This window comes from Pseudorca crassidens, chromosome 9, assembly GCF_039906515.1.
Source record: "Pseudorca crassidens isolate mPseCra1 chromosome 9, mPseCra1.hap1, whole genome shotgun sequence".
Taxonomy (NCBI): domain Eukaryota; kingdom Metazoa; phylum Chordata; class Mammalia; order Artiodactyla; family Delphinidae; genus Pseudorca; species Pseudorca crassidens.
The window spans coordinates 85,370,970-85,515,148 of record NC_090304.1 but is presented as its reverse complement, the minus strand read 5'-3'; the positions used below and the strand labels follow the sequence as shown (position 1 = coordinate 85,515,148).

The window sequence follows — 144,179 nt, the reverse complement described above, 5'->3', positions numbered from 1 at the left end:
TCATATGTCTGTTGGCAATCTGTATATCTTCTCTGGAGAAATGTCTATTTAAGTCTTCCACCCATTTTTTTTTTCTTTTTTTTCTTTGCGGTACGTGGGCCTCTCACTGTTGTGGCCTCTCCCGTTGCAGCCCACAGGCTCCGGATGTGCAGGCCCAGTGGCCGTGGCTCACAGGCCCAGCCGCTCCACGGCATGTGGGATATCCCAGACCAGGGCACAAACCCACGTCCCCTGCATCGGCAGGCGGACTCTCAACCACTGCACCACCAAGGGAAGCCCCGCCCATTTTTTTGATTGGGTTGTTTGTTGTTTTGATATTGAGCTGCATGAGCTGCTTATATATTTTGGAGATTAATTCTCTGTCAGTTGCTTCATTTGCAAATATTTTCTCTCATTCTGAGGGTTGTTTTTTTGTCTTGTTTATGGTTTCCTTTGCGGTGCAGAAGCTTTTACATTTAATTAGGTCCCATTTGTTTATTTTTGTCTTTATTTTCATTACTCTAGGAGGTGGGTCAAAAAAGATCTTGATGTGATTTATGTCAAAGAGTGATTTTCCTATGTTTTCCTCTAAGACTTTTAGAGTGTCTGGTGTTACATTTAGGTCTTTAATCCATTTTGAGTTTATTTTTGTGTGTGGTGTTAAGGGGTGTTCTAATTTCATTCTTTTAAATGTAGCTGTCCAGTTTTCCCCACACCACTTATTGAAGAGGCTGTTTTTTCTCCATTGTATATTCTTCCCCTCTTTGTCATAGATTAGGTTGCCATAGGTGTGTGGGTTTATCTCTGGGCTTTCTATCCCATACCATTGATCTATATTTCTGTTTTTGTGCCAGTACCATACTGTCTTGATTAGTGTAGCTTTGTAGTATCTCCTGAAGTTGAGGAGCCTAATTCCCCCAACTCCGTTTTTCTTTCTCAAGATTGCTTTGGCTATTTGGGGTCTTTTGTGTTTCCATACAAATTGTAAAAGTTTTTGTTCTAGTTCTGTGAAAAATGCCATTGGTAATTTGATAGGGATTGTATTGAATCTAGACTGCTTTGGTTAGTATAGTCATTTTCACAATATTGAGCCTTCCGATCCGAGAACATTGTGTATCTCTCCATCTGTTTGTGTAATCTTTGATTTCTTTCATCAGTGTTTTATAGTTTTCTGAGTACAGATCTTTTGCCTCCTTAGGTAGGTTTATTTCTAGGTATTTTATTCTTTTTGTTGCAATGGTAAATGGGAGCGTTACCTTAATTTCTCTTTCTGATTTTTCATTGTTAGTGTATAGGAACGCAAGAGATTTCTGTGTATTAATTTTGTATCCTGCAACTTTACTAAATTCATTGATTAGCTCTAGTAGTTTTTTGGTGGCATCTTTAGGATTTTCTATGTATAGTATGATGACAATTTTATTTCTTCTTATCCAATTTGTATTCCTTCTATTTCTTTTTCTTCTCTGATTGCTGTGGCTAGGACTTCCAAAACTATTTTCAATGATAGTGGTGAGAGTGGACATCCTAGTCTTTTACCTGACCTAGAGGAAACGGATTCAGTTTTTCACCATTGAGAATGATTTTTGCTGTGGGTTTGTAGTGTATGGCCTTTATTATGTTGAGGTAGGTTCCCTCTATGCCCACTTTCTGGAGAGTTTTTATCATAAATGGGTGTTGAATTTTGTCAAAAGCTTTTTCTGCATCTACTGAGATGATCATATGGTTTTTATTCTTCAATTTGTTAATATGGAGTATCACATTGATTGATTTACACATATTGAAGAATCCTTGCATCCCTGGGATAAATCCCACGTAATCATGATGTATGGTCCTTTTAATGTGTTGTTTTATTCTGTTTGCTAATATTTTGTTGAGGTTTTTTGTGTGTGGTGTTAAGGTGATACTGGTCTGTAATTTTCTTTTTTGGGGATATCTTTGTCTGGTTTTGGTATCAGGGTGATGGTGGCCTTGTAGAACAAACTTGGGAGTGTTCCTCCCTCTGCAATTTTTTGGAAGAGTTTGAGAAGGATAGGTATTAACTCTTCTCTAAATGTTTGATAGACTTTGCCCATGAAGCCATCTGGTCCTGGACTTTTGTTTGTTGGAAGATTTTTAATTACAGTTTCAGTTTCATTACCTGTGATTGGTCTGTTCATATTTTCTATTTCTTCCTGGTTCAGTCTTGGAAGGTTGTACCTTTCTAAGAATTTGTCCATTTCTTCCAGGTTGTCCATGTAATTGGCATATAGTTGCCTGTAATAATCTCTTATGATCCTTTGTATTTCTGCAGTGTCAGTTGTAATTTCTCCTTTGTCATTTCTAATTTTATTGATTTGAATCCTCTCCCTGTTTTCTTAATGAGTCTGGCTAAAGGTTTATCAATTTTACTTATCTTCTCAAAGAACCAACTTTTAGTTTTATTGATGTCTGCTATTGTTTTCTTTGTTTCTATTTCATTTATTTCTGGTCTGATCTTTATGATTTCTTTCCTTCTGCTGACTTTGGGTTTTCTTTGTTCTTCTTTCTCTAGTTGCTTTAGGTGCAGGGTTAGATTGTTTATTTGAGATTTTTCCTGTTTCTTGAGGTGAGATTGAATTGCTATAAACTTCCCTCTTAGAACTGCTTTTGCTGCATCGCATAGGTTTTGGGTCATTGTGTTTTCATTGTCATTTGTTTCTAGGTATTTTTTGATTTCCTCTTTGATTTCTTCAGTGATCTCTTAGTTATTTAGTAGTGTATTGTTTAGCCTCCATGTGTTTGTGGGTTTTTTTTTTTCACATTTTAATTAATTAATTTATTTATTTATTTTTGGCTGTGTTGGGTCTTTGTTTCTGTGCAAGGGCTTTTCTCTAGTTGTGGCAAGCGGGGGCCACTTTTCATCACGGTGCGCAGGCCTCTCACTATCGCGGCCTCTCTTCTTGCAGAGCACAGGCTCCAGACGCGCAGGCTCAGTAGTTGTGGCTCACGGGCCTAGTTGCTCCATGGCGTGTGGCATCTTCCCAGACCAGGGCTCGAACCCGTGTCCCCTGCATTAGCAGGCAGATTCTCAACCACTATGCCACCAGGGAAGCCCATGTTTGTGTTTTTTATAGCTTTTTCCTGTGATTGATTTCTAATCTCATAGCATTGTGGTAGGAAAAGATGCTTGATAAAATTTATATTTTCTTAAATTTCCTGAGACTTGATTTTTGGCCCAAGATGTGATCTATCCTGGAGAATGTTCCATGTGCACTTGAGAAGAACTTGTATTCTGTCACTTTCATGTGGAATGTCCTATAAATATCAGTTAAGTCTATATGGTGTATTGTGTCATTTAAAGCTTGTGTTTCCTTATTTACTTTTTTTTTTTTGGCTGCATTGGGTCTTTGTTGCTGCTCACACAGGCTTTCTCTAGTTGAGGCAAGTGGGGGCTACTCTTCGTTTCGGTGTGCGGGCTTCCTTCTCATTGCAGTGGTTTCTCTTGTTGTGGAGCATGGGCTCTAGGTGTGTGGGCTTCAGTAGTTGCAGCACACGGCCTCAGTAGTTGTGGCTTATAGGCTGTAGAGTGGCGCAGGGTCAGTAGTTGTTGTACATGGGCTTAGTTGCTCCATGGTATGTGGGATCTTCCCAAACCAGGGATTGAACCCATGTCCTCTGCATTGGCAGGCAAATTCTTAACCACTGTGCCACCAGGGAAGTCCCTCCTTATTTACTTTCTGTCTGGATGATCTGTCCATTGGTGTTAGTGGGGCGTCAAAGTCCCCCACTATTATGGTGTTACTGTTGATTTCCCCTTTTAGCATTTGCCTTATGTACTGTGGTGCTCCTATGTTGGGTGCATAATTATTTATAATCTTTTTCTTGGATTGATCCCTTGATCATTATGTAGTGACCTTCCCTGTCTCTTGTAACAGTCTTTATTTTTAAGACTTTAGACTTTTTTAAATCTGATATGAGTATTGCTACTCCAGCTTTCTTCGATCACCTCACTTTCATTCTGTATGTGTCCCTAGGTCTAAAGTGGGTCTCTTGTAGACAGCATATATATGAGTCTTGTTTTTGTATCCATTCAGCCAGTGTGTCTTTTGGTTGGAGAATTTAATCCATTTACATTCAAGGTAATTATCGATATGTATGTTCATATGACCATTTTCTTGATTGTTTTGGGTTTGTTTTTGTGGGTCTTTTTCTTTTCTTGTATTTCCTGCTTAGAAAAGTTCCTTTAGCATTTGTTGTAAAGCTGGTTTTGTGGTGCTGAATTCTCTTAACTTTTGCTTGTCTGTAAAGCTTTTGCTTTCTCCATCAAATCCGAATGAGATCCTTGCTGGGTAGAGTAATCTTGGTTGTAGGTTTTTCCTTTTCATCACTTTAAATATATCCTGCCACTCCCTTCTGGCCTGCAGAATTTCTGCTGAAAATCAGCTGATAACCTTATGGGGATTCCCTTGTATGTTATTGCTTTTCCCTTGCTGCTTTTAATATTTTTTTCTTTGTATTTAATTTTTGTTAGTTTGATTAATATGTGTCTCGGCATGTTTCTTCTTGGGTTTATCCTGTATGGACTCTCTGCACTTCCTGGACCTGGGTGGCTATTTCCTTTCCCAGTTTAGGGAAGTTTTCCACTATAATCTCTTTAAATATTTTCTCAGAACCTTTGTCTTCCTTTTTTTTTGCGGTACTCGGGCATATCACTGTTGTGGCCTCTCCCGTTGCCGAGCACAGGCTCCGGACACGCAGGCTCAGGAGCCATGGCTCACAGACCCAGCTGCTCCGCGGCATGTGGAATCATCCTGGACTGGGGCACGAGCCGATGTCCCCTGCATCGGCAGGCGGACTCTCAACCACTGCACCACCAGGGAAGCCCTGTCGGTTTTTTTAAAAAAACATTTATTTATTTACTTATTTGGCTCTGCCAGGTCTTAGTTGCAGCACGTGGGATCTTCGTTGCCATGTGCAGGATCTTCATTGCGGCACGCAGGTTCTTTAGTTGTGGCATGTGAACTCTTAGTTGTGGCATGTGGAATCTAGTTCCCTGACCAAGAATCAAACCCAGGACCCCTGCATTGGGAGCACATAGTCTTAGCCACTGGACCACCAGGGAAGTCCTCTCTTTCTCTTCTTTTTCTGAGACCCCTACAATTCAAATGTTGGTGTGTTTAATGTTGTCCCAGAGGTCTCTGAGGCTGTCCTCATTTCTTTTTATTCTTTTTTCTTTATTCTGCTCCTCAGCTATCATTTCCACCATTCTATCTTCCAGCTTACTTATTTGTTCTTCTGCTTCAGTTATTCTGCTATTGATTCCTTTTAGTGTATTCTTCATTTCAGTTATTGTGTTGTTCATCTCTGTTAGTTCCTTAATTCTTCTAGGTCCTTGTTAACCATTTCTTGTATTTTTTTGATCCGTGCCTCCATTCTATTTCCAAGATTTTGGATCATCTTTACTACCAGTACTCTGTATTCTCTTTCAGGTAGGTTGCTTATTTCCTCTTCATTTATTTGGTCTTGTAGGTTTTTACTTTGCTCCTTCGTCTGTACCATATTTTTTTGTCATCTCATTTTTTTTGATCATTGGGGCTGTGTTCCTGTTTTGCTGGTTGTTTGGCCTGAGGTGTCCAGCACTGGAGTTTGCAGACTGTTGGGTGGAACCTGGTCTTGGTGCTGAGATGAAGCCCTCCAGGAGAGCTAACACTTATTAATATTCCCTGGGGTCTGAGGTTCCCTGGTTTGGAGTTGGCACTCCCACAACAGGAGCTCAGGCCTGACCCCAGCCTGGGGACCAAGACTCATCAAGCCATGCAGCATGGCCAAAAAAAAAAAACAAGGCAACAAACAAAAAGGAGCAGAACAATAACAAAGAATAAAAAATAAAATAAAATTAGAAAAATAAAAAATATATTAGAAAAGATAAAGATGTAAGAACAACAACAAAGCAAAGCAGAACCACAACAGCAGAAAAAAAAATAAAGAAAGAAAAAAAAAAGCTGGAAAAGGCCTTGGCGGGGGTGGGGGGGCGGGTCTCAGGCCTGAGACCCTCGGGACCCTCGAGGCTGGAAGAGGATCTGGGGAGTGGCTTAGGCCCAGGATCTGTGTGAGCTGAAAAAGGCCCTGCTAGGGAGGGGCAGAGCTTAGGTTCAGGATGGAAAAGGCCCTGGGGGGCTGGGGCTTAGGCTCAGGGGAGGTAGGGTGTGGGTGGGGTGGGTGGCAGTTGGGCTTGGGGCATGGGGGTGAGGGAAGCTTAGGTTCAGGACCCGCATGGCTGGAGGGGGTCCTGGAGGGCTGAGGATCAGACCCAGTGCCCCAGCAGCCTCACCAGGGCTTGAGCGGCCAGGGGAGACACTTACCACATTCCCCTCTGATCCCCAAATACCCCAAAGGTCTTTCCCCATCCCCGCTGATCCCCTCGCAGTGCATTAGCACCTCCAATCATGAGAATCCCTCCCCTCTCCCAGCAACCCCTCGGGGGTGCTCGTCCCATCCCACCTCCACTTTTCCTCCCTCCCCTTTCCCCCTACATCCTACCTCGTTGTGCAGGGATTCCTCCCGTCTCCTTTGGTGCCTGAGATCCCTCACCAGCACCCGGTTGGTGCCCTAGTTGAGAGGAGACACAAACTCCACGTCCTCCTACTCTGCCATCTTGACTCTGACTTGTCTAATTACAATTTTATTTTTAAATTATATAATACTTTTAATTTAAGGAACTATCTTTTAAAATCCTTGTTTTTATTTTATTATTATTATTATTTATTTGCAGTACGCGGGCCTCTCACTGTTGTGGCCTCTCCCATTGCGGAGCACAGGCTCCGGACGCACAGGCTCAGCGGCCATGGCTCACGGTCCCAGCCGCTCCACGGCATGTGGGATCTTCCCGGACCAGGGCACGAACCTGTGTCCCCTGCATCGGCAGGCGGACTCTCAACCACTGCACCACCAGGGAAGCCCTAAAATCCTTGTTTTTAAATTCTCAGTTTAGACAATTTACAAGATAAGGATGGACTATGAAAGTAATATTTTAGTAATCAAATTTAAAAGGTACCTTCTACCTGAAACTCAATTCTTTGATTGAATTATATATGAAGAGAATTGTCATAGGATTCCTGCTGTGCCAAAGCAACCTAGTAATTACAGTACAATAAATGGGTCCTGCTGTACTTTTCGTTAGTAACTTGAAGCCATGAACCTCAGATTGGGACCCAAACTCACGTGCCGGAACTCAAACCCAGCCTAAACCAGGTTGGGATTGCAACCCATGCGGCCAGGCCTCAAACCCGTCCAAAGCCCATGGTCTTTTAACTGAGATCACATGCCTGGTTTTGGGACTTAATGAAGCCCAGGTTGCTGATGTCTCATTTCAGAAAAAAGTCAGTGAGAGACAAGGTGATAGGTAAGAAACGGATTTATTTAGAGAGAAACACTCCACAGACAGAGTGTGGACCATCTCAGAAGGTGAGAAAGGCACCAGGGTATGGGGTTGTCAGTTTTTATAGGAGTGGGTAATTTCATAGGCTAATGAGAGGGAGGAGTATGCTAACTGTTGTGGGGAACAGGTGGGGATTTCCAGAAATTGGGTCACTGCCCACTTTTTGGTTGGCTTTGGAAATGTCATTTAGCTTGCTGATGTGTTACGATGAGGTATACTGAGGCTTAAGGTCTAGTGGAAGTCGACTTGTCCACCATCTTGGACCTATTTGATTCTAATTAGTTTATGTCTTGTCCTCAGGGTATGTCATTCTTTTAAATGTTGTGCCCTGCCCCCTCCCCTCATGTTTCATCTTTTTTTTTTTTTTTTAACAATGTTCAGGCTGTAAATCCTGAAATCACACGTACAATATATGTGTGTAGGCCTGAAAAGAGTTAGGCAGGATGTGTGGATCTTACAGCACTTGGAGGATTGCCAGACTGAAGAATTCCTTTTTTTTTAAAATGTTTAATTTAATTAAATTAATTTTTTTATACAGCAGGTTCTTATTAGTCATCAATTTTATACATATCAGTGTATACATGTCAAACCCAATCGCCCAATTCAGCACACCACCATCCCCACTCCCCATGGCTTTCCCCTCTTGGTGTCCATATGTTTCTCCTCTACATCTGTGTCTCAACTTCTGCCCTGCAAACTGGTTCATCTGGACCATTTTTCTAGGATCCACATACATGAGTTAATATACGATATTTGTTTTTCTCTTTCTGACTTACTTCACTCTGTATGACAGTCTCTAGATCAAACCACGTCTCCACAAATGACCCAATTTCATTCCTTTTTATGGCTGAGTAATATTCCATTGTATATATGTACCACATCTTCTTTATCCATTCATCTGTCAATGAGCATTTAAGTGGCTTCCATGACCTGGCCATTGTAAATAGTGCTGCAATGAACAATGGGGTGCATGTGTCTTTTTGAATTATGGTTTTCTCTGGGTATATGCCCAGTAGTGGGATTGCTGGACCATATGGTAATTCTATTTTTAGTTTTTTAAGGAACCTCCATACTGTTCTCCATAGTGGCTGTATCAAATTACATTCCCACCAACAGTGCAAGAGGGTTCCCTTTTCTCCACACCCTCTCCAGCATTTGCTGTTTGTAGATTTTTGGATGATGCCCATTCTAACTGGTGTGAGGTGATACCTCACTGTAGTTTTGATTTGCATTTCTCTAATAATTAGTGATGTTGTGCAGCTTTTCATATGCTTCTTGGCCATCTGTATGTCTTCTTTGGAGAAATGTCTATTTAGGTCTTCTGCCCATTTTTGGATTAGGTTGTTTGTTTCTTTAATACTGAGCTGCATGAGCTGTTTATATAGTTTGAAGATTAATCCTTTGTCCGTTGATTCATTTGCAAATATTTTCTCCCATTCTGAGGGTTGTCTTTTCTTCTTGTTTATGGTTTCCTTTGCTGTGCAAAAGCTCTTAAGTTTCATTAGGTCCCATTTGTTTATTTTTGTTTCTATTTCCATTACTCTAGGAGGTGGATCAAAAAGATCTTGCTGTGATTTATGTCAAAGAGTGTTCTTCCTATGTTTTCCTCTAAGAGTTTTATAGTGTCCCGTCTTACATTTAGGTTTCAAATCCATTTTGAGTTTATTTTTGTGTATGGTGTTAGGGAGTGCTCTAATTTCATTCTTTTACATGTAGCTGTCCAGTTTTCCCAGCACCACTTATTGAAGAGACTGTCTTTTCTCCATTGTATATCCTTGCCTCCTTTGTCATAGATTAGCTGACCATAGGTGCGTGGGTTTATCTCTGGGCTTTCTATCTTGTTCCATTGATCTATGTTTCTGTTTTTGTGCCAATACCATATTGTCTTGATTACTGTAGCTTTGTAGTATAGTCTGAAGTCAGGGAGTCTGATTCCTCCAGTTCCGTTTTTTTTCCCTCAAGACTGCTTTGGCTATTTGGGGTCTTTTGTGTTTCCATACAAATTTTAAGATTTTTTGTTCTAGTTCTGTAAAAAATGCCATTGGTAATTTGATAGGGATTGCACTGAATCTGTAGATGGCTTTGGGTAGTACAGTCACTTTCACAATACTGATTCTTCCAATCCAAGAACATGGTATATCTCTCCTTCTGTTGGTATCATCTTTAATTTCTTTCAACAGTGTCTTATAGTTTTCTGCATACAGGTCTTTTGTCTCCCTAGGTAGGTTTCTTCCTAGGTATTTTATTCTTTTTGTTGCAGTGGTAAATGGGAGTGTTTCCTTAATTTCTCTTTCAGATTTTTCATCATTAGTGTATAGGAATGCCAGAGATTTCTGTGCATTAATTTTGTATCCTGCAACTTTACCAAATTCATTGATTAGCTCTAGTAGTTTTCTGGTTGCATCTTTAGGATTCTCTATGTATAGTATCATGTCATCTGCAAACAGTGACAGTTTTACTTCTTCTTTTCCAATTTTTATTCCTTTTATTTCTTTTTCTTCTCTGATGCCGTGGCTAGGACTTCCAAAACTATGTTGAATAATAGTGGTGAGAGTGGATGTCCTTGTCTTTTTTTTTTTTTTTTTTTTTTGCGCGGGCCTCTTACTGTTGTGGCCTCTCCCATTGCGGAGCACAGGCTCCGGACGCACAGGCTTAGCAACCATGGCTCACGGGCCCAGCCGCTCTGCAGCATGTGAGATCTTCCCGGACTGGGGCACGAACCCACATCCCCTGCATCAGCAGGCGGACTCTCAATGACTGCACCACCAGGGAAGCCCGACGTCCTTGTCTTGTTCCTGATCTTAGAGGAAATGGTTTCAGTTTTTCACCATTGAGAATGATGTTTGCTGTGGGTTTGTCATATATGGCGTTTATTACGTTGAGCTAGGTTCCCTCTATGTCCACTTTCTGGAGAGCTTTTATGATAAATTTGTGTTGAATTTTGTCAAAAGCTTTTTCTGCATCTACTGAGATGATCATATGGTTTTTATTCTTCAATATGTTAATATGGCATATCACATTGATTGATTTGCGTATATTGAAGAATCCTTGCATCCCTGGGATAAATCCCACTTGATCATGGTGTATGATCCTTTTAATGTGTTGTTGGATTCTGTTTGCTAGTATTTTGTTGAGGATTTTTGCATCTATATTCATCAGTGTTATTGGTCTGTATTTTTCTTTTCTTTTTTTTTTTTAACTTTTTTATTGGAGTATAATTGCTTTACAATGGTGTGTTAGTTTCTGCTTTATAACAAAGTGAATCAGTTATACATATACATATATCCCAGTATCTCTTCTTTCTTGCATCTCCCTCCCTCCCACCCTCCCTATCCCACCCTTCTAGCTGGTCACAAAGCACCGAGCTGATCTCCATGTGTTATGCGACTGCTTCCCACTAGCTATCTATTTTACATTTGGCAGTGTATATATGTCCATATTTACAGTACCACTCCCACACTTTGTCCCAGCTTACCCTTCTCCCTCCATGTGTCCTCAAGTTCATTCTCTAGTAGGTCTGCGTCTTTATTCCCATCTTGTCCCTAGGTTCTTCATGACCATTTTTTTTTTTTTTTTAGATTCCATATATATGTGTTAGGGTGTGGTATTTGTTTTTCTCTTTCTGACTTACTTCGCTCTGTTTGACACACTCTAGGTCCATCCACCTCACAAAAAATAACTCAATTTCGTTTCTTTTTATGGCTGAGTAATATTCCATTGTATATATATGTGCCGCATCTTTTTTATCCATTCATCTGTCGATGGACACTTAGGTTACTTTCTTGTCCTGGCTATTGTAGATAGAGCTGCAATGAACATTGTGGTACGTGACTCTTTTTGAATTATGGTTTTCTCAGGGTATATGCCCTGTAGTGGGATTGCTGAGTTGTATGGTAGTTCTATTTTTAGTTTTTTAAGGAACCTCCATACTGTTCTCCATAGTGGTTTTATCAATTTATGTTCCCACCAACAGTGTATGAGCGTTCCCATTTCTCCACACCCTCTCCAGCATTTATTGTTTCTAGATTTTTTTATGATGGCCATTCTGACCGGTGTGAGATGATATCACATTGTAGTTTTGAGTTGCATTTCTCTAATGATTAATGATGTTGAGCATTCTTTTGTGTGTTTGTTGGCAATCTGTTGTAATTTTCTTTTTTTGTAGTATCTTTGTCTGGTTTTGGTGTCAGGGTGATGGTGGCCTCATAGAATGAGTTTAGGAGTGTTCCTTCCTCTGAAATTTTCTGGAAGAGTCTGAGAAGGATGGGTGTTAACTCTTCTCTAAATGTTTGACAGAATTCACCTTGAAGCCATCTGGTCCTGGACTTTTGTTTGTTGGAAGATTTTTAATCACCGTTTCAATTTCATTACTTGTGATTGGTCTGTTCATATTTTCTATTTCTTCTTGGTTCAGTCTTGGAAGGTTATACCTTTCTAAGAATTTGTCCATTTCTTCCAGGTTGTCCATTTTTTTGGCATAGAGTTGCTTGTAGTAGTCTCTTAAGATGCTTTGTATTTCTGTGGTGTCAGTTGTAACTTCTCCTTTTTCATTTCTAATTTTATCGATTTGAGCCCTCTCCCTCTTTTTCTTGATGAGTCTGGCTAATGGTTTATCAATTTTGTTTATCTTCTCAAAGTATCAGCTTTTAGTTTTATTGATCTTTGGTATTGTTTTCTTTGTTTCTATTTCACTTATTTCTGCTCTGATCTTTATTTCTTTCCTTCTTCTAACTTTGGGTTTTGTTTGTTCTTCTTTCTCTAGTTCCTTTAGGTGTAAGGTTAAATTGTTTATTTGAGATTTTTCTTGTTTCTTGAGGTAGGCTTGTATAGCTATAAAGTGCCCTCTTAGAACTTCTTTTGCTGCATCCCATAGGTTTTGGATCGCTGTGTTTTCATTGTCATTTGTCTCTAGTTATTTTTTGATTTCCCCTTTGATTTCTTCAGTGATCTCTTGTTTATTTAGTAACGTATTGTTTAGCCTCCATGTGTTTGTATTTTTTACGTTTTTTTCCCTGCAATTCATTTCTAATCTCGTAGCGTTGTGGTTAGAAAAGATGTTTGATATGATTTCAATTTTCTTAAATTTACTGAGGCTTGATTTGTGACCCAAGATGTGATCTATCCTGGATAATGTTCCCTGTGCACTTGAGAAGAAAGTGTAATCTGCTGTTTTTGGATGGAATGTCCTATAAATATCAATTAAATCTATCTGGTCCATTGTGTCATTTAAAGCTTCTGTTTCCTTATTTATTTTCATTTTGGATGATCTGTCCATTGGTGTAAGTGAGGTGTTAAAGTCCCCCGCTATTACTGTGTTACTGTCGGTTTCCTCCTTTATAGCTGTTAGCAGTTGTCTTATGTATTGAGGTGCTCCTATGTTGGGTGAATATATATTTATAATTGTTATGTCTTCTTCTTGGATTGATCCCTTGATCATTATGTAGTGTCCTTCCTTGTCTCTTGTAACATTCTATTTTTTTTTTTTTTTTTTTTTTGCAGTTCGTGGGCCTCTCACTGTTGTGGCCTCTCCCATTGCGGAGCACAGGCTCTGGACGCACAGGATCAGCGGCCATGGCTCACGGGCCTAGCCACTCCATGGCATGTGGGATCTTCCCAGACCGGGGCACGAACCAATGTCTCCTGCATCAGCAGGTGGACTCTCAACCACTTCACTACCAGGGAAGCCCAACATTCTTTATTTTAAAGTCTATTTTATCTGATATGAGTATTGCTACTCCAGTTTTCTTATGATTTCCATTTGCATGGAATATCTTTTTCCATCCCCTCACTTTCAGTCTGTATGTGTCCCTAGGTCTGAAGTGGGTCTCTTGTAGACAACATATATATGGGTCTTGTTTTTGTATCCATTCAGCAAGCCTGCAACTTTTGGTTGGAGCATTTAATCCATTCATGTTTAAGGTAATTATCGATATGTATGTTCCTATGACCATTTTCTTAATTGTTTTGGGTTTGTTTTTGTAGGTCCTTTTCTTCTCTTGTGTTTCCCACTTAGAGAAGTTCCTTTAGCATTTGTTGCAGAGCTGCTTTGGTGGTGCTGAATTCTCTTAGCTTTTGCTTGTCTGTAAAGCTTTTGATTTCTCCATCAAATCTGAATGAGATCCTTGCCAGGTAGGGTAATCTTGGTTGTAGGTTCTTCCCTTTCATCACTTTAAGTATATCATGCCACTCCCTTCTGGCTTGTAGAATTTCTGCTGAAAAATCAGCTGTTAACCTTATGGGAGTTCCCTTGTATGTTATTTGTCATGGTTATGTGATTTATTTTTTTAAATTCTAACATCTGTTATACACAGCTTAGATATATTGACTTTCTGATTATTCTTCTTATTCTTTATCTTATTCTTTATTCCTTTACTGATGTATTTTCTTCCAAAAAACTACATTTTCTTCCAGTTTTTGTCTGATAGTGAAAAATAAAATTTTCATTTGCAGTATACTGAGAAAAAATGTTTATCTTGGATCTTCACTTGGCTTCTGTGCAAGAAACTTCATAAAATAATATGGGCAATTCCCATTACTAATCCTAACCATGTACAACAGAGGTCTGTACAGTAACATAGCAAAAATAAGTTACTGTACTTTTACTTACTCATTGCCTGTTTTAGACTAAGGAGCAGTGAGAGACATTTATGAATAATGATACCTCAGATCACTTTTATTAAACGTCCTCTAATATTTGGATATTTGGTATCTAGCTTGTGTTATCTTTTGTACAATCTTGTCTTCTTTCTTTGCACTTTAGTGTAACAACTTTGTGATTTCCTATCTTCTTCTTCAGACACTCAGGTCCGTCAGAATTTCCTGTGATTGTGACAGTAGAGAGTCCTTCCTCCTCAGAAATCAAAGCGGTCAATGATTCCTCAGAAAGTGTTCAGGAAGAGCCAGAGAAAATCAGTTTGAAACAAGAAGCACTGCCGGTACAAAGTTATCACTTTAAAGCTATAGAGAAGATTATTTTTCAAACGGAAGCCTGATTGCAACACAGCACAGCTTGTGTGAGGGTTCTGTTTTCTCCTCCCATCTGCATTGTATCCCCTTGAATGGTTCCCTAAAGCTTAGACCAAGGTGAATGGTGGACATTTGAACTCTAAGAAATAAAAATCAAAACATGTCGGTAATAATATATTTTCCTTTCCTTAGAACCTTAGTATATTAGATTTAGGGAGAACCTTAGTGATCATAAGGTAAAGAAATTGAGTTCTGAATGAATATTGAGTTCTGAATGAATAGTCAGCTGATTCAGTGCTCTTGTTTTACAGATGAGAAAATTGACAGTTCTAGTTGAACTCTCTTTTTATAAGAGGAAAAAAGGGCCTCATTTTAAAAAAAAGTAAAGTTGAAAAAAGTTTCGATGTTGATATTCTCCTTTCCTAAAATAAAAAATATCAAGAAGCTACATTACATTACCAAATAAACCTGACCTCTAATGTCATTCCATACTTTTGTTTGTATGGACAGAAAAGAAAAATTGATTTTCATAAGAAATTTTTGCACCTCAAAAATAATATATTTATTTTATTTCAACTTTAAAGCAGAGCTGAATATTTCTAGTAAATAAAGGAACACCATTTGGGAGGGACCTTGTCTTTGTGCTACAAAGTCCATGTTTAATTTTTAAAAATTATTTAACATGATTTTATTTTCGTATGAAACATGAAACGTGACAGGTTTCAGAACTAATTATCCCATTATTGTAGGACTATGGGAATTACTCTTTGATGTTCAAAAGAGAAAGTTAGATTTTTATTTTTTTAATTAAAATTAATGATAATATAGAGAAATTTTAAGAAAAAACTTAGAAAATTATGAAATGTTAGAGTAGGAGAAATCTATAGTTCATGTAGAGTTACCCCCTTTCATTTTATAAATGAGCACCTACAATTTGTAGCACATAAGTGGTTTATTAGTAAATGGCAGAGTACGACAAGACCCTAGAGCATCTAACCTGCATTCCTTGTCATTTTAGATGCGTTGTATTCATTTCCTTCACGAGTAGACCAGGAGATTGTATTTCTAAAAACAATGATATACACTGGGGAAGACTAAGAAGTTTAAACACTGGGACCACAGAATAGCAGATTCAGAATGCACTGAGAACCCTTGCAGCTCTTCTCTGTTTTGACAATACACTACAATGATGGTATCAAAGTGTTTAAGTATATAAGCCCACAACAATCAAGAGATTTCAACATAGTTTTGAAAGATGGAGACAAGTGGAAGAGAGTGAAACTGAAGCAGTAGAACAGAGGAAAAGCATCACCTAGAATTATGCACAGGGACCACCTGCAACTGAGGAGGATTCTGATCCCACCTGCAGAAGTATCCCCATGCTCAGATGTGCATGTAGGAGAGAGGGTGGAGTTAGTTAAAAGTGTGACTGAAATAGGGGAGCTCATTGAAGGGTTGTGTTTAGAGGAGTGGACTCCCAGCCCCGCCCTCACTCTGCTGAAATGAGATGATTTCTTTTTTTTTTTTTTTTTTTTTCCGGTACGCGGGCCTCTCACTGTTGTGGCCTCTACTGTTGCGGGGCACAGGCTCCGGACGCGCAGGCTCAGCGGCCATGGCTCACGGGCCCAGCCGCTCCGCGGCATGTGGGATCTTCCCGGACCGGGGCACAAACCCGTGTCCCCTGCATCGGCAGGCGGACTCTTAACCACTGTCCCACCAGGGAAGCCCGAGATGATTTCATTTTGAAAACAGTGAAACTGGCGAGAACTAGGGCAGCTAGTATGAGTTTTTACACACTAGAAAATTGTGTTTGGGGGGATCCTATTACAGTTACTCCCTGCTTCTTCCTGCATAAGAAGCCAATCAATCGTTGACTTCAGGGAGCTTTCTGTGCTCATTCTTAAATAGGAAATAACTGTCATTTGCCTGATAGTTGAGTAAAGCTTACAACATGAGAGAGGGGAAAAAGAGTGAAAACATATCCTGGTAGGACCGGGGACAATTTTGGGAACAAAATAATTTAAGAAAATACCTTAATTAGTATCCTGAGAGAGGTTTAAAAGAGCTAGCAACTATAAAGTAAGACTAGGGTGTTAATTAAAAAGAGAATGGTCAGAAACAAGAGAGGTCTCTTGGAAATGAAAATATGGTTGCTGAAATAAATTCAGTAGGAATATTAAAAATTTCTCAGTATATAAAAAAGAAAGACACAATGGAAAATATGATAGAAATATGTTAGAGAGGCTGCATCTGGGAGATCCAACATGTTACTATTAGAAACTCCAGACCCAGAAAAAAAAAAATGGAGGGAAGCTGTCAAAAGGGCAAGAAAATTCCCCACAGCTGAAAGTGGACATCAGGCCTCAGATTTAAAATAGTTACTCAAGTTTTGAGCAAGGTGAACAAGAATAGACATACCTAGGCACCCTTCATTGTGAAACTTTAAAATACTGAAAAAATAAATTAAAATCGAATAAAATACTGAGAGGATACATCCATTCCAGAGAGAAAAATACTGGTCACCTAAAAAAAGAGTTAAAATCTGACTTTATCATAGTTGTCATCAGCACCATGAATCCTGGAAGGCGTTAGAAAGATACCTCCAACGTTTTTCCAGCACATAATTTTCACCCTAGGGTTTTGTATCCAGCGAAACTATCAGTCATAAGCGGAGGCTGAATAAGATATTTTGTACAGAAAGAAATTTGAAAAATTTACCTCCTGTGCTACATCTTAAGCTATTTATAGAAATAATCGAGCAAAATGAGGCAATAAACCAAGAAGGAAGGTAATAGGGGACTCAGTGCAGAGAGCAGCTAGTCTATATTGGAGAGGCTTCTATTGACTGTGTGGTTGAGAGCTTAAAAACACCTTGAGGCATATTGTACTTACTAGGTACTAGGCACAGTTGGAAGGGAGGAGGGAGAGGAAGAGGAGAAGGAACTTGAACTCCAGAGGACAAAAGGCTATACTGACATAAACATGAAGCAAACTAAACTATGGTTGATTTTTAACCTACTATTGATGAGGAAGAGGAGAATCCACTTGAACTTGACTCTATAGATGTCCCCCTTTTCAGTGACACACAGGGGTAATGACCACCTATCTAATTTGTTGTCCAAACCAGAACTTGTCCAAACTCCTTACACTTCAATAGTATAAGGAGGCGCTCTAATGCTGTAACATCAGGACAACATGTATAAACTGGAACAGCCCAAGGAGGCTTAGGGTATGTGGTCACCCTGCACAAGGGCAGTGACACTGACACAGTATGGAACGAGGTGTAGTTTATACACAGAGACACAGTACATCTGCAGTGGGCAATATTAATTTAATTGTAATAATGGCAATACTGTCTTGGTTTGCAGCTTTTATTGTCAACTTGCATGTAATAGCAAATAACTAACATAAACTATACTTAGTATGTATTTGCATTAACTTGGTATGTACTGAAATGCATTGTGTACCAGTATGTACTAAGTATATATTAGGCTCTAAGTGTTTTTGCATATATTAACTCATTTAACCCTCTGAATAGCCTTATGAGGTTGGTGCTAATATCATTCCCACTTTTGAGAAAAGGAAGCTAAGACAGAGAAGGAACTTGCCCAGGCTGTACGTAATTTAGGGTTGGATTGAGGCTTTGAGTTTAGGCTCTCTGCCTGTTCTCTTAAACCTTACTCCCTACTGACTCTCAAATAACAGAAGACTTAACTGCACATAGAACAGAATATAAATTTCAGCTTTGACAACGTAAAAGCTAGGTTTGGAAGGTAGACAAGAGGTAGAAAAAAGGCAAAATGGTATGAATGTCCTCATTTTACAAAGCATGACATTGAGAGAGTTTATAGTTGATCAACAATTTAAGTTTTTAAGTATATCACTACAAGTCAAAGAGATCATGAGCAGTGGAATAACTAATGATGACATAACTTTACTGAGTAGTGTGGACATAGGAAAGAGTGTAAAGGAACTAAACCCTTACTTAGTAAATTAGAAAGTGAACAGATAATGCCTCAAATTTAGTCAGAAAATAGTCCTATAAGAGTATCACCTGGAAATGGAGAAGAATTCAAACTAACAATAGTTGGACCTCCCTGGTGGTGCAGTGGTTAAGAATCTGCCTGCCAAGGCAGGGGACACGGGTTCGAGCCCTGGTCCGGGATGATCCCACATGCCGTGGAGCAACGAAGCCCATGCGCCACAACTACGGAGCCTGTGCTCTAGAGCCTGCGAGCCACAACTACTGAGCCCACGTGCCACAACTACTGAAGCCCGTGTGCCTAGATCCTGTGCTCCACGACATGAGAAGCCACTGCAATGAAGAGTAACCCCCACTCGCTGCAACTAGAGAAAGCCTGCACACAGCAATGAAGACCCAAAACGGCCAAAAATAAATAAGAATAATAAAATAAGAATAAAAAATACCAATAGTTGACGTAAACCTCATAAAAAAGGAAATCCAAACAGCCAGTAAACACAGAAAAGTGTACAACTTCATTATGTAATAAGAGAAAAGTGAGTCCAAACCAACGAAACTACATGCCAATCAGATTGACAAATACCTAAAGTCTGGTAGTATCAGGTATTGTAGACCTGGAGTACTATGGGAATCTTCTACCCTGCTTATACTGGAGTATAAATCGACACAACTACTTTGGAAAGCATTTAGCACTCTCCATCAACTGAAGGTACATAAATAGCCTGTGACCCAGCAGCCCTCACCCCCGCCCTGTGTAAATGCACCGGAATAACAGGTACAGCAGGATTCCTGTCCATGATTTGCATTAGCACAAACCGAAAACAAACCAGATGTCCATCAAGAGTCAAAAATTAAATAAATTATGTGTATTCGTACAGTGGGAAAACTATCAAGCAATAAAATTGAATGAACTAGAGCAACAGGCAGCAATGTGGATGAATTTTTTAAACAAATGTTGAGTGAAAGAAATAAGATAGAAAAGACTTCATAAACTATGATTCTCTACATAAAGTTAGATGTTGACAAAACTGAACTCTTTTGTTAGGGATGCATGCAGGTTAAAGGAAATGATTGTGGAGAAATGAGGATGGTGTTTAACCGGGAAGAGGGAAGGAGATTGTGATGAGAAAAGGATATGGGGGGTTTTTGAGATGCTGACAAGTATCAATACTTTCAGATTCGAGTATTGGTTAAGTAAGTATTCTCTTTTTAGTTGTTACATTGACAGTTTTGTTCTATGCACTTCTCAGTACGCATATTGTATTTTACAATTAAAAACCTGAGTAGGGCTTACCTGGTGGTGCAGTGGTTGAGAGTCCGCCTGCCAATGCAGGGGACACGGGTTCGTGCCCCGGTCCGGGAGGATCCCACATGCCGCGGAGCGGCTGGGCCCGTGGGCCATGGCCGCTGAGCCTGCGTCCGGAGCCTGTGCTTCGCAACGGGAGAGGCCGCAACAGTGAGAGGCCCCGCATACCGCAAAAAAAAAAAAACAAAAAAAAACTAAGTAAAGAATCGGTTGCTTCTTGAGTGCTGGATGTGGGAGTGGGATGGGACTATTTCATTTTAAGCCCTTCACTACTGCTTGCGTTCACATGTTCATTCATTCAGCATTAATTGAACATATGCTGTGCACCAAGCACTCTTCTAATTTTATATGTGTTTTAACTCACGTAATCCTCACAAGAGCTCTGTGATATGGAAGCTTATCTCCATTTTATAGATGAGGAAGTTGAGGCCTAGAGTTATAGAACTTGTCCAAGGTTATATAGCTAATGGGTAGTGCCAGACTCATTTACCTCAGAGAATCTGAATTTTTACAATATAATCTAAAAGAGAAATTTAATTACTAATTATAAGCAAAAAATTGCACATTAAAGAAGATGACAAGTTTTCATCTATCCAGTTAGAGAAAAACACACAGTCTGTCTTTCACACACGTACTTCTTGTATTGGCAGGGATTTTCCTTATTAAGCAATTATTTATTGACCGTCTACGTTGTGCTAGGCACAGGTGCTGGGGATAAACACTTAATAAAATACACCGCCTATCTTCAAATAACTTGCATTCTAAATGAGGAAGTAAGCCAACAGTTATAGTAGAGGTTATATATCAAGTGATACATCGCTGATGGCAGTATAAAATCTCAGAAATCTTTTGGAAAGAAGTTTGGAGGTAGGTACCTCAGAGCCTTAAAAATGTTCATTTGCTTTGACCTCAAACTTATTTTTATAGATTTATTGTAAGAACGTTATTCTCAATATGGAAAAAAACCTTCATGCATAAAAACGGTTATTTTGTCTTATAATATTGAAAAGTTGGAAAGAATTTAAATGCGTAACATGGTTAACCAGTAAACCCACTCAGTGGAATATTTTGTAGCCCACACACACACAAAAAATCAAGGTTATGAATCCCTTGATTATGACAAATAATTGATTTCAATGTTAAATGGAGAAAAGGTGAACATAAAATTTGATATCCAATATAATGGGAGCTTTGTCCCAGAAAAATCACCCTAGCCAGTGTACAGAGGGAGGAAGGAGAGCAGATGACAGGAAGGAAAATTATTCCAAAGCCTTATCATTAGTCTTACTTAAGTAATAGAATATCAAGCAATTTTACTTTCTAACTTTTTTGGTGCCATATTTCCATGTAAGGGACATGAATTATTAATACTTTGTAGGAAGAGGGTACACTTTCTCACAAAAATTTAACACTGTGTTCTAATTCCCTCCATTAGAGGGAGAAACTATTTCATGTAACTGCACTTTGATGTGCTATTTAGAACCAGTCAGGAATTTTAGTCTACTTTCCTCTGACTTTTTGTTTGTTTGCTTATTTGTTTAGAATTTCTTTGAAATCTGTTTTAGAAGATTGATTAAATCATTATATTAAAAGTAGAGGAATTTTGCAATTTTTTTCCCCTTTTCCCCATTGAAAACTTGACTGGCTTTAGTAATGAAACATTAAAGAATTTGAAGTTCTTAGACTCTCAATTTTTTAAACATGTTCTGAATATAAAAATATATGTTCATTGAGCAAATGTTTGAAAACAATGAACAACTTCTTGAAGGAAATAAAAGCCACCTCTGCATGTACACACACCTAATCTGCTCTTTTGTCTTAAAAAAGTATCAAAAATATTTTGCCATGTCACTAAATACTCTTCTACATCAAAGAATTTGATTAAGCTTATGCATCATCTCCCAGGAAAAATGCACAGATATATTGTGAATGTAGAACTCCTGAAGCCCATTCATTAACTCTGGTTGAGACCTGTTGTCATTCTTTTCTTAGTGGCTTCATAGCGCATTCCTTCATACGGTGAGCTATTTTTGTTTAAACAATCCCAATTTGGAGGCTCTTAGCTTTCTTCTAGGGTTTGGTTATAAACAATCTTATGACATCATGTTGGTAGATAAATCCTTGCCCACATCTTTGATTTCCTTAGGGTAAACCCCTGATGTAGGATTGTTGTTAGGTACCAAAAGCTACTCTCCAGAAAGTGATACCAGCTCCTATCCCAATGATGGCATATAACAGAGTTCCTCATTCTTTAAGTGATTGTTCAAAGCAGTTAAAATGTATAAATATACCGTACTGTTTTCATAAGTATAGGTATTCTGATTGTTTATTGCTGCATAAGAAACCACCCCGAAACAGCGGCCTAAAACAATGACAATCATTTATTTTGTTCATGAACCTGGAGGTTGAGTAGAATATTAATTCTTTTACTACACTCTTACTGACTGAAAACAATACCTACTTGACTAGCTCACAGTTCTGCAGGTCAGAAGTCCAGGCACAGCGTGACTGGGTTTCCTGCTCAGATACACACTGAAACACATGGTTCCCTCCTGAGAGTGTTAAAGCACGTGAAATTTAAGTGTAAACATTGAGCCCCAAATGTTGGATGTTCACCATAGTTTGTGTGGGTCACAGAGCTGAAATCAAGATGTCAGTCTGGCTGTGTTAGCATCCAGAGGCTCTGGGAAAGAATGCCTCCAAGCTTCTTTGGCTTGTTGGCATAATTCAGATTCTGCAGTTGCAGGAGAGAGGTCCCCATTTCCTTGCTGGCTGTCAGTCGGGGGGCAGTCTCAGGTCCTAGAGGCCTCTCGCTTGCCTTCCCTGCCACAGCATTGGACTTCTTCAGAGCCAGCAATGGAGAGTCTCCCTCCCTTTTGTACTTCAATTCAGGAAGAGTTCGGGTCCTTTTCATGGGGTGCCTGAGTAGGTCACATCCACCTAGAATAATCTCCCTATCTTAAAAAATCAACTGATTTTCAATCTTAATTCCATCTGCAAAATCCCTTCACTGCAGCACCCAGATTTAGGGTTTGATTGGATAAGTGGAAGGTTTGTGTACTTCAGTAAGTAGGAGTCTTAGGGGCTCTGTTAGAATTCTGCCCATTGCAAGCAGTGTCCCCACTTCAAGGACTGAAGTGTCTTAGTTCCTAAAACTCCTGAGAGAGTTTATCAGTGTTCATTTTATTTTATTGATCTTGGTGAATGGGAAGACTACCACCTCTGTGAACAGGAATGGCACCCAGCTTCCTGAGTCCACAGTGTGGCTCTGCTACTTAGTGGTGTGACCTTGGCTGTGCTGCTCTACTTACTCTACTTCTCTGCCTCTGTTTCCCTCATTTGTAAAATAACATGGAGTTAGTGATTGTTCTTTCCTCGTAAGGTTTTTTGTTTTTTAAATAAATTTATTTTATTTATTTATTTATTTATTTATTTATTTTCAGTAAACGGGCCTCTCACTGTTGTGGCCTCTCCCGTTGCAGAGCACAGGCTCCGGACATGCAGGCTTAGCGGCCATGGCTCACGGGCCCAGCCGCTCCGCAGCATGTGGGATCTTCCCGGACCGGGGCACGAACCCGTGTCCCCTGAATCGGCAGGCGGACTCTCAACCACTGTGCCACCAGGGAAGCCCTATTTATTTATTTTTGGCTGCGCTGGGTGTTTGATGCTGCTCACGGGCTTTCTCTAGTTGCGTCGAGCGGGGTCTACTCTTCGTAGTGGTGTGCGGGCTTCTTATTGAAGTGGTTTCTCTTGTTGCAGAGCACAGGCTGTAGGCGCGCAGGCTTCAGTAGTTGTGGCACGTGGGCTCAGTAGTTGTGGCACGTGGGCTCAGTGGTTGTGACACAGGGGCTCTAGAGCGTAGGTTCAGTAGTCGTGGCACACGGGCTTAGTTGCTCCGGGCACGTGGGATCTTCCCGGACCAGGGCTCGAACCCGTGTTCCCTGCACTGGCAGGCAGATTCTTAACCACTGCGACACCAGGGAAGCCCCCTCTTAGGGTTTTGATGATTAGACTATTTAATGCCCAGGGAACTCCAAGAACAGAGCTCGACTGTAAATTGCTTTAAAAGTGATTACTTTAAAAAAAAATGCTTTTGAATCTGCAATTATGCAATTCAGGTATGTTAAGCATGTTCATTAATAGGACTTCCTACTATAAAGAGACCCACAAATAAAAATAGAATTTTTCTTTCTTGGCCTTAACTATTTATTTCTGACTTGCTATGTTATACGCATATGCCTTTTATGGTAGGTTGCCACAAATTTATGTTGGAAAAAGTGGAATTTAAATAAATCTTTACTATGCTAATTTGATAGATTTTGATAATTCATTTCACTAGCATGGTATGATATTACCAGTAGCAGACTAAAATCTGAGTTCACTTCTGGCTCTGCCCCTAAATCCTGATAAGACCTATAGCTGGAAAGGCTTTTAGATATTATACTATGAATTAGTTATAATATTTACTCTGTTTAGGAAAAACTGGAGGAGTGCCTAAAGCAGTTAAAGGAGGAAAGAGTAATAAGACTTAAGGCTGATAAATGAGTCAATGAGGCAAACAATTTCTTATACTTTTGAGAGTGTTTTGGTTTTATTTTGATTTGATTTTAAGCCATATACACATAGTTTGTAAACTTTAAAACTGTAATATGTTGCAAATTGGTTGTGTCATATGGACTTTTGCATTTACTGGTATTTAGTGATCATATGATCTATATTCCAGAAAGCATGTTTTTAAAAATGTGAAAATCTCGTTTTGTGTGTGTGTGTGTGTGTGTGTGTGTGTGCTTTCATATGACATTAGCTTATTTTCTGTTCATGATTCTTTGATTAAAGAAAGCACTTTTTGTGCATATACTGTATATACAGTAGCATAAAAGGCATGATGAGACTCTCCTGGCAATGAATTAGGAAAGTGAATCATTTAAATAAATTTAAGATATTGGAAAACTTGTAAAAATGCAATGAAAGATAAAACTATATACTATAAGAATTACATTAGGTAATGTGCATGAAAGCAGGGCATAATCTAAAAAGTTCTATATAAATATACTTTATCATAGGTTGAGCGTAGGGAGGAATTTTCCAAAGTGCATCCATTGGATTGGCGGACACTCATTCAATAAATGTTGAGCACCTGCTTATATAAGGCAAAAGGGGCATCATGAACATAACAGCTTTTCTGAGAAATACTAGAGTTGAGCTTATAGGGGGTTTTAAGTGCATAGGTGATGAGTGGAAGGGGAAGAGTGCACGCGAGTGAATATTTTCAAGAATCCTAAAAAAATATTGGTGATCGTACATTTAATAAATTGGGTTGGGTATGATTTAGGACTTTTAAACGTAAGCATTAGATATTTTGCTCACTAAAGTTAATTCTTAACATTCAGCAGAGTTGTAATATGTTTTGTTCAAATCAGATTCTATAATTCACTTTCTAATTTAAGGGAAACTTAAAGCAGGTAATTTTCTGATGTGGAATGAGGCTCCATTATGAATTTAACCAGTTAGAAATGTGATCTTTTGTGAAAGATCATTAATAAAACGATAACTTTTATTTATATACCACCTAAGTGTTATATAGGAAACTTTGTTGGGTGCCTGGGGGTTTTGGTTATTATGTGATATGGTCTCTGTCTTTCCTGGTGGAGAGTTAGGTTAATTACAGATTAATTACATTTTGAGTGTTTTAGTTTTGTTCCTTGAAACTAGACAAGACTACTTTTGATGACAATGAGAAAAAATCATGTCAGACATTTTCAGTCTTCTTTTATAGCTGGAACATGAAAATGCCCAGTTAAGAAATATAAATTTCTCTTTGTCTGAAGCCCTTCATGCCCACTCATTGACAAGCATGATCCTGGATGATGAAGGTGTTTTGGGCAGCATTGAGAATTCTTTTCAGAAGTTGCATGCTTTCTTAGATATCCTTAAAGATGCTGGGTTAGTTCATTTCTCTTCATGGCATTCTTCTCTTTGTGACTATAATGGTAGTTTGCTGAGGAACTGGAGCAATTTTCATCACTTATGTAGCCATATTTAGCCAAATTTAGTGTAATTATAGGTAATATAGTTGACATTTTAAAATGAGGAATTAAATTTTTTAAGAAATGCAAATAGGGGAGCCTGCTTTGGTAGAGTGGGGAGCCCATTATAAAAGAGTAACCTGTAGACAGAGTAATTAGTGGGTATAGTTTTTTGTAAAGACTAAATTGAAGGCAGTTTTCATTGAAAATATTCGGTAATGGATAAGAATTTTCCTATCTTTCATTTATTTTGCTTGTTTGATAAGTTTGAATTAAAGTTATTTTTGTCTTAAACATAAAAATTATTATTAATCTGCAGGGAAGATATAGGTCAGTGGTTCTCAACCAGGAGCACTTTTGCTGAAAGAGGGAAGTGGAGATTGATAGTTGATGGAGTGGTGTTTTGTCAGTGAATGAATTTGTGTTGGTAAGGAAGGAACAAACACATTCTTGGAAACTGGAGGAAAGGTGGTAAAGAAGTGTGGGAATGGAGGTGTGACAGGCAGTGGACGGGGTGCATGGTACATGTTGAAGCTGCTAGTGAGGCAGTGGGATGTCTCCTAGAGGATGAATCTGGAAAGGGCTGAGAATTTGGGGGAGAGAGAGGCTTGTAGTCTGGAGTAGGATGTTGGCTTTTAAGATTTTAGAAGTATTTCATGATGGTAGGTCTGGGGAAATCTAAACTGCTCTTATGTGATTATAATAACCTTTGTCTTTTCTCCTTTCCTCCTTTGGTCCAGGCTTGGGCAGCTGGCCACAATGGCTGGTATAGATCAGTCAGATTTTCATTTACTAGGTCGTCCCCAGATGAATTCTACTGTTAGTAGTCCACCTAAAGAAGAAAAGAAGGCACTTGAAGAAGAAAAATCAGAATCAAACAGAGTGCCCCAGTACAAACGCAAAATCTCCAAGTAAGTGGACAGGACAGCACTTAATAATTCTAAGAGTGATTAGCAAAAAGGAAATGACCAAGTCAGAGAGAAAATAATAATGGTCAGTCTCTAATAGTTCACATGCTCGGGAGCTAGAAGACTCGAATCCTCTCCAAATCTGAGATCAGTAAATGTGGGCCCATTTCATGATACTGTATTGTTGTACATAAGAAAACTGGAAGTTCTTTAGAAAATTTATGAGTTAAAGCAAACTCTCCTTAATGAAGAAAGAAAACATTACAGAAAATATTCCAAATTTTAAATTGTATAAATGTCTATTCTATTCATATTTTATCTAGGTTTCTATTTGTATGCAGTCAGCATACAATGAAGGAACACTAATGAAGGTACACATACTGATATAATTTTTTTAAAAAGTAATCTTGACATAGCTAATATGTAAGATATTATAGTGACTCACCGGGTCATGGGAATGGGAGGGGAAACCTGTCAGCTTTTCCTCCACCTTACTTGGAGCCCCCTTTGCCCACCTCAGCCAATCTCAGACTGGTCTTGGGAACTGACAGCTTGAGAACACAGTCTGGTCACAAACTATATATTGTTTACATGTGCCTGGAGGATAGAAAAGAAATTAATTTTTCTTACAGAGTAGGGTTTCATTCTTAGTGAGGGAAAGGAAATGGGTAATAACTACCCCAATCACCAAAGTCTGAAAATGTAGCTGACATAGCCTTGGATATAGCTAGGTTAAGTTGAGAATCACTTGGCAAGATATAATTAGAAAAAAAATGTCTCTGAAGTCTTCTGAATAATCAGTTGACTGTGTTAATAATAAGATCACAGAGTAACATTGAAGTTTTGAACTCTACTTTTTAATGGTTGTCTTTGTTCATCACTGAATTTTTGCCTTGTCTTTTGTTTTTCCCTCCAGTTTCAGAAAATTACAGGTGATGCTGGGATTCCTTTGCCTCTTGACTCCTTCCATGTCCCAGTCTCTACTCAGGAGGCCTTAGAAACTTCCAAAGACAACCTGGGGGTCCCAGTCACAGAGCAGCGGCAGGAGTCTTTTGAAGATTTCATTGCTAGAACATGTTCTCCTTCAGCAGATGTCATTTCTGGAACTGGAAGTCAAAGAAAAGAAGAGGAATTATCTAGAAATAGCAGGTCTTCTTCAGAGAAAATGACCAAAGCAGGTGAATATACCAAAACATACTCTGCTAAGAAACAACCTGGGAAGGACCTGCATTCCTGCTCTGACTCACCTGTAAAGCAGAAAAGCAAAGGAATTGGGCAAAATAAGTCTTTGCTTAATGAACCAATTAGAAGTGAGTCTTAGAAAAAACACATTTCTGTTAAGAAAGAGAGTAGAATAGTGACTGTTTCATCAAAGACAACTAAAAGTAAACTCAGTCTACTAGAACATTCTGAAAGTGATACTCTTGGATCTGACTGTGAATTTCAAGAAAGCATCCATACTCCATCATGCCTAACATAGGTCTAAATCTTTTAAAATCTTTTAAAATTATGCTTTTGCCTTCAAATTTTAATAAATTACTTATGTTTTTATTATAGCATATGGTGTTTTAAAATACTTGACTGGAAGCCATTAGAGAAAGATTTATCTATACTTTTTTATTATAATGAAAGTTTTGGTGTATTTTTCCTTGTGGCACTTTGCACCATTCATTCAGCTAGTGTTTACTGAGGGTTTCATATGTACTGTACTTTTCTGGGTGCTATTGCTTTCAGCAGTGAACAATGTAAAGCCTTTACTCTCCTGGAACTAACACTCTGTGGTGAGAGAAAACATAAACAACAAAACAGGGTAAGGGGTAAAAAGAGATGGAAATAATAAATGGAATAGTTTTACCATTTGTTTAAATGTCAAACTATTATAAATCATATTGCCAGAAGCCATTGACATATTTTAATTCACAATAACCAGAGAGCATCAAACATTTACCAAGGCACTTAACTTTGTTTATGGATTATAGCAACACTATGAGGTAGGGAACTATTACCATCCCCATTTATAGATGAGGAGTCTGAGGAGACAGTATGTGAGTTGCCCAGAATTACACAGCTGTAAGTAAGTGGGAAGCTGGGATGTGACCAGAACCCATGCTTTTTTTTTTTTTTTTTAATGTGTGGACTTTATTATGTTTCATTTGTTTCTGATTTATGTGATTTTTTAAAAGATTTTTTTTGATGTCAACTATTTTTAAAGTTTTATTGAATTTGTTACAGTATTGCTTCTGTTTTATGTTTTGGTTTTTTGGCCACAAGCATGTGGGATCTTAGCTCCCTGACCAGGGATCGAACCCTCACCCCCTCCATTGGAAAGTGAAGTCTTAACCACTGGACCACCAGGGAAGTCTCCCTTATGTGATTATTTTTATGGCAGTTTTTAAAATTTTTATTTTTTATTGACATATAGTAGAATTACAGTGTTGTGTTAATTACTGCTCTACAGGAAAGTGACTCAGTTATACATTTATATACATTCTTTTTCATATTCTTTTCCATTACAGTTTATCACAGGATATTGAATATATTTCCCTGTGCTATACAGTAGGACCTTTTTGGTTTTTTTAAAATACATCCACTTTTTAAAAAATAAATGTATTTATTTATTTTTTTATTTTTGGCTGTGTTGGGTCTTCGTTGCTACACGCGGGCTTTCTCTAGCTGCGGTGAGCGGGAGCTGCTCTTCTTTGTGGTGCGCGGGCTTCTCATTGTGGTGGCTTCTCTTGTTGCGGAGCACGGGCTCTAGGTGCATGGACTTCAGTAGTTGTGGTACACGGGCTTCAGTAGTTGTGACTTGCAGGGTCTAGAGCGCAGGCTCAGTAGTTGTGGCGCACGGGCTTAGCTGCTCCGCGGCATGTGGGATCTTCCTGGACCAGGGCTCGAACCCATGTCCCCTGCATTGGCAGGCATATTCTTAACCACTGCACCACCAGGGAAGTCCCACGTAGGACCTTTTTGTTTACCCATCCCGTATATACACCAGTTTGCATCTGCTAATCCTAAACTCCCAATCCAACCCTCTCCCACCCCCTCCCCCTTGGCAACCACCAGTCTATTCTCTATGTCCTTGGTTATGTTTCTGTTTCACAGATAGGCAGAACCCAGGCTCTTAATTACTTTGTTATCCTGTTTCCTTGTTAAGAGAAGAAGGGTTTAAGGAAGGCACCGAGAGAGAAGCCAGTGAGCAGTGAGCACTAGAAGTGCAAGACAGTGGGGCTGTCAGAAAACTCATCTGTCTCCTTCCCCCATCTAAGCAGAATTTTTAAACGGCAGAGTATGTGATGACACATCTCTGGATTAAATTATGTCTCCCTAGTAAAACATGCACAGCTAAGTCTTTAGTTCAATCAGACTGAAAGGTGAGATCAGAGAAAAGCTGGAGTGTCAGATTTCTTCTAAAAGGTCCTGCCTGATTGTTACTAAGAGGACTACTACAGTACTAGTTAGTTCATTAGTCATGGATTGGGTGTTAGAGGAGTGAAACGATGAGGAAGATGTAGCATTGGCCCTTTAGCAGTCGAGTGAGAGGGGAAGACACACAGCAGATGTCTCATCCTGCACGTGACATGCTGTGATGGGCATATTCAGGGCGTTTAGTCAGTGTTTGTGGAAGAAGAGGGGGAGCTGTGAGGGAAAAAAAAGTCATCGAAAGAGGTAGTCCCTAAGCTAAGTCTTAAAGGACTCGTGAGAAACTGGTGAGTCAGCCGGTGAAGGGCAAGGACACTCAAGGCAGAGAGGACAGCAGAAGTCCAGAGTCGTGAGTGTGCGAGGGGTGTGTTACGGAGCCACAGGCACAGGCTCTGGAGGATCAGTGAAGTGTCCCCAGGCAGTGGCAAATGCCCCTAAAGGAGGCAGCGAGGAGGAGGAGAGCGGGCCTTAACCATCCATGTGTGTGGAGCTGGTTTCCCCAGAAAATAGCTAAGAATGGAAAGGACAAGTTCAGGTGGCATTTTAGACCACTGACGTCAGTATGGATGAGGAAGCTGAAGAAGCCTGGAGATAATTATGCCCCACTCTTCTGAGGAGCAGTGTTTTCTATTTTCGAGTGGGACTTTCATGCTGCCATCTCCTCTCCTGTCCCTACTGAAAGGTTTATAGGCTGGCAGAAGGGAGAACCTGGCTTAAGTAAAGTTAATCAGGTTTCTTTACTGTACAGCTTCTCGGGGCTGCTGTAGGCTAATGTCCATTCTGGATCGTCACAGCAGGCATATGGTACACAGCCATTCTCAAATCTATTTGACTCTAGAGTCCTTTTTTAGTAGAAGTGTCTAACAACTGGTTCCACCAAACAGCAATTTGGTAACTTCTAGGCCAGGTAATAGAAAGGGGTCTGAAATAAGGTATAGATGAAGGGAGGAAATAAGTTCTAATTTTATTTAGGAAATTACAAGCAAGACTTGATCTTGGGAAATAAGGAAGAAGTAGGAGGCGGAGGCTGAACCCCCATCTGTGTGACTAAGGTTGGGTGGTGGTATCATTGAGTTTGGAAATAGGGGATAAAGAACTGAATTGGGAAAAAAGACTTTAGTTCTGCACATGTAGAATTTTAAAGCACCTGTAGAATTCAGGAGACAGACTGGTAGATAACTGGACATGCATGTGAAGACATGGAAAGATAAAAATTTGAATGCCATCAGCACATATTAGCAGTCATTAAAATCATGAAAATGGATGAGATTTCAGAGAATTGTGAATACTGACAACGTTTAAGTAATAAGCAGAGAAAGAATTCTGGGAAGGAGAGAGGTGATAGAGTTTCAAGAAGGAGGAAGTAGATGACAGTGTCATCCTTCAGAGAATGTAAGTGTCCATTGGATTTGGGCAGTTAGGTCCCCAGTGACCTTAGAGCAGTTCAGTGAAGTGGTGGACAAGAAAGCCAGATTGCAATAAATTGAGGGCGTAGGGCTGCCTGTCGGGGCCAGGCGGGGCTAGTGAAGACAGTGGGAACAGGCCGCTCTGAAGGAGTTTGGATGAAAAGAGAAAATAATTAGCAAAAAAGAATTTTTTAGAATGAGAAGGACTTATATTTTATATGTTGAAATGAAGGAACTGATAAAGGAGATCCTGAAGATGTAGATAATAATTTAGAGAATTGGGGAAACATGGACATATGAATAAGAAAAAAAAACCTTGCACAGTATATAAAAATCACATGTATCCTTCGAGTTGAGAGGAAATAAAGGTAAGAACAGATAGAAATTAAATGAGTTTATACTGATAGCCTCAGTTTTCTTTGACACAGATTTTTCAGAGACACATATATACACATACATAATTGCAGTTTTAAAATTCTTTCGTAGTTACATGTTTTATTAATCACGTCTGAGAAAAGTCATTGATTTTCATTTTGTACAGCATTATCTTGTAAGGACAAGATACAGTGACAACTTCCAAGCTTTTTGCATGTCAGAGCTGAAACTGAAAGTATCTCCGTAATTGAATTTTCACTTCTTATTTGTAATAAGTTTATCCTTAGGAGGATACTTCATAGTGTTTGATCACAGATGAGTTTGGGCATTGCTATCACTCAATAATGTTAAGCATCTGTCAGGTTCTCTCCTATACTATATATTAATTTTTTCTCTGTTAAGCAAATATTTATTGGCAGCCTGTGGGAATAAAATACAACTAGGTCTTCTTTCCTTGGTATATTCACAAAAGCCCCTGAAACTAAATTTCCAAGTCAGGCCATACTAAGGCCTGGAATAATAAGTTTTCATTGTTAACAGCTTTTTTGTGGTTTTCTTTTCTTTTTTTTTTTTTTGAAGCAAGGATAAGACACTGTCTTAACTCAGTAGTTGTTCATTGATTAATAAGTCAAAGAAGACATTGATGAAGCATGGTATTTTGAATATCCTTTCCACAGAATAGGTAATGGACCGTCCTGAAACTCTGGTGAGATGCTTATCATTTTCAGATTTTTGGAGTGGCAGAGAAAACCCTATTAAACCTTGAATTATCACTAGAAACATGAATTCAGCCAAATAAAAACAGTGCCTCTGCCTACTGAGGTTGTCAATTTCCATCTTAACAAAAGTGAACATTTCTCCTTTAGACTAAAATCAAGAAAATCCCCTCTCTCCAGGATGCAATAATTGGGTGCAAGAAAGAGGAAAACTGAAGGTATTCCCTCTTTCCACCTGAACAGTGAATTCATTCTGATATAAAATATTTGTTATGATTCTGCTATGACCAGGTGCTTTATTGTGTTTAGAGATCAAGTTACTGTTCATTCTTGGTAAGTAAGAAAAATCCATGTTTTAGGACTCTGAATAGTAACTTTATATATTTTATATATATATAAAAAATAAATATATATATTATATATAATATATATTCCACCTATTCAACAAAATTGTAATTTCATCATCTCTTACGAATGATGAACTGTATTTACTCTTTGGAAAGGGCTTATGGGGAATTAAAGTCTCCATATACTTTTTATATAAGACCATGGAAACCAAATTCTCAACTGGGAGCAAACTTAGGTTTGCTATGAAGGATTATGCTTGCCTGGCCTTAGAGTGGTAGGTCAGGAACTCAAGGTGGAGTTATTTTCCTCTAAGTTACTTTCATTGATGCCACCCTGAAAGATTTGGAGGGAGTATTTTTTGAAATAGCTTTATCTCAGTAACCCTTTAAAAATGCTTCAGGGTATGGGGAACATAACTATCAAAATGTTCAAGCAACTCTGTTGATTTAAGTGTAATTGATCAGGAGCAATACAGGAAAGAGCTGGGTACAAAAGACAAAAGGCCCAGGGCTATTTCATGTATTGTTTTTGGCTTATTGTACAGAACAGAGAAAGTCTCATACACTCATGCAGCCAAGGTCCCCTACTGTTCTCTCATTTTAGTATAAATAAAAGAGAGCTAGTTTCTCAATAGCAGCATTCTATCCTTAAGTGGGTACACAGTGATATTCTAATGGTCTCTGGAGCAGAGAATAATTCCATGGCAGCTCTGACCTCCAGTCACCTGGTTTTCTGTAACTTAGTCTTTCATGGCCAAGGACTATAATCATTATTTCGATTTATATTTAGCATCTCAAAATTGAAAGGATTTCATGGACAACAAAACAGTAAGTGATTTCATGAAGTGTTTTAGTATGGATAAAATAATAAACTATAAAAATACAAATCATCAGTAAAGCTTTTTCTTTCTGGAGAACTATATTCAGAAATTAATGTAAGCATCTAAGGTGCACATGTGTGTTTTTTCACCCATGATCATGTTTGTGTGTGTGTGTGTGTGTGTGTGTGTGTGCATTCCACTGCTACAGGAGACATGCAAAATAATATCAGATTTGCTACTATATGAAGTACTGGTTTCTCCCGAGAACTGTGTGCTCGCAGGGTTCGTTCAGGAAGGTGAGTGCCCTACCACCACCTCGCAGTCATATCTCATCACCTTCGGCAAGAATAATTTACACTTTAACCTTACATGCAGGCGTATTAAATTAGTATTACTCATCAGAACTTGCTTATTAATAAAACAAGCTGAATTAGCCACTGCAGAATCATATTTGTAAATTCAATGACAATTTTACATTTTTAATAAAGGCTCAGAAATATTATTGCAGAGCAGGTGGTACAGAAAACTGTGGTCAGATTTGACATTCATTAATAATTGAAGTGTGGAACGTGACAGGTGACAATTGATATTGATTTCTTTCCTCTAATATTTGGAAGAGTTCTAAAAGGTAAATAAAATGAGATAAAAAGACATATCAAGTGTCACTGATTTATTTGATCACCTCCTCCCCACATATCACTCCTTCGCCTACCATGTTTTGAATAATTGAATGCCCATAGTGTTTCCAGTTCAGTGCATTATAAAACACACTCAAGCTGGGTTTTAATCATATTAGACTGAAAGCTGAACTTTTTATGAAGGATTATTTAAAACAAAATGCGTCTTGAGCCCAACAGTCTTTGAAACCAAACAATCCTGGGAGTTCAGTAAGGAAATGTCAACACTGTGGAGAACTTTTGGATTCAGAAAATTCAGTAATCCTATTTGATGTATGTTAACCATATCAATATTAACAACCTTCTGCTTGATTTCAGCACTGATTTGAGAGCTGAGTTACTACTGGTCTTGTATTTTAACTAGTTGTGAAAGCACTGAGAGAGTTGTTCTTGGGTTGAATTTGACCTGCCTCTGGGAATGCTCTCTGTTCTATCCATCCTGAAAAGATTTATTCAAGTGCATTTCTCTGCCTTCCTTCTTCTCATCTGCACCCCTTGGGAAAACGAAAGATGCTCAAATATAGATGTCAACACTGCAGATGCTCTGTTTGGCAATGGTGTCTTTCAGATTCCCAATAAAAAATTATATTGCTGACCACCCATTTGACTGAAAAGTGACTCATTTTACTGACAGATATCTGGATTGAGATGCCAAAAGAAATAGGTCATTTCAAATTTCCTTTTTAATTTTAAGTTAGCTTTGTGTTGCAAGATTACTTGTTCAAAAGTTAGATCATGAAGGTTCCTTCCTATGACCTCCAAATAATTAATCAAAATGTTCTTCAATAGGCTATATAAAAAGCAAGCAGAATATTCCTAATTATCAATCTTTCTCTTGAGTCATATAGTTCTTGTAATTTCAAGGAAGAGAAACTCAAATGTAAAGTGTTACAACAGCCAAGCATACCAGCACTGTTATCTAACAATTCAGCAATTTTCTCTGCGAAGTCACTGAACCTTAGACTACTGAGAATGTCTTTTTAATTAATTTTTAAGGTTCTCCTCTTTTGAGTTAAAAAATGGTCACAATTTTATAAGTAAAATTAAAGAAAAAACACAAAATAGACCATCTGAGATATTTCCATTAGGCATTATATATATAATTTTAATATATATACATATATAAATGCACTGGGATAAATCTCCATCTTCTGTGTCCTTCGGACATAGGTCCATTTTCTTAGGAATAGGGAGCTCCTTTCATAATGGAAGTGAGGAAATTGGCTGGACCATCCTTATTGAACATAATTCCACGAAGCCGCCATTTAAGGTTGTCTGGATCTTGGTTCCTTCTAGCAATCTACTACTCCAACAGTGTGTAGTTCATCAAATTCAGGTCTTTCTGAAGCCAGGCTAGAAATACAGAGTGAGCTGGATGACTGAGGTAACTGACCAGAAAGGAGGAGGAAGAGGAGCAAAACAATTTCCCAATTTCATTTTTTCCCATATTCTCTGTGCTTGACAAGGGAAAAAATATTTGGGTCTGAGTTCCTTTCATTGTTAGCCATTGTTGGTTCAAAGTCTGAGAAAAAAAAGGTAAAAACGAAAATATGGAGTCCAGAATTCCGTTAGCTCTCTTGCATGCAATATCACAACTTAAAAGGCCTTCCAAAATGAAGGGATAAATTTTTTTCTTTCTTTTTTTTTTTTTTTGCGGTATGCGGGCCCCTCACCGCTGCGGCCTCCCCCGCCGCGGAGCACAGGCTCCGGACGCACAGGCCCAGCGGCCACGGCCCACGGGCCCAGCCGCTCCGCGGCACGTGGGATCCTCCCGGACCGGGGCCCGAACCCTCGTCCCCTGCATCGGCAGGCGGACTCCCAACCACTGTGCCACCAGGGAAGCCCAGGGATAAACTTTTAAAAATATAGCCCAATCTTTTCAATCTAAACAAGTAAACACTAAAATTATACTTTAGAAATCCAGCAAACACACTAACCACAGTCAAAGCAAAGGAAGGCTTATGGCTTACCAAATGACAGTGGCTGTCTACAAGAGAGAGAAAGAGAATACTCCAAAATTCTATCTGACCTGGCAGAGCTCAGCACAGCTACTATTCTTCTTTCCTAAAATCAAGGCATAAAGAAATTGAATAAAACTTGCCAAAATGTCACCCCCTGCCTCCAAAAGCAGATTAAAGAAGGGAGTGTCCAGAAATCAGGATGAAGAAAACTACTTAGAGAAGTCCCTTCTCCTATCAGTGGACCACCAGGGTTTATCTGGGTAATAAAATGATAATAGGATTTTTTGTCATCTTCTTTTTATAATTTATCCATTTAAATTTCAGTCAACATTTAAAAAATATCCAATCAGAATAATAGGCATGTCCAGAAGTATCAGTTTTTTTAATCCTCACCCTTTTACAAATGTGAAAACTGAGGCTAGGTATAGCTGTCAAGGAATTTTCCTAAATCATTGAAACTGTAAATTTGGGACCTAGGTCTAAATCAGTTGCTCATTTATCTTGGCTAACTTCTTAAAATTCTGTTTAGGAACACGGGGAGGGGGAAGGATAAGCTGGGACGAAGTGAGAGAGTGGCATGGACATATATACACTACCAAATGTAAAATAGATAGCTAGTGGGAAGCAGCCACATAGTGCAGGGAGATTTGTGACCACCTAGAGGGGTGGGATAGGGAGGGTGGGAAGGAGACGCAAGAGGGAGGGGATATGAGGATATATATATATATATATATACATAGAGCTGATTCACTTTGTTATACAGAAGAAACTAACACAACATTGTAAAGCAATTATACTCCAATAAAGATGTTAAAAAAATATATATGAAAACTCTACTATAAAATAGATACAGTGATAATAAATCTGAGAGGTGGAATTATGGCTGTTTTTTAATCTATTTTTGGTTTATTTGATTACATGATTTGTCTATAAAGAATATGAATCCCTTGTGTAATAAAAGTTATTCAAAACCCAAAAAAAACAACAAAACAATTCTGTTTAGGAAGAGAGGATAGAATGAAGGTTTGAGCATAGAAATCATGTAGAAATCACTGAAGATACAGGGCCTGTAGTGCAGTTTCATTTGTAGTGGGTTTGGCTTACATTCTTATATTTAGTTTTATTTCTATACAACTATCAAAGGAGAAAGAAGTTGGGTAATATTTGCATTTGCAACTAATCAAAGCAGAATTGCTTTTAGCTTTCACAAAAAGATCGTTCTGTGATCTCAGATTAACATTTTTATTCTTAAATGGAGCATAAATAACATTTATTGGCTAAGATTATTTGCAATAAACAAGACTGTTTACTGTTTACCACCTAGCAGATGACTATTTGTAAGTCTCACTGAGTATGCTAAAAGCTTATACTGAGCTCTCATTTTACAAGAGTGAATTTAAATTAACTTCAGTAACCAGAATTAATGAAACCGGGTAAATCATGCAAAGATATTCCGCAGGGTATTCTGTTTTAATTACAGATAGAAAATGTGAGTCATTAGAGGTTTTAAAAAATGTTACATTCTGGGTTTCCCTGGTGGCGCAGTGGTTGCAAGTCCGCCTGCCGATGCAGGGGACACTGGTTCGTGCCCCGGTCCGGGAGAATCCCACGTGCCGTGGAGCGGCTGGGCCTGTGAGCCATGGACGCTGAGTTTGCGCGTCCGGACTTGTGCTCCGCAGCGAGAGAAGCCACAATAGTGAGAGGCCTGCGTACTGCAAAAAAAAAAAAAAAATGTTGCATTCTATTACTTTCTCATATTTTAAATCTAGGAATATAGATGAAAACTAAAAAATGTTAGCCGCTTTAGTTCAGTTTTAAATGTATATCAGCTCTGAATTTATATTGAGTGAATAGTAAAGAGTCTGAATGAAGATCATAATCTGGAGGCATTCAAGTACAAGTAATAAATTTTATTAGAAGTTAAGTATCTGTTAATTATCAGGCAGCTATATAACTTACTATAAAGCCACTACAATTCAAACATTGTAGCATTACTACATGAATGAACACATACACAAATTAAACAGAAAAGAATATCCACAAATAGTTCTAAGTATGTCTGGGAAGTTTGTGATAAAGTTAAGTTATCATCTTTAAAATTGATGTCTAGAAAACCGCACACCCATTTAAAACTAAAGTCTGTACCTCACACTACATACCAAAATAAATTACACCAGTTGCACATGTAAGAAGCTTGAAAGTTGCCACTTTATCCTAACAAGATGCATCTTTTACAAATATTTTCTTCCACTCTGTGGCTTGTCTTTTCATTATCTTGACAGTGATTTTCACAGAGCAGAAATTTTCTATTTTAATGAAGTCGAGCTTATCAATTCTTTCTTTCATGGATTGTGTCTTTGGTGTTATATTTTAAAAGTTATTGCCATACCCAAGGTCATCTAGGTTTTCTCCTATGTTATCTTCTGGGAGTTTTACAGTTTTGTGTTTTACATTTAGGTCTGTGGTTCATTCTGAGTTAATTTTTATGAAGGATATAAAGTCTGTGTTTGTTTGTTTGTTTTATGATGGACATCCAGTTGTTTCAGCACTATTTGATGAAAAGACTATATTTGCTCCATGTATTGCCTTTGTTCTTTTGCCAAAGATCAGTTGACTATATTTATGTGGGCCTATTTTGGGGCTCTTTATTCTGTTCCATTGATCTATTTGTTCTTTCACCAATACCACCCTGTCTTGATTACTGCACCTTCATAATAAGTCTTCAAGCTGGGTAGTGTCATTCCTTCAACTTTGTCCTTCTTCAATGAGATGACAGCTATTCTGGGTCTCTTGTCTCTTCATATGGACTTTAGAATCAGTTTGCCAATATCCATAAAATAACTTGCTGGGATTTTGATTGAGATTGCACTGAATTTCTACAGATTAAGTCAGAAAGAACTGACATTTTGATAATACCGAGTCTTCCTATTCATGAACATGCAATATCTCTCCATTTATTTAGTTATTCTTTGACTTCATTCATCATGGTTTTGTAGTTTTCCTCCTATAGAGGTTGTACTTATTTTATTAGATATACACTGAAGTATTACCTTTTTGACAGTGCTTTTGTAAATAGTCTGGGTTTTTTTTAACCTATTACACTTGTTCATTATTGGTATATAGGAAAGCAATTGCCTTTTGTATATTAACCTTGGATCCTTCAACCTTGCTATAATCACTTATTAGTTACAGGAGTTTTGGGTCAACTCCTTAAGATTTTCTACATAGATGATCATGTCACCTGTGAACAAAGACAGCTTTATGTCTTCCTTCTCAATCTGTACACCTTTTATTTCCTTTTCTTGCCTTAATGCATTAGCAAGGACTTGCAGCACAATATTGAAAAGTTATAATAAAGGAGGACATCCTTGCCTTGTGCTTAATCTTAATGGGAAAGCATTGAGTTTCTCTCCAGTAAGTTTGATGTTAGCTATTGTTTTTTTTGTAGATTGTATTTATCAAGTTAAGAAAGTCTCTCTCTATTCCTAGTTTACTGAGAGTTTTTCTCATGAGTGCACGCTGGATTTTGTCAAATGCTTCTTCCGCATGAATTTATATGTTTTTTTTTCCTTTTTTGTCTTGGATGGATTATATTAATTAATTTTCAAATGTTGAACCAGCCTTACATACCTGACACAAATCCCGTTTGGTCATGATATATAATTGTTTTTATACTTTTTTGGCTTCAATTTGCTAACATTTTGTGGAGAATCTCTGACACAATTTTTATCACATTTCTACTATAAAAGGTTTGGGATTCTAAAGAATTTAAGCTATTAATTAGTCTTATCAAATTGTGCTTTTTATTCAAAGATACACCATAGCAGAACCCTGAGGGAATGGATGGTGAATGGTAAGGCCTGAATTTACACTTCTTTTATTCTTTATACCCTGAACCCGTCTCTCAACAAGTGTTTATGGTTGATGTTTATTTTTTTGGAAACTAGACATAGCTCACTCCATTCATTCATTCAACAGATTCTACAGCAGAAGGGAGGCTTCTAAGGAGGTAGGGTGTATTAGTGGGGCTGCAGGTTATTACAGGGAATCCAAGCAAGGCCTCATAATGGAGACGGTGATATTTGAGAAAAGACCTAAAAAAGTGAGTGGATGAGTACTGTAGATAGTAAAGAGAACAGCAATTCAGGTAAAGGGAACAGCCAGTGAAAATGTCTGCCTACTATACTTGTTGAACATCAAGGACTAAAGAGTATAAGGTGTTTGGAAAAGAGTGAGCAAGGAGTAGAGGTGGAAGAGATGAGATCAAATATATAATGTGGAGGGTAATCATGTAGCAACTTTCCAGCATTTTAAGAACTTCAGCTTCAACTATGATGAAGGGGAAGACACTGAAGTCACATAATTCTTCTGACTTAGATTCTCAAAGGGTTCTCCGACCACTGTGGTAAGGATACAGTTCAGAGGGATAATAATTAAGATGATAGACAACGAAATCTTAATCCTGAGTGGTAATAGTGGAAAAATCGAGAAACTGTCAAATTCTGGTTCTATCTCAAAGATAGGGCTGACACATTTTGCTTCTGTACTGGATGTGAAAAGAGAGAGAAAGAAAAAAGTCAAAGGTGAATCACATTTTGTAACTGAGCACCAGGAAGAATGGAGCTGCCCTTTTCTGTTTTGGAAAGTCTACAGGAAAAGCATGAGTGACTATGTGTGTATTTGATTGCAAGGTATGTTAAGTTTGGGATGTCTATTAAATGACAAAACAGAGATATTCTGTTAGTAATGAGTCTTGTTAGGTGGACCCAGTCCATAAATGACAACCATCAACCTACCTAATCTGCTCAATTTGAAGACCCATAAAGGACTTTGGGACATTAGTGTGAAGAGAGCTTCCTTTTGCGTTTGTGTGTATGTGTGTTATTTGCTTTGACACTGTGGTTAGGCTGAAGTAGCACTATTCTGGGCTTTCATCTTTGGCAACTTTTTTCTCACCAAGAAGCTTTTTTATTGGGTTGACGCCAAATGAGTATTTGCCTGATTCTTTTTTTTTTTTTCTGTGGTACGCGGGCCTCTCACTGTTGTGACCTCTCCCGTTGCGGAGCACAGGCTCCGGATGCGCAGGCCCAGCGGCCATGGCTCACGGGCCCAGCCGCTCCGCGGCACGTGGGATCCTCCCGGACCAGGGCACGAACCCGTGTCCCCTGCATCGGCAGGCAGACTCTCAACCACTGTGCCACCAGGGAAGCCCTGCCTGATTCTTCATGTCCTGATTCTTTAACTATTTTCCTAGTTTGGACAGCCACAAATTTGGTTAGTATTTGTTAATTTCACCCTTCAACTTGGACACACTTGAAGCGAAGTGAACTCCCACCACACTGATGGTCGACTCCATCTGAGCATGCTTAGAAGAGCACAGAAGGTTGTCCACGGGGAGGGTACTATCAGACGCTGATTGACAGTATCTGTGTTGCAGACCAACTTAAGGGCAAACACATACGATTCTTAATGCTTTCCTGCTCCTGATAATAGGCAATGGCAGGCTCTGGATCACAATGTTTGAACCCAGCAGGAATAGTTTTGCACTATATGTGGCATGACTATGATAAGGGGTATATATCTTATCTAGCATGTATCTTCTTTTTATGCTACACAAATACAAGGCTGTCACTTTCTGAGATAATAAACTTTCTCTGGCTGTGACAGATTAAAAGCAGATGCCAAGTTAGAAACATTTCTGAATTAGGTGATTTGGGTTCCTTGACCAGGTTAAAAAAACAAAACAAAACTGTTTTTCTTCTTGGTTTCACATTTAAACAATATGAGTTAGTCTAAACTATGTGACCAAACAATAGAACTACTAAAATAACAGGCCCTTATCATTATTTTGATATAATAAATAATAGAGGGATATTGTTTTACTAATAATTACCAGCATTTAGTAACAACAAGCCAAACATTAGCCTTTAGGAAATTTGTGAACTCCTTCATTTCTTAAAATAACTCTGTCAGATTGGTACCAGTATTTATCACCATTGATGAAGAAACTCAGTTTCAGACGAAGACACTGAGGCACAGAGAGGTTAAATGTAACTTGTCTATAATTGCCCTAGCTGCTATGCTAGTCTGCTTCATCAACCACTATCACCACTATCACATTTCTTTAATTGGACTTTAGATTCAGATAAACAATTTTTCCTGGTTGCAAGGAAATCATTTAACAAGGCCAGATTGCAATGCTTGAAATGCAAGTCTGAGCCCAAATCTGAGAACCCTAAACCATGTGATCACTAAAAATACTGAGTATCAATTCTGAGCCTTATGAGTTTGCATTTAAAATAACAGGTCCTATTAGGAATAAGTGTACAAATGGCATTCTAGGAGGGAATGTATCCAACAGGTGTTTTAAATTCCTTTAGTGGCAATGAAAAAGTATGAAGGCATTTCCTGCAACACTAAATGAGCTGATTTGCTTTTGGTGGGTAAACACTGAACTTTGTTTACAAAACTTAACCTGAAAGTATTTTCTAAGTATCCTGCTATTACTCTACTCAAAGTTAGCCTTGTTATCTCCTTTAACAAACAAGAACGGTAAGACACAGTCTTAGTTAGTATATTATGGATAAATCATTTGCAGTCTTGGGGAAACTTGTACCTTAACGAGTGTCTTCAATTTGCGGAAGACAGGATTTCACAATTGCCATTCTCTATGCATATTATTGCCATATAAACTAATTTCAGCAAAAGAAAGCTATAGTTAGGTAGATACTTTCATAAAGTGATGCAGTCACTCAGGAATACTTTATAACCTAAACCGACTGGACAGTCAGTAACCAATGAATTATCCTAATGCTGATTCATCTGAGAGGTCCTTTATTCCAATGACTTTCGCTGCTATCCTTCACTTTTCCTTTTGGGATTAAGAACTATGCATAAAGTCTTACTTACTCTAAGGTTCACCTTATACCTCTCCTGTCATGCAACTCGTCACTTTCCCCATGATATGGCACCAAATGCCAAAATGAAATCTGAGTGCTCTGCGGTCATGGCACAGGTATTTCTAAAGAGATGAACACCTGTTCAAAAATCATTAAATCGGGCTTCCCTGGTGGCTCAGTGGTTGAGAGTCCGCCTGCCGATGCAGGGGACACGGGTTCGTGCCCCGGTCCGGGAAGATCCCACATGCCGCGGAGTGGGTGGGCCCGTGAGCCATGGCCGCTGGGCCTGTGCGTCCGGAGCCTGTGCTCCGCAACGGGAGAGGCCGCAACAGTGAGAGGCCCGCGTACCGCAAAAAAAAAAAAAAAAATCATTAATCCAAGAATAAATATATGGGGAAATGAACTGGGGACATGACTGGAATCAACTAAAACTGTGAGAGGCCAGCAGGGCAGATATGTGTCTCTATATGTGCCTTAAAGAATAATGTTCTCTATGAGAAAAAATGCTTTATTGCCCCAAACTTTAATCCAATTAATATCTGGGAATATATTTCAAGACCACTTGTATATATGTGTATGTACATAATATTAGCATTGTATATTATTTGTGTTATGTTCTCCCTTCTATTCATGGGAATATGTTGCCTTTAAAGTTTAACCTTTCTTGTTGATTTTGTACATGGGTGAAGGTTCACACAGTAAGATAAGTTCAAGGATTTCTTTCTCCAATACCTTTGATATGAGTTCCTATTACTAATTTCTTTTTGATAGATTTTTCAGATGACAGTCCAAGATAGTTCTGCCAATGGAAATCACAGGACTACGAAATATGGAAAAGACTTTGGAACACTTACAGTGTGTGTTCATGGTCTGCATCAGAATTCTACAGAAGGCTTTTGGCTGAATTGGCAGTGAAATGAGAATGGAAAGTTAGTGTATCAGTTACTTTTCAGTGTGGTATTTTTTCTTTTCTACTATTCTACTATGAATTAGAAATTTCGTAAAAATCAGGAGAAGAGAAATGGTTAAGAAAAAAATAATCTGTCATGTTAAAGACATTCGGCATTAACCTAGACTCACAGAGAACATGAGAGCTGGGTAGTGAGAGCTAACCTTGTTCCAATTCCCTCACTGTACTGATGAAAAGCTTTGAGGCTCAAAGAAGGAAGTGACCCTGCCAGAAGCATACCATGAATCAGTGATGAAAGGGAGACTCCTTGGCTTCTGTAGAGCCATGCCTCTGTGCACAAGGTATTAAAGAAGCATTAATTAAATGTCCCTTTACCTAACAACGTGGAGCTTAATCATAGGGTTTGGGCTTCTTGTCTCTTCTTTTGCTTTCTTTTTTTTTTTTTTTGGCGGTACGCGGGCCTCCCACCGCTGCGGCCTCTCCCATTGCGGAGCACAGGCTCCAGACGTGCAGGCCCAGCGGCCATGGCTCACGGACCAGCCGCTCCGCGGCACGTGGGATCCTCCCGGACCGGGGCACGAACCCGCGTCCCCTGCATTGGCAGGTGGACCCCCAATGACCGCGACACCAGGGAAGCCCTTGCTTTCTCTTTTACATCCTTGGGGGCCTTAGTTTTTAGTGGCTCTCTTGAACTGGATTTACAAGACATTTATTTTCACTAGCCCTTATTTTTTGGATTGTCGGCTGAATTTTTAAGAAGTTGGGGAAGGATACTGAACTGCCAAAAGTTAACAGATTATTGCAAAGATATAAAAATAATTATAATGCCAATTTCCCTGGGTATTCCCTGTGTACTTTAGGGGTAAAAATAGTATTTGTAAAGTGATTTCAAAATGTGCAAATATTACCTGTGGTACATAACCTACTGGTTAAGAGCACTAACTCTAAAATTAATTTGCCTGTATCTTTTTTCCCCAGCTCCACCACTTATTAGTGGTGGGACTTCAGGAGTGTTACTTCTTTGTGTTTCACTTCCTCTTTGAAAAACAAGGGGTTAATAACCTCACCCATTTTACAGAGCTGTGGCCTGGAGTTAATACATGTAGAGTGGTTAGGAATCCATGCCACTCTTCAGTCTTTTAAAATCAATCTTACTCTTGTTGTTACTACTATTATTATTTTGTTAGCTGTCCTTGAAAATGTTTGCCAGCAGTACTCACTTGCTTTTCTTTTTCTTGTATATTCTCTACATCCCACTTAAGCGTTCTACCAACCCCTAAGAGGCTTGTTCTACCAAACCCTAAGAGGCTCTTTCAGATATTTTACACGTCTTTACTTGTTTGTCACAGCAAAAGTAAAAGGAGTGTGGCTCCCCTTGTTCGAGCAAACGAGAACTTTGGTTTTCTCCCATTCATACACACTTGTGAACAGATGTGAAAAAACGACTCCATGAGGCTTTCAGTCTGTAGCCAAACATCCAGGCTCTGTGTAACTCGACACTATTATGCACACATGTTGGTCACTTAGGACCCAAAAGAATCTCAACTAAGCCCATCATTATTTCAGGAATATGACGAATGCTTTTTGTGAAGTAGTTGAACATAACAGAAATACAAGAAAAGGCAGAGGTGTTTGGTATCACAACTTTTTGAGAAATGCTCAGAGCTCTAAGATGTAGCTTACAATTCCTCCATGAGCTAAAGCTTTCAAAGTTAACATAAATTTCACCATGAATACATTTTTTCAGCAATGGCAATAACGTGGTGACTATACTGCTCAATTCCTCACAGTGTTAGCATGAAATACATTAAAAGGGTAAGTTAAAATATCTGTCTGATTGCTTCTGACATAACCCCGAGATCTCTTTTATTTCTGTATTCCATCAATTATAATGTGGAACATTAAGACAAATTATTTCTAAACACTAACAAGGAATGTAGCAACAAGTGGCAGACAGTCAAGGGGAATTTTGCCATAGCATGGTGCTTATTTTGTTACAAGAAGGAATGCAAACCCAAAGGATGTAATTTAGAGGAAACTTTGTCCTGTCTATTCTCTAGGAACTAAAACAAGGAGACTGAGAGAAGATGATTCTGGGTAAATCAAACCATTTTCTCCTAATTACAGCTGAATAATAGGGAGCAAACTCCCATGGAAGGTTGTGATCTGCTGGAAGAAAGCTAGGAGGGTGCCCTGGTTAGGGTCTTTCATATACAGTTATTCAAGCTCAGACTTGATCTTCTGTCAGGGATGCTACAGTAAGCAGAGTTTTGCCGTAGCTGTGAGGCTCAGCAACATCACTTCCAACTCTAAAACCTACAATTTTAATTTAATCACCAACACCAGCCATCATTAAGAGCGACCTCAAATAACTCCAAATCTGTTCATCTACTCATATATTCTTTACACAATCAACAGACCTTGAGTGATTACTACATGCCAGACACAGTTCTAAGACACAGAATAAGGGATAAGAAAGGTAACAACCTCTGTCACTGTGGGGCTTCAGTTCTTCTGGAAGAAGTTCATCTAAATACAAAGAGACACCAAAGATAATATTTGTTTTTATTATTTTTCTGTGAAAGAAGTAAGGTAATCTGATAAATTGGGACTAAGTTAGGCTAGCAGGACAATCAAGGAAAAAATATCTTTAAGAGATGAATGCCAAAGAATAGAAAGGAATCACTTATGGAAAAATTTTCTGGAAATAATATTTCCAAAACATGGGGACAGCAAATACAACGGCCCTGAGGCAAGATGAAGCTTAACTACAATCAAGGAACAAAAAGAAACTAAAAGGTTAGGTCAGGAAATTACCACAGAAATTTGCACCAGTTGGTGCCTAACTTTAAGTGTACGTGGATATATTCTTGAGGTGAGTTAGACATATATATCATCCAAAAAACAAAAAAAAGTTGACTCCAAAATTACCCTGGAAATTCTGAGTGAGACTCTTTACAAAGGCACAACCATATTAAAGATCACAGCCATCATTCTCCAAACTCCTCTCTGGCCATCACTTGCAGGCATTTAATGGGGGTGTTTAATATCCTCTCTAAAATATTGGGCAGGAAGAACAAACATCCTAGCATGTCTGCACCGTCTACCTAGTGTCTCACAATTGAAAATTGGCTGGAGCTCACCCTGCTGATGGCTTTGCTGGGTTTTTTTACCTTTTATTGAATCCCATCTCTTTTAAGAACTGGGATATATTTTTTGAGGGAAATAAAATTCAACGGACAGATATCATACTGTACTTGACTTTTCTGTTCTTTGCTACATTTATTTGTTGAGACAAACGTCTGTTCTTAGCCTTTTAATAACGTCTCTCTTAAAATATAACTGACACACAGTAAACTGCACATACTTAAAGAACACAACTTAAGTTCTGAAATATGCATATACCCATAGAACTGCCAACACAATAAAGAAAAGGAACATATCCATCACTTGCAAGTGTTTTTATGCCTCATTCATAAAGCCCCTTCTTTTCCCCTCACATTCAACCCCTCCACATACCCAGGTGACCACTGATATGCTTTCTATAGTTATAGATGTGTTTGCATCTTTCTAGAAATTTATATAAATGGATTCACACAGTGAGGACTCTTTTGTCTGGCTTCTTTCACTCAACGTAATTATTTTGAGAGTAATTCATATTTCTGTGGGTATCAATAGTTTATTACTTCGTTTTGCTTAGTAGTGTTTCACTGTATGAGTATACCACAGTATGTTTATTCATTCGCCTGTTGATGGGTGCTCGAGGTTGTTACAATTCTGTCTATTAAAAATAAACATGCTATGATGATCCATGTACAAGTCTTTGTATGAACATATGCTTTCATTCTTCTTGCATAAATATCTAGGTGCAGAAAGGCTGGATCATACGGTCGGTGTATGTTCAACTTATAAAGAAACAGCCAAACTGTTTTCTGAAGTGACTGTACCATTTTCCTTCCCACTAGCAGTGTAAAAGACTTCCAGTTCCTACACTGCCTCACCAATACTTGGTGTGGTTGGACTTTTCTAATTTTAGCCATTCAATAGTTGTGTAGTGGTATCTCCTGCGGCTTTAATTATCATTTACCTAATAATGGATTACATTGAGGAACTTCATGTACTTATTTGCATCCATACACCTCCTTGGCAGGATCTCTTTTTAAATATTTTTACCCATGTTGTTAATTTTTTTAAATTTTCTAATTACTGAGTTTTGAGAGTTCTATATGTGTTATAGACACAAGTCTTTTCAGGTATATAACTTGTAAATATTTTCTTCCAACCTGTGGCTTTTCTTTTATTAATAATGGCTTCCAATGATGAAACCCAATTTATCACTTTTTTTCTTTTATGGATCTTGTTTTTGATGTCATCTCTAGGAAATCTTTGCTTAAGCCAAGGTCAAAAAATTTTGTCCAAGTTTTAGAGATTTATGTTTTGATCTATATTTAGTTAATTCTTTATATGGTGTGAAGTAGGGATCAAAGTTCATACTTTTGCATATGGCTATCTAGGCACAATATCCGTGTACTACATGCTTCCAGCACCATTTGTCAAGAAGACTATCCTTTCTCCTCTAAATTGGCTTTGCACCTCTGTTGAAAAGTCAGTTGTCCTTATATGTGTCGATATGTTTCTGGGATCCCCATTCTATTTGATTGACCTATTATATGTGACTCTTGGTTTTAATACATTCTTTCACTGATTTCTTTTCACTTGCTCTTGTAAGTAGTCCCAGTAATATAGCCTTACCATTTTACTGGACATACCTAGGTATACCTGAAATGCATTTGATAGATCGATGGAACTTGCACTCAAACTAGGGTTACTTTCCAAAAACACTTAAAATGTTGAGGTGTAAAAACTATGTATTCTACAGCCTTCCTGCCTCAACCAAGTGTATGTTAACACATCCCCACAAGCTATTTTGCATGTGTATGAGGCTGTAGATTCTGGGGAGTATGAGAGTGGTATGTGCAGTATATCCTAAAAGATCAGCATAGGAGGCAAAGGAAATAGATAGGGATAGTCAAAAGCCAAATGTTACTCATGCATTTTTAATATTTAGATTGAGATAAACAAGCAAATTATTATAAAATAAAATACAAAATTTAGAGAATATTTCAAAATGCTTTTTTTGCCAGATGCAACAAGATACTAGGAATAAATAGAGGAATTTTCTGGAACCAGCTTGTCTTTTCTTTTTGATCACCATAGAGTGATGGAGTTGTATTTTATTCAGTGTTTGTACATGTGGCTGTGAATAAGATGGAACTTGTCTCAAAAAGAGAAATGAGCAAAGAATGTATGTTGTCAACTTGTCTAAAACATTTTTCATGTTCTGACTCATTTTTCTTTGTATTGGCATTTCAAGGGATTTTGTTTTTTAATTTGACTATTAAAAAACCTTGATAACTTCAGTGAAATCCCATGAAAATAATATAAACAACTATAATGGAAAGTGAAAAGATGATAATAGCAATCAGCACTGTGATATTTCTTGTCAGTGTTCTTTATTATTTAGAAGAGTAACAAATCCCATATTAATTTGACTTTTTAAAAAATTAATTAATTTATTTATGGCTGCGTTGGGTCTTCGTTGCTGTGTGCAGGCTTCTCACTGCCGTGGCCTCCTGCCGCGGAACACGGGCTCCAGGCACGCGGGCTTCAGTAGCTGTGGCCCGAAAGCCCTAGAGCTCAGGCTCAGCAGCTGTGGCGCACGGGCCCAGCAACTCCGCGGCATGTGGGATCCCCCCGGACCAGGGCACGAATCCGTGTCCCCTGCACTAGCAGGCGGATTCCCAACCACTGCGCCACCAGGGAAGCCCCGCAATGGTTTTGGGAGACTGCATAGTTGCTCTGTGAAAGGCACCACTGCTGAGATTCAGAGAAGAGCATCTTGGGTGTCAGTCCTGCCCTTGCATGCCCAGAGGGAGGGGTGTGCGCCTCGTTCTCCGGCTAGAATTTCCCTTGCTGCAGGGTTTGCTGTTTGTTGTCAAAATGATGTCCTAGTGACTTGTCTTCTGCGTGGTTATATAATCCCAGCGCACTTCTTTATGATCTGTAGACTTTTATGGGGTTGTGGCCAGGCCAGGTTTTAAATGTCTGGAAATGTCCTATGGAACAACATTGCAGTGGCAGTGAAGCTTGACGGGAGAATTGTATTACTGTTACCCTAGTTTTGGTTTAAGGGTGATGAGAAGATGAAATTTTTGATGGGTCAGTTTTAGTTGTGTATGTGTATGTTATTTATTTTTAAAAATTCTAACGTCTATTATTCACAGCTTAGATATGTTGACTTTCTGCTTATTCATCAGTCCCTTTACTGATGTATTTTCCTCCGAAAAACTACATTTTCTTCCAGACTGTTTTTGTCTGATGGTGAAAAGTAAATTTTTCATTTGCAGTATAAAGTTGATCTGAGAAAAAATGTTTACCTTGGATCTTCACTTGGCTTCTGTGAAAGAAACTTCATAAAATAATATGGGCAATTCCCATTACTAATCCTAACCATGTACAACAGAGGTCTGTACAGTAGACCATAGCATAAATAAGTTGCTGTAATTTTACTTAGTCATTGCCTGTTTTAGACTAAGGAGCAGTGAGAGACATTTATAAATAATGATACCTCAGATCACTTTTGTTAAACGTCCTCTAATATTTGGATATTTGGTATCTGGCTTGTGTTATCTTTTGTACAATCTTGTCTTCTTTCTTTGCACTTTAGTGTAACAACTCTGTGGTTTCCTATCTTCTTCTTGAGACACTCAGGTCCACCTGAATTTCCTGTGACTGTGACAGTAGAGAGTCCTTCCTCCTCAGAAATCAAAGAGGTCGATGATTCCTCAGAAAGTGTTCAGGAAGAGCCAGAGAAAATCAGTTTGAAACAAGAAGCATTGCCGGCACAAAGGTATCACTTTAAAGCTATAGAGAAGATTATTTTTCAAATGGAAGCCTGATTGAAAACCTGCACAGCTTGTGTGAGGGTTCTGTTTTCTCCTTCCATCTGCATTGTATCCCGTTGAATGGTTCCTTAAGCTTAGACCAAGGTGAATGGTGGACATTTGAACTCTAAGAAATAAAAATCAAAACATGTCGGTAATAATATATTTTCCTTTCCTTAGAACCTTAGTATATTAGATTTAGGGAGAACCTTAGTGATCATAAGGTAAAGAAATTGAGTTCTGAATGAATATAGTCAGCTGATTCAGTGCTCTTGTTTTACAGATGAGAAAATTGACAGTTCTAGTTGAACTCTCTTTTTATAAGAGGAAAATAGGGCCTCATTTTAAATAAAAGTTGAAAAAAGTTTTGATATTGATATTCTCCTTTCCGAAAATAAAAAATATCAAGAAGCTACATTACATTACCAAATAAACCTGACCTCTAATGTCATTCCATACTTTTGTTTGTATGGACAGAAAAGAAAAATTGATTTTCATAAGAAATTTTTGCACCTCAAAAATAATATATTTATTTTATTTCAACTTTAAAGCAGAGCTGAACATTTCTAGTAAATAAGGGAACACCATTTGGGGGGACCTTGTCTTTGTGCTACAAAGTCCATGTTTAATATTTTAAAATTATTCAATATGATTTTCTTTTCTAATGAAGCATGAAACGTGACAGGTTTCAGAACTAATTACCCCATTATTGTAGGATTATGGAAATTACTATTTGATTTTCAAAAGAGAAATTTTTATTTTTTTAAGTAAAATTAATGATAATATAGAGAAATTTTAAGAAAAGAACTTAGAAAATTATGAAATGTTAGAGTAGGAGAAATCTATAGTTCGAGTTACCCCCTTTCGTTTTGTAAATGAGCATCTCCAATTTGTAGTACGTAAGTGGTTTATTGGTAAGTAGCAGAGTACGACAAGACCCCAGAGCATCTAACCCCCATTCCTTGTCACTTTAGATGTGTTGTATTCATTTCCTTCACAAGGAGACCAGGAGATTGTATTTCTAAAACCAGTGATAGACACTGGGGAAGACCAAGAAGTTTAAACACTGGGACCACAGAATAGCAGATTCAGAATGCACTGAGAACCCTTGCAGCTCTTCTCTGTTTTGACAATACACTACAATGATGGTATCAAAGTGTTTAAGTATATAAGCCCACAACAATCAAGAGATTTCAACATAGTTTTGAAAGACGGAGACAAGTGGAAGAGAGTGAAACTGAAGCAGTAGAACAGAGGAAAAGCATCACCTAGAATATGCACAGGGACCACCTGCAACTGAGGAGGATTCTGGCTCCACCTGCAGAAATATTCCCATGCTCAGATGTGCATGTAGGAGAGAGGGTGGAGTTAGTTAAAAGTGTGACTGAAATAGGGGAGGTCATTGAAGGGTTGTGTTTAGAGGAGTGGACTCCCAGCCGCGCCCTCACGCTCCTGAAATGAGATGATTTCATTTTGAAAACAATGAAACTGGGGAGAACTAGGGCAGTTAATGTGAGTTTTTACACCCTAGAAAAGAGTGTTGGCGGGGGGATCCTATTACAGTTACTCCCCGCTTCTTCCTGCATAAGAAACCAATCAATCGTTGACTTCAGGGAGCTTTCTGCGCTCATTCTTAAATAGAAAATAACTGTCATTTGCCTGATACTTGAGTAAAAGCTTACAACATGAGAGAGGGGGAAAAAGAGTGAAAACATATCCTAGTAGGACTAGAGACAATTTAGGGTACAAAATAATTTAAGAAAAAAACCCTAATTAGTATCCTGAGAGAGGTTTAAAAAGAGCTAGCAACTATAAAATAAGACTAGGGTGTTAATTAAAAAGAGAATGGTCAGAAAGCAAGAGAGGTCTCCTGGAAATGAAAATATGGTTGCTGAAATAAATTCAGTAGGAATTTAAAAATTTCTCAGTATATAAAAAAGAAAGACACAATGGAAAATGTGATAGAACTATGTTAGAGAGGCTGCATCTGGGAGATCCAACATGTTACTATTAGAAACTCCAGACGCAGACAAAAAATGGAGGGAAGCTGTCAAAGGGCAAGAAAATTCCCCACAGCTGAAAGTAGACATCAGGCCTCAGATTTAAAATAGTTACTCAAGTTTTGAGCAAGATGAACAAAAACAGACTCATACCTAGGCACCCTTCATTGTGAAGTTTTAAAATACTGAAAAAATAAAATAAAATAGAATAAAATACTGAGAGGATACATCCATTCCAGAGAGAAAAATACTGTTCACCTAAAAAAAAAAAAGTTAAAATCTGACTTTATCATAGTTGTCATCAGCACCATGGATGCTGGAAGGCATTAGAAAGATACCTCCAACGTTTTTCCAGCACATAATTTTCACCCTAGGGTTTTGTATCCAGCGAAACTATCAGTCATAAGCGGAGGCTGAATAAGATATTTTGTACAGAAAGAAATTTGAAAAATTTACCTCCTGTGCTACATCTTAAGCTATTTATAGAAATAATCGAGCAAAATGAGGCAATAAACCAAGAAGGAAGGTAATAGGGGATTCAGTGCAGAGAGCAGCTAGTCTATATTGGAGAGGCTTCTATTGATTGTGTGACTGAGAGCTTAGAAACACCTTGAGGCATATTGTACTTACTATGTATTAGGCACTGTTGGAAGGGAGGAGGGAGAGGAAGAGAAGGAAATTGAACTCCAGAGGACAAAAGGCTATACTGACATAAACATGAAGCAAATTAAACTATGGTTGATTTTTAACCTACCAATGGTGAGCAAGAGAAAAATCCACTTAAACTTAACACTACAGATGTCCCCCTTTCAGTGACACACAGGGGTAATGACCACCTATCTAATTTGTTGTCCAAACCAGAAATCTTCTAACAATACTGGTCTCCTAATAAAGATAAGCACGAAGGTAACATACACTGGGTGTCTCCCATGTGCCTGTGCATGCATCTATATCTCACTGAACCCCCATAACAGCCCCCAAAGAGAGGGACTCTGAGTGTCCCCATGCTGCTGGTGGAGAAATAGACACAGGAAGATTCAATAGTCTATCTACCCAAGATCACACAGAGGGTGGAAGAGCCCGTTTTTAAACCATCTGCCTCCAATTCCAGGTGCCAGGAGCCAGACTCAGCCTACAGGTCTCTTCTGTTGGCCTGGAGGTGAAACCATGTGTAATGATTAGTCAAATCCTGTCTTCACTCATCAAGGTAGCTTGAACACTTGCACGTCCTCCAAGTAACATGTAGCATAAGCAATAAGATGTTTGCCCCGGTATTGTCCAGGAACTTGGAATCAGCTGTGTCTAGTTAGGCTGAGCTGGTTAAGACTGGAGAGAACCACCTTCTGCCATCAGAGGGCCGAAAACTCCAGCCTGAGAATGTGCTGAGCCCTGTAGCCTAGTTACGCCAGCTCAGAATAATGATGAGCACACCTTTTTCCAATCAACTTTCCTCATGCTCCCCATGCCTCATACTGCGCTGCTTCTTTATTCTTTATCCCATAGGTACCCCAACCCCCTTTGGGGAGGCGGATTTGAGACCTATTCTCACGTCACTTCCTCGCTTGGCTGCCTTGTGAATAAACCTCCTCTTTGGAGGTTTTGGCTTGCTGCGCCTCAGACAAAATGGTTGGGAGCAGTGGTACAGGTCCCTTGCCTGTGAGGGAAGCTGGTTACTAGTAGTCATGTTGCGGATGTTTTCTCCCACTGGAGAGCCAACGTCCTACTCTTCCAGAAAGAAGGGGGAAAGGCAGGAGCTGGACCCTTGCTCTCAGCGTCACCGTCACCTAGGAGCTTGTTACAAGCACAGAATCCAGGCCCCACCCAGAACTACTGAATACCAGCCTGCATTTAACAAGATCCACAGGAGAGGCATACCCATATTAAAGTTGGAGAGGCACCAAGCTGGAGTCCACGTAGCTCATCCCTAGGGTCACCCTCTTCTCCGTAGCTAATTAAAATGAAGCAAAGATTCATCCCGAGCCTACTCTGTCTCAGTCACTTGGACATCATATGAGCTCATTTAATCCTCCCCAGAACCTGCAAATGAGACTGAGGGTCAGAGTGGTCAAGCACCCAAGGTTCCATAAAAGAACATGACCAAGGCTCACTGGAGCCCAGACCTCCAAAGAAGGCCCCTGAGCACAGCATGGCACCACAGCAGCCCAAACCGTGGGCCTGGAGGGTTCCCACGCAGAGTTTACACCATTTGACAGATGCCCACAGCAGACCACAAGGCAATATGAGAAGTAAGTTCTTAGTGTGGAATCTCTGAGTTTTGAGATTTAAAGAAAAAAATCTTTTCTTGGGCTGGCTAAAACAGTTCTACCAAGGAGTAGAGAGAGGGCATCTCAAGGCCCCTTCTGGACTTAGAATTTAATGCCTATTTTTGAGAACCTCTCCATGCATTTGCTCAGTCCTACGTCAAGATGAAGTTCTCTGTGCCCTAGAAGCTTAGGTTCTAAAAAGGCCACAGATGCTTCATTTGCAAATATTTTCTCCCATTCTGAGGATTGTCTTTTGGCCTTGTTTATGGTTTCCTTTGCTGTGCAAAAGCTTTCAAGTTTCATTAGGTCCCATTTGTTTATTCTTATTTCCATTTCTCTAGGAGGTGGGTCAAAAAGGATCTTGCTGTGATTTATATCATAGAGTGTTCTGCCTATGTTTTCCTCTAAGAGTTTGATAGTGTCTGGCCTTACATTTAGGTCTTTAATCCATTTTGAGTTTATTTTTGTGTATGGTGTTAGGGAGTGTTCTAATTTCATACTTTTACATGTAACTGTCCAGTTTTCCCAGACCCAGCAATCCCACTACTTGGCATATATCCTGAGAAAACCATAATTCAAAAAGAATCATGTACCAAAATGTTCATTGCAGCTCTATTTACAATAGCCAGGACATGGAAGCAACCTAAGTGTCCATCATCGGATGAATGGATAAAAAAGATGTGGCACATATATACAATGGAATATTACTCAGCCATAAAAAGAAACGAAATTGAGATATTTGTAGTGAGGTGAATGCACCTAGAATCTGTCATACAGAGTGAAGTAAGTCAGAAAGAGAAAGACAAATACCGTATGCTAACATGTATATATGGAATTTAAGAAAAAAAAGTGTCATGAAGAACCTATGGGCAAGACAGGAATAAAGACACAGACCTAATAGAGAATGGACTTGAGGATATGGGGAAGGGGAAGGGTAAGCTGTGACAAAGCGAGAGAGAGTCATGGACATATATACACTACTAAATGTAAGGTAGATAGCTAGTAGGAAGCAGCTGCATAGCACAGGGAGATCAGCTCCGTGCTTTGTGACCACCTAGAGGGGTGTGATAGGGAGGGTGGGAGGGAGGGAGATGCAAGAGGGAAAAGATATGGGAACATATGTATATGTATAACTGATTCACTTTGTTATAAAGCAGAAACTAACACACCATTGTAAAGCAATTATACTCTAATAAAGATGTAACAAAAAAGATCATATAAAGATTTTCTTCCATGGTAAGACTTTTATATTGTATTTTTCTTAAAATGGAGTGTGGTACATTTACCCTCATCAGATGATTGTTTACTCACCTTGCTTTATTAAGAATACTGCTAGAGGCTTCTATGCCCCTAGTAATAAAAATGCATTTTCAGGCCCATTCAAACCAATGAAAATCCACGTTTTCAGAGCACAAGATAATGAAAATTCTCTCCATCAGCGTCTTTTACTCTTTTAATCTGTTAATACACCCTAAGTGTCTCAGATGAAAGGTACTGTAGCGGGAATTGCCATCGCTAACAGCATTCCATACAGGTAACTCTTGATTGTTCTAATTTCTCAAAAATTTGGACACTTTTACTGCCTCTATAACATCTCTAGGGTGTGTGAAAGAATAAAAGAGGCCTGTACAATTTATTTCTCAAAATATACACAGAAATATTTTGCACATACAAACAGGGAAACCTTACAAATAATGTATGGGGAGCAATGTAATGTCGATAACAGAACTACTCATTTCAAAAGACAACACTGTCACCAAGTGTCCCCTCACCAAAACTGACAGGGAATTTTTAGGGGCCGCCAAACCAGAGGTGGAGATTTATAGGAACCTGGGATGTTTGAAAAATGGTTTTGGACGACCTCCTTGAGGAAGGCACCAAGCGTCATCCCAAATTGCAAAAATTGGCTCCAGGTTGACTCCTTGTGTCCTCACTCTTTGCAATGTGACATTCCAACTTATCCTATCAAGAGGGAGAGTTGATTTCCCCACCCTTGAAGTTAGGTGACTTGCCATGGCCAATAGATGGCAGCAGAAACGATGGTGTGCCAGTTCAGAGCTAGGTCCCACGATGCTTCTACTCTCCCTCTTGGAGCCCTGCTACCCCCATGAGCACAAGCCCCAGTTACTAGCTGGGGCATAAGAGGCAAGTGGCCCAGTCAGGCCCCTGGCCTGGCTACAGCCAGCCCCCAGCTGACCCCACAGGTGTAGCAGCAATTCCAGCCATGATAAGCAGGGTTTTGAGGAAGAATTAAGAGCATAAGCGTATGCTATAATTTATAAACCACTCTGTCAACCTATGACATTATTTTTCAAAAGCATTTTTGTTATTTTGAATCCCTGGGTGGACATATTGAAAACAGCACTCCAGTGATTGTTGGAGAGCAAAGGATGCAACCTGAAATTGAGAGTAAAATATATTAGTTTATCCAGATTCACATATTTGTATAAATTACTAGAAAGTCATCTGAAGAAAAACAGACATGAACAAAAAAAACAGTCCAAAGAACACGGGTGAAAAAACATGTCAATTTAACACTAACTAGTACATCAAAGATGTAATAGAAAGTATATGTTTGGTTTTCTGTATAATGTTGTATAATTTTCATCACAAAAGCATTATTTGATTTGTACATACTTGGAAGAAAACAAATGATTAAGATTATCTGCTGGTGTGAAAACTGGCCCCTATACACAGAGGGCAACGAGAGACTGAAGAAAGAGGCAGCCCACTCTAGACTAGTTAGTGGCAGTTTTAACAAGCAAGGGAACCTGCTTACAAGGTTTGCCTTGGTCAGATGAAAGACGAATAGATCTCAGCACCCACCCCCCAGAATCTTGAGTTTACACAGAGACCTTAACAGGGTTCAGTCACATATACTGTCCACATGGTCTCAATAACACATTACTCTCTCAAGGCTGCGTTCTTGAAAATGGTTTCCACTGTGGGAATGGTGGGCAGAATGCACATTCCAAGGTCAGGGGAGGGGGTGAGGAGTCTGATTGCCCGGGTCCAGCTCTCAGGTCAACTGGTGGTCACGCCCTCTCAATGGCCTCCTCTGACATTTCAGCAAGGAAGGATGCCAGAAAAGATAGCCTAGGGCAGAAACCACTCAACTTGTTATCATGAATGCCAGAGCAACCCAAGCAAGTGGATATACAAGCCTACGCAGGGACTGGAAGCAGGAAGCATTTGGGGACTACACCTGGGCTGGTACTGACCTCCCTCCCCAAAGGGACAAGGAGAGCAGAAACCTGGATGGAATCAAGAGAGAACAAAGAAAGGCAAGGCTGGATATGGAGCAACGTGTGGATCCAGGAGCATGTGTCTCAGAACTGCCGGGGCTCTGCAGACCAGCTGCATCCCCATTCTCCTTGATCCTCACTGGTATAATTAACTCAGGGTGGGCTCATTCCGGCTGCCAAGTCACTTCCACCTGTCCATGGAGTTGACAGTTACTTGCTCACCGTGAACCAACCTCCCTGGACCTAACAACTACTGCAGGAGGCGGTAGTGGAGAGCAAGGTGACGACAACGACCAGATGCGAAGGAGGAAGAGATGCTCAGCGGACAGACTGGGTGGATTGATGGTGTGGGGTTAAGTCTGCAGAGCTAAAGGGGCCAGATATAGAAAAGGAAAGGGGAATTATGAGGATATAGTCAAGCCCCATCGTATGGATATTTCATCCATATGTTGTATACAAATTCCATTAAATTTGCTCTGAATGAAAAAGAGAACAAAATTATCATTTAAACCATGTCAGTGACTTTATTTACCATCTCATTTGATGAGCTCATAGCCCAGGGTCAGAGGGAAATGGGAGCTGTGAGTCTGTCATCTCTCAGGCCTCAGAGGCCCCTCACAGCCAAACCACCTCACCTTTTGCACTTTTCAAGCAACATTATTCCTAAGTGCGAGTCACCCTCTTCATCGGATTCTCCAAGAAACAGCAATCTCTCCCAATGAGAGAGGAAAAATGGGCTAATTCGGCTTTTTTTTTTTGTGTGTGGTACGCGGGCCTCTCACTGTTGTGGCCCCTCCTGCTACGGGGCACAGGCTCCGGACGCGCAGGCTTAGCGGCCATGGCTCACAGGCCCAGCCGCTCCGCGGCATGTGGGATCTTCCCGGACCGGGGCACGAACCCGTGTCCCCTGCATCGGCAGGCGGACTCTCAACCACTGCGCCACCAGGGAAGCCCCTACTTCGGCTTTTTGAGAAACAATATGTAGTTCTCCAAAATGGTACCTGCCTGGGGGATTTTTCAAGAAATTTAACCATCAGTAGTGATTTGTTTGTCTTCACATAATGTATGACCCAGATGTGCTGAGAAATAAGAAAATGATGAACGAATCAAGGGCAGCTGATCCAAGGAGGCAAGGGGCAACTTCCACAGCCTACGTGTAAAGCTAGAGAAAGGGAATGTCCAGCTGGTGGGAGCTGAAGACAGCGGCCAGTCCTCCTTGGGCTCGGGATGCCATCCTCTCTTCCTACATCTTCACACTCTCCTTCTCTGTTGGCTCCTCCCAGCCAGAGTTAAAGAGCCACAAGGAAATGCCCTCCTCCATTCTATTCTCCTGTCCTTCTATCCACCCCTCCCTTCTTTCCCTTTGCCATCAATTTCTTGACTTGCCCCCCCATTGCTCCCCTCCCATCTACACTGCGATCTGGTTTCTGCCCCACTACTCTCATGAAACTGATCTCCTTGAAGCCCCCGATGATTTCTCCATTGACAAGTCCACGGGACTACTTCTCAATCCTTATCTATGTGACCGCCAAGCCGAGTTATATCTTATAACTTGTTATAAGATATAACTTATATAAGATATGTTATATCTTATATCTTGTAAGTTACATCTTATAAACAAATGTCTCTGTCTTGAAAATCTCCTCCCTTGGTTTCTGCGCCACCCAACCCTCCTGACAGTTTTCTGTCTCTCAGCACCCTCCCAGTCTCTTGCTGAGCTGATCTTCCTTGGGGTATTTCTCAGGGCTCTGTATTAGGCTCTCTGCTCTTCATCCTCTATGCCATCTCCCTGAAGGACCTCATCCTCTCCCCTAGTTTCCATTACCAGCTAAGTCTGTCTCCATCTAAGACCACTCTCTGCACCTTTCAATCTATATACGACTTCCTGTTAAACGTCTCTATTTAAATGTCTCATAAGGCACCTCAAATCCAACACGTCCGTATTACTGAATGTCCACTCAGAAAAACAGCCCGTGACAGGCAGTTCAATACGACAAATTTCATATGGTGATGAAAAAGCTAAAAGGCCAAATGGGATGGTGAGACATCCCAGAGAGTCACAGCAGAGGAAACCACACCCACCCCACTGCTGGGCTGGGGGGCAAAGAAGGAAGTGGTGTTGCCACAGCTGCCAGGCAGGAGCTGGAAGCACAGAGGGAGTGGCTTCCTGGTGGGGCAGAGACTCAGAGCACAGCGGCCACCAGTCCTGCTGCAGCTGCCCGAACAGAGAGCAGAGGGCGAGGGAAAAATACGTTGGCTTCTCCCATCCCCCTGCCCTCCAACCTCCGGCCAATGCTTTCCATTGGCTGAACCTACCTGGAAAAGAGTTGGCGAGGAAGTCTGGGCGATGGGGTTTGCAGGATCAGCCCTGTGACACGGAGCAGAGCAGTGGAAAGGCAGGGAGCCAGTCTGAGGCAAACAGGCAAATGGCACTGCAGTACCCACTTCTCCCTACCTCTCCTGTCCCACTGAGTGGAACCATCTTCATACACGACCTTTCTCTTCCCTCATCTCCCACATCTACCCATCCATCCTCTAAGTAGCTCATCCATTCCTCTCTCTTCCTCACAGCCACCGCCATCACCCACTATCGTTACTGCAGCAAGCACCACTCTGCCTTCTCCTGTCTCCAGACTTCCTCTTCTAACCAGTCACTACACTCCAGCCAGAAGGATTTTTCTCAAATGCGTATCTTACGTCACTCTGCCGCTTCAAGTCCTACAATGGCTGGCCTGTTGTACTTAGGATCCAGTCCACATTCCATGGCAGGACTTCATCGCGTCTCCAGTCTCCGCTCCCCTGACATACTCCTCCACCCTCCACATTCCCACATCCTGAACCTCAGGCCTCTGAATTTCCTGGGGTGGCTCTCAAGTCAAGGCCTTCACACATGCTATTCTCTGTCTTCACAGAGCCCTCCCCTATCCTCCACCTCTTCTGACTTAACCCCTCTCGTGTTGGCCTCAAAGGCAGTGCTTCTAGGAAGACTTCCCTGGTCCTCCTCACGTGTGTTCCCTTGCACCCAACACTTTCCCCGGTGGTAGGGTTATCAGATTTAACAAATAAACCATGCCAAGTTTAACCAGGTGTCCTGTATTTTATCTGCAACTCTACCTGATAGGCCCTTGTCCCAGAGTATGACAATTGCATGTTGACATTTTAATTTCCCTACTAGGCTCCAAATTGCTTAAGGATAATGATTTTGTCAATATGATTCCCCATTTTGCTAAATAAATAGGTAAGGTTGGATGAATGGATCAGTGACTTGCGGATGGGAGTTTTTACTTGAAATCATATAGAACTAGACTTCAGCCCTAAACAGGAGAGATGCTTAAGAAGCTAAAAGGAGGCTAATGACAATTACTCACCCAAGTGGAGCCTCCTAGGTTAGGTCTGGGCCAGGCTCTCAGGGTGTAAGAGAAGAATTTGGAAGTGGGAACTGTACACTAAAGGGAAATGACAAGAAGGTACAGCTGGAAATGATTATTTAAAGCTTTGAGCCTGCACAAAGCTAACAGACTAACTTCAGTTGGTTTGGGGACTGCTCTGACTCAGTTCTGAGTCCTTCACACAGCTGGAAAGTTTATGCTCCTGCTGCTGGGGTTAAAACAGTGGAAAAGGCCAGAAGGGTGATGCCAAGGATCATCGTACTCTTTTTACCTTGCGATGGTTTCCTAACAGAAAGCTTAAATCTTGCTATTTTCAGACCCAGTACCCAAAGGCAAGTATGTAACAAATATGAAAAAAGTGAGAAAGGTGGAAGAAAGGCAAATTAGAGCATACCATCTAAAGAGGCAGCCTCTACTGGCTGCAGACAAACCTCCATGCTGATATGCAGGCCCAAATTTTCTCCCCCTTCAAGGAAAGACAGGAATCAAGATGTTAGTGCTTCATCTCATGATTTTTTTTTAACGTGCCCATTAAGTTAATAAGTATTAAGTGGTTCAAACAAAACACAACTGTAAGTTTATTACTCTGTGCGGGCTTCCAACACTCCACTGTGGAATCAACATGTGTCTCCAGGCTGAGATTCCCCTCAACTTGCAAACCTTAGGCAGATGCTGATTCAAATCCCAGAAGCCTCTAGTTGAAAATCAATGTCTGAGATGCTCTGCGGAATCTAGGGAAGTATTTGCTAATTTGCTCTGTGGCGAAATCTTCTATCAATTATCAATCAGGCATGAATGCAGATAATTTTCCCATGCTATCAATATAGTCATCTATATGTTTAGTCAACGTTTATTGAATATCGCATAGGGAAGGTTTGGTGGTCAGTAAATAGTGGAAAGAAGGCCCAGAAGAACGGGGTACACTCAGGCTTGAAATCCAGCACCAGCAGGTACAAGCCATACCAGTTATTTATATACTTATCTACTACTTCCATCCTAGTTGGTTAACAGTCTTTGCCCCAGCCCTAGCCCTGTGGGCCTCAGACCCCAGCAGTGGGCCACTCATCTGTGGCCACCTACGGTGAGCTGGTGCTTTCCTGTAGTCATCCTCCTTTGGCCACTTGTAATTTTGCCCTCTCTAGGGTACCATACTAGTTGTTCAATATTTTGAGCATCACACACCAACTCTCCTAAGAGAAAGTAAAGGGATAAATGTCCCCCCAAATGCTCACTTGCCTTTTGTCTTTCCCTAACCTCTTTTCTTGATTAACTCCTGCTCGACCATTCGGATCTCAACTCAAATGTCACTTCCCACTTCTCTGTCTGGACTGTGTCCCCTTGACAGTCTCACAGCTCTGTTCTTTACTTCATATCTTGTATCCATTTGCTTATTTGTTTGTCTGCCTCCCTGATTAAGCTGTAAGCTCCATAAGGGCAACAGAAAGCAGAACTTATCTGGCAAACTGCACAGGCTTCCATAGGGTTTAGGTGGGATTGGCCACCTACCCAGCTCCAAGCATGTATTGTATTCCAGCAATACAGGTAGCAGGTAGCAGGTTTGAGCTGCATTCCAGCCAGGTAGCAGGTCCCTTCCTCTGGGTACTACTCATTGGCACAGGAATGAGAACCTGACCTAAGGCAGCCCAAGCAGAGTGAGGCTGGACACTCTGGTGGGGAAAGCAGAGCTACGGACCTGTTCTGAAGACGCAATGTCACCAATGTGGTTATCATGAAGCATGACATGAAGGAGGACAAAGGCACAGAGTCCTAGGAAGGTGGCTCCAAAGAATACACACCATGGGCCTCTGGAGTAAACCAGACCTGGGCTGGCCCTTGTCTTTGCACTTTTCAGTTACATCAACCAATATATATATATATATATATATATATATATATATATTTGCTTTAGCCAGTTTGGACCAAGTTTTCTATCTATTGTGACCAACAAAATCCTAACTGATATGTCTTGCCCCTGTACCCACAAGAAACATGCTCATGGAAGACACCATATCTTGAAAAATATGCCATTGGGAGAACTGGGGATGGCTTAATGGGGGAGGCGACTGGGTAACATCAGCTGGAGCCTTAATTTGAATATAGTTCTTTAAAAAATGTTAGACTGACCTAGATTTAAATGCATCAGAAATTCAGGAGCATTTTCCCTGGTGTGTTTTACAGCAGAATAGGTGCTACCTGAGGTTATTCACCTGCTCACCTGTCATTTCCTAAGAACTCCTAAAGATTTCTGCTTCAACCCCTGGACTTTCAACCTAAAGAAACTATGGTTTTAAACTGGGGGAAGGGAACAGGAAAGAATGATTCAGCCTCTGGCTGCTTTTTACTGTGCTGGATAAGATCATTATTTTTTTCCCCCAGAATGACCTGTAACTTCCTACATTTCTTACGTTTCAACTTCAAGTTTCATTTCTCGGGATGCCTATGGCTTTTCACCTGGCTAGATGGAAGCCAAGATTTTACTTTTCTCTTGGGGGCTATTCTGCTAGGCTAGAATCATTAGAAGCAACTTTAACTTTAGGTTGTTATATATATATCACATCTTTCAAAGCATAATCAGGCTCTGTAGTTCATGATCTGGTTATTAGATTAAAGGTCTGTGTGGCCAAAGGGCTGTACTTCTAAAACTATTGAGAAATAAACAAAGTTGACTAGACAGGGAAGGAAAAGTCTACAAGTTGGTCGCTATATACGGATCAGGGGATTCTCATCCTCCTTCCCTGGTTCACCATAAAGCATGCTTGCTCATACTGTTCACATTCTCAAAATATGTTTGTTACTCTCAGGGCTCCTGGAATATATATCCTCCAACGGTTGCCTTTTAACTTCTTAATGAACTGTTCTGCACACCTCTGCTGCTTATATTTTAGGATTTTTTTTTTCCTTTGGGAGAGAGAAGAATGGCTTGTAAAAATACTAGTGGAAAATAAGCATTAAGAATCACTTCACCTTCTGCATCAAATAAATCCACCTGAATTACCGGTTCTATGAACCAGATATGTAATTCAAATGTTTGATGAAGAACAGAATACTTTGAGTCTCAAAATATCTCTCCATAAATTACTTATTAACTACAAAGGGACAAATAACTTGACAGTGGAGAAACTTCGTGGGCACCACCTTAACCAAGATACTAATGAGACAGATGACCATTAGGTGGCTCCTGTAAGGATGCACAGAAAGACACACCGTCACCTCTGTGGAACCCCATCAAAAGCACATAACATGAAACAACCATGAGGAAACAGAGGACAAACCCAGACCGAGGATCATTCTACACAACAACCAGCCTGTACTCTTCACAAACTCTCAATAATATGAAGAACAAAGAGGCTGAAGAGTTATTTCATATTTAGACCAAAGTGACACGAGAACTAAGTGCAACGCATGATTGTAGACAGGTTCCTGGGCTGAAAAAATTAGCCATTAAGGATGTTACTGGAATAAGTGGCAAAATTTGAATATGGACAGTAGATCAGTCAACAGTATCATTGTTAAATTTGTCTTAGACCACTGTGCTGTGGTTTGGTAAGAAAATGTTGTTTCACTTAGGAAGTAATCACTATTTACAGGGAAAAGGGCACAAGGTCTCCTTACCCTTAAGGGGTTCAGGAGAAAAAAACATGTGTATATGGAGAGACAGTGAATGCCAAAGCAAATAAAGCTAAATATTAATAATTGGTGAATCTAGGTAAAGCATATACAAGAGTTCTTTGTACTAATCTTACAGCTTTTAAGTTTGAAATTATATCTATAACTATATATCTACATCTATATAGATATATAAAATCAACACACACCATTCAAAATAAGTGCATTAGCCTAAAATCCAGCCTATTCTTCAGGTATTGTTAGGCAATCTGAAGAGAGACAAAGGCTAGGATACCAACAGGGATTGGGTCAGTATATTCATTCATTAGGACCCTGAGTACATTTCTACTAACTTAAATTATGCTTTCATTTGAATAAACATTTTGGACTGCCTTAAACTTAGTGCCAATTACTTATACATTTAAACACTCAAAGTATGAATTCCATACTTTTCCCCAAGTGAGGCCCAAGGCGGTCAATATTCTCGTATGCTAACAAGTAAGCAAGGCCAATTTCTGTAATGTAACTATAGGACTTTTTCCTAATATGCCCAGTTCCCTATTTTCTTAGAAAATCCAATTTGCTCTGGGATTTCAAATACCACAGTTTCTTGTTTTTGTCACAACAAATGAACTATTTTATTCTTAAGCTTCTTAAAAAGAAATTCAAGAAATCTTTGCTCACTGCTAGCTTTCCCAGCTCTCTCCCAATATCTCCTTGATCAAGCTTTTCCACCCACTCTGGAATAATCCAGGGGTAATTAGAACTTACCTTCTTTAGCCCAAAAGGAGCCAATTTATCACAACCTATCATGGATTCTGATTCTAAATTACCAAGAGCCCAATTACTAACAGAGGCAGGGAATCTTCTTTGCAATTAAAGTGACTGACTTCTTTGCAGACTCAGTAGCATTTCACTTTTTAATTATGTTCAGTCTGATCAAATGTGAGAAAATTCTTCTTCATTTTATTTTCCTTCCAAAGAACACGATACAACAAACGTTAATCCCAGAGTGATACAAGGCCAGACCTGCAAGGGCCTTCGGCAGGGCTGGACATCTATCAGTGGGTCTTGTCCATTTTATGGGGTCTTAGTGGCTCCTTAAGCTCTAAAGGGAAAAAAGGGACTAATTATTTGTTACATCACATAGTTCACCTAAGGGCTTGCCAAACCTTCCAGCATCTGCTAAGTTGTGACAAGACAGCATTAGATATTTAGATAAACATAGACTACCGCGGAACAGAACAATTTTGTTTCTTGTGCAGGCAAAGAACAGAGCTGCAGTGTTGGGGATGAAGCAGTGTGTGGAGGTAAACATAAGCAACGTGGGAACAAATCTGTTTTTTCTCACTTAGGTGGTATTAACATGATTATGTGTTGTCAAATTTTGAAAGAGAAAAATAGTCAAAATCAGCTTGAGAGAAGGACACTCTGGAGGATATAAAGGAACATGAGGTCACCAAGCTTTACACAGATTTCCCAAGGGCTGAAAGACAACTGTCTGTCCACCTTGCTTTTAACCTTAAAGACTGGCCAGTCGTGGCTGCCGCAGCCTGTTGACCCGGGGCCTGCATCCTTATCTCCCCTTCCCCTCTCTCCACGTGGTCAGCAGACTGGCGTCCGTTCACTCACTTGAGACGTTCAAAGGTCAAGGTTTTCGCTCAATGAGTATCTTCCAGCAATCTGTGCTCCAGACAACAGTGACTACCCTTTGTCCTGGTATGAACACAGTTGCTCACCGTTTTCCAAACACTTTCACACATAAGCAAAGAAGAGTCTGGGAGCCCTCCAAGATTTTAAAGTTTAGTAAAAAATGAAATTACATAGTAAGCTTTTGAAAAGTTAAAACATCCACATATGTGAGATTGTACCTCTGCCTTTACTGCAGGCTGTTTGCGAAATTCAGGAAGCCCTGCCTTTCCATTCATTAAACAGATAGTCGTTGAGCTCCTCCTAAGGGCAAGGCAGGATGCAAGGTGATGGAGGTGGAGAAACAGGGCTTGTTCCTTGCTCTGATGGGGAAGGCACGTAAGCAGACACCCTCAGCACAGGAAAACACAGAATGGAGGTGCTGTGATGGGATAAAAGGGTCACGCTTGTAAGAACAAAGGAAAAGCGCATCCTTCCAATGAAGGAGACACAAACAAGGTCAGGAGGTTGGCAGGTGTCTTGAAGAAACGTCAGTCTTGCTGAGCGGGGGCAGGAACTCCAGGCTTACCAGACATAGCATGGGAATATATGCATGCCACATTCCAAGAACCAGAAACACAAGAAAGAAGAAGCCAGACCAGACACCACAAAGCTGTGACCATTGGGCTAAGAAGCCTGGGCTTTTTTATGAACCAAGGAGGAGCATGAAGGGGAAGTGATCGTCCAGCTGGCTGTGCTGGTAGGGGAAGGTGGGGGCAGATGAGGCTGCTGAAATGATCCACTGAGGGCTGACAGAGCTGGCTGTGGCAACGGGAATGGAAATAAGTGGAGATTCAAGAGATTTGGGGCCGGTACAAACCACAGGGACTTGTAACCATCCTATGAATGGATGAGGAAGGAGGCAAAATAGACTCTGAGCACTATTATATGTGAACACTTGGATGGCGTCTATGGACTGGCCGGCTTTTGCTGTTTAAACATTTACCGTGAGGGCTTCCCTGGTGGCGCAGTGGTTGAGAGTCCGCCTGCCGATGCAGGGGACACGGGTTCGTGCCCCGGTCCGGGAAGATCCCACATGCTGCAGAGCGGCTGGGCCCGTGAGCCATGGCCGCTAAGCCTGCGCGTCCGGAGCCTGTGCTCCGCAACGGGAGAGGCCACAACAGTGAGAGGCCCGCATACCGCAAAAAAAAAAAAACCCAAAAAACAAAAAAAAATTTACTGTGTTTAAACAGTCACATCCTGCATTGAGCCCTCGTTTTAAGCTCTTCAAACATCCCTGAGATAAGTGGGGGAGTTATTTCAATCCTCCTTTTTACAGATGAGAGAACCAAGACTGGCAAGGCTTAGCCCTAAGCAGGAAACCCAACTAACTCAACTAATTGGTGCAGAGCTGGGACGAAAGATCAGTATAGTCCTCATTACACAATCCAACAAAACACGAAGATAGCTCAAAACTGTCCTAGCGGCATGTTTCCAGCCTAAGTGGGACAAAGTTCATACAACTTTATATCGTGAGCTGTGTTGTAAGGTGGTTTGTTGATAACGGCCATTCCAAAAGCCAACAGAAAGCTACCAGTATGCTGAATCATTAAAAACATGGATGTACAGGACTCAAGTCTTACACCTTTTTGAACAAAATACCCTTCACAGATGCTATTTTTAGACTCAAGTTTTCCCAAAATAAAGTTTTGAAAAGAACAATCTGTCTAAAAAGCATGAAAAGAAATTCACTGACAAAGGTTTAGATGTTTTAGGACTTTAATGTCCTTCACACGGTCAACATAAAACACTGACAGTGGATGAGCAATAGGGGAAAAGACTCTTCAGCAAAGATCTTCCCGAACTCACAGCATCACTGGTCAAACACCATAAAGAGAACAGTCACGTGAACAAACGGTAAGGGAAGTTAACACAGATTTTTAGTTTAACAGCATAACTGAAAAACAAAACCAACCAACCAATCAATCAACTGTTCTTCTACCCACTGAAAGGAAAGTAGTGGTGAATCAGGGAGCTTCCAAATCTTGTGAAGCAGCTTAAAAAGGGAAAGGGGAGGGGGAAGGGGAGGCACACAATAGTTGAGAACGTAACGCTCTAATGCACAAGGTCAGGGATCCTAACAAATTCTCAAAGTCTCAACATATACCAACAAGAACCGTATTATTAGAAATATAAAGGCACAGAGATATAAATGCATACAGATATAAAGTATTTGGGGTTAAAAACAGACCTTGCTAGATAAACATATGTCACTTTTATCGCTTTATGAGAATAACCGTATAAAGAAAGAATTCAGAAGACCCCACTGCTGTCATCTTGCAAAGGATCAAAATTCAGCACCTAGAGGACCCCACCCACCCTCCATGCTGTGTGTCTGTGTGTCTCTAGAAATAATAACCTGCAATTTGCATATAATTAAACCCATAGGCAGCTTTGAATATGAGATCTAGGCAGAAAAAGTAGCAGCAAAGACTACAGTAGCTGGAATTTGGTAGAAAAGCAAGAGAAGACTTTTTAAAAGCTTCCAGTTCAAGTCAGAATTAAGGTTAAGTTTCAACAGCTTGGGATAGCTGTGGATGTTTTGCTGTTCTCTGAAAAAAGAAGAAAATCTATCATAAGCATGTTCATTCGAGAAAAATACTGTGTTTCTTTAGTTTTTTTAGCCATGCCCAAGTGACTTTCAATTTTGTACATTGTTCAAGGGCAGAGTGTATATTGGTTAGGCTGTGCTCATAGCTGGTGCATCTCCAAAAAATGCTTCATGAAGGCTGCCAGCTTCTGGACATCTTCGATGGTGACAGCATTATACAGAGAGGCCCAAATGACTCCCACGGACCCAGAAGAACCACCAATGCAGCCGTTAAGAACAGAAGCATCTGGTTGAGCATCAAGGCGACCCTCCTTCCCGTCACCAGTTCCTGCGAGAGTCACGGCACCTGAGGCCATCGTGTCCACCCTCCCACCTGAAAGCCCCCGCAGGTGGCCAGGAGCGTCACACATCTCAGTCATTAGAAAATTCCTTTCCAACGCAGTGAAGGACCGTCACGCTCACATGGAACCTAGGTTAGCTCAACTCTTCGATGAGCCTGCTGTGCAGGGGGCAGGGAGCAGGCAGCTATTCTCATGTGTGAGAACGTACATCTTTCACGGAGCTGACAGAATTAACTACTCTCTCTGACGTTCGGGGGAGCAACAGTGTCTGTTCTTACACTGAACAGGCTGTGCCAGCTGCACCAGAGCTGGGATGGCACCCTTTGTGCTGTCAGAGCAGATTTTCAAAGGAAATTTTGACCAAAGCTCCTAGAAGGTGTGGCCCCACCATGCTCTTGGCCGTGGAATCGTGCTAAGGGGTCTGTAAGCAGCAGCAGGAGAACTCCCGTAACAAATGGTCTTTCCCAACTAGTTACAATAACTGCTACTCCAGGATGGGCAGGCTCCTAGATGTGTTTCCTTCAGTGTCTGAAAACTAAACCAATTCTCTGACAAGCTTCTGGATGGGACAAGTACTCACCACCTATGCCCTTTCTGGGAGATGATATTGAGTTCAAGAGCTTTGTCGAGAAATCTTTTTTCTAAAGCATTATCTCCTTTGGTGTTGCCAATGCAGAATGGAATATTCATCCTGCTTCTATTGGGGGCTCCACTGGACATCTGAAAAACATGTCTTTTGTTCCAGCTATTTTTCTGCAATGTGCAACTGCCATTAACAAAGCAACAGAAAAGTTTTAAAAACCATTTTCTAGATGCAAACAAGAGATTAAAAAAAAGATCGGTGCCAGGACATTTATAATTTACTTAGGGAGACTACTCTTGCATATGGAACAGTGAGTTAACATTCTCTTATATGACTCATACTTAATTTCCAAAAGTCTCAGTTTCCTCATCTGAACATTGGGAATAATAATAATATCTCCATTTCATACTAGTCATGACAGTTCAGTGGTACAACATATATGAAACTTCCAACCCATGGCAGCCACACAGCAATGTGAATGAGGCCTTTTCTCTACAAGGCTGCAGAGAAAAAAAATAAGTTGGTCCAAATAGTGGCTGTAAGATTTAAAAATAATGAGCAGCAGCTTTCAAAGCACTTAAAACACTGTACTGTCCCAAGCTGTGTGACCTTGAACAGGTTACTAAATCTCTCTGTTGTGCCTCTCTGATATGAGGACTAAATGGCCACAAATTCTCTGCAGCCCTCCCAGCAAGAGGTGGGTTGTAGTGCTCCACACCTTTTGAATCTGGGCTGGCCTTGTGGACTTGCTTTGACCAAGAGACTGCAACAAGAGTGACGCTGTGCAACTTCCAAGCTGAGGCCTCAAGGGGTATGCAGCTTCTATACCTGCCCTCTTAAAACATCACTGCCATGTAAGCAAGCCCGAGCTAGCCTGCTGGAAATAACAGGCCCAGCCCACAGCCAGCACCAGCTGCCAGACAGATGAGGGGGGCCATTTAGACTCTAGGTGGATCACCAGATGACTTTGGTTGAATAAGTGATCTCAGATGAGACCAGCAGAAAAAACCACCCCACTGAGCCCAGCCTGACCTGCTGACTGAAAAGAATCCTGAGCAAAAGAAATGGCTGTGGTTTTAAGTCACTGTCTTGAAGTGTTCTATGATGCAAAAGTAGATAACTGATAAAATTCAGAACAGCATCTGGAACACATTCAATGCTATGTAAATATCTACTGAAGTCAATAAATTTGTCTTTTTATTCTCAGCACCTTGCACAGGGCTCATACAGACTCTCAAAAATGAATGGGTCAAGTTTCATCTAGGATACGTTAGTATTGGACTTCAGTTTCTGATTTGGAAAGTAAGCCAAAATTATCTTCCACTGACAACCAAAGGAGACAAACAGAAGAAGAGCTGACATGTTATTCTGGATTACAAGGAAAATATGTAATAACTCTCTCCATTTTCTCAAGCACATCTTGTTTTATTCTTCCACTTCTACAGGGTGGGATTCATTAAAAGTAAACAACAAAGAAAAGCAGTGTGAGGAAGTCCCCATTAAAAGCTATGCTCGTCCCTCAGGGCACACACATAATTCCTGTTAAAGTTGATAGGAGTCAAGTGCACATTGACAGACAGAAGAGACACAAGCAGGGAAACCAAGTATCTGGTAATAGGCTTTGAGCCTGAATTCTGGGACCCCCTTTGCACAGGCAGTAGGTATCCTGGTTGACATTTACATTAAAAATTTAGTGTCTACCCTCTTTGATATTCTGCTGCCTCAGGTTCCCCAGGCGGCAGTCCAATTATAGAGCTGGAGCAGCAAAACGGACACGTGATTTAAGGGGAAAAATATTAAAAAGGGGAAGAATTAGAAACCTGGATTTACAAAGAATCTGTATTTACAGTCGTCCCCCCCACATTTATCCATACTACTGTGAACGTAGGTGGTACCATGACAGCAACAATGTCGTAACAAGTAGAAACTGAAGATTAAATTTGCATGGTGCCCGAGAGTGTCCCTGGTGTGGGGCTGAGGGAAGGAAGAAAAAGATGAAGGGGAATTGGCTGCTCCCAACCTAGCAAGACGGCTGTGGAGGGAATTCAAATTCCACAGGACAAGCGCTGTGGAAGCACAGAGCTGAGCAAGTAACTCTGACGGAGAGAAGGTTGAAGGTTTCAGAGGAAGGGAGGTGGGAGGGGTCAGGACAGGGGAGACGAAGGAAGGGCATCTGGCAGAGAACTGTCTCTGCCAAGGCATGGGGGACCCCAGCAAGTTCTCTGCAGCATCTGGGGTGCTGGGTGCCTGGCTGGGGGCAGGACTGCAGACTGCGGAGGGTCTGTGTATGCTGTGATGCAAATATCTAATTTCTGTTTAAATGAATTATCAACGCTTCAATCAGTCAATTAGACAAAAAGTCAGGTCAGACTTTAAAATTGTCTAATTTAAAATGCAATTCTCAAGTAAACATGGACCAGTTGCTGGACTTTTCCACCAATCTGTCTTTCCCCCTGCCAGTGGCTTTATATGTTGATAGTTCATATGTTAACATTACATTTTATTAATGTTAACATATATGTTTAAAATGTTTCATCTATCCTTCTGCACTAACTTTTTCAGGCGAACACTGAACTGACTTCTAGATATTTACTAATTTTTGTGACTACTGCATATGGGATCTTTCCTTGTTTTTTATTGTTATTTCTGGAGAATGGGAAAGTAACTGACTTTTACATATTTAGACATAACCGATCACAATTCTGAACATGATCATTTCTAGTTTTTCCACTGATTCCTGCATTTTGAAAAAACAGTCATTATCATCTGTGATTTTTATTGTCTCCTTACTAAAGGCTCTGGAACCAGTCCCCCGACTCTCCCCATGTTCTTATCCTGCCTGATCCCACTTCCCTGCTGCACATGACCCTAACCTGTCTGCGCTGCTGTAAAACACTGTCTGTTCACAGGGTTGTGAAGATAATAAAATGTATTAATATCTGTAAAGCACCAAGGGCTCTGCATATTTTATTTTATTTTGGGGTTGTCACTAGACACATCACATGCTTCCCTCTCTTTCCTAAGGCCTGGATCCCCATGAAAGTGAGAAAAGGTGACCTCAGATATGGATTTGATCACTTCAACAGCTTTATCATATTAAAATTAATATCATTAATATCTAATACATATTAAACACTATGTGTCAGGAACATCCTAGATGTGTTCCATAAGAACCACAAATAATATTAACAGCTACCATTAAGGAAATAATTAACTGTTAAGGCTATTTTAATTTTAGCACATCGGAAAACGTAAGGGGTATAAGTTCTAGTAGCATTAGAAAAAAGAAAAAGTTACCAATTCTAATAGTAGCTTTTTTTCGACCACTTCCCAAAATTATAGTTCTCTTTTTCTGTCTAGCAGCTTTAGATGGTTCCTTCACCGATGGAGAAGTTATCCACCGGTACTGAGAGAGAAATAATAAATATGCCATTTAAGTCATAGGTAATCTATGAGGGTTTGATCTTCATTGGAAATTAAGATACTTTAAGTTAATAAAGGTTTTCAATCTGCATTTCTGGGAACCTAAATTAAAGCATCACACAACATTTTCAAAAACAGAAAAGCCATTTCATGTGACTAAAAACTTAGTTTTAAGATGGCAGAAAGTACCTTGATAATATTCTTTTAAGAAAGAAAAAAAACAAGCCATTAAAGAGAAATTCTTCCGAAAGAACTAAAACATGTTATATACCTCTGACTTGGCACTCCTTCCATCTGGAGGACTTTTTTGATAACTGCTTTTATCACAGAATGATCTAGATAAAATAAATTGAAGTTAGAGTAATTATTTCCCAATGAGTGGCTATTTCCATTTAAAACCAAAAGCCAACTAATTACTGCTTTTCCCATAAAATTAAATATGAAATCTATATTATGTAATTATACACTTATTTCCCCCTTTGTGTATTCTAATATCTTCCTCAGAAACCTAAGATGCCACCTTGCAGACTGCCCCAGTGGCTACTATTTTGGCAGCAGCAAAGGTCAACTTTAAACATTTTGCATCTAAAGAGGCTTTGGACACCTTTGGATAGAAAGTATAGTCTGAGCACTGTCCAGACACTTAGATACCTACAGGGCATCCAAGATAACAAACCAAAGTCCTGATATTCCCTCAAAAGCTGCTCCCCATCAGCCCCCTTCTTCTAAGTGATACCACCCAGTTGCACACATAATCATCAACGACTTGTCTCCTTGTTACTATTTCCTTCATACCCCACATCTAATCTATCTGCAAGTCTTGTTAGCTACACCCTCAAAACACAACCTGAATTAAACTGCTTTTCACTTGGTCCAAACTTCCAACCTAAGCTAGTCCATAAACATCTCTTTATTTGGACCACTGTGAGAGTCTCCTAACTGGTCTCCCTGTTTCTCTTCTTTATCCCCCCAAGTCTATTCTCTATACCAGGTCACCTTATTGAGGTACTATTTGGATCATGCCTTTTTCCACTTCAAAACCTTCTACTCGTTTAGAATAATCCACATCTTTACTCCAGCCTTCAAGACTTTACAAAAGCAGACCACTGGCTAGCTCCTTGACCTCATGTCATACCACACTCTTCTTCACTCAGTACTCTGGCCATGTTGGCCTCCTTGCTTTCCCTTAAATACTCCACCCACCTACATGACTGCATATGCATTGCCGCCTTGTCCTGGAATGTGCTTACTCCAGTTATTCCATGGCTTGCTCCTCTCTTCATTCAGGTCTCCATTCAAATGCCACTTCTCCAGTGAAGCTGTCCCCTAACAAACTTATCCAATGGAGTCCTACCTGCCCCCCCGACTCTCCTTACATTAAGGTATTTTTCCACTTCCTACTGTCTAAAATTATATTACTTATCTCTTCACTCATTTCTATCTGAACTACTTCATTAGAATGTAAGCTCCATGAGGGCAAGACTTTTGTCTGTCTGGTTCACTGCTTTATCCCTAGTGCCTAAACCCGTATCTGGCACACAGAAGGTATTAAAAAAATTACTTGTGAAACTGACAAATGAATAAAGTATTCCTTGCAAAAATTCAGAGGTTGCACAAGAAGGAAATAATGCTCTTGGTGGAAGCAGGCTTAGTATCTAGGTTCACCTCTCTTCAGAGTAGAGATAAGAACAATTTACAAGTATAACTCACTTTAATTAGTACATTATCTGCTAAAAACATAAGGGAGTGCAACATTAGAAAAGTACAGTTGATGCTTGACAACATGGGTTTGACCCTCGCGGGTCCACTGACACATGGATATTTTTCAGTAAATATGTACTATAGTCCTACACGATCCAAGGTTGGTTGAATCCACAGATGTGGAACCACTGACGATAAACTTATACCCAGATTTTCAACTGCGTAGGGGTCTGCACCCCTAACCCCCAAGTTGTTCAAGGGACAATTGGGACAATTGTATACGATGAGGAAAGTTAAACACATTAAGTTTTAAAAATTGTCAATATGTGAACAAATTCTTTTTGTTTTGCTATGTGTTTATCAATTAAAAAAAGTGACCGCATACCAACAAGTGGACTTTTTCTTATATCCAGAATGAGCAGAGCTCTATTTGGTTTCAAGGGTCTTTAGTAAAGCCTTCGCTCCTTCATTGGTGAGGCCACACTGCTGCAGATCAAGTGCTGTTGATAAAAGACAAAAGGTCACTTGCTAACTCTATACAGATTTAACATAGAGACAACTCTCATTTTCTCACGTGTGGAAGAGTCCTGCACAAGACAAGTCATGGCAGGTTTGTAATTTTGGGTATGGAAAAAAACAGAAACATATATGCACACACATAATGCATAATCCAATTTAAAAACCTCTTCTTGGATGTGCAATGATAACCCTGCCTTTAGTACCAATAAATCATCCAACATATTTTACAATTACAGAACTGAAGAATTACTGTATATAACCTATGAGCAAAAAACATCACAAAATGAATCTCAGTTCATAATTAGCAACGGCGGCAGTGGCAGTGTAAACCTTACAAGCAAAAACTGGTGGAGCTCAGAAATGCACTGCATTCTTTTGATCGTGATCTTGAGCTCCAAATCACACATGAAACTAGTTAAAAGGGGAAAACAAAAATAGAAGAAATGTAATAACTGTTAGTTTTAGAACAAAAAAGACAAGTCTAAGAGGATACAAATAATAATAAATTCGAAGAATGTATGAATAGAGAATACATACTAAAAACCTATCATGAAAGTATGATGGTCAAGAACTCTCTCCGTAAAAGGTCAGACAAAAATCAGAACAAATGATCATGAATTCTAGTCGTTCTGGGGCTGAGCAACACTCATTTAAACAAAAGGGATCATCACAAATGTTAAAAAATGTTAAAAAATATTACATGAAAGGAAACTACCATGAGTTTTTTTTTTTAAGTGTTGTGTGGACCATCACATTAAAATAACTGGAGTCTTTCAACACCCCACGACACACGGAAATAGAAAGTCAGACATATGGATCTGACAGGATATGATACAACCCTTACAAACTCTCACTACAGAAGAATGGACACAGGGTATAATTAACCAACTAGCCAAATTAATACAAACAGCCAGTAAACCTCACCAGTAAATCAAAGGAATACAAAATAAAACAACATGTGGTTATTCTCCTATCAGATTAAGCCAAGACTCTGTAATAAAAGCCTTTAAAAAGTCTATACCCGGGCTTCCCTGGTGGCGCAGTGGTTGAGAATCCGCCTGCCGATGCAGGGGACGCGGGTTCGTGCCCCGGTCCGGGAAGATCCCACATACCGTGGAGCGGCTGGGCCCGTGGGCCATGGCCGCTGAGCCTGCGCGTCCGGAGCCTGTGCTTCGCAACAGGAGAGGCCACAGCGGTGAGAGGCCCACATACCAAAAAAAAAAAAAAGTCTATACCCTTTTGATCCAACAACTCTCTTTCTAAGAATTTAACCAAAAGAAATAGAGATATAGGTAAGGATATATATCAGAGTACTATTTGTAACTGAAAAACTGGACATAGCTTATATACAAGAATGGATAAGCTATGTGTACTGTGGCATATTCATATAATGGAACACTGAACAGTCACAAAAAATGATGCAGTAGACGCAAATTTACTGACTTGCTAAGATGCTCATACTAAATTAACTGAAAAAAGTTACAAAATTTGGAGTAATCCTACTTGCATAAAAAAGGGAGAGGTACTCATTTTTGTAGTTTTACAGTTTTTAAAAGTGCTACAAGCCAGTGTTTGTGAGAGGCAGGCTTCACATCCACTGTTGGGGTGGACTACAAATTGGCATAGCATTTCTGGGTGGTAATTTGGCAATGTGTATGAAAAGTCTTAAAAATATGTCACACTTAGTCATTCCACTTCTAGTACCTTATTCTACAGAAGTAATCCCGATGGACACAGAGATGTATATACAATGTATTCACATTGTTTCTGACAGGGAAAAATAAACTGTCTAAATCTAATTGCAAAGAATTGATTAAACTATGGGACATCAATACGATGGAATACTACATGATACATCATTAAGTGAAAAAAGCAGGAATATGAAATAGCAAGTATACTACAATTCTATTTTTGTAATCCCTAAGTGTACAAATATATTTATAGAAAAAAAAAGACTGAAAGTATATACACCAAAATGAACAGTGATTATGTCTGGGTATTAAGATTATAGGTAATTGTTCTCTTGTTACTCTGTATTTTCTGTAAAGAATATATGCAACTCTTAGAGAAAGTTTAAAAGCAACATAAAAGCTATCAGAAAAATTAGGCTTAAAAAAATTCCTATCACAACAGTATCATGTCAAAAGCTAAGCATATATCATATTAAAAATTCAATATTTTCAATTTTAGAATTTACCTCTAAGCCATAAATCCTCACTAAGAGATTCTGCCAAAGCACTGGCACCCAGGTCACCAATGAGTGTGTTGCAGTTCAGAGTGATGCGCCTCAAACCAGCCATAGAGTCAAGATCAGGTCTCCTGGAAAGAAGACTCTCAGCCCAGGTTTCTTCGTGCCTTCTGATAGTCTGATATTTCAAAGATTTAATGGGATGAAATTAAGATGCTTGAATAAGGAAACAGGGTGTGCCTACTGAGTATGGCTTATTATGTCAGAGATTTACACACACACATATCAAGCATATATGCCAGGAGCATCAACCTGAGAAATTAAACAGTCAGTTCTGGTTTTTCGAGTCCAGTGACCCAGATTCTAGTCGGTCAGTGATTAGATTCTAGCCACTGGATGTCCTGTTTTTGAACACTTATGTGAAGTTGGACAACTCAATTACAGTCTATGAATTATTTTCATTATGTTCTAAGTCAGGGAATTGGTTCTAAATTCTATCTTTGCTGATTTCACCATTCTGTCCTCCAATGGCCTCCAAACACCTGACTGCGCAAACCATAAGAAAACTTTTTAATATGCATCTTATTTATTAACAAATCATATACACAAAGTTCCATACATATAATTTATGTACATTATAAACTACACAGATTTTTAAAAAATAATACAAAGGTAAAAACGTTCTAATATTTTCTTTTCCTAACTCCTAAGGCATAAAATATTTTATTTTACTTATTTTTTTAAAAAATTATTTATTTATTTATTTGTTTGTTTGTTTGTTTGGCTGTGCCGGGTCTTTAGTTGCTGCATGCCAGACCTTTTAGTTGTGGCATGTGGGCTCTTAGTTACGGCATGCATGTGGCATCTAGTTCCTTGAGCAGGGATCGAACCCAAGCCCCCTGCATTGGGAGTGCATAGTCTTAACTGCTGGACGGCCAGGGAAGTCCCAAGCATTATTTTAAAAACTATATTTACAAAATGGATACACATGATACCTAGGGTATGCACACAAGCTTTAGAGGCCTGGACTATGCAGAGCCAGTTTGATGTGCCTTGGGAAGATAATGGTTTGACATCTAAGCACAAGTACTGTCTTAAAGACATTCAATTCTTTATATTCATAAAGTAAATTTTGGTAACAGGGAACACTGACTGTAAATGAAAAAAGTCTTATTACATTCTTGAAAAAATAAAAGACTCAAAGTGCCTTTGACACTCTAAAAGGAAAATCATTAGTGTCATTTTTCTATTAACAATAACTTATAAAAGCTCCAAGCAGAATCAACAGCAATCACTTACACAGTGCTTAGTATGTGCCAAGCACTATTTATACAAATGAGTTCATTTAAACCTCATAATGAGGCATAGAGGTTAAGTGATTTGCCCATGGTCACTAGCTATGAAATGGGAGAAAGGGAATTTGAACCTAGGCCATTTGGCTTCGGCACCCAAGTTCTTGACTGTTTTCTACCTCAGGGGTCAATGGACTTGCCCTGTATAGGTTCAAAGAATTTTTCAATTTTTAAAATCTAAATTTAAACATTTCCAGATTTGTGGGCTTTACAGTTTCTGTTGCAACTACTCTACCCCACCGGCGTAGGGTGAAAGTAGCCATAACTACCATGTAAACAATGGGTGTGACTATGTTCCAAAAAAACTTTCTTTACAAAACCAGGTGACGGGCTAGATCTGGCCCACCAGCCATAGTTTACCTATCTCTGATCTGCACCTGCGAACTGTTAAAAAGGCTTCATGTCAAATTATTAAATAACGTTAGGCTGAAATATAGTAATTATAACCACTGTAAAGTTGTTAAGGCATTATTTTAAAAACTATATTTACAAGTTGCTGATGTACTGATTTTTATTAGTTTAAAAACTACAGCAGCTAATAAACACTTGATTTATTTAAGTCTTGAAGACTATAATGGCATAGTTTCTTCACAGTATTACAATAAATGTTTTCAGTAACTAAAAATACATAAAAGTATTATTATGTATTATATATTAAATCTCTTATTTCTAAAATTAAGTGGACTGTCTTTACTAAATGGTAGAATCCAAAACTGAAAACTGGTCATATTCTTTTAGCAAAATGAAAGCTGCACTCACATGTATCAAAAGACAAAAATTAACTGCCATCTATATCAATATATTAATGTGCTTCAATCACATGTTTTCATGAAAGTTTAAACATAAAATCACCTTTAAGATCTAGGCCATGTGATCTGCTCCTTGCCATGTCAGATTACACCCCGTGAAGTTTACTTAACTTAAGTGTGATAGAATTCTTTATACCTTGACAAATAACTAAAGGGAAAAAAAAAAACCACACACACAATAAGATGAAGAGCCTATACATCTGTCAATCTTAACTTATTTGCTTTTCTTCAATTGGAGGTTTATAGCCACATTCTTAAAATCATTAATTACAATCTTCCCAAACAGGTAATTGACGAACAGATGCATTCTAAAACTTGTCAGTAACAAAGTGTTATTCCAGTTTACAGCAACAGATTAATTCTATTTAGATACTAAAACTGAATACACTGAATACTGCAAACTTTATTCCCAACCACTCAGCAAAGTACTACATACCTTTTCAGATATAGGAAAAAAAAGAAAAAAAGAAAAAGCATAAGATTCTTCCTATTTTCATTTCTAAAGATACACCCCAATCTTGATTATCAATCAGCGATTTAAACGTCAACTATAAACCCAGTATTTTATTAGGTGCTATGCAGTATACTAGAGCAATATAAGAGAGAGGACCTCAAACCCTCTGTTCCCTCAAATTGAAAGGCAGGCTTCCTGACCCCTCCAGACTGCTACTGGACACAGGGAACACACACTAATGTTTCAGGACCCCAACCAACAGTCACCTGCTTTGTGATTACTTCCATGACACACCCCTACTAACACCACTGAGTATGCTGCTCCTATGGGACGTTACATATATTTCCTATTTTAACACATACCACAGTGCATCATAATTATGATTGCAGATAGATGTTCTAACAATTTAAAGAGAATGATGACTTTTTTGCTCTTTACATCTTGCTATTTCCCTTCCCATAATACTTCTTGAAGAGAAACCATAAAAATATAGACGAACACAAAAAAACAGAAAATATACAAAATGTGCGGTTTGTGGCTTAACACAAACTTAAGTAAAATTAGTTGTGACAGTATCCAGCATGACAAACTTTCATGGTACAAGTGAGAATGGACCAAGGTTTGAGCAGGTATAGGAGACAATCCAGGCATGAACACCACCAAGAAAAGGTAGACAGGAAGTAACATGGTGTGTAGGAAATCATGAAACCAGCCTGATGGGAAGAGACTTAAACAAGATTGAACCTCACTTTCTAAACCTCCAACTCCAATTGGACAATTCGCAGGACACAGGTGCACCAAAGTGGCCAATCTATTCAATCCCTTTAATGTGGAGGAAGAGTTTAAAATTTTACTGGTTTAGTTTGCCCCAAAAGCAACTATCAAATGTTGGCAGGACACAGTGAAGGCTTACCTTTGTTAACATAGTTAAGTCTCTCTCTCTCTCAGAACTAGCCCACTTAGCTCCAGGTTCCTTAGCGCACCCGACACACTTACACAACATTTAAGAGCTTTACACAACTGGAAGGTCACATCTTTATTTCTTATCGCAGGAACACGACTTCTGTAAACTTTATTTCTGCCAGAACCTAAAGCAAAATTATTGTAAAATGAGTGATTTAAACCATACATTTTATCATCATTAAAAAGCATCTTAAAAAAAAAAGCATCTGCTCTGCTAAGGATTAGAAACGACTCCTGCCCTTAACGCCTTCATTAAGGAGGGACATGTATAAACTAAAAATTTCAATCACATGAGATAAAGAACCATAACCTTTATGCACAGAGGTTCCTATGGAGGTAAAAAGTTATATTAAGTGACGGCTTCATGATAACCCTGAAGTACAATCTAGAAAGATGAGACTACGCAGAGTTGGAGGAGGAAGTGCCTTAACTGCAGAGGGAGCACCTGTGCAAAGACACTCAAGCCTAACAACTGCTGCACACTGTAAATACTGCAGGTGGGGATGACTAAAGGCCAGGGGTCCCAGTGTGAGAAGAGACATAAATGAAAATAGAGATGTTGGCCGAAGCAAGCCTGGGAGAGAGCATGGCTTGTATCCCACAGGTGATGAGGCCTGGGGCTACCACTGGCTGAGTAAGGGTGCCTCCGCTGATTAGAAAAAGGCGCCCCGCTGCTGAAGGACCAATTAGATAAAGGGAGTGATCACAAAAAGCTCCCCTTCCTCAGGGCCAAAGAGCCCCATGAGGCTGGGCCAAGCACAGTTCAGACTCATGCCTCCGTGCAGAGCACACGCTGGGCGGCTAGTGTACACTAACTCTGTGTGGGCAAGCCATTAGCAGCATTATTTTAGGCGTATCTTTTCATGTTAGCAGATCACTCAACCCGAGTAGGCAGATGAACTTAGAGGAACTGAGCCCAGGAGCTGTGAAACCACCCAGGAGCTTCTGCCATAGTTTCTGCCAGGCAAAATGTAATATGGATGAAGAAGCAAATTTAGGAGGAGGTCAAAATCACAAGCTAGACCCACTGGATGCAAGACATAAAGAAGGTTCAGTGAAGGAACTCTGAAGAGAATGGGCTCTGCAATAAATTTTTCTTACATTCAATGTAAAACATTAGGCAAAATTAAGTACAGTGGCCTTTAAGGTCCCTTCCAGCTCTAATTTCTTTTGATTTCTAACTTATTACTCTGGTTAAGTAAAGTCCCTTCAGAGATACAGAACAGTTCTTACACCTGAATGGGATGCAAAGAATAATCTGACTTCTCTTCACCAGGGGATGAGTTGAACTGTCCTTGCAGAAGAGATAACAGATGATGTGAACCCCAGATCCTAGAAAAGGGCCAGGCACACGATAAGTATTCAGCTTTTTGAAAACCAATGAACAATCGTTTCCTCTCCTAGATCTTCACAACCTTCCTCTGCTGGCTACTTTCTCTTACCTTATAAACATCCTCAAATATACCCACTTAAAAAACTCTCAGACCTATGATTCTTTGGACCTTCTTGTGGATAACCTAAGTCTCTACCATGCCTTCAAACACCTGTCCCCACCAAAAGCCCAGGTCTGTACCTTGGGTCCAGACCTGTCTATCAGGCCCCTCTAAAGCACTGAAGATTAAGTAAGATCCTCTCGCCACCTCCATTCCCTTTCTACTGTGCTCTGTATCTCACAAAAAGATGCAGCTGTAAACTGTCACCCACGCTTGCTGCCCTCCCTTTTCTAACTGGTCACCAGGCCTCACCCATTCTCTCTCAGATGTGCAAAATCCAGTCCCACCTTTTATAACTTAAGTGTGACACTTAGATTACAATTCACCCTGCACCCAATCAACTGCCTTGCACATGGAGGTCTGAGTGAGCCTCTAAACCAGAATCCCATTTCACTGTTCTTTGGTGTTTCCCACAGCCTTCAGGATAAACATCCAAAGTTCTGACATGACAAACAAGGCCCCTTTCTGTTTGTCCCCACTAGGTTTCCAGTATCAACTCTCATTTCTTTCCCAAAAACCTGAGTTCCAGTTCTGTACCTCAGTTTTGCCATATTTTCTTACAATTTCTCAAACTCTGACACACACTGCTCCCTCCTGCCACCCCAGGAGCTTCTACATATCCTTAGAAAGGATGGCACCTCCTCCAGGAAGCCTACCCTGAACTTTCCCTTCCAAGATTCTGTGCTCTGCAAAGGGGAAAGGTGGGGGGGGAGGGATAAATTAGGAGTTTGGGATTAACATATACACACGACTATATATAAAATAGATAATCAACAAGGACCTACTGCATAACACAGCGAACTCTACTGCGTATCCTGTAACAACCTGTATGGGAAAAGAATCTGAAAAAGAATGGATATAGGGGCTTCCCTGGTGGCGCAGTGGTTGAGAGTCCGCCTGCTGATGCAAGGGACGCGGGTTCGTGCCCCGGTCCGGGAGGATCCCACATGCTGCGGAGCAGCTGGGCCCGTGAGCCATGGCCGCTGGGCCTGTGCGTCCGGAGCCTGTGCTCCGCAACGGGAGAGGCCACAACAGTGAGAGGCCCGTGTACAGCAAAAAAAAAAAAAAAAAAGAATGGATATAAGTGAATCACTTTTCTGTACACCTGAAACTAACACAATATTGTAAATCAACTATACTCCAAAATAAAATAAAAATTAAATTAAAAAAAAAAAGATTCTGTGTTCTGTAGCACCAGAACTCACTTCTTCCAGAGTACTGACTACTGTGCTTGTGTTTACCTGCCGCCCAGTAGAAGGGGAGATTACCTAGGGCAGAAGCATCGTCTCCAGCAGCCCTTGGTTCTGACAACTCATTCAAGTGCCAGGATACTTTACACACATAACCTGCTTAATTAATTCTAAGAACCCACAGAAAGAGTGGTTTTTAATGTCATTTTACAAGTGGGATTGTAGTGCAAAAGTAACCTGCCCAGGCCACAGAGAGCATAAACCCTGGAACTTAAACCCTAAGCTGCCTTCACACCGGTGCTCTTTCCACTATATGATACGACTATTGAAAAAAAGATTTTTTTTCCCGAGCCCTGTTTTAACGGAAAGGAAATGAAGCTGGGATATATCAATTTCCTAATCGCTTTGGTCTGTACCAGACAAAGTCATTCAACAGACCAGGTAACATCTGTGGAACAATTAACGATGCTCCAAACTGTGCTAAGTGTTCTACATTGTAGAGTCTACAAGCATTAACAGTGAGTCCATGCAACCGCCACAGAGAGCGGGTCCTGTTAAGCCCATGATACAGATGACAACACTGAGACCTAGAAGCTTTAGGGCACTCGGCCGGGGTCACGGAGCTGGTAGGAGTCCTAGGCCGCACGCCCCGTCTAGTGCACGCAAACCCGGGCACTGGTTGCCGGTTCTAGTGCCCACCCTCCATCTTGCACCATCTAAAACCCCGCTTCACAGCGCCCACACGAGAGACCACGGAAGTGGGAACTACAAACCTGTCTCGCCAAGCCGTGGCTGGAAGAAGCTCTGGATACAGATCAGGGGCAGACGGTGCTCAGGAGCGGCGCCCAGTCAACCCCGCGGAGGCTGTCTGCGTTAAAGTGCAGCAGGCTCTCCCGCAGAGAGGCGCGCACGGCGGGCAGAGGCACCGAATCCTGCAACGCGCACAGGTCCTCACAACGCCAGAAGAAGTTGGCCGCTCTGTCGCGGCGCAGCTTCACCGAGTGATCATGGCCCGAACGCGGCCTGGCTGCGGATACGATGCCCACATCTGCCTGGGGGCCACGGCTCGCCTCCCAGCCCCTTGGGCGCCCACCGCCCGGCGGCTGCAGCCCAGCAGCATGCGCAGGAACGGCGTCGCAGCCAGAAGACGCAGTTCCACCGGCTCCAGCTAGGCCCGCCCCTTGATGCCGCGCTCCAGCTCCGCCTCCAGCCCGCAACATCTGCAGTTGACGCCGACCTCAACTGCCTCCACGCCGCCGCCGGGCTGAAATTGAAGCCGGCGTGCGGCCCCGTGGGGGCGGGGCTCGAGGACGTCAGCGAACTCGCCGTGCGTCCCCACGCAGCCCCGCCTCCCAAGGGGACGCGGCCTGAGGAGCAGGGGCGGGAGCTCCGAGACTAGGGCGGTGCGACAGGTAGGAGGTGTGGAGAATTTGGGGTTTCCAAAAAGCGTTTGCTGACTCATCCAAACAAAAGTGAGACATGGTTGTATCAGCGCATTTTAAAAGTAGTTAAACTCCCGATAAGTGTCTGTGCTCGCCCCGCCCAGGAGAGAGCGTGCACTCTGTGAGGGACACGTGAAAAGTTGAATGAACGTCTGCCTGTGGTCCGTTACCTGGTGCACGGCTGTGTGAATTTCTGCGGAGAGCTCTTAATTTCTGTAGTTTCTACTGACTTGACACGGTGGTTGGCAAACGGTGACATGTTCCATGCATTCAGGACATGATCGTGGTTACTAATAATCACTTTGTTTTGTACTGACACCTCCACAGAGAATTTACTACTGAATATCCACTTTACAGAAGAGAAACTGAGGCATAGGAAGTGAAGTGACTGAGTAAGAGGAAGGACTCAGACGACTGGTGTTAGTAAATTAACCCTGCAAGGAGGCCGTTAGCCTGTGGTAGCTCCAGTGATGCAGCCACCTACGTAAACCAACCAAAATCTAAGCCTGTCAACGCCTCAGGGTGAGGAACACCGCTGAGGACAACCAGTCACAAACCACCAACTAGGCTTTAAAGCTATAGCAAGTCAGTAATTTCCTTGCTTTGCTTCTGCCCTTTTAAAATAAAAATCTCTGCAGCTCCTGTGGCTGGAGTGCTCCTCACCACTTCCGCTTTGGTGGTGCCTGAATTGAATCTATTTTTGCTCAAATAAACACTTAAAATTTTAAATATGCCTCAGTTTGTCTTTTAACATTGGCCGTAGAAGTTGGACTTGTATCCAGTTTCTAGAACAGTGGTCGTCCTCTGGTCAGGCCTTAGGCGTTACGTGTACAACGTTCCTCTTCTACCGCCACCTTCTGGATGCCTCCACCCACTACCAGCTCCCCCGCATCAGATCCCCTAGATGTGGTCAGCAATGGCTTTTACATGCAGCGTGGTCACATTATAATATCGCAGACACTCCTCCGTCCTCCAGTCAGCGTGTGAAGTGAACCATTACCATTCCTGTTGAAGAGCCTGGTGTGACAACTTTCCCAAACACAGCTACTCCCCAGCTGACCCTGGGTAACCACTCTTCTGAACTTGGTCTCCATCACTGCCATGGATGTCTTTATATTTAGGCAACATTTTTAAGTATTCTTAAACAGCATATAGTATTGTACTACGTTTTCTCTTGTTACTTGCTTTATTTAGTGTTATCTTTGCTCGGTTCATCCATGCTGACACGTAAAGATCTGTGTAGTTCATGTACTTTCCTTGCTATGTAGGATTCCCATGTAGGGAAATACAATAATTTATATGTGTATTTTCCTGTTGATGGACATTTAAATTGTTTCCAATTATCAGTATAATTTCTGTTTGAAAAAAATTTTATATAATTTTTAAAGGTTACTTTACATTTATTGCAAAATTTTGGCTATATTCCCTGTGTTCTACAATACATCCTTGAGCCTATCATATACCCAGTAGTTTACATCTCTCACTTCCCCACCCCTGTATTGCCCCCTCCTCCCCCTCCACACTGGCAACCATTAGTTTGTTGTCTATATCTGTGAGTCTCCTTTTTTATTATATTCAGTAGTTTGTTGTATTTTTTATATTCCATATATAGGTGATATCCTACAGTATTTGTTTTTCTTTGACTTATTTCACTTAGCATAATGCCTTCCAAGTCCGTCTATGTCGCTGCAAGTGGCAAAATTTCATTCTTTTTTATGGCTGCGTAGTATGCCATTGGTTATATGTACCACATTTTCTTTACCTGTTCATCTCTTGATGAAACTTAGGTTGCTTCCATATCTTGACAATTGTAAATACTGCTGCTGCGAACATTGGGGTGCATGTATCTTTTCAAATGAGTGTTTTTGTTTTTTTCGGATATATACCCAGGAGTGGACTTGCGGGGTCATGTGGTAGTTCTATTTTTAGTTTTTTGAGAACCCTCCATACTGTTTTCCACAGTGGCTACACCAACTTACATTCCTACCAACACTGTACCAGGGTTCCCTTTTCTCTACATCCTTGCCCACATTTGTTGTTTGTGCTCTTCTTGATGATAGCCATTCTGACAGGAGTGAGGTGATACCTCAGTGTAGTTTTGATTTACATTTCCCTGATGATTAGCAGTGTTGAGCATCTTTTCATGTGCCCATTGGCCATCTGCATTTCCTCTTTGGAAAAATGTCAATTCAGTTCTTCTGCCCATTTTTTAATCGGGTTGTTAGTTTTTTTGATGTTGAGTTTTATGAGCTGTTTATATATGTTGGATATTAATCCCTTATTGATCCTATCCATTGCAAATATTTTCTCCCATTCAGTAGGTTGTCTTTTCATTTTGTTTATAATTTCCTTTGCTTGCAAAAGCTTTTAACTTTAATTAGGTCCCATTTGTTTATTTTTGCTTTCATTTCCTTTACTTGAGGAGATGGATCCAAAAAAATATTGCTGTGATTTATATCAAAGAGTGTTCTGCCTATGTTATCTTCTAGGAGTTTTATCGTACCCAGTCCTACGTTTAGCTCTTTAATCCATTTTGAGTTTATTTTTGTATATGGTGTTAGAGAATGTTCTAATTTCATTCTTGTACGTGTAGCTGTCCAGTTTTCCCAGCACCACTCATTGAAGAAACTGTCTTTTCTTCATTGCATAATTTTGCCCTCTTTGTCGTATATTGGCATAAGTGTGTGGGTTATTTCTGGGTTTTCTATCCTGTTCCATTGATCTATATGTCTGTTTTTGTGCCAGGACCATACTGTTTTGATAACTGTAACTTTGTAGTATAGTCTGAAATCAGAGCATGGTTCCTCCAGCTCTGTTCTTCTTTCTCAAGATTGTTTTGGCTATTCGGGGTCTTTGGTGCTTCCATACAAATTCAAAAAATTTTTTGTTCTAGTTCTGTGAAAAATGCCATTGGCATTTTTTTTTTTTTGCGGTACGCGGGCCTCTCACCGCTGTGGCCTCTCCCATTGCAGAGCACAGGCTCCGGACGCGCAGGCCCAGCAGCCATGGCTCACGGGCCCAGCCGCTCCGCGGCATGTGGGATTTTCCCGGACCAGGACACGAACCCGTGTCCCCTGAATCGGCAGGCGGACTCTCAACCACTGCGCCACGAGGGAAGCCCCACCATTGGCATTTTGATAAGGATTGCATTGAATCTATAGATTGCCTTGGGAAGTACGGTCATGTTAACAATATTGATTCTTCCAATCCAAGAACATGGAATATCTTTCCATCTGTTTGTGTTACCTTCAATTTCTTTTATTAGTGTCTTATAGTTTTTGGAGTTCAGGTCTTTTGCCTCCTTAGGTAGGTTTATTCCTAGGTGTTTTATTGTTTTTGATGCAATGGTAAGTGGGATTGTTTCCTTAATTTCTCTTTCTGATAGTTCATTGTTAGTGTATAGAAATTCAACAGATTTCTAAGTATTAATTTTGTATTCTGCAACTTTACCAAATTCATTGATGAGCTCTAGTAGTTTTCTGGTGGCTCTTTGGGATTTTCTTTGTGTAGTATCATGTCATCTGCAAATAGGGACAGTTTTACTTCTTCCTTTCCAATTTGGATTCCTTTTATTTCTTTTTCTTCTCTGATTGCTGCAGCTAGGACCTCCAAAACTATGTTGAATGTAAGTGGTGAGAGTGGTAATCCTTCTGAGTATGATTTCTGTGTTGCTATATCCATTTGTTTTAGTCTCCAGCATCACTTAATGTAGTTGTCTCCTGTCTTCTTAAAGCTCCCTCTTCTGTGTTTTCCATCAAGTAAGTTATTGTTTTTATCCCTCTCTACTTCCTTCTTCTCAGTCTCACTCTTGGGTGTCTCTTGCTTACCCAGTTTCAATGTAGGTGTTCTTTAGTTTCCCATCCTCAGCGTCCACCCCTTCGGACATTTCACAGTTTCTCTGGGTGATCTTATTTCCTGTTCAGGCTTAACTTCCCGCCTCCAGGGTGATGTCTTCTAAAAAAGATAGCTGTCTCCATACATCAAACTGCCTCCTGGAAAGCTGCATATTTCTCATTGTCCTCAGCGTCAGATCTGTGTTCCTCAGCTTGGCATATGAGCTCCTTCACGATTGGACTACCTCTTTTGTCTGCCTTCTGGCTGCATTCCTTCCTGAATGTCTTCTCTAGACATGTGGACCAGCTTGTAGTTTTTGATGTTCCATCATTCCTGCCTGGGCCTTTACAGATGCTGCTTCTTTACTTAAGACCCTCCTCTTCTGCTTGCTCTTCAGTAAGCTGACATCTGCTTCTTTCCCAGTCTCAGGTTGGGGGCCAGCTTCCCTAGGAGCCCTTCTTTCCCTAACCCTCATCTCTCCTCCCCTGCTTCTTTTTTTTTTTTTTGCGGTACGCGGGCCCCTCACTGTTGTGGCCTCTCCTGTTGCGGAGCACAGGCTCCGGATGCGCAGGCTCAGCGGCCATGGCTCACGGGCCCAGCCGCTCCGCGGCATGTGGGATCTTCCCGGACCGGGGCACGAACCCGTGTCCCCTGCATTGGCAGGCGGACTCTCAACCACTGCGCCACCAGGGAAGCCCCTCTGCTGCTTCTTTAGTGCCTCACTACTCTGCTCCCTGACATCCCTGTATCATAATACTTAGTGTCCCCAATGATAAGCATCCTTTTAGATAGTTTTCCTTCCATAGACTCTAAGCCTTTTGAAGGCAGGCACCGTGTCTCATTCATCCTTATATTCCCTATGCCTAGCACAGTGTTGGTACAGAGGAAGTGCTGATTAATGACTCCTGGAACTTTCTCGTCTATTCTCCATATAAGTCATTACTAGCACCTTGTGGCTACTGCCCACAGATGAAGCTCAGGGAAGCTTTATCATATTAATTAATCATGTAACAGATTAACTTAAAATGTGCTTTCCTCGAGCTTCCCTATTTTCTGTCTGGCACTCAAGGCTTGCCTGATCATCTCTTCCCTCCTTACATTGAATTATGTCTTAATAGTGGCTTTGGTTCTCCTTTCATTATCTGGTGTGTTCTAGCTTCCCTGAACATGGTGAGCAAAAGCTGCCTCCCCACAGCACCTCTGGGACCCTCTGACAAGCCAGGTGCATGCCCGGCCCAAGACAAAATGCCTGGGCTTTGCTGCAGGGACCTGACCTGGGAGGGACATGGCTATTGGGCAGTACAAGACACGGGCTCTCCTCCTTCCAGGCTCTGGTGAGTGTAAGTTTGACTAGAATACAGTTTATCATTTTACCTCTGATTCCCTGTACTTGACTGCTGGTCCATCATGACAACATTATACCTAGACTGCCAAGCCATTTTACCTTCCCATGGAACCTCAGTGGAGATGTTTTTTGCTCATCTCTAACATTCGTCTTCTCTGGACCTGCTTTCAGAGCAATGCGTTTTGTTAGATGCAGTCACAGAGCTATGTCAACAACATAGCCTGTCTTATTTTAACTGACATGTGGTGACCATTTCTTTTTTCTACTCCCTTACTTATGGCTGTTAAGAATGACTCTTTCTCCACTCTTTTCATGTCCCACTAGACTCTGTTCTGTGTCCTTGCTCTCTCACCTGAAGAGGATACCTCTTCTTTCACCAGGAAAGTAAGGGTTCAGACACACACTTCCTCGTCATCTTTCTGCTGACTCTGGCTGCCTTCCAATCCATGTTCCATGACGCAGGCACCACCACCTCCTCTTCAAATCCTTCTGTGACTGTCCATTGCTCTTAGGATAAAGACACACCTCTTTACAGTGGTCTAAAATGTGGAGTCACAGCCTGGCTGCCGGTGGAGAACTGTTGCCATTCTGTAAGATAAGGTGGTTGCTTCACAATGTAAATCATATGTCCACTAGATATACTGTTTGGTTTAACAGGCAAGACTTTCTTGATGAACGAAGCAGGGTGTTGACTTGCATTCTAGAGCAAGCTTCTTATCTTGTTGTGCACTGGCACTCTGGGTGCGCTAGTCTGCAGGGCAGGGCATCCCCTCGGCATGATGGAGCATGATCTCTGCAGCCTTGTCTTACACGTCCTTCCTCAATCATCCAGCCCACAGTGGCCTCCTTTCAGGCCTGCATACTTACAACGGCACATTGCCCCTGCTGGCCCTCTGCGTGAAATGTCCTTCTGTTTAGTTTGCAACTGATTAATGCCTCCTCATCCTTCTCATCTCTTCTCCTGTGTCACTTTGTCAAAAAAGTATCCCCTTACCTACTCAACTCATCACATCCCCCTACCATAGCTCACATAACACCAGGTACCTCTCGCTTATAGCCTTCATTACATTTCACATTCAGTTTTAGATAGGTGTTTACCATATGGTCCGTAAGAAAGAGATCATGTCTGTTTTGCTTACTCTTGCATCCCCAGCGGCTAGCAAAGTTACTGATAACCTTTGTTAAATGGAGAAATGAATGTATCCAGTCAATGACCAAGTCCTGACAGTTTTTCTTTATAGTGTCTCTTTACTCCTCCCTTCAATCTGTGTTGCCATTACTCCGATTCTACCATTTATTATTTTACACCTGGGTTACGATGATTGCTTCGGAGAATAGCATGTCTTCCTATGTTCCTCCCTACAACCTCTATTACACCTCCCAAGGTTCTTGGATTATGCCATTGCCCTCTTCCAAACCGTCCATGACACCCATTGTCATCACAATACAGCCAGACTCTTAAGATTGACCTTCAAGTCCCTCCATAATTTGGCTTTATTTTCACTTTCTAGACTTTTTAGGAAATAACTGGGTCTAATTGTCTCTGCATCTTTGCTCCCTTTCATATCTACCTATGACGTTAGTTTTTTTTCCCTAGTCAATCTATCTTCCCAGTTTTCTCTGGGAAAACTTCACTGAGAATCCAAGCAAGATATGGATCCCTTCTCTCCCCTTAACTTGTAAACAGTTTAACAAGACGTATGTGGAACTGCCATAAGCCATCTACATCTTATCTCCCTCTGTGGTATCTAACCTCCCTGAGAACAGGGGTACATCTCTGTGTTCTGTGCAGTTCTTAGCACAGTGTTATACACATAGTAAATGTTTGGTAAATGAATGAATAAGTGAATGAGTCACCATGAGAAGGGTATTTATTCTCTCATTCTTTCTCTTTCCACTTTCAAGTTTCTTTAGTTAGTTTCCTTAGACAAAAGGTTTCTTCGTAGCTACACAGTGTCCAAGCTCAAAGAGTGTTGCAAATAGCTGCTAAGAGCATCCTTCCACCACTTTAGAATAGCTTGCTCTCCCTCTCAAGTGGAGAGAGCAGGATTCAATATTTATTAAGTGCCTTTGTCCACTTGACATTTAGAGGCACTAGGGGCATCAGTGCTCTATACTCAGTGAAATGCCTATTTTGTTTTTAATTTTCCTTTGTGAATAACAGCTATCCACAAAGATGTTTCGTTCGAATTTTCCACCCTTTAGATTCATAAAAAGCATTTTAACTACGTAGAAGCAGAAAATGAATAGAAAGAACTTTGCATTACATTTAATAAAAGTTTATAGAGATCTTTGCGGTATATTAGTGACGTTATTTGGGGAAACTTTAGCCATGTACATTGTGTTGGAGAGGCACCAACAGTTCAATAATTCTCAAAATTTGAGTACACAGTTGCCTTACATGTAGGCATGGTGGCAGCCATGTACATAACAAAGCTTTGGAGGATGTTGTATTAGTCAGCTCTTGCTGTGATAATGCTTTGGAACAAATTGCCCCAAAACTCAGTTACATAAACAAGAATTTGTTTTTCTTAGACCTATGGGTTAGCTGCAGTGGCTCTCTTTTAGACCTCTAGATGGCTGCTTTTGCTCTGTGTTTTGGGTCAGTTTGAGGTCTGTCCCACACATCTTCCTCTGGAGCCCAACTGTGAGGCCACAACTCCCAGGCCCTGTCTTCTCACAAAATTCAGTGAAACATAAGAGGTGAGCCCAACCGCACAAGCCCATTTAAGCCCTTTGCTGCTCATTTAAGGCCATCATGTCTGCTCAGACTTCATTGGTCAAAACATGTCACAGATCTAAGTTGTATTTAGAATATGTGTATTTGTTTAAAGTTGGGTGCTCTCACAGAAGAATATTGCATTTTGGACAGTGTTCATTGGCATTTGCAAACGTGATAAACGTTGTGTGCACTTTTTCACCTTTGAGCACTTTTTGAAATTGTGGGACAATTTCTATGGGAAAAGAGGAAGGTACACTTTAGAAGTCAACTCTAGTTATGGCATTGTTGGGAGAAGAGTTAATGATGATAAGGTCAATACAAATGAAAGATTTAGGATTCACATATTCATCATTAGCATCAGCATTCTACAGAACATTCCTGGAGAATTGTGATGCTAGCTTTAGGTGATTTCTATGATAAATCATTAGAATTTGACAAAGCCACCTCAGTAAAACATACATCATACAGTACATCACATTTTAGTTTTTCCTACCAGTCCACAACTTATTATCAATACTGTACCATAACACAGAAACAGAAACAGAAACTGAATGAATTCATTGTTAGCAGATGGGCATCACAAGAAATACTAGTGGAAGTTCTTCAAACGATAGCAAGCAGTAACTCAAGCCATAAAAACAAAACAATGCTGACTAGAGCAGTTGTGTAGGGAATTATAAAAGATAATGTAATTTCAAATTTCTTCTCCTTTCTCCTCTTAACTAATTTAAAAAGTAAGTGCATAAACAATATGACTATATTTGGATTGCCCTGTATATAACATAAAGAAATATCATATATTTGATGATATGGCACAAAGAAGGCAGTGAGAACAAAGCTGTATTAGAATAAAAATGACACTGCATGATAACCTGAATCCGCAGAAAGACAGAAAGAGAGCCATAAATGCTAAATAAATAGATTAACCCAACAAACTCTATGAATAGTTATTTGCTCTACTTTCTTCTCTAAGCTCCTTTAAAAGATAAGCTTGTGTGAAGTAATAATTATAATAATATTTTGTTAAGTATGTAACATATATAAATGTAATAAAAACAAAAAAGAGGGAAAGTAATACAGCTCTATAAAAGTACAGTTTCTGTTTCTCACTGGAATAAAGCTAGTATAAAGCTGAAGAGATTGTGAGAAGATGTATTACATAATCCCTAGAGCAGCCATTACTCAGAAAATGTGGTTAAAAATCATTAAAGGAATTAAATGTTACAGTAGAAAATATCCACTTAATATAAAAGGAAAATGGAGGAACAACAAGAGTAACAAAAAAAAATGAGACATGTAGAAAACCAAAGGTAAAATGTTAGACATAAATAAATTCTACCATATCAATAATAAAAACTAAATGTAATAAACAATACAATCAAAAGGCATATATTGTCAAACTGGGTTTAAAAAAATGTTTTCTACAGGAGACACTCCTTGGATTCAAAGGTCTAATGTGAACAAAGTAAAAGGATGAAAAAACATACATCATGCAAATAGCAACCATAAGAATGCTGAAGTGGCTCTACAAATACCAGAAAAAATAGACTTTAAAACAAACAAAAAATTACTAGATATGAAAAGGGACATTTTATGATAAAAAAGGGAAGACACAAAAATTATATGTGCCCTGAATAAGATAAAACCAAAATACATGAAGAAGAAAATACCAAATACATGAAGAATTGAAGGAAGAAATAGATAATTCCACATTAGGTAGAGGCTTCAGTGCTCCACGGTCAATTATGGATAGAACAATTAGGCAGAAGATCAATAAGGATTTAGAAGAATTGGACAACACTATGAATTATCAAGACCTAATAAATGTCTACAGAGCACTCAACCGAACAGTAAAATACTCATCCTTCTCAACTACATGTGAAACGTTTTCCAGCATAGATGACATGCTAGGCTATAAGACAAGAGATTGAAACCCACATACATTGCTGGTGGGAATATCAAATGGTGTGGCCATTTTACAAAACAGCTTGACAGTCCCTCCAAGTGTTACACATAGTTACCCTACGACCCAGCAGTTTCACTACTAAATATATACCTAAGAGAAATAAAAACTTCTGTCTGCACAAAGGCTTGTACGTGAATGCTCACAGAAGCATATTTCTAAAAACAAAAGGTGGAAAAAATTCAAGTGTCAATCTGACAAATGAATAAACGAAATGTGGAATACCGTACAATAGAATAGCATTCAGCTATAAAAAGGAATGAAATATTGATCCATGTTACAACATGGATGAACCATGAAAGCATTATGTAAAGTAAAAGCAGCCACTCACAAAAGATCACATATTATATGGTCCCATTTATATGAAATGCCCAGAATAGCAAATCTGTAGAGACAGAAAGGAGATGAGTGGTTGCCTAGGGCTGAGAGGGTTGAGGAGAATGAAAAAACCTTGTTAATGTTTAGTGGATTTTTTTGTGGGGGGACAAAAATCTACAATTGGATTGTTGTGATGGTTACACACGTCTTTTAGTGGTTACACTAAGAACCACTGAATTGTATACATTAAAGTGTTGAAATTATGGTATGTAAATTACATCCCAATAAAGCTGTTAAAATTATGATAATTTTATATTTATAAATTTGAAAATTTATCCAAAATTACACATTCTTAAAACATGCAACCTAACAAGACTAACCCAAGAAGAAAAAATATCTAAAAAATCTATATCTACTCAGAAAATTGTTTGTATACTTAAGTACTTTTACATAAAATGATTTCCAGGGATAAATGGCTCTCCAATTAAGTTCTTCCAAATATTTAGGGAAGAAATAGCGGTAATCTTACATAAAAATCTTCCGGGAAACAGAAAAGGATATATTGCTCCAAATTTTTATAAGCCCAACATAAGCTTCAGATGAAAACTAAAAAGAATATTACAAGAATAGAATCACAGGCCAGTTTCTCCTTTGAACATGCATGCAAAATGTGTAAACAAAAGCACAAACTGTATCCATGGTATGCAAAAGAGTAATATATCACAATCAAAGTGGCTATATTCTAGTAATGCAAGGTTGGCTTAATGCTCAAACATGAAAGTGATCCCAGGAATGAATTAGAATGGGAAAAAAAGTCATTTAAAAAAGAAGTCTTGGGAATTCCCTGGTGGTTCAGTGGTTAGGACTTGGCGCTTTCACTGCTTGGGGCCTGGGGTTCAATCCCCGGTCAGGAACTAAGAAGCTGCAAGCCATGAGGCAGGACCCAAAAAGAAAGAAAGAAAGAAAGAAAGAAAATAAGAAGTCTTAACCAGGAGAAGCACAAGACTGAATAAACATAACAGATAATGCCTTATGAAACGTCCATGAAGATTATGGAATATTCTAAAATTTTAAGACAAAAAGAAATTGTTAAAGATTCAAGAGGATGTGACAAATATTGTACATAGGCAAAAAATAAAATACACAAATGATGAGAGCCCAAAAATCCAGATGCCCAAGTCCCATCTCTGAAGATTCTCTTTCAATGGGTTCTGCATTTCCTCTATGTTTAAAAACCTACAGGTGATTCTGATACGATTCACAGACACAATGTAAAGCTTCTGCTTTACAGGAAATAATACCAGATTATTTTGTTATTTTATAGTTATAATAACAGGCTGTACGATTGACGGATGTCTGATGTCAAAATGCACTCCCCATTAGGGATAAAAAGGCAACTAGTACTCTCTTCCGTTACTTGGTGGCAGCATGCATATATTGCAAGGGCAATTATTTTAGGAATCCAAGTTAGTGGAACATTTTAGAACTGGAAGACTACGTAGAGATCATCTAGTCAAGCTTCCAACTATTATAGTTGTGAAAACTAATTGTGAAATGATTGTGAAATCAATCATTGTGAAATGATTGATCTCCAAAGAGCGTTAGTGAAAGAGTATGAAATAAAAAATATCTCTGAACTTTTAATTTAGTGCTATTTTTATTAATCTCAAGTATTAGCTCAAAGTTCAGTGTGACAGTTTGGGGATTGAATTCTTGCTCGAATTTACTGGTTCTGTGCCTTTTAGTAAGTTACTACAACACTTTTAACTTCGCTTTTCAGATATGTAAAATAGTGAGCCTTGACTGATACAGTGTGTGAGATAGCCTAGCACTGTTCTACACACATACAAGTACTTAAAATGTTTTGGCTCTCACCCCTCTTAAACAAGCTCTATCCTTTTAACAATAAAAGTGTTTTTCAGCTAGCAAAGCACCCCAGAGCTGACCACATTCTGGCAAGAAATATAGGATTCTTTTTCTTACTGGGGGGTTCCTGATACCTGATATTTGAACTGCACTGAAACATGAACTTCTCTTGTTTATACTGTATTAATGGATTTAATAGATGAATTTTAAAAAGTAATATGCAGGAATTAAGCTGCATTACTCTCAAGAAATATAATTCGATAGTGGTGGCTAGAATGATAAGCAGTGTTTGGACAGGGAGTCCATATTGGATATGAACAACCTGTACTCCCATTTGTCTATTAAGAATAAATAGAATCCTTTCAAAATCTGTTTTAAAGGGCAGTTATTTTCTTCTGACTCATTTACATTACCTGCAAGAAAAAGACGACCTCCTGAATCCTGGTTTAAAAGGCTTTTAATATAAAGCAGATAATTTTTTGCAACATTTCCCAAACTTTCCATTATCAAATTGGCTGAGGCTTCTCAACGACTATCATTTCACAACAATATCTCCATTTTCACCTTCTTTAAAGAATTGGCCTAATAGATGTGCCGTTAAAACAGAGCTTCATTCTCAACATATTTTTAAGTTTGTATTCAAACAGTATGAAGAAAACAGGATCAGGGAATTCAGCCATAAAAGTGAATGGATTACTGATACATGCTACATCGTGGATGCAAGTAAGTGAAAGAAGTCAGACACGAAAGGCCTCATATTGTATGGTTCCATTTGTATGAAATCTCCAGCAGTGGCAAATCCATAGAAACAGAAAATATTATATATTAGTGGTTGCCAGGGGTTTGGAAGAGAGGGAAATAGGGAATGACTGCTTAAAATGGGTGTAGGTTTCCTTTTGGGGTGATGAAAATGTTTTGCAACCAGGCAGTGGTGATAGTTGCACAACATTGTGACAGTACTAAATTTTACTGAATGGTACAGTGAGTTGTAAAATGATCAAAATTGTGAATTTTGTGTTATGTTCATTTTACTACAATAAAAAGGAGAAAGAGTTAGGGGAAAACTTTGAGTTTGGGAAAGTAAGGTGAACTAGGCAAGAAAAAGACAGCTCTATTACTCATTTTTCTCACAGCTCTCCCAGTGCATTAATCCTCAGCAGAAAGTAGCCTGAACTTGTAGATGATAGTCATTCAACACAGTCCAGAGAAAAGTAAATAAAATAAAACCCAACTATTCTTTAGCACATCTATGACAGGTTACCTTCCTGCTCAGCCACATGGACATTCATGAGGACGTTTCCATTTAGGTCTCCTCTACTTCAGTACTTTACTCACAGCTCATTCACACATGTAGGCAACAGCATTCCTTAATTCTATGGACACTGCAATGCTGGTTGTGATCAGTCTCATGAAAAGAAAAGGAAAGGAGGAAAAAGCCTCCACATTGGCTTGGTGGTCTTGAGATGAAATGGATGCAGAAGACAGCTTGATTGTCAAACTGGAAACTTTTATTTTCCTTTTCCTTTTCGTTTTATCTGTCCTATCACGTCTTCTGCCCACTTCCCACTCCCTTCTTTCAAACAGAAAAGACACTAATTAGCTGCTTTTTTTTTTTTTTTTTGGTAAAACAACTGTTGTTTTAGATTTCTTTTTTTTTTTTTTTTGGTGGTACACAGGCCTCTCACTGTTGTGGCCTCTCCCGTTGTGCAGCACAGGCTCCGGACACGCAGGCTCAGTGGTCATGGCTCATGGGCCTAGCTGCTCCGCGGCATGTGGGATCTTCCCAGACCGGGGCACGAACCCATGTCCCCTGCATCGGCAGGTGGACTCTCAACCACTGCGCCACCAGGGAAGCCCTAGATTTCTTGTTGTTCGGTGAATGTTATTGTTTTTACTGCCAAATAAGCTTCGGTGTTTGATGTAGGGGGTCTCTTGGGAACTTAACTTTTTCAAGTTTAAGTGGAAAAGCTTTTTTGTTTGAATTGGCTTTTACTGGGTGCTTCAAGATTTGCCCTTGGTTCTTTGACGGGGGATGTTTTATTCTCCCATACAATTCCATGAATACTTTTACACTGGCACTTAGTTTGATGGCATTTTCTATTTATAAATGTCTTTGAAACACATACTGTCAATTATTTGAGGGTAATGACCGTGGCCATTGTTGGCACATCTTAAATGTGCATCATGTTAATTTTTGAGTGTCATCTGGTCTACCATCAGTGCTTCCCTCTTTCTTTCACCCAGTTTTCTCCCTCATTTCCTTCTCCAAATTTGTCTCATTTTTCTACTTTCTCTTTTGCTTCTCTATTCTTGCTTTCTCTTTCCCATTGCATCTGTCATTCTTCTTCTTCTGACTTCATTATTATGGCCAACCAAAACCTTTTCTAGTATGTTCTCTATCTTCCTTGCCACTTTATTGCCATCCACAAACTCTTACAGAATATTCTTGGTTGACTCCCTTACTTCCTAGCATACCCATGTACTTCATGATCATTTTAGAACATTGAAAAGGGTTGGAATTTTTAAAAATAGGTAATTATAATTAGTCTTCTTTCACCTCTGGCATAAGACTCTTCTTCCTCAATTTGACCATTCTTAAATCTAGAAGTACTCCAGCTCATTGGTCCTCCTTACCCCCATGTCTAGGCAAAAGAATTTGTGAAACCTTAGCCCTGTTTAATACTTGAATTTATCAAAACATAAGAGAGCTAATTCTGCCTAAGGGCACCAAAGAAGAATAAAGATGCCACAGATAAACATTTAGTCCAGTTTTATAATGGACTCTAAGTGCCTAGTTGAGTGCTAACCATTAACTCACTTGAACAACAGGGAGCTCATGACACAAACTAACATGTTAATTGTATAGACACTTCACTTCACCATTCCTCAATGTAGCTGATAAACTGCATCCAGTTAGCTTAAATAACATGAATGATGGGTTTCCTTGTGTATATAAATTGGGAGTTTCTAAAGTTTTCTTTTTGCCCTTGTACAACTACTTACTACCACCTCGCTTGGTCACTGCAATAGAAAATGATGACTAAGAAACACATTGTCTCAATATCAGTGGACATAATGTCCTAGTATTCTACAAAAATCTCAAAATTCTTAATCTAAAAGATAGATCTGCCAATATCTTATTTCCTTATTCTTTGTTAATATAAATATCCAATCTATGAAGGTCTCAGTTTCCTTACTTAGAATATGAGATGGATAGATTTGCTAATATCTAGGGACCTTTCCAATTTTAATATTCCCTGTGTATAAGGGCTGAGCCACACATGATGGCTCCCTTAATCATTAACCTCCCTCATGATGAAAGTAATCAGCAAGTTCTACTTGTAAGAGATCAAACATTCATATACATATATATTGTAGCACATTGACTTTTACAGAACTCAAAGTAACACAGCACAGTTACATTCATAGATTTAAGGTCACTGTGGTATACTTTACAATTTTTCTTTTCCCTAGGAAGGAAATGTAGATCGCTAGGAAGGGATTTCTTTCTCTGCCTTTTAGTAATGTAAGCCTTTTATTATCTCTTGGATCCTAAAAGATGGGTAGGGTTTTGGCAGGTGGAGCTTAGGAGGACCTTCCAGGTAGCAGGGACAACATGAGAAAGGGCAGAAGGAAGAATGGATTTTGAGAAAGACTTGTTATCTTACATGATGAGAGCAGTGTTTCACAATCTCTGTCCTGAGGAACACTGGTTTTAGATGATGTTAATGTAGTTACAAGACAAAAGCATTTGGGAAGAGCTGTACTCTATATCCCGACATGAAATTGAAGTTTCACTTTGTTACATTATATACTCTGAAAAGTTTTGGAGGAAGGAATTGATTTAATTTTTTTAATTCAGTCTTAGTCACACTTACTTGACAAACCTATATTCAGCTGATGGGACTGTATTTTGTGAAAGGCCAATCGGAGAAATGCTGAGATGGAGCTTAGGATATTTCTGTGTTGGGACAGGCATGTGATTATTTTTCTTATAATTCTTTACCATTTGTCCTAACAATTGTTACTTCGCAGGATTCAGTTTTTGTTTTTCTTTTTTACATCTTTACTGGAGTATAATTGCTTTATAGTGTTGTGTTAGTTTCTGCTGTATAACAAAGTGAATCAGCTATATGTATACATATATCCCCAGGTTTCAGTTTTAAGCCTTCTGTTTTTACTTGAGTCATTGGGCCTCTTAGAAAGCTCAACAATTCTGGGGTCTTCATCTCTTATGTAGTTTCCAGGAGCTCCTGGCACTTACCACTATTTCCTCTTGATTCTTTTCCTCTGACTTCAAACTTCTTACGATTATGAGCTGATTGTTTTCTCAGCCTCTATTGTCAAAACCAGGTACCTCGCTCATCTTCATTGTCTCAGTTACAAGGTGCAATATTTCCCATGTTTATATGTGTCAAAATATAAGTCAGGAATTGATACATAGCATATGCTTAATAAAATTTTTATTTCCAGTTTTTCTTTGTTCAAAGGTATCCAAACACTGGCAAACTTCTTAAACTGAAAGGCGAGTCATCTAATTTATTCAGCTCATTCAACCAACAATATTGAATATTTGTCTTTTTTCCTACACATATTTCTTGTATTCCAATCGTGACATTCTAGAGCACAGTGAGCACATTTATAACTTATTACTGCATTACTACCTTGGCTATTCCTTGACCAAAATTTACTTCATAAAACTGACAGCCTAATTAAAGTATTGGAGGGTTTTTTTTAATGTATGCATACAAACAATAAACACCAATTGCATTGCTAATAACTGAATTTTTACATCTCTATGCACCCATGTATCCAACACCAGGTCAAGATATTATAAAATATTTCTAACACCCTACAATGTTCTCTGTTACTTCTTTCTGTTCCATACTCCCCCAGGGCAACACCGAAACTGACCTCTATCACCATATATGACATACATGGAAACACACAGTGTGTATTCTTTGGTATCTGGCATTTGGGCACATATCATTATATCAGTAGTTTATTCTTTTATTCTATCATTATATCAGTAGTTTATCCTGATTTTTTAAACCTAGACATTCATATAGTGTCAAAGAACCACTGATTTCTTAATATTATTATGCTGACCTCCATCTTCAGGGGCTTTCCACATTCTTCCATGTGTCTTTCCACCTACTTTCTCTTCTGTCAAATTATGTTTCATTTAACCCACCTCAGCCAGCCTTTCCCCCATATTCCCCAACACGTAGCACTCTTGTGTTCAGCCAGTTTTGTTCCCTATTCCATAAGCCCTCTGCGCCATTCCTGACACTGTGCCTGTTCCCTGCCCGGAAGGCCTGTTCCCTACCCTCTGCTCTCCTTCCTATATACTTGTTCAAGACTCAATTTAAATGCTACATGTTCTAAGAAGTCTTCTCAGAAGAAGCCAGTGCTTTTTGGAATCCTTCTTTAATGAAATCCCATAGCAAGTGTAATCTGTCCTCCCTGATCTGGTAATTAATTATCCATTGTTCCTATCATATAGTGTTTGTTTTTCTTATGTGCTGTTATTGTTTATTTAAGCTCATTATAGTGACTTTAACCAGGAACTCAGTCATTTTCCTCTTCATTTTAGTGCAAGTTTCTGTGATATGGAGTTAAACTCCTTTTCCCTCACTTCCCATTCACCCTCAGCACTTGTTAAACATAAAGTATAAGTGAAACTTATTGGTTAACAGGTTTTTGTGGTCCTTGATTCTGGTCCCTAGAGCTAAGCTGCACTTCTGTCATGCTAATTTGACTGATTCCTTATTGTCACATAACTCAGGAATTAACTAAATCATTATAAATTTAGATACATATAAGATATTATTAAAAAAAACAGTGGATATCATAAGTTTAGGCCTGGAGGAGAGTGTTGTATGAGTCCTAGTTTTAATGATCGAGCCTTCCAATATTCCATTGTAAGTAAGAAAGAGGTATGCAAATATATGGTTAATACTTAACAGTGTTGATAAAAAAGAGAAGAGAGAAAGGGACGACAGGTACTTTGAGGGCTTTTTGGAATTCATGAACAATTATGATTGGATGGGGAAAAAGAAAAACCGAGGGCTAACCTTCCACAAATGAGCTCAGGAAAGAGAGAAGGGCTCATCTGGTATGCAGGTAGAGAGGTTTGACCTACAGAAACTTAGAAAACCTTAATAATCTGAGCAGTGTTGGCAAGAGGCAAACTAAAGGGCTAACAAAAGTTTGCAAAAGTCTCACACAAAGAACTTTGGCATGGTGTTCATCATCTAGCTAATCCTCATATGCAGACATTTATGAGAGTAAAGTCAGGTCTTTGCCAGAGTGGGTTCCTTATTTGGGCAACTGGGTCAAATGAAGAAAGGCAAATGTAGGCTGCCAAAGTAAATAAGGAGAGGAAAAACAAAAAGGATGAGACATACCATTTATCAGTGATTTGTTGCCAATATTCTTAGCCTCCACCTTATCTCCATCTTACTGGTAACACAAGAACTAGACTGAACAATCAGGTAAAAGGTCTCTACAGAAACTGAGGTAATATAGAAAATAAAAGAATAAAACATAAAATTGTAAATTTTCTTCCTAGGGGTAATTGAGATGATAGTTCAGTAATAACATAAGATCAGTTGAAGTCTAAAGAAATTTTAGAAAACCTGGATAAAGTAAGAAAACACCTGTTCACTGGCATCAGAATGTTAGAGAGACACCAAGACATGTGGGCCAAGTTCTGGACAGAAGGGAAACACAAACGCAAGCTAGACATTTGGTGCAGCTTTTCTCCTTCGGGCATTTGCTGATTCAAATCTTACAGCCTAGGAGCTGAAAAGCCAAGGAGATCAAAAGACTAACCACAGAAGCCAAACGGCAAGAGCTCAAGCTAAAGGCAACAACTAATGAAATGACAAGCTAAGTGTATCTTTAGTCTCAAAGGGCTGCAGGAACCATTACATTTAAAGCCTAACAAATACAAGGGTAGCTGGGAATAGGGAGAATCCAAACGTTCACATGGTAATCCCAAAGGGCAACACCCGTAGAGGAAGGACAAGACAGAAATAGACCAACCTTCACACAGACTGAAAAACAGCTTTGAAAGAGCTCAAACTGAGAATGGACTAAGGTTACCAGTCCCTATAGTAACTGTCTGCCATGGGCAAAAGTAAATCTTTTAAAGAGAAAGATAACAACATCCAGAATGTGGAGGTATCTTTATAGTTTCCTAAAATAAGTTGAACCCAATTTTAATATAAAAAATAATTTGACATACCAGAAAAAAGACGAAATGATCAAAAGCTCAAAAAAAAAAAAAGAAAGAAAAAAGACAATATAAATAGACACAGGAGGACAAGAGTTAGCAGGCCTTGGTTAAAAAAACAACAAGGGCTTCCCTGGTGGCACAGTGGTTGAGAGTCTGCCTGCCGATGCAGGGGACACGAGTTCGTGCCCCGATCCAGGAAGATATCCCACATGCCGCGGAGCGGCTAGGCCCGTGAGCCATGGCCGCTGAGCCTGCGCGTCTGGAGCCTGTGCTCCGCAATGGGAGAGGCCACAAGTGAGAGGCCCGAGTATCGCAAAAAAACAAAAAACAAAAAAAAACAACAAAACAACTATGATTAAACAAAGAAAATATACACATGGCAAATAAGCGTATGAAAAGATGCTACACATTCCATGTCATCAGTGAATTTTAAATTAGAACAATAATGAGATACCACTACACACCTATTCAAATGGCTAAAATCCAAAAACTGAAATATCGAAGTTGGTGATGATGCAGAACAATTGGAATTCTCATTTGTAGCTAGCGGGATACTTGGCACTTTCTTACAAAACTAAACGTACTTTTACCATACAGTGATCTAGTAATCATGCTCTTTGGTATTTACCCATAGGAACTGAAAAGTTATGTCCGCATAAAAACCTGCACATGGATGTTTATAACAGTTTCTTGCATAATTGCCAAAACTTGAAATCAACCAAGATGTTTTTCAGTAGGTGAATGGATAAACAAACTATGGTATATCCGTACAAAGGAAGAGCATTCAGCAATAAAAAGAAAAGGCTATGAAGCCATGAAAAGACATGGAAGAAGCTTAAATGCATATTGCTAAGTGAAAAAAAGGCAATCTGCAAAGGCTACGTGCATATTATATGACTGCAGCTATTTGAAATTTAGGAAAAGGCAAAGTGTGGAGACAATCAAAAGATCAGTGGTTGCCAGAGGTTGTGGGGAGGGAGAAAAGGATGGGTGAAGCCCAGAATTTTAATGGCAGAGAAATTCCTGTGTGTGGTTCTGTAATGGTAGATACAGGTTATTGAACATTTGTCAAAAATCATATAATGTACGAAACAAAGAGTGAAGTCTAAAGTAAAGCATGGACATTAGTTAGTAATAATGTATCAATATTGGTTCATTAACTATAACAAATTTATTAAGCTAATTTAAGATGTTAGTAATAGGGGAAACTGGGTAGAGAGGTAAGGAGGTATGAGAACTCTCTCCTTTCTTCTTAATTTTTCTGTAAACCAGAAACTGCTCCAAAATAGTCTGTAAATTTAAAAAACAAATCTAGACCTGCATACAAAACTTGCACGTAAATCCAACCACAGCAGCATTATTCTTAAGAGCCCCAAAGTGGAACTAACCCAAATGGCCATTTACTGTGAATGGATAAATGAAACACAGTAATATCCACACCATGGAATATTATTCAGCCATAAAAAGAAATCAAGTACTGATACATGCTACAACATGGATGAACCTTGAAAACATGCTAAGTAATTGTATGATTCCATTTGTATGCAATGTCCAGATTAGGCAAATCTGTAGAGACAAAGTATATTAGTGGCTGCCTAGGGTTTGGAGAAGTGGGGGAGTGAGTGACTTATAATAGATTCTTTTTCTTTGGGGGGGTGGATGAAAGTTTTACAATTGATTGTGGTGGTAGATGCATAACACATTAAATTGTACACTTTAAATAATATGGAAAGTAAATTATATCTCAATGAAACTATTATTTAAAATTATGATTAATGTATTCAAAAAGGACAACATATGCAATTTAAGCAAAAATTATCTGTGAAATGCAACCAAAGGAAAATTCTAGAATTAAAAAAGCTGAAATTAAGCACTCAGAAGATCAGTTTAACAGTACCTTAGTCAAACAAAAGAAAGTATTACAAATGTCAATTAAAAAATACACTAAAATTTTGAGGGAAAAGCATGGAAAATAGAGAAATAAGTACATAAGACATATGGAGTATATGTAAAACACTGTGTCTAGCCAGGCCCAAGTCACACAGCCTTGGGAGGAGACACACCGCCTACCTGAATCACAAGGACTTCTCCAAAGGAAAAATGAGGTTCTGATGCCAGAAGTGGAAGGAATGAATTGCAAAGAAAACGAACAACAGTACACTATAATCTAGATATACATCCGTAAATACATAGGTTCCCTGGGGTTGTGATCTTGTACAAACAATAAAAAAAAGATGAGACTCATAGTAGAGGCTGCTAGATTCTGCTGAGGAAAATGTCCAGGGAAGAAGAGTTGATTTATTTAGTTATTTTTTTAGTGTCCACATATAAGTGACATCATGCACTATTTGTCTTTGTCTTATTTCACTTAGCATACTGTCCTCCAGTTTTATCCATGTTGTCTTAAATGATAGGATTTTCTTCTTTTTTAAGGTTGAAGAATATTCCATTGCATATATATACCATATTTTCCTTATCCAATAATCTACTATGGACACTTAGATTGTTTCCATACCTTGGCTCTTGTGAATAATGCTACAACGAACATGGGAGTACAGATATCTCTTCAAATAATGATGATGTTTCCTTTGGATATATACTCAGAAGTGGAAGGGAGGAAGAGCTTATGACACAAATTGACCATGTGTAAAAGATGTTGTAGGAATGAAAAAGTCTGAACACCTAGGAAGAAAGGGGGAGCATAGAGTATTTGGAAAGGACATTGTTCAAGGTCATACATAGTTTAAAATTATGACATTTCAGTGGGCCCGTATGCATGAAGGCTTGCTTATATTTCGGGATTTGAATACAGTGCAAAGAAGTGTTGCTAAATTTTCGATCAACATCAAAAAAAACGGTGGAAATGTTTTTTCTTTTATTATGAAACTGCAGGAAAGGCAAGCCTTATAAGCAGCATGAGGCCCAGTAGAATTTTCCCTGATGATAGTGGTAATTTAGAGAAGAAGAAGGATCTAAGGCCATAGAACAATTTTGAAAGCAAAATAAGACTGCTGAGTCTTCACCCAGTGTATGAGATTAAGTTTTAACGGCATATGATGAAGTGACCATGACACAACCAGCAGAGCTCGTTGAATTGTTGAAAATGGCTCTTGAAGCTACAGGAAATGGACAGTAGACATAGAAAAAGAACAAGGTAAATCCAAAAGAGTGGAAGGACAAAATTAATCAAGAGAAAAGTCAAAAATAGAGGAGAAAAGCAGTAAACTTGACAAATAAAACCAAAACGTTCTTTTAGAAAGACCAGTAAAATAAGCAATATTTGGCAAATATGATAGAGATGGGACTAGCTATAAAACAGAGAGAATTTTTTTTTTAATTACAAAAGAATACTATGCTAGCTTTATACCAACACATTTGAAAATCTGGACAAAATGGCTAAGTTTTTCTTGTCTAAATAAGGACAGTATACTATAACAACAAAACATTTGCTGATAGTGATCCTTCGTTTTTATTTTCACAAATATTTGCAATAAAACCTTTTGCTTGGATCCTTAGATATCATTATAAAACATAAAATTTTCAGGAGCAATAAATCAGAGAACAAAAATTAATATAAAACTTATCTTCTCATGTTCAGGCAAAATTAAGGGAGAATAAATATTTCAGAGAATGGTTAAAAACCTGGTACCTTAAACAAGGAATTGTTATTTTAGGCCTAGTTAATAACTCTGTAATTGTTTACTTTGTAAGTAAACAGTACACTTTTAAATCCACTTTACTATTTAATATTAATTAATTAACACTAGAGAATGTAATTCCTGGTAAAATCTTTTCAATCAGATTATATATGCACAAAACATCCATTTCAAACTGTCAAGAAAAATGAGTAATATTGACATATTTGGATATTATGGTCAGTTATATGCTAACAAAGTGAGAATGGAGGCAATTATGTAGATACTCCAGTTTCCAGAAAAAGTCGTCTGCTTTGCTTGATAATTTAGCAAAATACCAATCTGGTAGTTTAACAAGTAACCATATTGCTCTGAATCAAATACCTTACAAAATAGTGTTAGCATGGGTTTATAACTTTTTAAAATGCTTTCATCACATCATTCTGTTGTTAATGTCGGTATTTATCCTGAAATGACACCCAATCTGTTCTTAGTTCTTTGGCACGTATGAAGTCAGCAGAAGCACTCTTTCCTGGGTTTTACTGCTTCCTCAGAAGAATGCACAGTATTTGGAACGAAACCACTTCTAACCCCTTCCCAGCCATCCTGAATACAAATTTCTCCCCTTTTAATAAGCTCATATATGTCTCTTGTCAAGATAGTGAAGGATTCCTCAACATTTGTAGCATCTTTTGCTGAGGTTTCTATATACTTCATACCACAGTCTGCTGACAGTCTTTCAGCTTCTTCCCTTGTAACTTGACGTTGTGAAGCTAAATCACATTTATGTCCCACTAGCAGAAATACAATCTGAAATGGCTGTACATGCATTTTTGCTTCTTCTAGCCAATCTTTCACATGTTCAAAAGATCGTCGGTTAGTAATGTCAAATACTAAAAATCCACCAACCGAGTTGCGGTAATAAGATCGAGTTATTGATCTGAAAAATAAATAGAAAAAAAGGTTGTAATTAATGTGATTTAACTAGAGTTTATAAGTCAAATATGAAGTGTCAAAGTGAACAAAAAAATTCTATGAAACTAATATGCAAGCCAGTTTCATCCAATGACATTAGATATTTAAAAATAGACAAATAAGCACTTACATGTCATCTCACACTCAGAATTACTTGTTTTTATTTTAAAATATCTGATAGAATAATTATTACATTACTGTGGTTAAAAGTAGGCACACAAAAAGATTTGGTGTGGGGCAGAGGTTACACAGCAGACCAGATCTTAAGAATCTCTCCCTATCATTTAAATCAACAGGCTCCTCTTTATGTCAGTTAAGGAAGAAGAAACAAGGGCAAACTTGTTATATCAGTTACAGGTTTCGTCCTGGGCTATACCTATTCAAGAAACAGGAAATTGTTCAGACGTGGGATATGAATCTGAGATGTGCGTACTTATGATTGTTTGCCTCTACCGATCTAGGCTCTTCTGATCAAGGTTCCTGTTGGGTAGCCCCTCTCCCATGGCTATGGCTTTCACCAGGTTCTGGCAATCTCATTTCCTTTCCTTGCCCCATCTGGCCAGGTCGTTAATGGCTTCCCACTGTTGCTATTACTGAATGCATCACCATCCTTTATTGGTGCCCTTGACCTTGCCCGCATTTCTGGAAAGTCACTACATTAAACTTTTTTCAGTTAACCTTTCAAGTGTGCCATTTGTTTCCTGACTGAATCATGAGGCAAGGGGCCAAGGCTATACTGTTTTATATTTTTGCCTTTACATATGTTGTCTTCTCTACCTAGAATGTCTTCTACCCTTTTTTTTTGCCAGCAAACTCCTATTTCTTCTTTGAGTCAGTTCAAAAATCCTGTCATATAAGAAGCCTTCCCTGTCACTGTCTTCTCCCCCTCTACCTCTCTTAGGCACTTCTCTCTCTTATAATTCCATTGAACCTTTGGCATACCGCCATTATATCAATTTTCATAATGTGCTGATTGGGTTTGTTGGTATGTCTCCTACTCAATTCAAAGCTCCTTTAGGGTTAAACATATTCTATGTATCTAAGAACTTCCTGGCAAATGATGGATGTAATTTAATATTTGCTATATTGGATTAATTAATCTTATCAGAGAGGGAAAGTGTTAAATGTTGTATTAGCCAGAAATCACATATGTGTCTCAGCTTCCAAGTTGTCAGTGATCTTGTTTTTTTTGGTCACGCCGCGTGGCTTGCGGGGTCTTAGTTTCCTGACCAGGGATCAAACCCGGGGCCCCCTGCAGTGGAATTGCAGAGTCCTAACCAGTGGACCGCCAGGGAATTATCCCAAGTTGTCAGTGATCTTAAGCATTGAGATCATCCTTAAGCAAGTTCATCTGTTACTTGCCTGAGGCACCAAAGATCTTTGTGTAGGGCCAGTGTGTTATTTGGTACTCTCCAACTTTTACATACCTTCTTTATCCTTATTGCTGAAATCACAGCCCAGTTTAGTGACCTGATACCACAAGTACTACTTGTTGAAGAAAGTTTCCATATCTCCTGCTTCCCCTTCTCCTCAGAATTCATGGTAGAGAGGTTCTCAAGCGACTACTTAAAAAAACAACCTCTCTCAAGGACTACTGTACCGTACAGTTGTTGACAGTAAGAAAAAATCTCCCACTATCACTGGCAGGCTACAAATAATGCAGTTCATTTAAGTTGTTGCTGTTTTTTTAATTTTGAGGGATAATTGATTTGTTATTGTTTTGCTACTCATCTATATATGTGTGAATTTAGACAGATGTGCAGTGTCTTAAGAGAAACCTAATTAAGGCTGTTATTAGACTGAAAGCTTTCATTTACTCAGCACCAAGTCTGCATTACCACCCACCCCCTGCAATTAATTTACCATTAGTATAATTTAAAACAACATGCTTTTGTGTTTAAAAATTCAACATTGAAATGTTTGTCTATTAGGCAGAGGCATGTAGGAAATACCATATTTTCTAGCACTTTGTATTTAATTTTGAAAACATATTTGGAACACAGTTGCCAAATCATTCTATAGAATAAAATTATAGCAAAGTATATGTAACATATTCTATAAAACAGCCCTTATTAATAATTAATCGGAATAAAAGGTCTTAATAGGACATCTGCCTTTTTCTATATAATAATTTGATCTCCAGTTTGTGTCTGGATATTAGATTTAGAATTCTGATAATGGTTAGCCTTCAGATTCATAATTAGTTGTCCTAAAAGGCAGGGTTTCCCCTAAAACAACTGGGCATCCCTGCTGTCAGTTATTTAGGGGAAGAGACAGGCCTTCAAGACTGAAAAATGGAACTTGAAAGGCAGGTCTTACAGAGATGATGAGGGAACATCTATCTTTCTCTGGAACTTCCTCTCTTGGGTCGAGACACTTAGGTCTTCAGAAGGTCTTGAAGGTACTTTAAGGAGGCAGGGAACAGACCCTAAAAGAACAAGGTAGATAGGCCTCCCTGTAAAGAATCCAAGAGTTGCAAAGAATGATGGGTAACAATTCTTTATAAGCAACAACATCTTTTGCATGTTATTTTATATCTATTTCCTTCTGGGCTTTGAAAGTCTCACTGAATGAATAAATGATTTAAAGAAAGCCTGGGAAAAGTTCCACTGGACAATTACAGGTGTGACATTTTAGAATACAGACATGTCCTCTTTGTCATGAGCTATTACACTGTTGAGAAATGGTTCTTGGCTTAAAACCTGGCTTTGAGACTAGACACCTGAACATCATCTGAGTGCTCATCAAGAAATATGTTCTCTGATTCACCAGGCGGGAACTTTGTCATCAAGCAGAAGTCATATATATAGGCAGGAATAGGGGTGGGACCTGAGGGGACCCAGAGTAACAAGGCTCACACACCCAGCATATCTACTTCTGCAGCACCCTCACAACCTATGGCCTTATGTGAATTTCCCTATAGTTAAAGGGGAAAAAAAATTCAAGTCTGCCTTACAGATGGCTCTAAATAATATGCTGGCATCAGTCTACTCCACTCAATAGTGGAAAAGAGAAATCCTTCCATTTGTGGAACTTTTAGTGGTACTTTTTCCAGAGGAAGAGATGGCGAGATGAAGGTTAAGGATCTACACCAATACACGAGCAGAGGCTAAGGGTTTGGAATGTTGGAAAAAACAAAATCAGAAGACTGATACTAAGGAGGTTTGGCATGTGTAGGTGGGTCTTGAGTATGCAAATACTGTATCCTATGTGAATACTCACCAAAAGCCCCCTGTTTGAAAGAGTTCCTAATAATTGGTGAAACAAAATGTTCTGTTCTATAGTCATCAGTCAGTATTTTTATCCCAGTTTGGACTCACAGTAATCATGGTAGGAGGCTGGGACTGGGCTGAGCAGAGACTTTCTCTTGCCTCAACCGTCACTGCTTAATACCCAATTTTCCAGCAGTTACTGACACCTTGGATATGGTACCTTACTCTGGGAAAACCATCACAGAGGAGACACTGATATGTCCTCACTGTAATAGACATTTAACGTGGACTCAAGCCATGCTAGCACCACCATCCATGAACTTATGGAATACCTTATACAAAGTCATGGTATCCCACACTTTGCTATAGACCAAAGGTTTCAGTTAACAGAGGAAGAAATGGGCTGATGCCATAGGATTTGTTGATCTTATGTCACTATCACCTAGAGGCATATACCTATAAAACTGTGGAAAGGGTTATTAAGATTCAGTTATGTTAACAGATACACACACACACACATATATATAATATATAAACAACAAGGACCTACTGTATAGCACAGGGAACTATATTCAATATGTATTACAATAACCTCTAATGGAAAAGAATCTGAAAAAGAATATATACATATATATAAAACTGAATCACCTTGCTGTACTCCTGAAACTAACACAACATTGTAAATCAACTATACTTCAATTAAAAAAAAAAAGATTTAGTTATGCTCATGTCCAGGAGTTGACACCCTGTAAGATTTTAGCATGATTCTTCAGGATGTATACGTTCTAAGCTAGTGAGTAATACAGTAGGTGGTGTTTTTTTCCCCATGAATAGATGCTCTGGTATGGGAAACAAAGGGTAAAAGTGGGGTGATGGTACCTCTTGCAATTACACTTAATGAGTCACTAAAATTTTTTGCTGCTTCTAATTCCTGTGACTCTGCTGATATAAAGGTTTTAGTATCCAAGGGAGAAATGCTTTCACTAGAGAACCTCGTGATGCTTCTATTGAATTAGTAGCTGAGACTGCCAATTGTCCATTTGGGGCTTCTTATGGCAGTGGGTGAACAGGCAAAAAAGGGGCAACAGTATCAATGGGGACCACACTGGCCTCCTGCAGTCCTTGCTGCCCAGAACTTCTGGGATCTTTTGGTTCATTTCATGCCTGGTCCCTCCAGCTATCCTGTCAAGTCTCTGGCACGCAGACATGCTTCCAGTAACTTTCGTTTTTGATTAATGTCCTCAAGTTGGTTTTGTTGCTGGCAACCAAAGACCTGATTGATAGAGGCTACAGATATTTTGTAGGAAAAGAATGATACAAAACAAAGTCGCAAACATTTTATAAATTTCAACATAGCTTTATGAAGCCAAAATTCCTTCATTTAAAAAAATTGTGGTAAAAAACAGATGAGATTTACCCTCTGAACAATTTTTAAGTATACAGTATTATTAACTATAAGCACAATGTTGTACCACAGATCTCTAGAACTTTTTCATTCTGCATGACTGATACTCCCATTCCCATTGATCAGCAACTCATTTCCTACCCTCCCCCCAGCCCCAAGCAGCCACCATTCTACTTTCTGCTTCTGAGTCTGACTACTGTAGTTACCTCATATAAGTGAAATCATGCAGTATTTGCCCCTCTGTGATCGGCTTATTTTGTTGCAGGAAAATGGGGAGCGAGAGGACAGTCCTGTCCCAGGTCTCAGGTGAGTCCCTGGGACAGGCCACCACGTAAGGGTCCTTGGCTTTGTGCAGGAAAGAATTCAAGAGCGAGCCATAGTAAAGTGAAAGCAAGTTTATTCTGGGAGATACACACTATATAGGCAGAGTGTGGGCCATCTCAAAAGGCACAAGGCCCTGAAATATGGAGTGGTTAGTTTTTATGGGTTGGGTAATTGCATAGCCTAACGAGTGGTAGGATTATTCCAACTCTTTTGGGGAAGCGGCAGGGATTTCCAAGAATTGGACCACTGCCCACTTTTTGGCCTTTTATGGTCAGCCTCGGAACTGTCATGGCACCTGTGGGTGTGTTGTTTAGCATGCTAAGGCATTACAATGAGCATATAATGAGGCTCAAGGTCTACTGGAAGTCAAATCTTCTGCCATCTTGGGCCTAGGTTGGATCTAGCCAGTTTATGTTGTATAGTCAATGTCATTCTTTTAAAGGTTGTGATCTTTAAAGTGTGTGCCCACTTCCCTCCTGTCTCAATTTCACTTAGCATAACATCCCCAAAATTCATCCATGTTGTAGCATATGACAGGATTTCCTTCTTTTTTTATGGCTGAATAATTTTCAACTGTATGTATATAACACATTTTCTTTATCCGTTCATCTCAAAGTTTATTCTTACATGTATATTCGCTTTAGAATAGAAAAGAAAAATGGTTGCCTTGTTTATGTAAACATTTTAAACTGTTTAATTTTTCTAATTTTTTTTCCTGAAATAATATATAGACAAGTGAAATTGAGAGCACTGAATTGGCTTACATTTTATAAAGAATTACTTAATATATGGGCAATGCAACCAAAAAATGTGAATGAGATCTTAGATGTTATTATTATGAACTTTATAGGATGTGCACTGCTCTCTTAAAAAAGCAACAAAACATAGAGAACTTGCTGACTTACCTGGGTAAAATGAGCCAGATGGTCCACTGGAAATGCCCTTCTTGTGGCTTTGCCAATTGCCAAATAGGTATTTAGAAGATGGAAGTACTTTGATGACAAAGGCTGCTGGCAGCAAGCAGCCTATGAATGCATTAGCCTTATGAGTGCCTTTTTTCACCATGACATTACATTCCTACTGCCCTTCTGGGAATAGTCACTGTGTTGATGCTTTATTTACCTGCTTCACTTGCCTTGTAATCTGGGCCCTTAGAACTGCTTTCGAGAAACTAAAACACAAGTCTCCCCGCTCCTTGTATTATTACTGACTCTAACAGTCCCTGCCTTTGCCTTCTAAAACTTGGGGCTTATAACTTAGAATATCTTTTTTCATACATACAAACATTAAAATTCTCTATGTGTAATTCCAGGGTCTTTCCATCAAAAATCAAGTCTGTGGTTGTGGAGGCTATATGTAATACTGACAGGACCTAATGGCCGTATTCTGTCTTTGAATACGTGAATCAATTCCCCTGTGACCATCTTTTATTTTTCTTTTACCACAGGTCATCATTATATGATAGTGAGGCCTTGTTATCACCCCCAGCATGCTCTATTCACCTTTTATCTTCTATTTTCCTCTACAGTTAACACATTCTAACGTCCTATATAATTTTTCCAACTTATTTGGTTATAGCCCATCTCCCCCCATTAGAAGATAAGCTCCATGAGAGCAAGAATTTTTGTCACGTTTTTCGGAACGCTGTATCCCTAGTGTCTAAAACAGAATTGGGCATGCATGAGGCCTACTGAGAGTTGTAAATAAATAAACAACTGAATTAATAAGTTCAGACTCTGTAAGACTGTACCCAGGCAGCATGCAAATGCTAAGCAAATGGGAGAATAACAGAGGGAAATACAAAAAAGCTTATCTCCTTTGGATATTTATAGTAGGGATTCATGAAATGGGCTAAATAACAAAAAGAGAAGTGGGCTGAATAACAGTGCACACTGTAAATATAAAGGTGAAACCATCCACTTTTTCTAAAGAACTACTGTATTTAAATTGGTAGTAATTCAAATTGTATTTTGTAGTGGATTCTGGAAGGCAGAACAAGTTAATGTGAAAATCCAAATAATTTAGAAATTAATGAGAAATGTTTCTAGCTTCACTATTTGTCTGTAAGATGATAATGAAGGATGCTTATTTGCTATTTGGTATGGTAACAGAAAATGTATAAAAGATTTTAGCACTTATTCTGACACTTTCTGGCATCCTTTTGCAGAACAAAAATGAGATGATGACCAGCTTCTCATGATTATTTTATTTTCCATACAACATATTATGTGATTTAACATAATTAAAGAACATTTTTTCTTGGGTTATAATCCTCCTACCATTTTTGTGACTTATGTTTCCATACAACTTTCTCAATATTGCTTCATTTCATGTGATTTGTATATCTCTCCACATTTATAATTTATATTGGTGTTTATCCTTTTCTCATTTCATTCTATGTCTGAAATTATGCAGCTTTTATTTTCAAGTCATTTGAATAGACTGTCCTTCTTTTTCATTCTTTTTCTAAGTTTGTGTTTTCATCAAAGTTACCTGTGCACTTACCACACATTCTTATTTTTCCTATTCCCCAAACTTGCCCAAACTGTACTGTTATATCATAATTTTAGGAAGATCATTTCTTGGCATTTGTGTTATTCTGACCATGTATACTTTTCAATGCTGAGCCCTGGAATAAACTGATTTCTTTTCCTTAGAGTTAATAATTATCTTGCATATTAATCAAGATAGGCCAGGCCATGCTATAGTAAGAAACAACCCACCTCTTGATAGGAAGAACGTTAAAAAACCTGGGCTGTATTTTAAAACTACCACATGTGAGTTCTGCTCAAATTCACTAGTTAGAATTAGTCAAATGATTCTTAGTCAAGAGGGAAGGGAAATATATTCCTCCCGTGTGTCCAGAAGAAAAGAAGCATCAGATATGAGTTAGCACTCTCTACCACATCTTTTTATTCCTTTCTTTTTCTTTTTGCTGAATTTTCCAAGTAGTCCTTAATAACCTAACCCCAAACTCTGCCAGTTGCCATTTTTTAAAAAGTTCATTCCTGTTAGCTTTTCTGTCAATTTCATCTTCCTGAGGAGGTCTCTCTTACAATCTTCTGCCCTGCTCCAATCGGGCCTGGTTGTCCTTGGTATCTGTGGCAGAGAAAGCATCCTATGATCTCCCTTCACCATTTTCTTGGGCATTTCCTTTGCTTTTCTTCAGGGGTAAATCTCCTGTTCCTCAGAGCCCATGTCTTCATTCTTGGTTTATTCTTTTATGCACATTATGTGTTTGTCTGTGTCTGTGTGTGTGTATATAGAGCACATCCTCAAGTAGCTTCCTAAAAAAGATTCATGAGGGAAAACAAAAGATGCATGAGGTAATATTTTGAAGTCTTGCATGTTTTTATTCTGCTTTCACAGTTGAATGACAGTTTGGTCAGATATAAAATCCTTTCAGAATTTTGAAGTCTCTCCATTGCCTCTAGCTTCAACTGTTGTTTTCGGGAAGGCTGAAGTCAATCTGATTCCAGATCTTTTTTATGTGACCTTTTATACATGTCCCTCCCCCACCCCATCCCAGAAGTTTGTAGGAACTTCTCTGTGGCCCCAGTGTTTAGAATTCCACGATGATGTCCCTTAGAATGTGTCTACTTTCATCTATTGTGCTGGACCCTTCCAATCTGAAAACTCAGGTCCCTCCCTACATCTAGGAAATTTTTTTGAATTGCTTCACTGATGATTTCTCCCCTCTGTTTTTTCTGCTCCATTTTTCTAGAATGCCTGTTACTTTTTTATTGAACCTTTTGGACTAGTCCTCTAATTTAAAAAATATATATATATTTCCTATTTTCTAAGTCTTTGTCTTTTTGTCCTACTTTTTGAGAGATTTCCCCAACTTTATATTGTTTTATTTTTTTCTATTGTGTTTCCAAAAGCTCTTTTGTTCTCAGAATATTCTTTTGAAAAAATAGTATCTTGTTCTTCTTTTATGATTTAAATACTTGCCCACTATCCCTCTGAGAAGATTAAGGACAGGGTTTTTTGGGGGGGGTTGTTTTTTTAAACATTCCCTTCTCCCTTATTAACTTTGTTTTTCTGGTTGCTTTTGGTTTCTGTTTATTTTGGTCTCTAGGTTTCATGTTACAGATTTCCTAGTATTTCTTGTAATCTTTCATTGAGACCAAAAGCCTCACTCATAAGATGATCAGGCTGGATCATTTAGTTGAGGAAACTCTAATGTTGGCCTCTTAAGTCTTTCTTCTTGGCCTGGTCAGATTTGTCAGAAATGATTTCACCAATGTCCCGTTTGAAGGGTGAAGGTCTGATTACTAGCATTCTGGGAGCTAAGATGGGGAAGAGGGCTAGACAGTCTTAGCATACAACATGCATACATTCACTTAAAGCCCTTACTTTTAATAAGGGACCCCAACCTCAATTATGCCTGATGCTTCCAGTAAGAGACTCTATGTTTAACTCTTTTCAAAGAATAAATTTCTAGTTTTTTGCTAATGTGGGGGGAGAGGAAGTCACCTGGTGTGTGGAATGGTGGAGGGGATGTGAGGATCCAGTCTTTCTTAAACAGACTGACAATCAATGATCCTTATTTTAGCATTCCCACTTCAGAAGTATCTGGTGTCACCATTTCCTGAATCTTTAGGGGATTCAATGATATATACTGGTTTGGTCTTTAGCTTTTTCCACCCCTAGCTTAGAAGCCCATTTTCTTTAATCTGCTAATTCATTTACCATTCCTCCATCTGCTTTCTTACTTCCAAAATTTTTTTGCTATTGTCTCCTTACCTATTCTCCTTGCTAGGATTTATGGTTAAAAAACAAAACTATTGTCACTTTAGTGAGGTTTCAGGAAAAAAAGCTAAAATAGGCAAAGGTGTTCAATCTGCTATCATTACTGGAAGTTACTTCTTTTTTAATTGTTATTATTTCCTATTGTTATTTCTCTTACTACTGACATATCCTTCATGTCCCAGCATCAAGGACCACGTTCTTTCTGATACATCCTCTGAAACTAGCCCTAACCCTACACACAGATGACAATTCCTCCCTTTGTTCTGCCACCAGAACTTATTTTAGTACTTACTAGCCTTTATTCCAATTATTTATCTTTCTTTGCTGTGAGTCTGTGAGAAAGATCTCTAATTGTCCCCCAGTGTCTATTCTCCCTGTCTTCCTTTAGTAATAGAACTCCATGAGTTTTAGCTTGTACATAGCAACTCATATAGAAACTATATTCCCCAGCTTTCTTACAGTTAGTTTTGGCATATCACTAAGTTTGGATCGATGGGACATGATAAGTTATGTGTGCAGTCTGACGTTCATCTGCTTGAAGACGCCATTTGCCCTAGGCTTCCTCTTTCTCCTTCTTGCTTGTTAGGAAATGGCAATGACTAGAAAACCCTGGAAACTGATGTTGAGGCACAGCCACCTGGATAGTCCAGAACTGCTCACTCTGGACTATTAACATGGGGAGAGAGAAACAAAGTTCTGTATTATTTAAGGTAATATATTTGGTCAGTCTCTGTTATAGCAATATAGTCTGTACTCTACCCAGTATAGAGACAGCATGGACCTTGAATGTGAGACTATATCATATTTATTTTTATATCTATTTTTGCATCTAGTGCCTGGTATACAGTTAATCTAAACAAATGCATAGATTTCCACACATAAATCATAATCCTGATTGATTTCAGTTTCTCTAGAAAAAAAAGGAAAACTACTTCACAGTTCTTTTGTAACTTTACGACACCATAGGCAGTATTTGCTTGTAGCTTTGCCTAATACCCAACATCTCTCCTTGTCTAACAAGGCAAAAGACTTCATATAAATTTCTCCACTGCAGCGGGCTGGGTTCATTCCTGTTACTAAGTGTAGCAGTGTAGTCACTGAGTACTGCATGGAGGGGAGAATTGATTGTCATTGCAGCCACAAGTGTTTGCTGTCAGTTATCAGTACCGCTTCTATTGTGTAAAGCTATTTCTCCTTTTGTTTCTGAATATAGCCGAAAAATAATGGTTTGAGCAGACACAGTAATTAATTTGGATCTACAGAGATGGGAGTGGGGGTGGGGTTGTATGCAAACAGAATATTTTGCAGGATAGAAACTACACAATGTGCCAGTAAAACTCTTTTCAACCATGCCAGGAGGCCTGATGCAGCAGAAAGAGCACTGAACAGAGGAGTTAAGAGAATTAGGCTCTTATGCAAACCACTAACAAATGATAAGGCCTGGCGCAAGTCAAAGACTCTCTGGACATTAATTCTATCATTTTACAAATGAGACTATTGGGACTTCCCTGGTGGTCCAGTGGGTAAGACTGCAAGCTCCCGGACTTCCCTGGAGGCACAGTGGTTAAGAATCTGCCTGCCAATGTAGGGGATACAAGTTCAAGCCCTGGTCCGGGAAGATCCCACATGCTGCCGAGTAACTAAGCCTGTGCGCCACAACTATAGAGCCTGCACTCTAGAGCGCGTGAGCCGCAACTACTGAGCCTGCGTGCCACAACTACTGAAGCCCTCGTGCCTAGAGCCTGTGCTCTGCAACAAGAGAAGCCACTGCAATAAGAAGCCCGCACACCACAACAAAGAATAGCCCCCATCACCGCAACTAGAGAACGCCCACATGCAGCAATGAAGACCCAGCACAGCCAAGTATAAAACAAATAAATAAATTTATTAAAAAAAAAAAGACTCCATGCTCCCAATGCAGGGGGCTGGGGTTCAATCTCTGGTCAGGGAACTAGATCCTGCATGCATGCCGCAACTAAGAATTCGCATGCTGCAACTAAGAGTTTGCATGCTGCAACTAAGAAGTCTGCATGCGACAACTAAGATCCACATGCTGCAACTAAGAAGTCCGCATGCTACAACTAAGAAGTCCACATGCTGCAAGAAGTCCGCATGCTGCAACTAAGAAGTCCACATGCTGCAACTAAGAAGTCCACATGCCACAACTATGAAGCCCGCACACTACAACTAAGAAGTCCGCATCCTGCAAATAGGAGTCCGCATGCCGAAACTAAGAAGCCCACATGCCCCAACGAAGATCCTGTGTGCTGCAACTAAGACCCAGTGCAGCCAAAGTAAATAAATAAATAAATACATTTTTTTTTTTAAAAAAGGGGGGGCTTCCCTGGTGGCACAGTGGTTGAGAGTCCGCCTGCCGATGCAGGGGACACGGGTTCGTGCCCCGGTCCGGGAAGATCCCACATGCCGCGGAGCGGCTAGGCCCGTGAGCCATGGCCGCTGAGCCTGCGCATCCAGAGCCTGTGCTTCACAACGGGAGAGGCCACAGCAGTGAGAGGCCTGCGTACCGCAAAAAAAAAAAAAAAAAGAGTAAAAAAAGGGGGACTGTTGTACCAGATCCATCCATCTGTTTCTTCCCAGTCCTATGGTTGTACCAAAATGGCCAGAATGTTGATCTCTGTAGCTTCCTTCATGTGTCTTCTCCCCCCTCGCTTTCTTGGATTCTGTTTTCAATTCATCTCTCACTAATTTTCCTCGCCTCCAATAGTCCTCTCCTATACAATTAGTTATACCTTCTCTTCCACTTTTAATTCTCTTTTTAGAGTCTGTCCATCTGTCCTATCATATATGTCTTAAACTTCACCTCATATTTGCTTCATTAACTTTTGATTTCCTAATCCCATAGCCTTTCTGTAGCCCTTAAAACAAGTACTAATGATATTGCATGATCTGTGTAAAACTGTGACAAGTGCCTAGAAGTTAGGCAAGAGGAGAAACCTTTTAATTTTGAATGAGGGGACAAAAACCAAGGGATTCTCTAGAGTCTATTGATCTGATTAGATCTTGCTCTAAAATATAGTAACCAAGTGTTTTAAAAGGGAGACCTGACGGAGTCATTCAGAAGCACCAGCAAAAGAGACAGAGAATCATATGAGAGAAGAAACCATGAGAGGTTCTCAAATATACTCCTAAAATTTAAGGAATTGCCTACAATTTTTCTTTGAAGTATTGGCTCCTAAAGTGCTCTAATCTTTCCATCTGTTGGTTCCTAAAACACTCTATGTTAAAGGACTCTGGGTTGGGAAATACCATATCTGTCTTGGGTGTTTACAAAGTATATTAGGATATTAGTATATTAAAAGCTCTGAGAAATCTGGCGACAACCCAGCACTTCCAAAACTACTTGATCAAGGAAACTTTTACTCAAATTACACCTATTACTTTGAAAAATGCTACTTTGAAGAAAAATGATGGGCAATGCCTAGAATTTGAGAATCTATAATCTTTCTTTATAATGACTTCTGTTATAGCCAGGAAGTTCTTAGTATCTAACTCCCATTTGCAGTATTCTCTCTTGATCTCTTCTTAGAGAAGAGGGTTCAGTTTGGGCCACACACTATTCTTTTGTATTTCTGAGGCAGGAGTCTGTGATTAAGGCTGTTCTTCAGCCTTATTCATTTGAAGCCATATCCCACTAAGTCCTACGAGATGGAAATACATTTGGAAAGCCTAAAGAATCAGAAGAAAAACCACTTTTAACATTCCTAGTACAGGAAGATAATTTAAGCAGAGATTTTGACCAATTATACAAAAAGCAGAGGAAAGAATAGGCATAGAGAAGGATAACATTTTGCCAAGAAAAGTCACTGATGAATTTTGGGGCGTGGCTTGATAAAGACCTTTCTCAGGTGACTCTGATGCACTCACTATACCAGTGAAGTAGAAATAAACCTACGAGAGAAGTCTCTGTTCCCTTACCTCAACATTTTTTTGGCACTGAGATATTTTTGATGGTTTCTTTATATCCTAGCTATTGATATCAGTGGATGGTCTTAAGGACTTACTGCCAGTAATAAAATAATTTTATTTAGCATATTGTTCCTAAATGAAAAATGAATTATCACCATAGGAAGGAAATAGAAAAAAACTTCAGTACGTTTTAAGAATGTTTAAAAGAACACTAAGATTCTAAACCAAAATAAAATAATATGCCAGCTAGCCATCGACATTTACTCAGTCATGCTTGTACACAGAACTACTATCTGTATTTTGAAACTCTTTCACAGCTTAAACTAAACATATACTTTTAAATTTAAAACATATTGGACCTCTGTTCTGGAACTCCTACAGGTCAGAACAGTACTTCATTACACAAAGTGATTCTTTCCAGAAAACAATGGGTTTTAATAATATTTGTTTCTTGATAAGCTAGGTAGATTGTGTGGGGTAATAATTTTTAAATGAACTTCCCTGAATTATATATTGTCAGAATTGATTAAAAGTTACTGACATTTGGAGGCAGATATATTAGTATCATAAAGTACAGGCTTTGTAGGTATTTCACTTTAGAAAGAATGAAAATATCTTAAAAAGTAAAATCTGATGTTCTCTGGTGTGTGTGTGTGTGTGTATACCTCAGTATTAGTTGAGTGGTTCACCTTTCTTTTTTTTTTTTTTTTTTTTTCGGTACGCGGGCCTCTCACCGTTGTGGCCTCTCCCATTGCGGCCTCTCCCATTGCGGAGCACAGGCTCCGGACGCGCAGGCTCAGCGGCCATGGCTCACGGGCCTAGCCGCTCCGCGGCATGTGGGATCTTCCCGGACCGGGGTTCTGCAACGGCAGGCGGACTCTCAACCACTGCGCCACCAGGGAAGCCCCACCTTTCTTTTTCACTGCTTGACAGAGCAGACTGATAGAATGCAGATTCCCTTCTAACTCAGCTAGGATAAGAATAACTGGCTCTTAAAACACCAAGATAAACATTCTCAGATCATTCCAAGAAGTTGCTCTTTAAACTTTAACATGGCTATGGAGGCTAAGTTGTTAAGAAATCTTTGTATGCTAACCAAACTGACTGACAATGGCTAGAAATTTCTTCTCTCTCTCTTTCTCTCAGACTGAGCGAAGCACTTTTCTTCATGTGAAAACTTTACTGAGTGATTCATGTACTAGCAACATTATCTCTAATTTTTTTTTCTAGCCCTTTCTTTGAAAGCTAAATGTGGAGCCAATGTGTCAGAATAGGTGGTCATCAATGCAGCATGATGAGAGGAAACTCCGACACCCATCAGCCATAGATCCATAACTCTGCCAACAGGGAAATGTTACTTCAAGATGAGGTGTTACCTCCTAGGTGGTCATCCTCTTTTAGAATAGAAATACTCCTGTCAGAACCCTTATTAAGTTTTAATAATTTTGTGTCTCTTGGTCATCTAGCTACTTCTCTCTCTGAAGCTAAGATGGAGTAGTAAGGGATGGCTTTTCGACTGAGATGTGAGGGAAAATAGAAGTGAAGGATAGGTCAAGGTCCTACTATCCAAAAACAGAAGGAAAGAAAAGTAGGAAAGCCCCAAAGTCCCCAAGAATGAGTTTTACCTACTTTACAATTTTGCCTGCTGCTGGCCTAGGGCCTTCAAACATTGGAGTACAATATTTAGTCTACTATATTTACAATATTTAGTTACTAAATTGTCAGAATGTATAATCACCTTCATATAGCAATATGTCATTGAGGCTGTGGCTATACATGCGAAATCAATTGATTCATTGAAGAAAAAAGAAATTAAGAAAAATAGTCACAGGTTTTTGAAATTACTGGCTAGCTTCTTAACTGTACTGACTATACAATCACTCAAAATGGTCTGAATGCTCTGAGTGGACAGTGAAAATAACTTTTATCATATAAAAATACATTTGGCTACACAGGTCATTTTTCCACATTCTGCTACACTTGTTAGAAATGATGCTGGCTCCTTCTTACATACAGTTTTACTCTGAAACTCCATAAAGTAGACACTTTTTGGGGTGACTGCTCACTTCCTTCTTCTGTGAATTTCTCTTTCCCAAAAAGTAGACCCTTACAGATTCATTTGCATTGGATGACCCATAATGCATACCTGGGATATTTGTATTATAATCCCTTTGTGTTTTATGTATACATTATCTTAATAACTGGACCCTGGGGGAGCTGATTCACTGGCCAATCAAATAGCCAATGAGAATTTTTCTTTCAAGAATTTGAATAAGAGGCTCAGAGACTGAGACAGTTGGGAGCTGACAGCATTGGATAATGGAAATAGACTAGAGAGAAAATCCACAAACTCTTGTTATTAGAGCTTCCATATTTTCAGACACTTGTATGTTCAGTGAGATTTTTGTCTCTCATGAGACCTGTATCATTTATAATTTATGCCTTATATCCAAACTAATTTGGTTATATTTCTGTTACTTAAAACACAAATAATTTTAACCAAGACAGTATATTATCAGATTACTCAATACAAATATAGTCTAGCTTTCTATTGTTTCTAATAACTTGGAACTACAGTAGACTGCAATGATTATGGGACTTAGTTGTGGACAGTCTCTGCTCTGTTACCTATGCAATATGAACCCACCAATCCACTATCAGAAAATCTTTTTCTATTGAAGATCATGAACCACAGTAAGGAGAGTGGGGATCAAGTAAGGGTCCTTTTAAAAAAAACAAAAAACAAAACCTATTTAGTTTAGGAATCTTAAAAGATACCTTAAGGAGAAATATAAAATGTTCATGTTGCTTACTTCTAAAATTATGAACGGAGAACATAAATTAAACCAGTTTTAAACATTTACTTCATATGAATGTTTTGAAGGGGAAGAGAAGAAAACAGAGACAAAAGGGAGGCAGAGGGTAAATAAGGAGAATAAGTTAAAAAGAAATGAGAGCATACAAGACACATTAAAATAAAAAGGAAGGAGAGGGGCTTCTCTGGTGGAGCAGTCGTTGAGAGTCCGCCTGCCAATGTTAGGGGACACGGGTTCGTGCCCTGGTCCGGGAGGATCCCACATGCCGCGGAGCGGCTGGGCCCGTGAGCCATGGCCGCTGAGTGTGCGAGTCCGGAGCCTGTGCTCCGCAACGAGAGAGGCCACAACAGTGAGAGGCCCATGTACCGCAAAAAAAAAAAAAAAAAAGGAAGTAGAGGAAAAGACAGAAGGTGGGAGGAAACTATGAGTAGGGACTGATAGATGAAAGGGATAAAGGAAAAATATAAAGAAGTTTAAGGAAGGGTAAGACACATAAGGAAGAGAAAGATACACAATAGGAGAGGAGCTAGAGGAAAAGAGATGAAGAGGCAGGCAGAGAGTTAGGGAGAGGCCCAGGATGTTAAGTGGTATTAGTTACAGGTCACCTTCAGATTTTTAGGGGGGCAGGGGAGGCTGTCCCTTTTATAGCAATTACTGCTTACAGCCCTTTAGCTGTAACCAGCCCATTAGCTGGTTAACTAATGTCTGCACGTTTTCCATTGCTCCAAACTTCAAAAGTTTAGTTGGTTCTGCTCAAAGAATGTGACTAAAGCAACTCATCAAGGGAGCTTTCCCCAAATTATACTACTAAGAACACTAGTTATCATAGATTTTCATGTTTTAAGAATAGCCCCTCAAATAAATGGTGGAAATGCTAGTTTAATCAAAGTTAAACAGGTTTCTTTGCTCAATACTTCTTGGAGTCTTTGATATGAATTTCTAAGAGAGAAATGGAATATAGGGATTTCCAAGCTTATTTGATTACAGAACCCATCCTTTAAAAAGAATCAGAAGGTATGAGTGCTCTGCAGAACACGCTTTGAGAAGAACTACACTAGGAGGACATTATTCTCTGAACTTTACAACCAGTGGCTGTAACTGTAATACCCCCAAGGCCAGACAACACGAAATAAAAGGCCCAATCTGGCTTGAAGCTTCAGGTTTTCTATCCCTATAGCTAATGTTGCTTTTTCTTTATCTCATTTTATCTTCATATTGCTTTAAGTGCTTTTCATGGGAAAAATTCAAATTTTATATTCTTACATTCTTACATTTGCTCTCTATACTTCTAGCCTTATTTGCACTTATTTATCTTATTAATGCTGTTAAGCAATATTCTTGTTTCCTTTCCTGCTAAACTTCTTCCACTATGATGATTAAAAAATAAAAGTGGTGACAGCTAGTTTCCCCCCAGTGCCAAATCCATCTTCCCTTTTTCCTAGGCACATGGTAGCCCCGTGTAAGTGTGGCCTTGTAACTAATTTCTCTTCACTGAATTGAGAGCTGAAGTGATCTGCACCACATTGGCCTCATTTGCTTAGAAGAAACATTACTTGATTTAGATCTTTACTTTCCCCTCCCCTGGAAGTGGCACACAGTGTGCCTGCAACCCAGCTTTGTTCACACAGAAGAAAATAATGTCCTAGGGATGGCAGAAAACTAAGAGAGAAGGTACTTGAATGATGGCCTGGAGCAGGCCACTCCAACAACTTGAACTACTTACCTTGAGACTGTTACACAAGAGAGAAATAAACTATTGTTAATGAAGGCACTGTAATTTTAAGTATCCTTAATACAGCAATTTAACATTTATCCTGACTAAAACATAGTGTTAATAATAAAAACCTAACAATTGAGTGTTAAGTTACAATTTACAGATGCTCACATATTCATCATTTTTCTAAACCTTTTTCACTTTGATTTTGTTCCTTTTTATTTTTTGTAAGTAGTTATTGACTACTAGCATGTATTATCTGAACTTCGAAAGCTAAGGCTTTATTTGTCAATTATACCTCAATAAAGCTGGGTAAAAAAAAGATAACTAAGGCTACTTATGGTCATAATCATCAGCTCACTATTTTGTTGTTCTGTAACATATTTGTTTATGCTTTTAAGCTATATCCTGAACTGTCTAAAGTAGGTTTCTTTTTGTTAGTTTATATCTAATCACCAATAAACCTCCAAATGGAATGTTTTCCTCAAATTCCTAATGGTATAATTATAACTAATGACAGAACTATATATTCATGAACTATATAGTACCTTTCTATGAAACAAACGTGCTTACTCAAAATAAGTATCTGTATTTTTTTAGAGGAAGGTACAGAATGATTTAACATTAATTGTTTTAAATGCAATTTTATGGAGAAACATTCTGCTAAATGAGAGAAAAGCAAGTATTTGGAGGCAGCTACTGAAATATGTATGTATTTAGGAATACATCTTTGGTAAAGAGCCAAGCAAAATAAAGTATGACTCATTGTCAGTAAACATTCCCTAAATGTCCTTGCATTATTATGAGAGAGTTACTGTCTGGTTTTAATAGTGTATATAAAATCAATTTACATTCTTCTTAAAGGCAATAAAAAAATGATGTATTTAACAGAAAAGGTCATTAAAATCTAACAAATTAATCATCCTTACTTTCTTGTCAATAAGTTTTTAAGGAAAGAATTTTAGACACAAGAAGATTTTACTACCTATGTTTCTTGTAGCTGCAATTATCAGTAGTTGCTAGAAGTTTAAGGTATAAAGAACACGTTTTTATTATTTTCACTTTAGAGGGTATAGCAAGAGCTATTAGTAAATGTTTTTTTCTGACCATGAAATATCTTAAAGTTCATCTCTGATTGAGATCACAAGTGAATGAATTTGCAGTCTACCTTATAATGGTAAAACTGCAATGAATCTTAGAGATCATAATGACTCCGTTTTACAGATGAGGAATCAGAGTTTGAAAAAAATTTTTTTTTTTTTTTTTGGTACGTGGGCCTCTCACTGTTGTGGCCTCTCCCGTTGCGGAGCACAGGCTCCTGACGTGCAGGCTCAGCGGCCATGGCTCATGGGCGCAGCCGCTCCGCGGCATGTGGGATCCTCCCGGACCGGGGCACGAACCCGTGTCCCCTGCATCGGCAGGCGGACTCTCAACCACTGCGCCACCAGGGAAGCCCTGAAAAATTATTTTAAAGGAGGCTTCTTGAAAAAAAATCTTCTTCATGGAATTCTAGGTATTGTACAATTCAAATCAATAACCTTTAACACTTCTCTAAAGGGCTGGCCTTACTATCTTTCCACTTTACACATTGTAAAACTATGGTATAAGCAAGCTAAGCAGTTCACTTATCTCTATGAATCAGTGTCATAGCTGGGAATGGAAGCCAAAACTTGAAAGTGTTGGAACATTCTCACAGAAGTAGACTCATCTCATTCAGAATGGATGCTGGCTGAGGTGAGGGGAAGCCATGTTTGGGAAATCCGGTCAGTAAGTACTCTATTTCACAAACAGACTACTTGCTGAAGACTACAAAATGCTTGCTTTAATGAGTTCCAGTTGATAATGCAACCTTAAAAAAGCCCCAAACACTACAATATATCAGGTCCCTACTTTCCTCTAAATTCCTTGAATCCTAGAAATTTAAAATGTGCTTCATATCTGGTTAAATCTTAAATATCTAGGAAATGCGTACAAGTTACGTTTAGTTTTGGATCCCTCCTTCTCTATGCAGAAAAGTATTTTCTGATCTATTATCACTCTGGAACATTAAGTACCTATTATAAATAAAATAAAGGAAAAGTTCCTAACAAATCTCAGTATGTACATCTCTCTTTTCTTCACCAAAGCACCAATGATGACAAACTTCTAAAGACAACTCAACCCTTAAAAACAACAAAAAACTCCTCTGCTGTGCCTGTGTCCCTGATGTTACATCTAGTTGCTGTACATGACACATTCCCACGGGTCCTGGCCCAGTATTTCTGATGACCACATTCGGTGCTGTGAGGTGTTCAGACCATTACCGCATTCATCATCTCCCTCTGAACGATGCCCAATGAGCTCATGCAGTAATCTGGGTTGGAGCACTGCTTGCTGTGAAGCTAAATGGATCAATCACGAATCTGGGAACGCTTCTATGCAGTTCTCCTGGGCCGCGTAGATGGGAAGCTGCTCCGTCAGGGGAGGAAAACGGGAGCTTGGAGGAGGGTGGTCAGGTCAGGGTGTGTACAGCGAGGGACACTGAGTTTGGGGAGAAGGCAGCAGGGGAGCCGAAGAGTTGGGGATAAAAATACTAGCAGGGGTAGAGGGCTGCGGAAGAGGGGGCTGGTGAGGGTGACCTGGGCTCAGGCGGGAAAAGGAAAGACAGAAAGGGGACGCAGGAAATGGGAGCCAAAGAAAGAAGTGAGAAACTGCGGAGGAGGAAGTCGTCCCTGGAAGAGGAGGGGCAAAGGGGAAGTGAGAATGGAGTGTTTGCACTTTCGAGAGGGAAGGGCCAGAGCTTCTCCCGACACTGGCCTGTGCGGCCGACGCTTGGGGAAGGTGCCCCAGGCGGATGGAGGGGGCGGCGCGGTCCCTGGGGTCCCGGCGCCGGCGGCCCTACCTGAACCGCTCCTGTCCCGCCGTGTCCCAGAGCTGCAGCTTGATCCTCTTGCCCGGCTCGATCTCCAGCAGGCGGGAGAAGAAGTCCACGCCGACAGTGGGGTCGCAGGCTGGGGAGCGCAGCCCGGGAAAGCGGCCCTGAGTGAAGCGGTGCAGGAGGCACGACTTGCCCACTGTGGAGTCCCCGATCACGATGAGGCGGAACTGGTAGATCCAGATGGTCTCCATCGCTCACGTGCCCAGCTGGCTCTAGGGCCGCCCCACCCACCCACCCGCTGCGGGGCAAGTAAGGCGGCGGGAACTGTCCCTTCAGCACCTCCCGGGCGCTCGCCTGCCGGCTTCCAGCATATTCCTGCGGCTTCGGCCGCCGCCTGGACCCCGCCCTCTCTGGAGGGAGAGGCGGGGCCCGGCAGGGCCAGGGGCGGGCCCTCGGGCCAGTGGGCGGAGCAGGGGCCGTGGTGAGGGGTGGGGGGAAATAGTCTAGTTGCTTGCGGACTCCCGCCCCCGACCTCTGTAAATCACTTTCCCCCAAAGCTCACTGGGCGCCGACGGGAAAGTGGGTGTGGTGAAAGGACGTGACAGCAGCAGCAACCAATGAAAGTGAAGCAAGGTCTCAACTCTTGGAGGGTCAGCCAATGAAAAGTGAGAATCATTTTCTTACGGGCGTCAGGGCGGGCTTGTCCGATTCCGGCTCTAATTTTGGAAAACGCGGGGGCCGTAACCTGGGTCACTGTGTGGTTTCCTCTTTGACCAGTTCTGTGACCACCGTTCTTTAACCAGATTTCTGTTGGCGGCTTTCTGCTCTCTAGCCTTGTTGATTGCCACCTCCAAGGCGTTCTAATGTGAAGGAGTTGAGAGCAGAATAGAAATAAATTTGCAGAGAAAGTTCTGGATGCTTCTAGCAAGGGCTTTGGCCATTGCTCCTGCCACCACCATTTCTTCCTCACAGCTTTCAGTACTACGGAAGAGTGAGAAAAATGCCAATCGCCGGCATTGTCTCTAGGGCCCTTCAGCGAGGGGAAGGAGAGGAAAGGAAATGAAATGTTGAGATGTTCATAAAACCTCCCTTTCTTCTCGGAAGAATGGGAGCTTCCGTCTCCGTTATACATGCCGGAAAAATCCTGAAGCGGTCTCTCCTTAGCTTATGCCTGGTCAGGGATCTGAATAAAGCACAGTTGAATTTTGGCGAGATCGACTCCTTTCTCATGCCTCTCTTCTGACTGGTTAATAGTGAGTTCAAGATTTGTCTTTTAAAAGTTAAACAGTTTTGGGCTTCTCTGGTGGCGCAGTGGTTGAGAGTTCCGCCTGCCGATGCAGGGGACATGGGTTCGTGCCCCGGTCCGGGAAGATCCTACATGCCGCGGAGCGGCTGGGCCCGTGAGCCATGGCAGCTGAGCTTGCGCGTTCGGAGCCTGTGCTCTGCAACGGGAACGGCCACAACAGTGAGAGGCTCGCGCACCGCAAAAAAAAAAAAAAAAGTTAAACAGTTTTAAAGTGTGTTTTTGCCAAAGTAGAATTTTAACAATTCCACTTTTTTTCATGCCCACATGCAAACTTACACTTTTGTTATTCATCCTTACTTCCTTTCTTGTTTTGGGGGAAGAGGTATTGTTTTGAAGGATGTGTTTAATCCCCTGACACCCATCTTTTTAAAACTTTTTTCTAACAGTGATCTTTATTTCATAACATTCATACCTCAAATCTCCTCCTTGCTAATAGTTTGTACTGCTCAGCCAGTGGACATACTCGAGTATCCACAATCCTGAAACTAAGCAAAACATCTCTCCATTATGCCTCTCCTTTAGATTTTTGCTTTTTCCATTATTTTCCTTTTCAAACATTAAAAAAGAACCCTCTATTCTCATTTCTAACCCACCAGTTAGTCTTCAGCCCTCTCCATGCCTAATACACCCCTGACATTGCTTTTGATAATGTTGCCAGGGACTTTCTAACTACCAAATCTGCTCCTTCCCTACCCCATCATCTATCTTTAGTTATTCTTCTTGACCTCTCAGTAGCTTTTGTTGATTAAACTCTTTGGATGAAAGCTGATTAGCTGACCCAACTCTTAAAACCACAGTCCTCTTTCTTCCAGTCCTCCTCCAGTTAGGAACGGCCAAATGACAGACTTCTCACCAACTCTACTAGAGTTGGTCAGAAGCATTACTAGAAGTAGTGCTTCTAGTGAAGCTTCTGTTTTTCTGATAAGTGACCGGCTCTCTTATTGCCCATCACCTTGTCTCCTTTCTTTTTCCTTCCTACCTGGATGGTGTAACAACCATCTTGTGACCATAGAGGTGAAGACTAGATGCTAAAGATGGTGATAGGAGAGAGAGGAACAACCCGAGTCCCTGATGGACTTGATCTGTGGTACCAGCTCTGGACATCTTGTTGTTTGAGGCAAGTAAATCAGTACCTGCTTAAGTCACTGGTGATGGAATTTTCTATAAGTATAACCTAAATACTTTTATTTCTTAGTTTCTACAAAAGCATTCTCTCCTATTTTCCTGTTCTTTTTAACTTTCTTCACTGACTTCTCTTCCTGTGATCCATATCTTATATATTAAAGTTCTTAAGAGATCCGTAACTCTCCCCTTCTTTTCCTTCACTGTGAGCTGTTTCTCATGACCTTGTCTACTCCAGTTACTCCCTTACCCAAATCATATGTCCTCCATCCATATGATTTGGGTAAATTTGGGTAAATTTGAGTTTGCTCTGTATTCAAACTCATATTTCCAACTACCTCTCCTCTTAGGTGTTAGATACACATTTCAGACTCGACACAACTGTGTTGGTTAGGATTCTTTGAAAAAAGCTTTAGTTAGGGTGATGTAAAAGATGAGTGCACTTATCATAAGGATACAGAGGTATTTTCACAGAATCCACAGGCTGGAATGCAGCTGTTATCAGCTGGAACTGGGAAAGGGAAAGCTCTAAGGAACCCAGGCAGCATGTGTCTCTGTCTCTCTCATATTTCTTTCTTTCTGACATCTGCTTAGTCATTTTCTCTCTGCAAACCAGCTTTCCCTGCTGCTTAGTCCATATGGAAGACTATAGTTGCTTCAGTTTCCAAGTTAGATATCTAGACACATATGGAAACCAATTTCCATTTTTCTGTAGACAACAATTTATTTGATCCAGTTCAGAAAAGGTGTTCATACCAAAGACATACGGCCAGGGGAACAGGAACATGCAGCAGGTCAATCGTTTTGGATGGGGCATGTGGGATATTAGCAGTCCTGGAGAAAAGATGGGTCAATGGCTTCCCTTTGTGTCAAAAATATATTCTTTATAATGTCCAATAATGAACTCAGTGGCTTTTTTTTTTTTTGATGTGGACCATTTTTAAAGTCTTTATTGAATTTGTTACAATATTGCTTCTGTTTTATGTTTTGGTTTTTTGGCGGTGAGGCATGTGGGATCTTAGCTCCCTGGCCAGGGATTGAACCTGCAACCCCTGCACTGGAAAGTGAAGTCTTAACCGCTGGACTGCCAGGGAAGTCCCTCAGTGGCTTTTTTTTTTTAATTAAAAATTTTTTTTTTATTGGAGTATAGTTGATTTACAATGCTGTTAGTTTCAGGTGTATAGCAAAGTGAGTCAGTTATACATATACACATATCCACTCTTTTTTGGATTCTTTTCCCTTATAGGGCATTATAGAGTACTGAGTAGAGGTGAACTCAGTGGCTTTCTTGCCATTTTCTTTCCCTGTGTTTTATAGTTTGGTTAATGGCATTAGTATCTATCACAGTTCCTTAGACATGTGAAAGCTTGTGGTGCTGAATCTGGAGGCTGGGGGTTGTGTTGTATAAAGGGGAGAGGTGGAATTGGTCTAAAGGTGGCAGAATAGAGAACTAATGATAATCTAAGAGATAGTATCCAGAGCAAAACTAAAATGGAAAAGAACTTAGGAAGGTCAACTGAAGCCTCTTAAAAGAAATGAGTAGAGGAGCAGATATAGCTATAAGGTAAGAGAATGAAAACTGTGGAATCCATCCCAAAGAAAGATGTGAATGAGAGGTCAGAAGTAAGGCTTGGTTAGATATCATTAGCCAAGGGAAAAGGCATGGGACTTTTTATAAGGTCCCTGACCTCAGGAGAGATCTAATGAGGACACTAAGGAAGTTTAGACACTACATTCAGTTGATTAAGACCCAGTAAAAGGGCTTCCCTGGTGGCGCAGTGGTTGAGAATCTGTCTGCCAATGCAGGGGACATGGGTTCGAACCCTGGTCCGGGGAGATCCCACATGCCGCGGAGCAACTAAGCCCGTGTGCCACAACTACTGAGCCTGGGCTCTAGAGCCTGTGAGCCGCAACTACTGAAGCCTGTGCACCTAGAGCCCATGCGCTGCAACAAGAGAAGCCACCGCAATGAGAAGCCTGCGCACCACAACAAACAGTAGCCCCCGCTCGCCGCAACTAGAGAAAGCCCGTGCGCAGCAACGAAGACCCAACGCAACCAAAAATAAATAAATTAAATAAATAAATTTAAAAAAAAAGACCCAATAAAAGCTTCATCCAGCTTGGACTCTTCCTTCCCCTTTGGTGTATTCTGCCAATCATTAAATCTTGTGGCTTTTACTTCAACAATATCTTGTAGATTTATGACATTTCTGAACTTCCCACTATCACTGTCTTCATTCATTCTCTTATCACTTTAGACTATACTACTCAATAGCCTCTGTATTAGTTTCCTAGGCCTGCTGTAAAAATGTACCACAAAAGGAGTGGTCTAAAATAACAGAAATTTATTGGCTTATAGTTCTGGAGGCTAGAAGTCCAAAATCAAGGTATCAGTAGGGTTGGTTCCTTCTGAGGTCTGTGAGCAAGACTGTGTTCCATGCTTCTTTCTTAGCTTCTGGTGGTTTACTGGCAATCCTTGGAGTTACTTGGACTATAGATGTATCACTCCAGTTCTCCACCTTCACATGGCATTTTTCCTGTGTCTCTTCACATAGTCTTCCCTCTGTACATGTCTGTGCCTGTGTCCAAATTTCTCCTTTTTTATGAGGACACTAGTCATATTGAATTAGAGCCCACCTGAATGGCCTCATCTTAATTTGATCATCTGCAAAGACTGCTTTCAAATAAGGCACTTCTAAAGTACTGGAAGTTAGGACTTCACAACTTATCTTTTGGGGGGGCGGATACAATTCAACCCACAGCAGTCTCCTATTTTGTTGCTTCCAAAATTACTGTATTAAACACCTTCGATGACTCATTCATCCTAGGATAAAGTCTAAATACCTAATCATGTCATGTATGAACAATCATAATCTCTACATGACATGCTATTCATGTTATACTAGTTGGTTTTTTTTATGCTATTGTCTCCTCTCCTTATATCTTTTTTCACTACATGAAAATATGTTCAGCAAATTTCTATTTATCTTCCAAGGCTCAGAGCAAGGCACCTTTGTAGTCTTTCTAAACCTTTTATGCCTTCAAGAGAATCAGTTTCTTTCTCATCTGTGTTCCTAAAGCAGGTACACAAAGCATACTCTGTACTTGTATGATATCTCATATCTTCTATAAAATATCTCATTGAATTATGGCTATTGGTTTGACTATTTCTTGCTAGATTGTAAGTTCCTTAAGACCAGAGGGACTTATTAATTCATTGTTATTTCCCCAGCACCCACACAACTAGCACATAGTAGTACTCTATAAATGCTCATTGAGTGAAAATTAATTGTTAACCATAATTCTCATGAACTTGAACTTCTATACATATGTAGTGTGCACACAATCTGATGAGCTTCATGATGAGCTAGAATTGATTAATTTTATCATTACTAAAATTTGCCTTTGAATAATCCCTGAATAACTTTAATTTCAAGCATATTTGAATTATGTAAGCTGAATACAAATAATTTAATACTTTAATAAAAATACTTTGTTATGTTTATATTTGTAGAAGTTTAAGCTTAGAAAATAAGGCAGGTAGGTAGGGCACATTTAGTTTAAGAAAGCTACTTAAGTTGCTACTCAGGACATTCTGCTTATATATATATATTTTTTTTTAAAGAGAGAATATGGGAAGTGCTGGAAAGGAGGCACTCTGTTGCTTATTAACCAGGAGTCAAGAGACCTGTGTTCTGGTCCCAGTGTTGCCACTAATTTTGGGGGACTTTTTATAAATCACTTCGTCTCTCTGGGTCTCTCTTTCCTCATCTGGACACTAGAAGGGTTGAGCTGCATCAGTGTTTTTCAAACTAGGGGTTGTAAAATCAATTTGGTGGGAAACTACCAGAATTTAAAACAAAACAAAACACCAGAGTACATCATACATATTAAGGATGTTTGTTTCATGAAATTTACTTTCAGTGATGTGTGTGTGTGTGTGTGTGTGTGTGTGTTCATACTTGTGTGCGCTGGGTCAAGATGTAAAATTTATTTCTTTTGGATCAAAGTAAAAAATTTCAAAAGCTAGGTGATCTTTGATCATCTTCTGGCTTCAAGATTCTCTTAAAATGCTCAGAAATTCTCCATGCAGTCTTTGTGTTTGCTACATTAAACCTATATATGGGTGCTATGATTTACAAGTGAGAAAACAACAACAAAAATTTTGTTCCTCCCTCAGTCTTCACCACCTAAGTAAATGGAAGCATCATTCTTTTAGTTGCTCAGTTCAAAAATCTCAGTCTGATTCCACTCTTTCTTATTTCCCCCATAGGTATTCCACTAGCAAATTCGATAGGCTGTATATTCAAAATATATTCAGATTCTAACCATCTCTCACCACCTCCACTTCTGCCACCATGATCCAAACTACCATTATAACTTGTCTGGATTATTATAATAGTGTCTAACTAGGCCTTGCCATGCCTATTTTCAACCTAGCAGCTAGAATGATCTTGTAAAAATTTAAGTCAGATCATGTAACTTCTTTGCTCAAGAACCTCTAAATGGCTTATGGCTTCTTAACTCACAGCAAAAGTCGAAGTCCTTGGTCTTTCCTTACCTCTTAGCCCTTATCTTCTACCATCCTTTTAATACCTCCACAACAAACATACTGGCTTCCTTGGTATTTCTCAAACACGCAAGGCAGGCTGCCACCTCAGAGTGTTTGCACTTGCTATTCCCTCTGGAACAGCTCTTCGCCTTTGCCTTGAATGGCTTGCTCCTTTACTTCATTCAATTTTCACTAAAATATTTCCATGAAGCTTTCCTTCCCTCCAATACGTAAAACTACCTGTCTGCTTTATTTTTCTCCATAGTACTTATCACCTTGTAACATAATATGGAATTATTTATCTTGTCTGTGTCTCACAAAAGAATGCAAGCTCCATGAGTATGGGGATTTTGGGGGTGGGGGTTGTTTTATTCACAGCAGTATCCCAGTGCCTGGCACAGTACCATGAATATAGTAGACAGTTGATAAATACCTGTTAATAAATTTAAGGTTTCAAAATGAAAAAATCAGGATAACTGAAAAGGACCTTTAAATAGATAATGATATTTGATTTCAGACATGAAGATAGAAGGCTTTGGATGGGAATTAAAGAAAAAAGTTCTAAATATGGAGAGTAGAGACAGAGTGTTACCAGTTACCATTTTGTATTTATGAATTGAATGTTTCATAATCTTTTCCTACCAAGGATTAATTTGATAAATGATTAAATTTGATGTCAAAACTTGATATTTTCCTAGTGGTTCCACTAGGAAGTCATGAGATAGACTACTGAGGAGTACATATGAAGTGATTAAGATCTTCAGTATCCTCAATATCCTGATCCTCACAATCAGGGACTGATTAAACTGGAACTAAAGTTCTGATTTGAACTGGTTAACTAGTCTCATTTAACTCTCCTTTAACTATCTAAAGAGACTGCTTGAGTCAAATAGAGCTTTTCCAGAATATGAATAGAGTGGATAGGAATAATTGCATAAAATTAGAAGTCACCTTGGAAAGTATGTTCCTGCCATTCTCAACACTTTAAAAAAATTATTTTGTCTTTACAATTATTTTCTGAATAAGACAGTCCATCTAAAGTGAATTAGGGGGCTTCCCTGGTGGCGCAGTGGTTAAGAATCCGCCTGCCAATGCAGGTGACACGGGTTCGAGCCCTGGGCTGGGAAGATCCCACGTGCTGCCGAACAACTAAGCCCGTGCACCACAACTACTGAGCCCGCGCCCTAGAGCCCGCAAGCCACAACCACCGAAGCCCTCATGCCTAGAACCCGTGCTCTGCAACAAGAGAAGCCACCGCAATGAGAAGCCCAGGCACCGCAATGAAGAGTAGCCTCCGCTGGCCGCAGCTAGAGAAACCCACCACGCAGCAACGAAGACTCAACGCAGCCAAAAATAAATAAATAAATAAATAATAAATAAAGTGAATCAGAAGTCAATTTACACTTTTAAAATGTAATCATAATTTTCTAACTTTTAGAAAATAATAATTTTCTAGCTTTTGGCATTATTTTAATTTTGTTATATTTGCAGTGAAGGGCATCCGAGTGGTAGAATTTCCTATATGTACTACTTTATACTTAAAAGATCAGACTACAGTCATTGCATTAGTGAAGACCTTTGTTGTCTCTCAGTTAGACCAATGACCAATTCCAATCCCCACCTACAATACAAAGAGCTCATATAAACCTCCAGGAGTTTAAATGACCTCAACTAAAATGGGGAGGGAGAAAAAAATCCTGAATTGACAAGAGTTTAAATCTGTAATGGCTGGGGAAAAAAATCCTAAATAACTACATTAGGCTATTAGGTGGAATGGGAGCTCAAGATAAAGACTAAGTTGAGTTGTAGAAAGACAAAGTTATCGTTCATTTGCATGCCTGAGGCAGTAGACTGAAGGCATCTTTTCTGCTAAAAGAGGAAGAACTGATCCAAATAATAACTGACATGTAATAGTGATTTAAATATGTGTGCACTTCAATAAACTAGGCACATTCATTCAGACACAACATGCATGTGAATCTCAGGACTTTTGTGAGTAGTAAATACATGAGAGGCGAATGAAAAATCTACATGAAGAGCTGCTTTTTTTCATGCCATGTCTCTGGAATGCTCATTTTGAACCTCTTATATCAGCTGGTTGTAGTCTTATAATAGTGCTTATTTGCCTTTAATGCTTCAGAAGTCATTCAGGTTGACCAAATTTGGTCAATTCTGCCTTGTATATATTTTTCAAATCTGTCTCCTCTTTGCCATCCTCAATGTTGTTACCCCGAGTTTGATCCTTATCTCTCACTAGAGTTGCTACAAGTTCTATTCCTCTGATCTTGCCCATGTCCAAAATGTCCATCATATCACTTAAAGAATCTTTCTAACATATACAATAATCTAATCATATTATGCCTAGCTCAAACTATTTCATATCCCCTCTGTATGTACACACACACACACACACACACACACACACACACTGTTTAAAGAATAAATTTAAAATTTATTTGGATGATATAAAATACATACTTTGATCACCATTGGATTGTCCTTCACTTCCTACTTCTTTGTATTTGCTCTTACATTATTATACTATATGTGGCTCCTAAAATGCCATGGTCTATTTCAACACCATACACTTTGCATGGATGAGGATTAGATTAGTCTGTGAGTGACATAAGAAAGAAAAATAACAAAATAACAATGACTTAAATATGGTGGAAATTTATTTCTCTTTTGTGTAAAAGAAGTATATAGTTGGGCTGCCCAGGACTATTAGAGCAGCTTTACAAAAGTAAGGACCCAGATTCTGTCTATATTGCTATACTGCCATGCTCTACATTTGGCTTTAACCTCCAAAATGGCTTAAGCACCAGCCATCATATCCAAATTGTAGCAAGCCAGAAGAGGGAGGGGTGAAATGTGCATCCTCTGACTGAATCTTAGTGAATCCCAGGACTTTAGTGAAAGCTATTAATAAAGAGAATCTCTTTTTCAGTTAGATTTGGAGTTTTGAAGCTAATGAGTACAGCCTCCTTGCCATAATGAGTAGAGAGTCTGCCTGAGAGTAGAACAAACCTGGAGGAAGCAGAGACTCTTAAACCCAGAAAGGACACAGTTCTTTTGTCATTGTTTGATCTCCAGCATCAAGCTATAGCTAAAGAAAGATGTACCCTTGTGTTTTTAAATTACACGAGTGATTATAAACCTAGGCCATGGTACCTAAGGTGCATAAGGAAGAAAGTGAAGACAAGAAAACCTTGATAGATTGAAAATGGTGGTGGTGGTGGTGGTGTCAATGTATAACTGCTCTTAAGGAGATGAAAAGTGTGGTGGTGTGCTACTTGAGTAAAGGAGCTAGGTGGACAGCAAAGAGGTTGAGATGTTCAATTTGTGAATTTGGAAGTGGTACAGTTTCTTGTGATGACATCCGGGGGTGTGACTTTGGAAAGTGGTACCTCAGGTGATGGTGTGGATGAAAAATGTCAATGGAGATGAGGAGGTCAAGGAACTGAGAGGCCAGTGAGTTTGATTATTTTACATAAATACTCTCGGTGTAGGCCAATGACATCATGTCTGAGCTTAATTCAGCAAGAACAGATGATGAGAGGCTGAGATCCAGCTCTCTTCTAGTTTGGTCTTTCCTAGGGGTAGATCTTAGCATAAACTAGAGGAATAGACAATTCAGTCAATCTTCCATAAATATTATTTGTTCTCACTTTGGAAAAGTATTGTGAATTCAGTGTTATTCTCAATACCAGGTACCTAAGATGTAGTTAAAGTTAGAGCCATAAATATTAACAGTCAACTGGGCTGGAAATAGGATTGACAACCTCTTTTGAAGGCAGAAAAGTCTTAGAAGGCATGGAGGTAAACCAGGGGAATACTCTTGGATAGAGCCTAGATTCTCCTCAGGAAGTAGTTTGGAATTCACTCTAGCACATAGATGACAGGGTCTTCAAGGCCCAAAAGTTCAGTATAATGGAGCATGACTTTAGGAACTTAACCTGAAAAAAATTTTAAATCAAATGAAACTAAACGCCTCTCTCAGCCTTTCAAAGTGAATATACATGGAGGCAATCCAATGAGTTAACTTGTATAAGTTTATAATTGATAAGCAAGTAAAACACTGACATCTGTCTTTTAAAGGTAAGAATATATTTTTACAACAGTTGACTTTTTAGAAGAATTTCTTGTCTGAAAATAGAACAGTTACATCAGAAACAGTTAAAAGTGATTCACATTTAAGATGAAGGTTAGCTTTTTGTTTTGTTTTGTTTTACGGCTAGGGGCCTATAATCTATTCATCCAAGAGCAGTATATCATTAAAGTACAAATTAAAAAAAGAGAGGGACAGGAACATAGCTGTCTACTGGAAATTGTTATCTGATTTATCAAAAGACCAGTTCTACCAATGAATGGGTAATTCAAAAATGAAGAGATATAAATGGTTGTTAAGCACTGAAAAAATACCCAACCTCACTCGCAGTCAAAGAGTTGCAAATTAAATCAGTGATATGCGGACTTCCCTGGTGGTGCAGTGGTTAAGAATTCGCCTGCCAATGCAGGGGACACGGGTTCACGCCCTCGTCTGGGAAGATCCCACACGCTGCAGAACAACTAAGCCTGTGTGCCACAACTACTGAGCCCATGTTCCACAACTACCGAAGCCCATGCACCTAGAGCCCGTGCTCCACGTCAAAAGAAGCTGCTGCAATGAGAAGCCCGTGCACTGCAACAAAGACTAGCCCCCCGCTCTCAGCAACTAGAGACGGCCCGCACACAGCAAGAGAGACCCAAAGCAGCCAAAAATAAATAAATAAAAAATTTAAAAAAATAAATTAATGATATGCAATTTTAACTTCAAATTGACAATTTTGCTGAGAGTGACTAACTTGATGATCGATCAGTCTAGTTTTTCCTTACCTCACTTTTCCCATCACTGGAAATTAAATGACCCAAATATCAGGGCATAAATCATCACAAAGAATTTCAAGATCATTAAAGAAAGCAATTTGATTGGAATTTCTGAACTGTGGAAATAGAAGTATGTTCTCCTCTAATCCCAAGCCTAAAGCATTTAGAAAATTTTGCTTTACGATGCTCAGAACTCAATATTATTGAGGGAGAAGAAGGAGAAATAATTGGCTCTCTTCCAAGTCTAAGCCTTTTCAGATGTCAGTTATTTCTGATTGGAAGTCTACCAAAGAGTGTTCAGGATCTATTCACCTCATCAGAGCTAAATGCTTGGGCTTTGATTATTCCTTAAGACATTATATAGCTTTTACTACATTTTCTATCAAGCAACATTTCATTAGGAATATGCAACCTGAATGTAGCCTGCATTCTTCAATAATACACTCATGGAATTACTGCAAAAGAGTGCTCATTTAGTTTTATTAAAGATAGAGAAATCTGTTATATTATTAAAAAGTCACTATTATAATCCTCTCTAGAGTAAAATATATTGAACGGTATTACCGTAACATTGTACGGATCTCAAAATGGAGAAGAAAGGTTTTTCTCTTTCTAAACCATCTTCTTCAGGTCCCTTCAGTTGATGGTGTCTGGCCAGTAGTTCTTTGAACTACTGTTCTTATGTGGTCATCCTTTCAGCCTCGTCCTCCAAGGCTTCCAGAGAGAGTCAACAGGAAATACTGTTGCTACACCCATCTCTGACCACATTGCACCACACCTTTCCCCCTCTTCTCAGTGCCATCCCCATTAGCATTTCCTTCTTCTCTTCAAATATTCCTCCCACCACCCACACAAATACAGTTTTTAGAGCCAAAAGAGACCTTAAGAATTATCTAGTCTAGTGAAAGCCCATCATTTAAATTTTTATTTTTGCCAAAGTATAACAAGATACGATGGAAGTTTCAAATGAGTTCCCTGTATAACAGAGAACATATTCCAAAGTAAGTCATCAGACCAAAATACAAAAATTTCAATTGAGAGACCCCCCAAAACTGGTTGTTCAACTCATAAACCTCTGCTTATAGAGAGAACACAAAAAGTCATATGTTGCTGGAGTTGAGAGCAGAATTTTGGGGACAGCTGGTAGTATTCTGTGAGTTCCTTCTTCCCTCCCCAAGGAG

General features: G+C 39.6%; 1 protein-coding gene and 1 pseudogene across 1 annotated transcript; both read right to left on the bottom strand.

Annotated features, from left to right (window-relative positions):
• Positions 1 to 27,398: 27,398 nt before the first annotated feature.
• On the bottom strand, positions 27,399 to 86,070 carry LOC137230822 (centrosomal protein of 78 kDa-like; annotated as a pseudogene).
• A 16,642-nt stretch (positions 86,071 to 102,712) lies between these two features.
• RAB39A (RAB39A, member RAS oncogene family) lies at positions 102,713 to 131,423 on the bottom strand. The gene is made up of 2 exons (XM_067750923.1): positions 131,177 to 131,423; positions 102,713 to 110,107 (listed from the first exon to the last, which is right to left on the bottom strand). Exons 1-2 carry the CDS (start codon positions 131,401 to 131,403, stop codon positions 109,681 to 109,683), a joined length of 654 nt encoding a protein of 217 aa, XP_067607024.1. The 5' UTR covers positions 131,404 to 131,423; the 3' UTR covers positions 102,713 to 109,680.
• Positions 131,424 to 144,179: the final 12,756 nt, after the last annotated feature.

Bases quoted from the DNA above. Each gene is read 5' to 3' on its own strand.
- RAB39A (XM_067750923.1), bottom strand. From the start codon at position 131,403: ATGGAGACCATCTGGATCTACCAGTTCCGCCTCATCGTGATCGGGGAC. The intron at 110,108-131,176 runs GTAGGGCCGCCG...TTTATTTTTCAG, and splicing joins GCGGGACAGGAGCGGTTCAG to ATCAATAACTCGATCTTATT.